General features: G+C 36.4%; 12 protein-coding genes across 24 annotated transcripts; 8 read left to right on the top strand and 4 right to left on the bottom strand.

Moving 5' to 3' along the window:
• The first annotated feature begins 12,172 nt into the window (after positions 1-12,172).
• LOC125206345 (G-type lectin S-receptor-like serine/threonine-protein kinase LECRK3) lies at positions 12,173-14,566 on the top strand. The gene has a single exon (XM_048105612.2). It carries the CDS (start codon positions 12,173-12,175, stop codon positions 14,564-14,566), a length of 2,394 nt encoding a protein of 797 aa, XP_047961569.2.
• Positions 14,567-20,179: 5,613 nt separating this feature from the next.
• On the top strand, positions 20,180-22,621 carry LOC125206344 (G-type lectin S-receptor-like serine/threonine-protein kinase LECRK3). Its single transcript, XM_048105610.2, has one exon. It carries the CDS (start codon positions 20,180-20,182, stop codon positions 22,619-22,621), a length of 2,442 nt encoding a protein of 813 aa, XP_047961567.2.
• Positions 22,622-24,291: 1,670 nt separating this feature from the next.
• On the top strand, positions 24,292-26,892 carry LOC125203459 (G-type lectin S-receptor-like serine/threonine-protein kinase LECRK3). The gene has a single exon (XM_048101805.2). It carries the CDS (start codon positions 24,385-24,387, stop codon positions 26,785-26,787), a length of 2,403 nt encoding a protein of 800 aa, XP_047957762.1. The 5' UTR covers positions 24,292-24,384; the 3' UTR covers positions 26,788-26,892.
• Positions 26,893-40,927: 14,035 nt separating this feature from the next.
• On the bottom strand, positions 40,928-46,709 carry LIP2 (lipoyltransferase 2). 11 transcript variants are annotated; one of them, XM_048107278.2, is made up of 5 exons: positions 46,519-46,649; positions 46,111-46,173; positions 43,922-43,977; positions 42,941-43,671; positions 40,928-41,352 (listed from the first exon to the last, which is right to left on the bottom strand). In XM_048107278.2, exon 4 carries the CDS (start codon positions 43,666-43,668, stop codon positions 42,961-42,963), a length of 708 nt encoding a protein of 235 aa, XP_047963235.2. In that variant the 5' UTR covers positions 43,669-43,671; positions 43,922-43,977; positions 46,111-46,173; positions 46,519-46,649; the 3' UTR covers positions 40,928-41,352; positions 42,941-42,960. The 11 variants fall into 11 exon arrangements, with proteins under 11 accessions (XP_047963235.2, XP_088917837.1, XP_088917840.1 ...); XM_089061711.1 differs by lacking the exon at positions 46,111-46,173 and adding an exon at positions 45,322-45,392 and having other exon boundaries at positions 43,922-45,209; XM_089061714.1 differs by lacking the exon at positions 46,111-46,173 and adding an exon at positions 45,322-45,392.
• Positions 46,710-53,297: 6,588 nt separating this feature from the next.
• Positions 53,298-55,179, top strand: LOC125198883 (non-structural maintenance of chromosomes element 4 homolog A-like). Its single transcript, XM_048097130.2, has 7 exons — positions 53,298-53,424; positions 53,497-53,577; positions 53,815-54,064; positions 54,146-54,236; positions 54,413-54,626; positions 54,705-54,796; positions 54,869-55,179. The coding sequence occupies exons 1-7, from the start codon at positions 53,346-53,348 to the stop codon at positions 55,022-55,024; spliced, it is 963 nt and encodes a 320-aa protein (XP_047953087.2). The 5' UTR covers positions 53,298-53,345; the 3' UTR covers positions 55,025-55,179.
• A 4,714-nt stretch (positions 55,180-59,893) lies between these two features.
• On the top strand, positions 59,894-60,972 carry LOC148923322 (uncharacterized). Its single transcript, XM_089060055.1, has 3 exons — positions 59,894-60,043; positions 60,363-60,593; positions 60,708-60,972. The coding sequence occupies exons 1-3, from the start codon at positions 59,894-59,896 to the stop codon at positions 60,771-60,773; spliced, it is 447 nt and encodes a 148-aa protein (XP_088916181.1). The 3' UTR covers positions 60,774-60,972.
• A 1,140-nt stretch (positions 60,973-62,112) lies between these two features.
• On the top strand, positions 62,113-79,472 carry LOC125207297 (callose synthase 3-like). The gene is made up of 43 exons (XM_048106576.2): positions 62,113-62,280; positions 62,411-62,792; positions 63,474-63,574; positions 64,025-64,149; positions 64,271-64,364; positions 64,534-64,644; positions 64,719-64,835; positions 65,153-65,245; positions 65,647-65,738; positions 66,045-66,171; positions 66,322-66,459; positions 66,547-66,623; positions 67,213-67,306; positions 67,802-67,921; positions 68,011-68,128; positions 68,574-68,908; positions 68,998-69,050; positions 69,131-69,191; positions 69,637-69,718; positions 69,862-69,911; positions 70,036-70,122; positions 70,647-70,784; positions 70,875-70,969; positions 71,091-71,175; positions 71,550-71,710; positions 71,789-71,912; positions 72,040-72,140; positions 72,232-72,361; positions 72,459-72,610; positions 73,173-73,282; positions 73,357-73,482; positions 74,812-74,880; positions 74,996-75,182; positions 75,253-75,406; positions 75,737-75,856; positions 75,927-76,042; positions 76,136-76,219; positions 76,676-76,788; positions 76,862-77,091; positions 77,175-77,972; positions 78,092-78,142; positions 78,606-78,791; positions 78,889-79,472. Exons 2-43 carry the CDS (start codon positions 62,621-62,623, stop codon positions 79,135-79,137), a joined length of 5,826 nt encoding a protein of 1,941 aa, XP_047962533.2. The 5' UTR covers positions 62,113-62,280; positions 62,411-62,620; the 3' UTR covers positions 79,138-79,472.
• Positions 79,473-79,764: 292 nt separating this feature from the next.
• Positions 79,765-80,564, bottom strand: LOC125207298 (heat shock 22 kDa protein, mitochondrial-like). The gene has a single exon (XM_048106577.2). The coding sequence runs from the start codon at positions 80,462-80,464 to the stop codon at positions 79,910-79,912; it is 555 nt and encodes a 184-aa protein (XP_047962534.2). The 5' UTR covers positions 80,465-80,564; the 3' UTR covers positions 79,765-79,909.
• A 1,689-nt stretch (positions 80,565-82,253) lies between these two features.
• Positions 82,254-85,846, top strand: LOC125207454 (cell number regulator 6-like). Its single transcript, XM_048106807.2, has 4 exons — positions 82,254-82,514; positions 83,696-83,810; positions 84,209-84,477; positions 85,385-85,846. The coding sequence occupies exons 1-4, from the start codon at positions 82,410-82,412 to the stop codon at positions 85,610-85,612; spliced, it is 717 nt and encodes a 238-aa protein (XP_047962764.2). The 5' UTR covers positions 82,254-82,409; the 3' UTR covers positions 85,613-85,846.
• Positions 85,847-86,420: 574 nt separating this feature from the next.
• On the bottom strand, positions 86,421-92,860 carry LOC125208345 (sterol 3-beta-glucosyltransferase UGT80A2-like). The gene is made up of 14 exons (XM_048107935.2): positions 92,477-92,860; positions 92,104-92,285; positions 90,654-90,893; positions 90,036-90,147; positions 89,467-89,637; positions 89,002-89,065; positions 88,803-88,860; positions 88,511-88,688; positions 88,176-88,306; positions 87,658-87,760; positions 87,483-87,559; positions 87,192-87,239; positions 86,962-87,111; positions 86,421-86,758 (listed from the first exon to the last, which is right to left on the bottom strand). The coding sequence occupies exons 1-14, from the start codon at positions 92,637-92,639 to the stop codon at positions 86,591-86,593; spliced, it is 1,845 nt and encodes a 614-aa protein (XP_047963892.2). The 5' UTR covers positions 92,640-92,860; the 3' UTR covers positions 86,421-86,590.
• A 1,826-nt stretch (positions 92,861-94,686) lies between these two features.
• On the top strand, positions 94,687-98,486 carry LOC125207799 (uncharacterized). Of its 3 annotated transcripts, none has more exons than XM_048107298.2 (3): positions 94,687-94,875; positions 95,665-95,928; positions 97,094-98,486. In XM_048107298.2, exon 3 carries the CDS (start codon positions 97,103-97,105, stop codon positions 98,240-98,242), a length of 1,140 nt encoding a protein of 379 aa, XP_047963255.2. In that variant the 5' UTR covers positions 94,687-94,875; positions 95,665-95,928; positions 97,094-97,102; the 3' UTR covers positions 98,243-98,486. The 3 variants fall into 3 exon arrangements, with proteins under 3 accessions (XP_047963255.2, XP_047963252.2, XP_047963254.2); XM_048107295.2 differs by having other exon boundaries at positions 97,081-98,486; XM_048107297.2 differs by having other exon boundaries at positions 95,665-96,223; positions 97,081-98,486.
• A 482-nt stretch (positions 98,487-98,968) lies between these two features.
• LOC125207798 (3-ketoacyl CoA thiolase 1, peroxisomal-like) lies at positions 98,969-102,879 on the bottom strand. Its single transcript, XM_048107294.2, has 14 exons — positions 102,704-102,879; positions 102,044-102,120; positions 101,863-101,947; positions 101,453-101,579; positions 101,166-101,264; positions 101,025-101,092; positions 100,820-100,927; positions 100,659-100,736; positions 100,446-100,578; positions 100,261-100,357; positions 99,663-99,786; positions 99,478-99,586; positions 99,314-99,397; positions 98,969-99,227 (listed from the first exon to the last, which is right to left on the bottom strand). The coding sequence occupies exons 1-14, from the start codon at positions 102,791-102,793 to the stop codon at positions 99,145-99,147; spliced, it is 1,362 nt and encodes a 453-aa protein (XP_047963251.1). The 5' UTR covers positions 102,794-102,879; the 3' UTR covers positions 98,969-99,144.
• Positions 102,880-104,402: the final 1,523 nt, after the last annotated feature.

The following is a 104,402-nucleotide window of genomic DNA, read 5'->3' as shown; positions in this document are numbered from 1 at the left end:
CCTTTGCCTTGTCTACCTGGATACCCCTCTCAGAAACCACGTGACCCAGGACAATGCCTTCAGTCACCATGAAGTGGCACTTCTCGAAGTTCAACACTAAATGCTTTTCCTGACACCTCTGCAACACTAGATCAAGGCTGGCTAAACAAGTATCAAATGAGTTCCCATAAACGGTGAAATCGTCCATGAATATCTCAATGCATACTTCCAACAGATCCGAAAAAATGCTCATCATACATCGTTGAAAAGTCCCCGGTGCATTACACAATCCAAATGGCATTCTTCAGTATGCATATGTACCAAAAGGGCACGTGAATGTGGTCTTTTCTTGATCCTCTGGATTAACGTAGATTTGGAAATAGCCGCTGTATCCGTCAAGAAAACAAAAATATTGTTTGCCTGCCAATCTCTCCAGCATCTGATCAATGAAAGGCAAAGGAAAATGATCCTTCTTTGTGGCTTCGTTCAACTTCCTGTAGTCGATGCACATCCTCCATCCTGTCACTAATCTGGTGGGTACCAATTCATTCTTCTCATTTTTGACAACTTGTATCCCAGACTTCTTTGGTACCATATGAACAGGGCTGACCCACTCACTGTCAGGAATGGAGTAAATGATTCCTAGAGCAAGCAACTTCAATACCTCCTTCAAGACTTCCTCTCGCATGTTTGGGTTCAGCTTCCGTTGTGCATCTCGATGAGCCTTTGCACTTTCTTCTAAACGGATGTGGTGCATGCAAAGATCCGGACTTATTCCCACCAAATCTGAGAGAGTCCATCCTATTGCCTTCTTGTTCCTTTTGATGACCTCCAACAACTCCTTCTCTTGTCCCTTGGTCAAGTTGCTGTTGACTATTACTGGAAATGTCTCGTCCTCCTCCAAGTAAGCGTACTTAAGGCCTGGTGGAAGTGTTTTCAGCTCTCTTTTCGTTCCATTCGTCTCCTGGGGCAAGGGATTTTTTTCTGACATTTCCGGTGAAGTCTCTTTCCCTGACCCAGGAGATTTTTCCAAGCTGGCCACATAAGCTGATCCCTTGGACCTAGTTGATTCCGGGCTTCTGCAGAATTCCATAATGGCCTCTGTGAGCTCTTCATCTGTCAATTCCTCTGTGTTCACTGCTGCACACCATCCCACAACCTCTTTGTCAATCGAATGGCTCAACTCTGAGTTGTCGATTTGTTCCTGTATCAATTCTGTCTCAAGATATTCTTGGACTAAAGGGTTAATAACATCAATAGCGTAGAGATTCTCAACATCTAAAGGTCTTTTCATCCCCTCATCTATGCTAAAGGTATATTTTTCCCCATTATAGTCCAAGCAAATTGTTCCATCAAACACATCGATAATGGTCTTAGCCGTACGCAAAAATGGCCTCCCCAAAAGTACCCCACTAGACTCAGCAGACTCATCATCATTCATCTTGATCACGTAAAAATCAGCAGGATATAGAAATTCATGCACTTTGACTATAATATTTTCCAACACTCCTTCAGGGCAAATGCAAGTTCTATCTGCTAGCTGGATTACTACCTTGGTAGCAACCATTCTTACCCCAGTTAGCTTCGTATAGATCGAAAGTGGTAAAACATTTATTGACGCCTCTAGATCACACATGGCATGCTCAACCTTGATATCCCCTAAAGAGATGGGTAATGTAAACATACCTGGGTCTGTGCATTTCGAGGGCATCCTTCTTTTCTGTATCACAGCAGACACAGTTTCTCCAATCACAATCTTCCCATCTAGCTTAGTTTTCCCTGCAATAAACTCCTTGATGAACTTACTGAAGGTGGGCATTTTCAAGGCTTGCAAGAACGGCAAGTTGATTTCCAACTTGCTGAAAATCTCCATGAGATCCTCTGTGTCATCCTTTTTCTTCTTCGCCTCCCCTCGATATGGAAATGGTTTTGCTCGCTTTACTGCATTTGTGGAAGTCCCAGCCTGGGTTTCATCAACTGCTTTGTTTCCTTCCCTACTTACTTCCTCAGGTTCGGGGTCTAGGAAAAACGGGTCCCGTGGTCGAGGTAGAGATCCCCCTAAATCTTCCTTCTGGAGGTCTCTCTGAACAATGATCTCCCTCGGTTCAGCGCCTCCCTCTTGCTGTTTCTGACTATGTTTCCCTTCTTTAACTTGCATAGGCACTTCCTCATCAGTTCCCAACGTCGGCCCTTCGTAACCCCGCCCAGATCTCAAAGTGATTTGACTAATGTTTGCTCGGTCTGGCGGTTTGACGGTAGCAGGAAGTTTGCCTTCATTCCCTCGCATCTCGTTCAAGGAAACTGCGATCTTGGAAAGTTGTTTTGCCATCATGTCCATGGCGGCTTTTTGCTCTGACTGAGCATCTTGTAACTTGTGCACCATGTCATTGTTGGAATGTAGGTTACCTTGCATGAACTGCTGTGAATTTACCAGATCATGGACCATGTCATCCAAACTCCGTTGTGGTCTGAAGTTGGATTGACCAAAATTTTTTCCTTGACCTTGGTTCAGTCGAAAATTTCCTTGATGATTATTGTATTGGTTATTCAACCCTTGATTATTGTACTGGCCACCAGACCCTTGATTTCCTTGGTGGTTCTGTTGGGAATTCTGAAAGTTGCCTTGGTTATTCCTTTGGTGAGGTGGCACATAGGAGTTTCCTGGGTTGTTTTGATTTTTGTTCCCCCAATTAGCTTGGTCTTGATTCCTGTACCCCAGCTGCAATTGTCCTTCATGACCTCTCCCTGACCAGTTGACTGCCTCTCCGGAGGGTGTGCAAAATTCGTGAGCTGCAAGGGAGGTGGCTGGCTTTGATCATGGTTTGTCCATCTAAAGTTTGGGTGAGTCCTCCACGGAGCGTCCCTCTGTCTTCCTTGATTCCAACTTCCATCGGGATTCCAACTTCCCATCGAATTTGCTTGAGCTTGGCACTCCCCTTCGTAGGGCTGACTGTAATATGGTTGCAGTTGCCTCTCCTCTTGACCATGGGATTTCTCATTTTCCACTGGAGCATGCGGATTGTATTTCTCGATCGCATTTAGCAAGGCCTTTTCCAGTTTATCGATCCTATCTTCCACCTTCTTGTCTTCTTGATCCATCACTGCATTAGCTGATCCTCTCCTCAATATGCTTCGCGGGTTATTATAGGCCTTCTTTGCCTCGATTAGTCTCCCTAAGGTTTCCCGAGCTTCACTTGCCTTATTCTTGGTAAAATTTCCCCCGCTCGAGGAGTTCATCAAGTCCTTTGATTCAGGGTTTGCACCCTCATAGAACAGATAATAAGTTTCTGCCTCGATCATTCGATGATTAGGACAAGCATCCAACAACCCCTTGAAGCGGGACCAATAAGAACTCAGAGACTCATCGTATTCTTGCTTGCAGTCCTGAATCTCCTTCTTCAAGGCATTCGTCTTGTTAGATGGAAAAAAGTAATCCAGAAATTCCAGTTTAAAATCTTTCCACGTGTTGATCGAGTCCGGTGAAAGCCTCAGCAGCCAAGTGTTCGCCTCCCCTTTGAGAGCAAACGGAATTGCTCGAAGACGGTAGTCCTCTTCTGTTGCCTCGTTGGGTCGCTTCTGAATGCTGCATAGTTTACTGAACTCGTTCAAAAATTCGTAGGGGCATTCGTTCCTACGCCCAGAGAAAGTAGGTAGAACTCCAAGTACATTTGTCTTGATGTCGATCGACCTCCGTCGTGGGTTCGAGACTATAGCATGAGCGGGTTCACCATCAAGATGTGCGGTGAGCGACCCTATTTCCGGATCGGGGTCAAGTAGATGAGCCATATCTGGGTCCTTCTCCTCCTCGGTCTCGGAATGCTCTAGTTCGGTTGATGTCCCTGGGTTCTCCTCTGTCGATGAATTCCACTCCTTTTCACTCTCTGACTCGAATGGGAATGGATCTTCCGTTCTCAATCCTGATCTAGTGGTGATGGTAGATGTAGATTCCTTGATTCGCCACTCGTACTGGCCACTCCCTGATCCAGATGAGCTTGTCCAACTTCCAGATTGGAAGCCTGTTCTCATAAACTGTCAAGGGAAAAGGAAATAACAGAAATTAAAATATTTACACCAAATCCTTAAATGAAATAACAACAAACGCCATCCATCCCCGGCAACGGCACCACTTGAAAAGCCTTTAAATGCATGTTGTGTGTTCAAATAGGAAAATAACAGGTTCCCTAGATCCAGCAAGTCCACTAGATCACTCAGTCTAGGAACTCGTGGGTCGCGAGGAATCCCGGTCGTCGGACACACAAAGCACTTTTCCTTTCAAAAACCCTCAACCACTTTACTAAACCTAGTATAGGGAAGTAGGGATCGATCCCACAGAGAAGGATGTGTAATACTCATGTTCAAGGATTTGGGAGTGTTTTTGGTGTTGGCTGCTGCCACGCATTTTCTTGGGTTGAGGAAAATAAAAATTAACTTGACTTGGGAACCTTTAAAAAAATCTTAACTAACAGCTAGACCTAGGAAATAAATCTACGGTGGGGACCATGTCTAAAAAAAAGCAAGGTACGACTGAAAAGATGGCAGAATAACTAACTCTCGTACTAACTGACAATGACATCGTCTTCTACAACCAAATTGCGTAAGATTTTTTAAGTAAAACAGCATGAACAAGCAAAAGAAACAGAGCTACCGATTTGAAATCAAATTTATGCATAATAACCGAAGAACTTAACAGATCTGCATACCCTAGACGAAGTAAAATATGAACCAAGAAGATATAGAACAAATCTATCGAACTACTGTCTTTCAACACGCCAAATCCAACCTCAGACGCTAAATCCACTCCGGATCCAAGCGTCCGACTTGAACTCCAAACAAAAGAAACTCTCTATCACGTCAGATTTAAAAAGTAAGGACTCCGAATACTCAAACAACCACAGATCTGTCACCAAATTCCACATCAAACACCTTAACAACAAAATAAACAGAGATCGACATAGCAATTGAAAAATTAAGCTAACAGCAGAGAGATCTATGCAAAATGACTTGAAATTAAACAGCTAAACGCAGATCCATGAACGGTAAACAGTTAAACATCATCAACATCAAGGTCGACTCCCAAAAGTGAAGTTCGACGGTGGAAATTAGCAAAAACAACTGAAATTAAAAGTAATTGTATCTTCGCCCTCACTAGGACGGTGTTGCCAAACACGAAATCTTTCAGAAAGTACCCTCCCGATCACAATTACCCCAGAACCATTCTCAAGTGTGTGTAAAATGTATGAGCTAAGAAGAGTGAAAAACTGTGTGTCTCTTGCGTTGCATGCTCTTCTCTATTTATAGGCGTTTTAGTGGGCCCAGCGAGGTATAGATAATGACTTTGTTGCCCTCAGCTGTAGACTCCTTTATCACGCCAATTTCCTCGTAAATCCTGCTCATTTCGTTCCATTCTCTCGCTAGACCATCTCCTTTATTACTTCCTTGATGTAGCGATTTTCTTCACACACCTGGCTTAGGAAACGTGTTAGACCCAGCAAATTATAACATTTTTTCGCACATTACCGATGCATGAAATTAGCCTTATCAGATCGCTGCAGTACCTGACAATTACACGTCCTGATTTATCTTTTGCAGTAAATCTTGTTAGTCAACATCTTCAACATCCTACCGTTGCTCATTTTCAAGCGGTAAAACGAATTCTTCGCTATGTAAAACACACTCCAGCCTTTGGCTTAAGTTTTACACGTAGCTCTTCGTTTTCTCTTGTTGCATATTCTGATGACGACTGGGCTCGTTGTGTTGAAACTAGACGATCTACTTATGGCTATTCTATTTTCCTTGGCGGTAATCTAGTATCATGGAGTGCCAAGAAACAACCCACGGTCTCTCGCTCCAGCTGTGAATCCGAGTATCGAGCTCTTGCAAATACGGCTTCTGAAATGGTGTGTGTGCTCCAACTTCTTCGTGAGCTTCAAGTCCAGCTGTCTTCTTGCCCGACTCTTTATTCAGATAATAATAGTGCTATCTTTCTCAGTCAGAATCCGAGTTCTCATAAACGTGCTAAGCACATTGATATTGACTTCCACTTTGTTAGGGAGCTTGTTTCCAATGGTCAGCTAGAGACTCAATTCGTATCATCAGACTTACAGGTTGCAGACATTTTCACGAAAGCTCTCCATCGTCCTTTGTTTGCATTTTTCAGAGACAAGCTACGCGTTGGACCTCATCCGACGTCTTGCTTGAGGGGGGTGATAGCATAAAATAATGCAATGATTTAAGTCTCTGATTGTATTATTAATAGCCTTCTATCAAGGGATTGTATCAATCCTTGATTTATCTCCTTCCTAGTTTAGTTTAGAAATTCTTGTATATATTGTGAAGTGTGTGATGAATATTCTCAATGCAAAATACAATATTTACATTCACAGAACCCAATGACTATGTATCCGTGCACTCTATTATTGAGTCAAGGGATGCTGATTTTGGCAATGAGGATAGATTCACGTCTATATCTAAACCAGGAGACATGATTGCAAGGTCTAGTAACTCTAGTGTAACTGAAAAAGTGATTGATACACCTCCTAATGCTAGGAGAAGTGGTAGAGCAAGAAAAGCTAAGTCTTTTGGAAACGATTTTCAATTGTACTTACTAGAAGGATCAAGAAATGAAATTAATTTTCAATATCAATATTGCTTTACTATTGGTGATGATCCAAGGACCTACAAAGAAGCTATGGCTTCAAGGGATTCTGCATTTTGGAAAGAGGTAATCCAAAAGGAGATGGATTCTATAATCCAAAATGGCACTTGGAAACTGACTGATTTACCACCTGACTGTATAGCTTTGAATAGTAAATAGATCTTCAAAACGAAGATGAAGGTGGATGGAAGCATAGACAAATATAAAGCCAGATTGGTTATCCAAGGCTTTAGACAAAAGGAATGAATTGACTACTTTGACACCTATGCTCCTGTTGCTAGGATTTCTACAATTAGATTATTGTTAGCACTTGCTGCTATACATAATCTTGTAATTCACCAAATGGATGTTAAGACTGCCTTCTTGAATGGTGAATTAAATGAAGAGATTTATATCAAACAACCAGAAGGCTTTGTCAGGCCTGGTAATGAACATAAGATTTGTAAGTTGGTAAAATCTCTTTATGGACTAAAGCAAGCCCCCAAGCAATTGCATCAGAAGTTTGATGACATGGTATTGTCGAATGGTTTTGTATTAAACCAAGCAGACAAGTGTGTATATAGCAAATTTGATACTACCGGTAAAGGGGTTATCATTTGCCTATATGTGGATGACATGTTGATTTTTGGTATTGACCAAGATCAAGTTGATAAAACAAAGAAATTTTTGTCATCTAAGTTCGAGATGAAAGACATTGGGAAGGCTGATGTGATTCTTGGAATTAAGATCACACATGGAGAACAAGGAATTTCCATTTCTCAATCACATTATATTGAGAAGGTGTTGGAAAAGTTTAACTTCAAAGATTGTTCTTCAGTTAAGACTCCTTTTGATCCTAGTGCAAAACTCGTGCCTAATAAAGGAGTTGCAGTGAATCAGCTTGAATATTCAAAGGCTATTGGATCACTAATGTATGCTATGATTAGTACTAGACACGATATAGCCTTTGCAGTTGGAAAATTGAGTCGATATACTCATAATCCAAGTTTAATCCATTGGCAAGCAATGAATCGAGTATTTAAATACTTAAAAGGAACCATGGATTATAGGTTGACTTATTCTGGATTTCTTTCTGTTCTTGAAGGTTATTCGGATGCAAGTTAGATTACCAATGTGGAAGATCATTCTTCCACAAGTGGTTGGGTATTCCGTCTTGGAGGTGGTGCTATATGTTGGGCATCAAAGAAACAAACTTGTATCACGAATTCAACAATGGAATCGGAGTTTGTGGCATTAGCAGCAGCTGGTAAAGAGGCTGAATGGCTAAGAAATCTAATATATGAAATTCCATTGTGGCCTAAACCGATATCACCTATATCTATCAGATGTGATAGTGCAGCTACCTTGGCTAAGGCATATAGTCAAGTATATAATGGAAAGTCAAGACACTTAGGTATTAGACATAGCATGATTCGTGAACTTATTATGGATGGTGTGATATCTGTGGAGTTTGTGAGGACTCATGATAACTTAGTCGATCATTTAACCAAAGAGTTAAGTAGAGATCTTGTGCACAAATCGGCTATAGGGATGGGATTAAAGTCCACTACAAATCTTTGATATTAAGATACCCAATTCTCATTTAGTATGACACTAGATGCAGAATTCAATGTGGAAGACTTAATATTTGGAGATTGGAACACATTTGAAAATCATCCCAAGGTATGTGTTCGGACCTACAAGTTAAGGAGGTTGAATGTATATATTCTTAATAGTTCTTTTGAAAAATTGCAAATATAGGTGCAAGAATAAATGAGCTACCTATATAAGCATGAAGTTTAGTCGCTTCAAGAAGCTGGGACTTGGTTTCGACATGTTTATGAAGGATAAGGACATAGGCTAGTAAATATAGTGTCAAGATAGAACATATTCGTATGTAAACTTTTGTGTACATTATCTTCGTGTATTCAATGTGAGTTCTCAGGGTTCAATCCTTAGAGACACCCGGGGTATTCGAATATTTGGAATGTGTAATGTACTAAGGTGGAATTCAATCGTTACGATATTTCATTTATGCAAAAGTTTGAATGTTTGAGATGACTTGCTTTAGTTAATCAAGGATTGCACTAAAATAGGGGAGGAATGTTGGATATTTTAGTGTAATTGGGTTAACTTGATTGATCAGTATTATCATAATGATACATCATATAAGTATGGAAGTGCGGAATGCACGCTTATTGAATTCATTATGATGGACGGGGGTCCGGGGGCAGCGCCCCGGGTAGCGGGGTCCAAGGGGCAGAGCCCCTGGCTGGGGTCGTCAGCTTGGAAATTTTATTTCCAACGAAGTTGCTGTGTAAGAAATTCATCCGAAAATGTAATTTCTGAAAGTCAAAGGACTAATTTGCAATTTCAGAAATCTTTTGAAAATTAGTTATTTTCGGTTTTTTCCCTCCAACAAATGCACTGGTTCATCTTCTTCAAAATCTGATCGATTTTTTTGGTTCTAGACACTTCTCGAATATCAACATATAGAAGTTATGATTTCTCTGAATTGTATCCGATCAAATATTTTGATAGAACCACCGAAATTGATTTATCTGAAAGTGATTTATCACGACTTTCAGATTATCCGTTTTTGTTCAATATTCTAAATCTCCCTAACAATAATTGATTAAGGATCTAAAGTTCATCCTTTAGAGCATTCACAACCCGCACCTCCTTCCACGCCACAACTCAACCGCAGACTGTGGTCACTTTTTGTTTTTCTATTGACTGTGGACTGTGATACATTCTAACCACAAGAAAGATGTAACACCAAGATCCAGTAAAAGTCATCACTTCTCCCTCCCAATATTCTAGAATGTTAATTAAAATGACATAAAAATTATATGGTTTTATTATCCTATCATATTTGATTTTGTTATATTAATTTTATTTTTGACCAAAAAATTGAAAAGTTACTACTCCAATTTTATAGTATATCAATTTAAATAATTGTAAAATTGACATTAATGACAATTATTCTGAAATAAATTGAAAAATACACTCATCCTGAATTAGTTCTTACTGATCACATTTTTTTGCCAATGAGCATAATTTTTGCAAGTTAAATTTAAAAACAACAATGGATGAACAAAACTAATGGGTTTTTATATAGTTTCAAGTTTAAAGTGTCATCGTATATATTTGCTTATAAAACAATGAAATTAGAATGAGAGACTGAAATTTATTCTTACTACTACTATTATCAAGGTAGATAAGACCAAGACCAAGTAAAAGTCTTGACGTGTGTCCCCGAAAGGCCAACATTAATTTTCTTCTTTCGGAATAGTAAGAGAGATATAATATATTATCATCGTCCCACAATAAAAGTCCATATTTGACTCAGCAATATTAGGAAATACGCATTTTTACAATTTGTGATGCGTAACTAAAATGCGGAAACATCACTTGCATAATGAAAAGTCGAGATAGAGTCCGTCTCAAACATTTCCACCTAAATGGTTCCAAAATAAACTTGTTTAGTCTGCAACATTTCAACCTAAATGGTTCCAAAATAAACTTATTTAGCCTCCAAATCTTGTATGCATCATATCTTATGTATGTCAGTATGAATATTATAATTATAAGTAATACTTACGTTTGTTAATTTATTCGTGAATGCCTATACAAACATAACCAATTATCACCCAGAAGATATTTAGCTTTTGATAGTAATTTATAGTCAACCTAGACATGATATTATTACTCAATATACTCCATTTTTCTATTAAAATAAAATTTGTACTCCATAATACAAACTGAATTCAAAAGATTTCTACTAATTTAAGTATCATTCATTTTTGTAATCTCTATAATTTCTCTAGATCTTAATCTATAAATTAAATAACTACTAGAGTATGTTATAATATGCAAATAAAACTATATAAGTGGATTTTACCCAATTCCTATATTTCATAAGATTATCAAATTTGATAATTGATCAGAAATGCACATGTAGATTTGATACATTCTACCATGTGACATTCTTGGTAAAAAAAAGATGACCATGAAGCGCAATTCAGTTGGTAAGACGTTTCCTCTCCAGTCAATAAATCGGGGTTCGAGTCATCACGTGAGTAAGATGAAAACCATTGTTGATCCTCTTTTAGAAAGAAAAAAAAATCTTGGTAAAAAATGGTTAACATGGTAAAATATTATAGTGCCTCCGTCTTAAGATTGTTGAGACATTTATTAGGCACAAAATTTAAAATTTGATATATTAAAAAGTTAAAGTGAAGAGAATAAAATATAAAAAGATAACTTGAATATGAATATAACTCAACTATCTTAGAACGGAGGAAATACTATATTTTATTATAGACTATACTCACACACATCAGCAACATAATATGAATACGTGCACGAAATATATACATACAATGAATTAAAAATACATTGGAAAATAGAACGAATAGTATAAAAGTTAATAGTCACTCTTGAACCTACTTACCCAAGGTTTTCCGACAATAACTTACTAACAGCATGTATAATTAAGGATATACAAATACTAGAGAGCAAAGGAACTAATCTTATATAGTGTAGTTATAACGTGTTTTTATGTTCATGTTGCTACGTATCACATATATAATGCAAAATAATAACGGTATAAGACCATCTCCAACGGTACACTAAAATCTAAAATGGGATAGGTATTTAGCTCCAATAGTACTCAAAAACCAATCCTATTTTTGGTTTTTGAGAAAAAAATACCTATCTCTAGGTTTACACTAAACCAACACCTAAAAGTTTTTCAAATTTTGTGAGTAAAAAAAGCATAATATAGAGAATATTCTTTTAAGTTTGAGTTTAGTGTAAATGATTGGAGTAAAATCAATATTTAGTGTGAGATTTACACTAAAATGAGTTTGAGTTTAGTGGAATGGTTGGAGATGCTCTAATGTACAATAAAAACGCTATAATGCAAAATAGATAGTCTATAATGCAATTCGCTATCTACATTGTCCACTCATGTTGTTTGCATTATACTCCATCCGTCTATGATTGATCGAGATGAGTTGACTCAACTCGAATTTTAAGAAATACTATATGAAAGTGAATTTAAAAAGTTGGAATACAATACTACTTTTTTATATTAGTTTAATAATAAAATACATAGTAATGCATTACCAAATATAGTAAAGTCAATTTGTCAATTAATCGTGGACAACGTAAAAGAAAAATTATACTATCAAATAATCTCGAACGGAGAGAGTAATATTGTTGTTTCGTATATTAACGTGTCATTTGGCACGAGGTTGATGCTTCTCTATATAAATAATCAACATGTGTAGGTAAATATCATCAGGTAACTTTCATTTGATGTGCTTTGTATGCTTCAATAAAGTAGCAGAGTAATAGGGAAAGTAAAATTAGTTGAGGGGTGCGTAAGGTACATTCAATGCTATCTCCTGTATTGTGAGCAATTCTTATGTAATTGGAGAGCTTTCTTTCAGAATTCAGTACGTGCGTTCTTAAAATCTACTCCTACTCTATATTCTAATCCCTCTAATAATAGGTATTGTTTAAAGAGAAGGAAAAACAAAGTCTGTGGAAATGGGTTCATGGCCAAGCAGAAGGGACATCATGCTGTTCATTACAACTATCATGTTAGTGCTACCAACCCTAGCCACTGCGCAACCACGCACCAACGTAACACTTGGGTCATCCCTCGTTGCAAACTCTGCCAACTCCACTTGGCTCTCGCCTTCTTCTGAATTCGCTTTCGGATTCCAGCGCGCCGCTCCCAAAGGCGGCTACTTGCTCGCCATCTGGTTCCATCAAATACCAGAAAAAGCTATCATCTGGTCCGCCAATCGCGACGATCTAGCCCCTGAGGGTTCACGACTCCAGCTTGCAGCAAACGGGAGGCTCCAGCTCACCGATCCCAGCGGCCGACAGATCTGGGCCGCAGGGTCTGGCAACACTTCCTATGCGGCCATGCTCGACACCGGCAACTTCGTGCTCTTCACCGCTGCTTCGGCAAGCCTGTGGCAGACCTTCGACCAGCCCACCGACACGTTAGTCCCAACCCAGATACTCAATCAAGGCGGGGAGCTGGTCTCCAGCTTCTCCGACAAGAACTTCTCTCGTGGAAGATTCATTTTAACAATGCAGAACGATGGGAATCTTACGTTGAACACTAGAAACGTCCTTATGAGTTCCAACGTCCGCATCGGAGAATATTGGAGCACAAAAACGCAGGGCGTAGGATTCCGCCTTATCTTCAACGAAACAGGATACTTTAACCTCGTTGCGCAAAACAGGACTCTGCTCAACAATCTCTTCTTGAACATCGGAGCTTCAACAAGACATTATTACCAGAGACTGACGCTGGAATATGACGGCGTTCTGAGGCATTATCTCTATCCCAAATCTCATAATTGGACGGATGGGCGGTCCATGGCGTGGTCCGTTCAGGACTACTTACCTTCCAACATATGCACTGACATAACTCAGCGTACAGGCGGGGGTGCTTGTGGTTTCAACAGTCTGTGCACCATGGGAAATGATCGACGGCCGCAATGCAGCTGCCCCTCCGACTACTCATTCATCGATCCTAATGACTTGTGGAGTGGATGCAAGAAGGATTTCCTTCCGCATAGCTGCGATCCAGAATTGCAGGAGCAGAATCTCTTCATGCTCAAGGACATTCCAAATGCGGATTGGTCTGGCGCAGACTATGCAGGTTTCAGCCCAGTCTCGGAGGACTGGTGCCGACACCAATGTCTCACTGATTGTTTCTGTGATGTTGTTGTATACAGAAGGGCCAACTGTTGGATGAAGAGATTCCCTTTCTCTAACGGGAGGATTGATTCCAGAATTACGGGTAAGGCTTTGATAAAGGTGAGGGCTAGAAACGCCACTCTTCTCGGGAATAAGCCAGGGAAGAGGAACAGATCTGGCCTGATCATAGCTGGCGCAGTTTTGTTGGCCACTTCTGTGTTTCTCTACGTACTTCTCTTTGCATCAAAGGCCTTCTTGGTCGGAAGGAAATCGGAAAAGATAGAAGATGAAGGTAGAAGAGGTTATCCCGGACTCAACATAAGGTGCTTCAGTTTCAAGGAGCTGGAAGAAGCTACCAATGGTTTCAGCCAAGAGTTGGGGAAAGGCGCTTACTCAACAGTATACAAAGGGTCTCTCATCGACGAGAATGGAAAGATGATCGCCGTGAAGAAGCTGACCAAAATGGCAGACGATGCAGATCAGGAATTCAAAGCTGAAGTGAGCTCGATCAGCAGGACCAACCACAAGAACCTAGTCCAGTTGTTGGGGTACTGCGACGAGGGCCAAAATAGGCTTCTGGTGTACGAGTACATGAGCAATGGCTCTCTAGCCAACGTGCTATTCGCTGACTCATTGAAGCCGAACTGGCACACGAGATTGCAGATTGCATTCTCGGTTGCAAGAGGCATCTGCTATCTGCACGAAGACTGCAGCACGCAGATCATACACTGCGACATCAAGCCTCAAAACGTGCTCTTAGACGATGCTCACACTGCAAAGATATCCGATTTCGGATTAGCTAAGCTTCTGAAGGCCGATCAAACAAGGACTATGACCGGGATAAGGGGGACTAGAGGGTATGTTGCGCCAGAGTGGTTCAGAAACATGCCTATAACAGTCAAAGTGGATGTTTACAGCTATGGGGTGCTGCTGCTGGAGCTGCTGTGCTGCAGGAAGAATTTTGATCCGGATATTGAGGGCGAGAGGAGGATTCTTAGCGACTGGGCTTATGACTGCTGCTGTGACGGAACAGTGGAGGAGATGGTGGTGGAGGATGAAGAGATGAGAGATGACATGATGAGGTTTGAGAAAATGGTGAAGATAGCAATGTGGTGCATTCAAGAAGATCCAGAGTTGAGGCCACAGATGAAAAGAGTTGTTCATATGCTTGAAGGTTCGGCTCAAGTGCCGCCGCCTCCGGATCCTTCTACTCCACTTCTCTAATGCTTATCAATTCATATCTACAGCTTCTACTTGTTTTTTAATCTTTCATGTACCAATCAAAACATGTGTTTTTGCTATAAAAATGCACTACCTTCGTTCTTCAAAATTTTCCCCACTTTGACACGGTGACAAGGTTCTTTGTTGCTGCGAAATGTATATGGTTGCTGCATTTGATGGCACTTTCGTTCAAGCAGCCTTTGAGGATTCTGAGAGTGGAGGCGAATATGGGGTTTGATGGAGCATATATGGAGGATATGTTTGGAGAAAGGCATAGATCATCACAAGGTGGGAGTGGGAGTAGTAATAGTAATAGTAGAGTCAAAATCATGGTGATGCCTGGATTTTATGTGCTTGATCAAGTGCTTAGGTGCAAGGTTCTCTGCAGATATAAATCTGTGTCCTAATCATTTTTATAGTATGAATCTGTGTCTTAGCTAATACTAGTATTACTCATTTTTACCCTTTTGTTGTATTGATTGGATATATGTTAGCACCAAATTCATTGTGTATGTGTGTTTTTTCTTAAACACTAAGTTAAAATGGAAATGGTTCTACCAGAACTTAACTCGGAAACTATATTTGGACTAATTACATGACGCCTAAATTATTCACCTTGTATAAAACAACACAATATATTAAACGCCACCGTCGAGTTCCCTGTAATGTTGGGATGAAGTTATCCCAACGAACTAGAATTGAGAGAACATGTTCAAAATATAGAAGAGAGAAGATAAATCCTAGCCTGGAGTTCTGGGGTTGGCATTAACACAATGAACATGAATGAGAAAAAACGTTTAATTAGTTTATGATTTATGATCTGAAAAATCTCACATAAATAAAAAATCTAAACCTAGAAGAATTTAGAAAATATTCAAGAAGATTACGAAAAATATGCTAAATCAAATAGTATTAAAATTTAAAAGATACTCCCTTCATCCGCGAATAGCAGTCCCATTCCTATCCGGCATGAGTTTTAAGAAATGTTAAGAAAATAGATGAAAGAAAGATAGTGGAATATGAGTCTCACTTGTATATTTTAGTTTTAAATAATACGTGAGTGGAGTGAGTTAGTGGAATGTGGAGTCTGTTTACTATTTATAGTAATTATGAACCGGGACTCTTATTTACGGACAGACCAAAATAGAAAAACGAGACTTCTATTTGCGGACAAATATTAAAGATTACGTAATCTTACGATCTTGATATATAGAGACATGAGGTTACTATCAACTACGTTCTTGGTTCTCCATTTTTGTTTTCTTTTACATTTTTAGTGTGAGATGAAAATATGGGATAACATAAAGTGACTATACATTATGATATCCATAATAGTAAAAGAACCTTTTTGTTTTACAACTCTTCCCATTTCTATTGTTTTAGAGCATTCATAATGGTGCTTGGATCATCAGCTTGATTCGTGTTACTCGTTCTCGACCGCGATCGTTCGTCCATTGCAGAAGGGCGGACGAGTCGGGCGACCGACTATCGGTCGCGGTTGATGCCTCACCCGATCCTTGTCCGCTCGATTGTCCGTCCATTGCAGGACCACGGACGAGGACGGTCGAGGATGATCTCAAAACGTTTTTGTGAAAACTTTTTTGAATTTCCAAACTTCTCTATATAGTCCCCCCTCATTTACTTTTTTACACACGCAAATCACACTTTTACTCTCCTCTTTTCTTTTTTCTATCAAGTATGGAACCCAGCAATTTCCCAAATCTGAATAGTGCCGACGACGATATGCCGATGTTCGGCGGTGGCGGCGCCCAGCCCAGCCACTAAGACTATCGAGTCGACACTTTCTTTTCCGAGTCTGAGTTCGATCCGTTCTTCAACACCGACACCTACCAGGTCGAGGAGATGGAGCTGAGCTGTGGGCAACCTTCTGCTCCTGAGGCGACGAGGAAGAAGAAGAGGATGGCGTGGAAGGAAAAGGCGCCAACCGTCCCACTCTCATCCAACGATTCCAACTACGAGTATGTCGTGGGGCATACAGACTACACCATGGACGAGTACATGAATGTGGTTAAGTGTTGGGTCGATATATCGGAGGATTTGATATACGCCAACCACCAGACTTCGGGCAGGATTTGGGATCGCATTGAGTCCAGATATAACGAGGTAAAGCAGAGTTAGGCGTACAAGCGGAACAAAGACCAGCTCCGCAAGTGTTGGGATCGGATCAAGCTCCACGTCAACAACTTCAAGGATATCTACACAAAGTTGGGGACGGAAGGGTAAGCGGTGAGAGCATGAAGGATGTCAACTAGAAGGAAATGGTCGAGTACGTGTCGAAGTATGGGCAGTTCAAGTTCTACTACATTTGGCTGATCTTGAAGAACAGGCCGAAGTTCGACGGAGGGATACCGGCTGCGTCCTGAGCGCCGAAGCGAACGAAGAAAACCTCCAATGGCGATTACACGAGCAGCGGCAGCCCATCGTCTATGGATCTCAACACTGAGCCGGAAGGGAGTTTCGCCATACTTACGTCTACTTTTAGGCGTCCCGTTGGCAACAAGACTGCCAGAGCCCATGCCAAAGATAAGGTGGCCGCGTTTGGATCAGCTCCCTTGCCTGCTCCGTTTACTCAGCTCGTGGCCACAACGATCCAGGAGTTTGGTGGTTTTTGCGAGGTGTGCGAGTATAGGTATATACTTGACGCACAAAACAGCCTTTCGAATACCACCGATTCGGCCGCCTGACAGAGGCTTGAGAAGATGATCAAGAATTTGAGCAAGAAGTTAGATTTAGATGAGTAGTTTGTGTTTTTTTATATTTAGTAATGTACTCCTTCCGTCCCATAATAATTGTCACTCTTGGTGGTGGCACGAATTTTAAGAAATGTAAAGAAAAGTTGGTTGGAAAAGTTAGTAGAATGTGGGACTCATGTTTTTATATTGGTTTTATAATAAAATGTGAGTGAAATGAGTTAGTGGAATGTGAGACCTACTTACCATTTATGGTAAAAATGTGGACAATTATTGTGGGACGGACCGAAATGGAAAAAGTGACAAGTATTGTGGAACGGAGGGAGTAGTTTTTTTTTTAATTAAGTATGATGTACTCCATCCGTCCTAACTAAGTTGAGATGTATTCCTTTTTTGGATGTCCCAAGAGTCATTTCTCTTTTTGACTAAAAACAAAACATCCTATCACTCTTATTTTATTCTATCATCTACTTTACTCTCTATTTATCTTTCATACTTTATTCATCTCTCATACTTTTCAATACAATTTCTTAATCTATGTGCCCAAAAGTTATGTCTCAACTTAGTTGGGACGGAGGGAGTAGTTTTTTTTAATTAAGTAACGTATGTTATTTTAAAAAATTTTGTGGTGTTTAATATAATATATTTTGATATTTTAGTAATTGAAAATGAAAATAAAAAATAATAATATTAAAATTTAGATGCAAAATGAATTTTAATTAATAGGGTGGAAATTAAGGCGGAACCACTACATATGGAAAGGCCGGACTAAGAAACACTAATGTGGCAATCATTAGGATTTAGGATGAGCACTAGGGCGAACTATCATCTTGTCATTGTGGATGCTCTCAGTGATTTTATTTTGTCCTATACTTTGGGCTTGGGCCTAATCTTATTTATTAAGACAACGTGATGAGTTTAAGGCCCGTTGTTTACTGAAGCTTTTGTTTGTAAAAGAATTTCCTATTTATGAGATATTTTAAAAGCAAAAAGCCTTGTCGGATTTTCGTGGGCAGACTTGACGATTTAGGATTTTACGTGGATTTAGCAATAAATTCAGAATCTAAAAGTGCAATTGTTTATTAGGTCCACAGCTAATAAAACATTGTTGTGGACTGTGGTCTGTGGTCTGTCGTCAATTTTATTTATTTATTGACTGTGGACTGTGTTGTCCATTCTAATCCACTAGATTGATGTCATTAAGACCAAGACACTGTAAATGTCATCACTTTTCCCTACCAATATCCCACTTCCTTCGTCCCCATTAAAAAAGTGGGTTAAAAAAGTGAATCAGTCCTATTTTTATATTCTCGTGGTTCTATGTTAAAACGAGATATTTCTTTTTGGTATTTAGTTTAAAAATTATATGGTAAATGGATAGTGAATAAAATAAAAGAGAATTAATTTGGAACTTTCCGAAATAAAAAAAAATGACTCTATTAATATGAAACGGAGGGAGTATACTTTATCTGTCTCGTGACACTCACACTTTTTTTTTCAGCTCATCCCAAATTACGTACACTATTTATATTTTAAATAAGAACTAGAATATTTAATTAACATATTAGTATTAATTAAAAAATTTCTTAAGTGATCTCCCATTACACTTAATAAAATAAAAATAATTACACTAAAAAAAACAATCGCAAATTTAAAATCTAAAATGAAAAGTACGACTAACATTATATAAAAGGAGTATTAGTATTATATTTAAATACGAGGAGAATTTTTACGTGTAATATCGGGTCTATTACCAAATATAAAGAGTAAAAATAAGTGTGACATGACTTTCCTAACGGAACGAAAAGAAACTAGGGACAAGTAAGCTGATACAGAAGGGAGTATTTGAATGATAATTGAAATGACACTAATTTATATAAGAGCATCCGCAATGGTCGGCTAGTGACCGGCTAGCCGATTCGTCGCGCTGGCCGATCGGCTAGCCGAACCATTGCAGTCGGCGAGAGCGAAATCGGCTAGTGCTTCGGTGTGGGCTGGCCGATCGCTCGGCGCTGGCCGAAGCGCTAGCCGATCGGCTAGCCGCCATTGTGGCGGCCCGATCGGCCAGCGCCCATTTTTGTTTTTGTTTTTTTTTTTAAAAAAAAAACCTATATAAACGCGATTTTCGTTTCATTTTCATTTGCACCACTTATTTTAACGAGTTTTCTCTCTCTCTAACTTTCTGTACAAGAGCATCATCGAGCGATGGATCACAACAACGAGTCCAGTCCAGCGACGAGTGGATCTCAGACTCCCACGGTATCTGTGGGATCTGGATGGAGGCAGATGGGCCCGGGGTTTAACATCCCTTGGAATCAGATGATGGCCGGTGCGCGGGGGGGGGGGGGGGGGGCGCAGGGGGTATGCCGGGGGGTATGCCGTGGGGGATGACGGGCGGCGGGCAGGGGAGTGGCGGGCAGTCAGCGCCCGGGTGGGGGGGTATGCCCCAGATGCAGCAGCAGATGATGCTGCAGCAGATGATGGGGATGATGTGGCAGGGAGGGATGCCGGGGGGGATGCAGCACGGTATGCATCCCGGGATGCAGGGGGGGTTCAGGGGTCACCGGGAGGGGACACGGTATATCGGCCCTCGCTTGATTTTTTGACAGCTTCGTCTCACACGTCGATCCCAGTGAAGACGCAGTTCACTGGCGATGACCTTCTGTCATTGCATGATATGGGGATCGATCTCGAGGATCCGGATACTCCCGTTCTGGCGAGGCGGGCCGCGCCGAAGAAGAAGACGAGGGGGAAGGCCAAGGCGGTCGGCGAGTCATCGCAGCCCGCTGTTGACCACACCCCTGGCTGGAGGAAGTGGACGGAGGATGAGTACGCTGGGGTGGCCAGGGGGTGGTTGGAGGTGTGCGACGATCCGCTGGTTGCGAACAACCAGCGGGTCGTCAACATGTGGTCGAAGATCAGAGCTGCCTATAGGAGGCACTGCCCGCACGGGAAGGACATGCTGTTCGTCACTATCACGTTACTGCTACCAATCCTGGCATCTGCGCAACCACGCACCAACGTAACTCTTGGGTCGTCCCTCGTTGCAAACTCTGCCAATTCAACGTGGCTCTCTCCTTCTTCTGAATTTGCTTTCGGATTCCAGCAGACCGCTCCCAAAGGCGGCTACTTGCTCGCCATCTGGTTCCATCAAATACCAGAAAAAGCTATCATCTGGTCCGCCAATCGCGACGATCTAGCCCCTGAGGGTTCACGACTCCAGCTTGCAGCAAACGGGAGGCTCCAGCTCACCGATCCCAGCGGCCGACAGATCTGGGCCGCAGGGTCCGGCAACACTTCCTACGCCGCCATGCTCGACACCGGTAACTTGGCGCTCTTCAACGCTGCTTCGGCGACGGCAAGCCTCTGGCAGACCTTCGACCAACCCACGGACACGTTAGTCCCAACCCAGATACTCAATCAAGGCGGAGTGCTGGTCTCGAGCTTCTCCGACAAAAATTTCTCTGGTGGAATATTCATGTTGGCAATGCAGAACGATGGGAATCTTACGTTGAACACTAGAAACATCCTAATGAGTTCCAGTTCCAACGGCAACGTGGGTATTGGAGGTTACTGGACCGCAGGAAAGAAGGGCATTGGTTCCCGCCTTATCTTCAACGAAACCGGATACTTTAACCTCGTTACACAAAACGGGACTCTGCTCAGCAATCTCTTCTCGATCCTCGGAGCTCCAACGACACAGTATTACCAGAGGCTGACGCTGGAATACGACGGCGTTCTGAGGCATTATATCTATCCCAAGTCTGATAATTGGACTGATGGGCGGCCCATGGCGTGGTCCGTTAAGGACAGTTTACCTTCGGATATATGCATTCAAATAAGACAGGGTATAGGCGGAGGTGCTTGTGGTCTCAATAGTCTCTGCACCATGGGAACCGATCAACGCCCGCAATGCAGCTGCCCCTTCGGTTACTCTCTCATCGATCCTAATGACTTGTTGGGTGGATGCAAGAAGGATTTCCTTCCGCAGAGCTGTGATCCAGAATTGCAGGAGCAGGAGCAGAATCTCTTCATTTTCAAGGACATTCCAAATGCGGATTTTCCTGGCGGTGACTATGCAGGTTACTTCCCCGTCTCGGAGGACTGGTGCCGACAGCAATGTCTCGCTGATTGTTTCTGTGATGTTGTTGTATTCAGAAAGGTAAACTGTTGGATGAAGAGATTCCCTTTTTCTAACGGGAGGACCGGAGTTATGGGTAAGGCTTTGGTAAAGGTGAGGGCCAGAAACGCCACCCTTTTGGATTCTCGCGGGAGTAGGCCGGGGAAGAGGAACAGACCCGGCCTGATCATAGCCGGTGCAGTTTTGTTGGCCACTTCTGTGTTTCTCTACGTAGTTTTGTTTGCATCAAAGCTGTTCTTGGTAGGAAAGAAATCGAAAAAGATGGTAGATGAAGGTAGAAAAGGTTATCCCGGACTCAACATTAGGTGCTTCAGTTTCAAGGAGCTGGAAGTAGCCACCAATGGTTTCAGCCAAGAGTTGGGCAAAGGCGCTTACTCAACAGTTTACAAAGGGTCTCTCATCGACGAAAATGGAAAGATGGTCGCCGTGAAGAAGTTGACTAGAATGGCAGAGGATGTAGATCAGGAATTCAAAGCCGAAGTGAGCTCGATCAGCAGAACCAACCACAAGAACCTAGTCCAGCTGTTGGGGTACTGCGATGAGGGCCAAAATAGGCTTCTGGTGTACGAGTATATGAGCAACGGCTCTCTCGCCAACGTGCTATTTGCTGACTCATTGAAGCCGAACTGGCACACTAGATTGCAGATTGCATTCTCGGTTGCAAAAGGCATCTGCTATCTGCATGAGGACTGCAGCATGCAGATCATACACTGCGACATCAAGCCTCAAAACGTGCTCTTAGATGATGCTCACACTGCAAAGATATCCGATTTCGGATTAGCCAAGCTTCTTAAGGCCGATCAGACAAGGACCACGACTGGGATAAGGGGGACGAGAGGGTATGTTGCACCAGAGTGGTTCAGAAACATGCCTATAACAGTCAAAGTGGATGTTTACAGCTATGGGGTGCTGCTGCTGGAGCTGCTGTGCTGCAGGAAGAATTTTGATCCGGATATTGAGGGCGAGAGGAGGATTCTTAGCGACTGGGCTTATGACTGCTGCTGTGACGGAACAGTGGAGGAGATGGTGGTGGAGGATGAAGAGATGAGAGATGACATGATGAGGTTTGAGAAAATGGTGAAGATAGCAATGTGGTGCATTCAAGAAGATCCAGAGTTGAGGCCACAGATGAAAAGAGTTGTTCATATGCTTGAAGGTTCGGCTCAAGTGCCGCCGCCTCCGGATCCTTCTACTCCACTTCTCTAATGCTTATCAATTCATATCTACAGCTTCTACTTGTTTTTTAATCTTTCATGTACCAATCAAAACATGTGTTTTTGCTATAAAAATGCACTACCTTCGTTCTTCAAAATTTTCCCCACTTTGACAAGAGATTAGGATATAGACTTATATCTGTAGAGAACCTTGCACCTAAGCACTTGATCAAGCACATAAAATTCAGTTATCACCATGATTTTGACTCTACTACTACTATTACTACTCCTAGTCCCACCTTGGTGATGATCTCTGCCTGTCTCCAAATATATTCTTCACATAAGCTCATCAAACCCCATATTCTTCTACACTCTCAGAATCCTCAATGACTGCTCGAATAAATGCCAACAAATGCAGCAGCCATATCAGATGAATGGTTTATTTAGCATATGCAACATCTTATGAAGCAAAGAACTTCATCAGTTCAGCAAGGTTATTGTCATCGACCTTATCAACATCAATACCAAACTCAAATTCACCAGTGTCTATGAACTTGTGCCATCGAATTGGAGACTAAAAGGACTATACATTGGTAAATTAGGTGTCGAACTAACGAGAGGAGATTGAAACTGTGCACCCACATTCATTTATGGCTCATGTGGGAATGCATCTTTGATCTTTCACAACTCTGGGAAACCTCCTCCAGCAATATCATTTTCATTTCTAGATAAACCACTCATTTCAATATCCGCAACTGTTGCAGAAAGCATCACTAGCAACAAATTACTGTTTAATTCCCACATGTTTTTCAAGTTAAGAAAATGAAAATTTCATGTAACCCTGCCTATAAGGCTATAATTATCTAGTCAAATTCTCATGATCACCAAAAGCAGAGATCATGTATATTTCTATCATGTTCAACAGGTTACATCATTAAACGCTTACTAGTATTTCTTAATCATAAAACAAAAAAATTAAAAATCCAGGAAACAGTTAACAGATCAATCTTCTCTCTATCACAGACAAATGATTTATAACATCACACCACCTAAGAAACAAGCGATGCCAGATTAATAAATTACGTAAGTTGATGAAAAAACAATTACACTCAATTATACGGAAAAGACAATAGTTCCTTCTCACAAGCATAGAACATCAAGGCTCCTCACTCTCAGCCCAGAAAATAGTATATCAAGAAATAATAAATTTATACCGGACCTCATATCAGCTGCATTATCCTCCTCCTGATGTCAATCAACTAGCAATTCTATTACTATTACCTTACATTCACAAAGACACAAAAACTATCAATATTATCGTAGGTGAGGAAAATAAGCTAGTGATTGTTTCAATTAGATAGTAGTAATTGCTAGTGCAAGTGAGTTGGGTATTAATGATGTACTACTACTACTATATAACTATTCCAATTAGCGGGCTTGGGCCCAAAATTATATACCACTAAGAATATATTGAGGCCCCGTTGCGTAGGTATCACTATATAAACTTATTATAAAATCTTTTATGTTTGGTTTATGGTGATCGGCAACAATGGAAGTTTAAGTTAGCCAATAATTGATTAGGCTGGGATCTAATTTGCAGTTGTTTATTCCCTAATAAAACAATGACTACACAATTTATATATAAAAATATGTAGTAGAATGATACTATAGTCAATTTGTTTTGGTTGTGGTCCATTATCTGCAAGACCAAGACCCAGTAAAAGTCTTCGTCGCCTCTCCAACATAAATCATCTTCATCTTCCTCTTCCTCTGATTCTAAGATTTAAAAAAAAAAAAAAAAAAAACTCTCTAAAAATGGCTTCATTGCCAAGCGGAACGGACATGCTGTTCGTCACTATCACGTTACTGCTACCAATCCTGGCATCTGCGCAACCACGCACCAACGTAACTCTTGGGTCGTCCCTCGTTGCAAACTCTGCCAATTCAACGTGGCTCTCTCCTTCTTCTGAATTTGCTTTCGGATTCCAGCAGACCGCTCCCAAAGGCGGCTACTTGCTCGCCATCTGGTTCCATCAAATACCAGAAAAAACTATCATCTGGTCCGCCAATCGCGACGATCTAGCCCCTGAGGGTTCACGACTCCAGCTTGCAGCCAATGGAAGGCTCCAGCTCAACGATCCCAGCGGCCGACAGATCTGGGCCGCAGAGTCCAGCGCCGCTGCTTCCTACGCCGCTATGCTCGACACCGGCAACTTCGCGCTCTTCTCCTCTGCTTCAGCAAACCTGTGGCAGACCTTCGACCAGCCCACCGACACATTACTCCCAACTCAGATACTCAATCAAGGCGGAGAGCTCATCTCCAGCTTCTCCGATAAAAATTCCTCCCGTGGAAGATTCTTGTTCACGCTGCAGACCGATGGGAATCTTGTGTGGTACACTAGAAACTTCCCCATGAACGGCATCATCAAAGCGTATTTGGCCACAATGACCGTGGGAGATGGATTCCGCCTCATCTTCAACCAATCCGGATACTTTAACCTCGTTGCGCGAAACGGGACTCTGCTCAGCAACCTGTTCTCCAACCTCGGAGCTTCATCAACACAGTATTACCAGAGACTGACGATGGAATACGACGGCGTTCTCAGGCATTATGTATATCCCAAGTCTGATAACCGGACTGATGGGCGGCCAAGGGCGTGGTCCGTTCAGGACTTCTTACCTTCGAATATATGCACTCAAGTAAATCAGGATACAGGCGGGGGCGCTTGTGGTCTCAACAGTCTCTGCTCCATGGGAAACGATCAGCGGCCGCGATGCAGCTGCCCCTCCGACTACTCTCTCATCGATCCTATTGACTTGTTGAGTGGATGCAAGAAGGATTTCCTTCCGCATAGCTGCGATGCAGAATTGCACGACAGTGATTCCTTCGTGTTCAAGGACATGCTCGATGCGGATTGGCCCAACTCCGATTATGCACACTTCAGCCCTGTCTCGGAGGACTGGTGCCGGCAGCAGTGCCTCACTGATTGTTTCTGTGATGTTGCTATATACAGAAATGCCGACTGTTGGAAGAAGAGATTCCCTCTTTCTAACGGGAAGATCGATTCCGGAGTTAATGGAAAGGCTTTGATAAAGGTGAGGGCCAGAAACGCCACCGTTCCGGATCCTCTCGGGAGTAAGTCAGGGAAGAAAAAAAGATTAGGTCTGATCATAGCCGGTGCTGTTTTGTTGGCTAGTTCAGTGTTTCTCAACGTACTTCTGTTTGCATCAAAGCTGTTTTTGGTCGGGAAGAAATCGAAAAAGGTGGAAGATGAAGGCAGGGGAGTGTATCCCGGACTGAACATAAGGTGCTTCAGTTTCAAGGAGCTGGAAGAAGCCACCGATGGATTCCGCCTAGAGCTGGGCAACGGCGCGTACTCAACCGTATACAAAGGGGTTCTGTTGGAAGAGAATGGAAAGGTGATCGCGGTGAAAAAGCTGACCAGAATGGCAGATGATGCAGATCAAGAATTCAAAGCTGAAGTGAGTTCAATCAGCAGGACCAACCACAAGAACTTAGTCCAATTGTTGGGATACTGCGCTGAAGGACAAAACAGGCTTCTGGTGTACGAGTACATGAGCAACGGCTCTCTCGCCAACGTCTTATTCGTTAACAAGTTGAAGCCGAACTGGCACACGAGAATGCAAATCGCATTCTCGGTTGCCAGAGGAATCTGCTATCTGCACGAAGACTGCAGCACGCAGATCATACACTGCGACATCAAGCCTCAGAATGTGCTCTTAGATGATGCTCACATTGCAAAGATATCCGATTTCGGATTAGCCAAGCTTCTGAAGACTGATCAGACAAGGACGACGACGGGGATCAGGGGGACGAGAGGGTATGTTGCGCCAGAGTGGTTCAGAAACATGCCTATAACAGTGAAAGTGGATGTTTACAGCTACGGGGTGCTGCTGCTGGAGCTGCTGTGCTGCAGGAAGAATTTCGAGCCGGATATTGAGGATGAGAGAAAGAGGATTCTTAGCGACTGGGCTTATGACTGCTGCAGCGACGGGACAGTGGCGGAGATGGCGGAGGAACTGGAGGATGAAGAGATGAGAGATGAGACGATGAGATTTGAGAAAATGGTGAAGATAGCAATGTGGTGCATTCAAGAAGATCCCGAGTTGAGGCCACAGATGAAGAGAGTAGTTCATATGCTTGAGGGCTCAGCTCAAGTCCCGCCGCCTCCGGATCCTTCTTCTCAACTTCTCTGATCTTTATCAATGCATATTACATGTAGCATCTCTTGTTGTCTGAATATTACATGTACCAACAAAATGTGGTTTGCTATAAAAATTGTAGTAACCTTCATGCTCCAAGTTTACCCCACTATGACATGGCCTTTGTCCCTAAAATTGACCGTCTTTGATATGACAATGATTTCAAATTTTTAAGTAATGTGAATAAAAGTGATTACAAAAAATTAGTACTCGTATAAGTAGTAGTACTTTTTATATAATCCTACAATTTTAGTCGTTAATGAATAGACTGAATTGATGTAATATCCGATTCATTATTCAAAATAGTAAATAAAATGAAAGGAGTATAAAATTTGAGAGATACTCTAAAATAGAAAAATGTGACAAATTTTAAGAGATATAATAGTGCTTTTTTCATGTATTTTCATCAAATTTGCTTCACTATCTTTTTTTATTGAAATAACAACTCTTTAAATCAATAAATTTGACCAAATATTGGTCAATCTCATAATATTTAAAAATAAAATATTAAGTTACTATATTTCAAATGTTATCATTTTCTTTCATCCATGTATAAAATAAGTCTTTGGGGATGCTCAAAGTCAAAATGATGTGTGTAGCGGTTGAAAGTTCAACGAAAAAAACTACCTACTTTATTCATAATATTATTAATATCTCAAAAATTTCAACTGTCAAGTTATAGGCGGAGGTAAGACATATATATGTCTCTCCTCAAAAATTTATATCCATACAATTTTTCTATAAATTTAAAAATTTATTAAATTCTCCTTTAAAATGCCTCTTCAGCTCTTCTGAATACTTTAAAATTTATTTATAATACTACTAGTAATTATAATTTGGGGACACAACATACATATTAAGTGAGTCATTTTAATTATATAGTATAGTTATATTTTAAGATAAATTTTCTCTAGTAATAGAAATACAAAGTGAAAAGTTAGTAGTCACGGATATGAATTACATATTTTATTACTTAAAATACAAATTGAAAAGTTAGAAATGACGGATATGAATTTTATACTTATGATCCATATTGTTGAAATTACATAACTATTTTATAGTTATGATCCATATTTTTGAAATCATGAAATGACAATGTCTTTGGGACCAGGTAACTTCAACCTACAATTTTATGCGTTTGAAAGGATTCTTCAGCCGCAATTGGAAGATGCTTCTGAATCATATCCTTCTTCTCCACAATCCACTCATCTTATGCTTAGCAACTGTTTCTTATATGTTGCTTTTACTTGACTTTTTAACTGCTACATTTTACCAATAAAAACCTGTGTTTTTGCTAAAAAAATATTGAGAAATGTTCATCAAATATGGTACTATAAAACACAGCAAGACATCTTAAGCCACTTATGCCCCATATAAGGAGATATTGTTGATGCCTTTATGATGGGCACAAATATCAATTCTTGTGCTAAATTTGTTTACAGATATTTATATGTTATTTTTATATTTTAATTTTTCTTTAAATTAACTATTTATAAATAAAGTAATGATTAAAATGTTTTATATCTTGTCTATGGTCAAGGGTCAAATCCAACTACACACAATATTTTTTAAACATTGATTAGAACTTTGAAGTAAACTGGCTATTCTTTAAATCACGTAACTTGTCAAATTATTTGATTTTCTGCATTTGAATATTGAACTTTGGCTTTTATCTTCCAACAAAGACCTCCATAAGTCAAGTATAATTGGAACCATATAATTGAAGTTTATAAGGTTGAAAGGTTCAATACGTTGATTAATAGAGTATAAAAAAAACAATATTGGTGTCATTTTGTATGTATAAATTTAGTAACGGGTCTACTGTCTACATATTAGTACTACGGATATGAATTGTTTTATGCTCATGAATCATGATCTATATTGTTGAAAAGATTGAATTTTGAAATACACTCAACATGTTTTTCTATTACAATTATTTTGCTAAAAATAATATTAAGATATTGGAGTTTTCTTTTGTTGATTAGACAGTTATTTCAAAAAATTTAGGGCGTGATTGGTAGAAATCTTGGGCTTATGCTCAAATCTCAGTTAACTTAAATTCCCACAACTGCAGATAGTTTTTGTGGGCTTTGATGGTGTTTGGTAGCAACATTCTTGGGCCTAATCCACCGTTTGGTAGACCGCTGCATGTTTACTGGATCCTCATAGTACAAATTGTGAAGCCCGATTTGCCGTTCCTTTTAGAAGACAAATGACCTCCTTGCCCTCCGTCGTCCTTCCCTGTCTGCATATTTGGCGCGCAGGTTTTCCCACTTGGAGCCATCTTCTCCGCATGATCTCCTTATAAGGACGTGCATCCTCCCTTTCTCTTTCAAATTCCGTTTCCTTCAATCCCATTCCCAATCACAACCATTCCCACTCACGATTTCACAGAACAGCCTCTTTTCACCTCCAAGATTCAATCTTTTTTAATGATTTTGTGTTCATAATTTGGAGAGAAAGAGAGAAATTGACAAAAATGGGCAGCTGTTTTAGCAAGAAGAAGCACCACAGCCGAGATTTGAAGAGCTACACACTAGAAAAAGCGATCAATTACCAAAAGAGTAATGTTATGCGGCCATAATGTGGCTGGCCACACGGTGGCAATTTTGTAAATAATGGAAAATATAATAATTATTAAATAATGGTTTTTGATAGTGCGTACGTCCTTTTACATAATCACCCTTTTCCACCACTCTACTAAATACTACCCCTACGGCTACAACTCTTTCCCTAAAATAATATCGGATCCTTAAAGCCATGAAAAAGTAATTATTAAACACAAATGGTTTCAAAATTAAATCTTAATATCGTGACATTTATAATGTAACTTCAAAACTTAATTCACCTAATGAATAAATAAAAGTACGTACAAATAAAACAATAAATACATAAGTATATAAATTGAAACTCCCAGTTATTTAATTGAATTGAATATCAATTGAATGAAATTTACTATGAACTAAAATACAAACTAAATTACAAACTTATAAGATTAAAAAGTGGACAATCAATTTTCCTATCAAAATAAAAATAATAAATTTAAAAGTTACTAAAGAGTAAGTAAATATTCATTTTTAGTTAACTATATTATTGATCTTAATTTTAATTGGAAATACCTTACTATGTTTATTTCATTTTCAATTAAATATGTTAGTGATATTATTCCGTATCAACCCCCTTATGTATATTAAATCACCTTCAAGAGCAAATACCACCTTGACTAAAAAGTATCTTATATTAAGTATTCCGATTAAACCAAATATAAAGTTAATTAATATTCTAATCATACAAATAAATCAAAGATCAACTGACTTCAAGATTATTAGAATTTATTTAAAATATTTCAACTGATCAATTGAAAAATATAAATGAGATGTAATCGTTTAATGAGTGATAATATAACACAACGATGGTATGTGTTGATTAGTAGTACTATATTACATGTATAAATTAATACTCCATATAAGCACAAAACCAACAACATTAAATATACGTTGAACAAAAGTGGTGCTTAAATATGAATCTCACATAAGGTATGTAGCATATCATGTCTTATTATATGTAGTGTATATTATAACTTATATCATTAAAATTAATTGATAACATCAAAATATGATATTGTACTAATCATATGAACTTTATAAATTAAAAAAATTAAATGTGATAGAATAATAATTATTATTATTGTTTATTAATGTTTTTGCTATTGTCGTATTATAGACTTTATTACAGTGTCATATATAACATTATTTTTAAGTTTTATCATTACCTTCAAATTTTAACACTATATTTTACTTTATATCACTATATTTATATTAATTTATTATATTTTATTAGTATTATTATTTAATCAACAATGTAAAACACGACACTACACTATGACATATACAGTAAAAATAATATATATATATATATATATATATATATATATATATATAGGGTCTTGTTAGGTTGAGATTTATCAACCTAATTGAGAATTGAGATGCAATATCAGCCACTTATCCAGAATATTTGTGAAATGTCAACAGCATGTAGTTTATGTCAACAGATGGGCATAATTTTGGTTTTTTAAACCAAAACCTTTCCCCGAATTCCGGTTTTTCCCATGAACTATGAGATTTGTTTTTAAAACCACGAACTTTCATTTCGTTAGGATTTTCCCAACCCGACCCAAATAGCACATTTCCGACCCGAATAGCATAATTCAAAATGTTAAAGTTGTGTTTTGTTTATTCAGAAGTTGTCATTTGTTATGTAATAATTGTGATTGTATGTATTATTGTGCCAAATATGATCCATGTAATCAATTTAGTGACAAATAGGATTAAAATTGATACGTAGACAACCCGGGTTTCGTCCTTGACCCGCCGGGGGAAAATCCTAACGAAATGAAAGTTCGTGGTTTTAAAAACAAATCTCATAGTTCATGGAAAAAACCGGAATTCGGGGAAAGGTTTTGGTTTAAAAAGCCAAAAACCCTAATTGTATTTTTATTAATTTTTTTTATTTTTTATTTTAAATTTTTTTTAAAAAAAATTTAAATTTTTTTTAACTTTTTTTTTCGTTTTTTTATTATTTTTTATTTTTCAATTTTTTTTTTCAACTACATATACAATTCATGTCAACTACACATCAAATGTCAACAACTTTATTCAATAAATACTATTTGACATGAATTGTACATGTAGTTGACATTATATTGTGTAGTTAACATGAATTGTATATGTAGTTGACATGGATTGTACACATAGTTGACATTATACGTGTGTAGTTGACATGAATTTTGTGTGTGGTTTGACATGGATTGTACACAGAGTTGACATTATATGTGTGTAGTTGACAGGAATTGTGTGTGTGGTTTGACATCACACATAGTTAACATTATATGTGTGTAGTTGACATGAATTGTATATGTAGTTGAAAAATAAAAATAAATAAATTTAAAAAAAAATTTTAAAAAAAATAAAAAATAAATAAATAAAATTTAAAAAAAATTAAAAAAAATAAAATATAATTTTAAAAATAAAAAATTTTAAAAATTTTAAAAAAAATAATAAAAAATTAAAATTAAAAATTAAAAAAAATATTAACTGAATAAAATTTACCACGATATTACCATTCTGCCCTTTCATAATTAATTAATCTAAAGATACTTTCCATGTGGAAAAATCTGGACCACTCATTTAATAAAAATGAATGGCTCATATTGCATCTCATTTCTCAATTAGGGTTTTGGATGAAAATGTCAATATAGTGTTTCGAAAATATCAACACAATGCTTTGAGAATGTCAACACAAATTTAGGATTGACATTATATATGTTTTATATTGACATATTATCTTAGTTGTATTGACATTAGCCTGTGTACGAAAAATACGAAAATTCTAGATTTTTTTTTCAAATTTTGACGTCGGAACATATGCATGTAGTATATCGTTGGAATCCTTATAAAATTATCTTTAATTTGATATATGTTATATGAATTTAAAGTTTTGGGATTTCTTTTAAAAGTTAGTTATAACTAACTTGACATTAATACCCCTATTAATTTTTATTGGAATTAATCCTATAGCCTTATTGACGTTTTTTGTTGATCGTATTGACATTTTGTGGTTAATGATCTAGGCCTTTAATTTGAATATCTAATGGCTATTATTGAGTTGTAGTTAGCAATTAAGCATTGAGTTAGCAATATAACACTCCCCTATATATATATATATATATATATATATATATATATAGGGATGTATTAAGATGACAGCACTCTTTATTGTAACACCATACCACCATTTTAGGCCATTGGATCTGAAAATCGTGTGCTTGTCATGTTGCCACGTGTAAAAACACGGAGGGGTAAAATTGGAAATTTCTAATTTTACGCTACCAGATTGCAGTGTTGTTAATTGAATATTGCAGTCTTACCACAACAATATTGCAGTTTACCACGACTGCAATATCTAATATAGTAGACTGCAATATCTAATACAGTAGACTGCAAACCCGTGTTTTTTCACGAAACTTAATCCTAGGCGTCCATAGATGAGATCTAACGGACTATATTGGTGGTATGGTGTTATCCTATCTATGGTGGCACCATAGTGCACCCCTATATATATATATATATATATATATATATATATATAGGGATGTATTCAAATCCTTTTCTAATATTATGTTCTATTGTTCTTTTTAATCTTGGTCTTCCATTTTAGAGATCTAATGGCCCAAAATAAAGGCTGATTTATTTACTTTTAATCCTTAAAATTCACGACAAGGGCTGATTAATAATACATAATGGAGTTGGTTATGGTAACTCCTTGATTTTCTCCATATCATGATCCCAACGGTATTTTTTTACAGAAATAAACGATACACTCTTTTTCTCTCTCGAATCTTTCTCCCTTTTTCTCTGTTGAAGACATTCCAACGTTGAAGACAAGCGTTGTTGAAACATTCTCCGTAAACTATTATTTTTGGTTTGTCGTCGAAAAACCGTTTTTGGGAGCAATCGTTGATTGATTTCGTTTTCTACAAAATGGAAGAAGGTAATTAAATTTCTCCATTGTACGATTATAAAACCGATTGGCTCACTTGAATACCGATTAGTTGGAGTAATGGTTCATTGCAAATAATTTTTTGTGATCGATACAATAAGTTTTTATGATCGTTTTCGTAGTCTGTACGTGTTTGTATATTTGGCGCAAGTTTCATTTATTCCCCAAGGGTTTAGCAATGCTTGGAGGCTAGGGTGTAGTACGTAGTAATTACCACGTCTTCTCTTCAAAGTGAACGAGTTCCTCTAGGGTTTACAACTCCGCTGGGTTAGGTAGTTCTTTTTACCTATACACGTAATGGACATGTAGCATTATATAATGCCTATAATAGACTCTGTAATGAATGATTTATGATATGTAATGCATATGTTTGCTGAGGCGTTTTTTCTCTCGTTTTATATAGTGTTGTATGTTTGGCGCAAGTTTCATTTATTCCCCAAGGGTTTAGCAATCCTTGGGGGCTAGGGTGTAGTATGTAGTAAGTACCCCGTCTTATCTTCAAAGTGAATGAGTTTCAGTGGATCCTCTAGGGTTTTCAATTCGGTTGGGTTACGGAGTTCTTTTAACATATACACATACTGGACATGTAGCATTATATAATGCGTATATTAGACTCTGTAATGAACGATTTATGGTACGAAATGCATATGTTTGTTGAGTCGTTTTTTCTCTCGTTTTATACAGTGTTGGTTGTACCTAAATGTTTTCCAGATTTGAAGCATGTGGTTGGTCAGAAGTTCCAATCGCTTGATTTTGGTTTCGCGTTCTACGATGTATATGCCCGCGCTGTTGGTTTTGATACGCGCAAACAAGGCATGAGGAAGACAGACGGTGTTACTACTTGGTACTCTGTCGTATGCAATAGGGAAGGCAGCAAGAAGTCGAGCGAGGGTCATGCTAGCAGCTCTGCGAGCCGCCTGATTTCAAAGAGAGAAAAGGCTATAAAGAAGGCGAAAAGACCTCTTAGACAGTGTAAGGCGTGCTATGAGATGGGCCATCACGACTCTAGAAACTGTCCAATGCTTAAAGAGATGGCGAAGGAGAAAGAGCTTTGCAAGGGAAAGAGGAAATCTTGATGTTTTTTGTACCTACAAACATTGTTAGTTTTCATTTTCGGTCTAGTCTTATTAAAACCAACAGTTTATGCATAATAAATGTGCATTTTTTGGACGTTAATGTGCATTATAAGTGAAGAAATTGTTCATTATTTTTTTCTAGCTGTTAACTTATCACTTTAAACGTTAAATGCATAGTAAATTTGCATTTTAAGACTGTTAATGTGCATTACAATTACAGATGTTTTCATTATTTAGTTGTAGCGTTTAACTTTATATTACAAAAAAATGTATTAAGCTTGCATTATTAACCTTTTACCGTACATTATCATTCACGAATATGTACATTATTGCAAGCAACGAATAAACTTGTTGTAGATTCCATTTCTGGAGCAGGTCATCAATAAGCACATTATGTTCATTATTCGATTTATTTCTCCAATTAATCCTTAACAAGCCTAGCAAGTGTTCATCAAAATCCAGTTAACTTGTTAGCCTTTTTCACATTATTAATCAGTACATTGGCATTACTTGAATCATTACATACATTATATATGCTTTAGTTATCAAGAGCAATGTATTGTTCAAAACTGGCCAACAAATAAGTCGTCTTTTCTACCTTCTAAAATGCATTATCCAAAAAAAACTACATTGTTCAAAATAATGTAAATAGCGTTTCAATGACTGCTACTCAAATCAATTCAGCCCATACTCTTCGATCCACTTCTCGAAGACGAACTTAGGCGGCCTCTCCTTCCAAAACTCGGTGCCATATCTATGGTTGTTTGCACCTTTGGAGTTATGTGCGGAAGTCAACAGCGCAGTAGCAACCTTAATTCTGAACATTTCCAAGTCGCCTTAGCACCTTCTGGGCTAAGGCGATTGGAATCAAATCGTCAATCGCTTGGTCAAAAGCAGTTCGTCATTGCTTAGATGTTGTAGTACATAATAGCAAACAGAGATGTATAAGTTTGTGTTTTGTGTAATGCATAAACCAATGGTCAGTGAAAACATAATGCCAAAAACCTAATAGAGTAATGCTCACATTCCAGCACATAATGCACGAAATTAAATGACATTCACTACACCAAACACCAGTTATGCAAACCAACTACACACTTCAATAATGGGTTGAACCCTAAAATCAAATGCTCACAATCTCATATTTTCCAAAAGAAAACAACCACAACTTTTGTGCATTATTCGAAATCGAAGTTCAATGGACGCTAAAAACTGTGAATCGCCTACTACATTGTCTCCTAAAAGTAGACAATCGACGATTAGGAGTGTTTCTAACTCAAGAAAGGGATTTTTGAAGCATACCGTTTTCGTTAGTTCCTCTTTAATCGACGACCGGCGGCACGCTCAAAACAAATCCGAAACTTTGTAGTTGTGAATCGTCGATCCACGGTGCTCTTCACAACGAAAATCGACGGTGAGTGCATTTTCGACAGTGAAACGGCGTCGGAGGGTTGAATAAATGGTGAAAATCGTCTTCTGGATTGATTTTGGTGGGAGGAAGTGGCGGCTAGGGTTTGGAAATGGGTGGGAATTGGGGGAGACGAGATTGAGTCGTGGGTTTGAGGAGTGAGACGGTTGGAATGAGAGAGAGAGAGAGAGTGGAGATGGAAGGTCTATGAAAATCCCACTGAAATCTCACTCCTTCCGTTTTAATTCATGGTTGTTTACAATTTTACCCATATAATGCACAGAAACAATCTAATAATGCAACACGGGATGATTTTGTGAGGCTTCATCTAATCCGTCCGTCATACTAATCTAATGGTTGATATTAAGAAGGAAATAGACTCTAAGGGGGCAATAGGACCCTAATGTACGAAAAATACGAAAATTCTAGATTTTTTTTTCAAATTTTGACGTTGGAACATATGCATGTAGTATATCGTTGGAATCCTTATAAAATTATCTTTAATTTGATATATGTTATATGAATTTAAAGTTTTGGGATTTCTTTTAAAAGTTAGTTATAACTAACTTGACATTAATACCCCTATTAATTTTTATTGGAATTAATCCTATAGCCTTATTGACGTTTTTTGTTGATCGTATTGACATTTTGTGGTTAATGATCTAGGCCTTTAATTTGAATATCTAATGGCTATTATTGAGTTGTAGTTAGCAATTAAGCATTGAGTTAGCAATATAACACTCCCCCCCCCCTATATATATATATATAGGTGTGTTAGGGTCCTTACAGCATCTTAGTGTAAAACACAGCACTAATCACAGCCCTTGGATCATTAGATTGGATGGTTGTGATTAGTTACATTATCATACTAAAAATCTACATTATTAGCCGAGGTACATTATTAGACTAGAAATGTACATTGTAAGACTAAAACTGTACATTATTAAACTAAAATGCTACATTATTATCCGAGCTACATTATTAGTCTAAAATTCTACATCATTAGATGACACGTGGCATTAATCTAACCGTTAGATCATAAGATCCAATGGACTGCAAGTGTTTTGAGTTTTACTTATACTTAGCGTTCTGACCTGAATACATCCCTATATATATATGGATGTATTAAGATGACAACACTCTTTATTGTAACACCATACCACCATTTTAGGCCATTGGATCTGAAAATCGTGTGCTTGTCATGTTGCCACGTGTAAAAACACGAAGGGGTAAAATTGGAAATTTCTAATTTTACGCTACCAGATTGCAGTGTTGTTCATTGAATATTGCAGTCTTACCACAACAATATTGCAGTTTACCACGACTGCAATATCTAATATAGTAGACTGCAATATCTAATACAGTAGACTGCAAACCCGTGTTTTTTCATGAAACTTAATCCTAGGCGTCCATAGATGAGATCTAACGGACTATATTGGTGGTATGGTGTTATCCTATCTATGGTGGCACCATAGTGCACCCTATATATATATATATATATATATATATATATATATATGGATGTATTCAAATGCAAACTCTAAATATTGTACAAACTCCAAACTATGATCTGGACCGTTAGAAAATGTCAACAGATGATAAAATTATATCAACAGAAAATGTCAACACAATGTCAACAGTTGATGTTGTGTTGAAAATGTGTTGAAACTGTGTTGACATTTTCTGTTGATGTATTTTAATCATCTGTTGACATTTTCTAACGGTCCAGATTATAGTTTAGAGTTTGTACAATATATAGGTTTGCATTTTATCACTACCCTATATATATATATATATATAGGTTTGTGTTAAAATGACAACCACCCTTAAAATGACAACGTGACAACGCTTATACAGCAATATTATAAACGCTACACAGCAATATCCAACACGTTAGACAGCAATCTATAGATTGCTGTCTAACGTGTTGGATATTGTTGTTCAAGAAAAATTGTTGTTTAAAGACCACAAAATTGCTGCCCGTCTTTTTTGGTTTTTTTTTTTTTTTTGCCACGTGGCAGCTTATTATTCGTCCACGTGTACAAATGATTGGCTAGAAATGGTGGTATGGTGTTATTTTAAGGGGTGGTGGCACCCTAACATGCCCCTATATATATATATATATATATATATATATATATATATAGGGACGTGTTCAGATCAATAAGTGAAATTCTGTCAAAAATTAAAACAAATCTCAGTCATTGGATCTTGTAATGTAACCGTTAGATTATTGCCACGTGTCATCTAGTAATGTAGATTACTAGTCAAATAATGTAACTTAGCTAATAATGTACTATTTTAGTACAATAATGTAGCATTTTAGTCTAATAATGATAATGTAGCATTTTGGGCTAATAATGTAACTTATCACATTCATCCAATCTCAGGATCCAAGGGCTGAGATTTGTTTTGATTTTTAACAGAATTTCACTTATTGACCATAATGCGCCCCTATATATATATATATATTGATCAAGTTCTAACTCATCACTTAATTGCTAACTACAACTAATTTAAGGCCATAGAATTTTAGAAAACGTGTGGTCTACAATTTGCCACGTGTAATTTTCGTTTTTATTAATAAAATCAAAAAAGATAAAAAAAAAACGCCAAATTAGGATTTTAGATGAAAATGTCAATATAGTGTTTCGGAAATATCAACACAATGCTTTGAGAATGTCAACACAATGCTTTAAGAATTTTAACCCATTGCTTATATTGACATTCTACATGTATTATATTGACATATTTTATATAGTATGTTGACATTTCTGCTTTACGAAAAAATTGAAAAAAATTTGAATTTTTTTTCAAATTTTGACGTCGGAACATATGCATGTATGATATCGTTGGAATCCTTATAAAATTATCTTTAATTTGATATATGTTATATGAATTTAACATTTTGGGATTTCTTTTAAAAGTTAGTTATAACTAAACATGTAGTTAATTGACATTAATACCCCTATTGATATTTTATGGAATTAATCTTATGGCTTTATTGACGTTTTTTTGTTGATCGTATTGACATTTCGTGGTTGATGATCTAGGCCCTTAATTTAAATATCTAATGGCTATTATTTAGTTGTAGTTAGCAATTAGGTATTGAGTTAGCAATATAACATTCCCATATATATATATATATATATATATATATGGGTGCGTTAAAATGACAACACTCTTAAAATGACAATGTGACACCACGCTAGACTGCAATATTATATATGCTAGACTGCAATAGTATAAACGCTAGACTGCAATCTCTAGCGTATTGGATATTGCAGTCGGGAAAAGTTGCAGTCTAGTGTATTGGATATTGCAGTCCGTGAAAATTTACCCTTGAGCAATTTTTATGATTGCCACATGGCAGCTTATTATTCGTCCACATGTACAAATGATTGGCTAGGAATGGTGGTATGATGTTACTTTAAGAGGTGTTGTCATTTTAACACAATCATATATATATATATATATATATATATATATATATATATATATATATATATATATATATATATATTTAATTATAATATTAAATTATACTCCACTACATTTACTTAATATTATTAATTCTTTTTATAAACAAAAATCTGAGCAAATAAGAAAATAAATGTTACGTATAAAGAGTGTGTCTTATAGAGAGCTAAGGAAAATATTTCTGGATATTTATAAGGAAAGGGTAGAATAGTCTTGGAAATTTTGATACTCTCTAAGTGCATTAAATTTGATTGAAATGGGTCCAATTTTCTATTAAAAATCTGATTATGGCCAGCCATATGTGGCCATTTAGCATCACTCTTACCAAAAACCACCAACCGCCCCATCCCTGAGAGGCAGCGCCACCACCCGCCGCCGCCACCAATTCCAGCTCCCCACACTCCGAATCAGAGATTGGAGCCGAATAACATACTTGGGAAGCGGTTTGAGGACGTGAAGTCGAAGTACACGATCGGGAAGGAATTGGAGAGGGGCCAATTCGGGGTGACCTACGTACCTGATGGTTGTCGGATTGGTCGATAATTCGCCGTCTAACACTAATTGGAAGGTCCGCCTCTGTTGGTCAAATCTCCAACTGTAAAAGAGGGTAATTTGGGGATAAATTGCATAAACCACAAATCGATGAAGCGAGGAAAACGTAATACCTCAGAATTTCTGGGATAGTGAATTGCAAGGAATGCTGATTTTAGTTTGGATATCCCTGAGATCCGACTGTGTTGTGCCGGGTCGCCTGATTTCGACCGCCTCTACCAAGCAGTCGACAAAGTGATACAACTCCGCATAGTTTGGGCTTTTATGTGTGTGTATGGGCTTTTACTAGCTACCAATCATGCCCTTATAGTATAACTATCAGGAATATCACTGAACTTTTTTATACATATATTGAGGCCAGCCCATGACTAGTAGGCAAAATCTAAGGCCCGATACCAAGACATTTGAAAAAACCACACTACATGTTTGGCTAATTCATTTTTCAATGCTTGAAATTCGATATAGAGCAAATAGAACACATATCAAATTAGTCAGCTCTAAATCAAATTTTCAACAAAACAAATATCTCAATGCTTTAATCAATCATATGATCTTGGAAATCAGTTCTCTTGGAAAATTTTGTTTTCATGTTGATTTCAATATATAAAACATTTTACTGGTAGACCATTCCATTTTCTTCCTCTGCTCCATAGACCATAGGTCAGGTCTAATTTGATAAAAGTATAAAACAAAGGGAAAGAAGAAATGATATCTATTCTTTAGATAAACAATACATGTAAAGACAAAAGATTCAAAAAAGGTCTTTGCCACCCATGTATGCTTTAGGAAATATTCCTCCTCTCTGTAAAGCTCTGAAGCCAACCAAGATTTGTGTTGTGGGTATCCGCATGGATCAGTGCAAAATTGCAAATGCTTTTAAACTTTCGTCATTTATTTTTACTTTTAAAAAATTATGATTACATATTTAGATTTGATTAAATCTAAATGCACATAAATACCTATAAACAAAAGATAAAACTAGAACAAGAAGATATATAGATTTACGACATACCTAGTGCAAGATAGTACTACAATTTTTAAGTAAAACAAACATTAATCCTTGATGATAGTAAAAGTTTCATTAGATACTTCATCTCATTCTTGCCCTAGACCCCTACAATTACAAATAATGCAAGAAAAAAAAAGAGAAACGAATTCTTATATGGAAAGAAAAATGAAAAGAGATAATCCTATTGAGCTAAGGCTAAGTTCAAAATTCTTGCTAAGAACTAAGCTAAGAAATCTGACAAGTAATATGAAAGGGAAGTGCAAAAATGACAGAATTAGATCATTATCTGATCTGTGCTTCTCCTACTGCAACACCTCATTTATTCTGAGTCGGATTTGAAGCGCTTGGAGGCTGTTTCCTCAGGCCGTTTTCCATTGCTTTCTCCGGCTCCAGCGTGGATCCACTTGATTTGGCTTTGGTCACGAATAGTGAATTTGAAGAGAGTAACAGCTTTCTCCACTGCGGTTTTGCATTGGCTACATGCACAGCAGAGGTAGAGAGGAGTAAAGGCAAGAGCATCAAGAATAGAAATACAAGTTTTGTTGTGTGATTGTTACTCATCTTTTATCAAGAAAACTGAAATAGGGATAGGTAGAAATGACAAAAGGCTGAGAATGGTAGTAGTTATAGTGTGAGCATTTGCCCATTTCTTGTAGCTAGCTGAGCTCGTGCTTTAGCCAGACAGAAACATGTTTTGTTTATAAAATATTCGAATATATATTGAGGCTGATTTCCAGGCTACCAGATTTGAGTCAAATAATGCAATTTGACTAGTCACACTGATGTCTAATGTTTATTTACATGTGTGTAGTGTATGTATGGATGTGTGTAGTGTATGTATGGATGCGCATGACCTGTCCCATTTTACCCTATCCCACTTGCATATGCTAAAACTATTGTTTAGTAAGATTAACAACAAGATTCTTGATTTAGGTCACTTAGTGTATGATAGTTGCAAATTCTCAACCAATCATAATCAATTCTTAGTTAATACTAAAGTACTAATATAAATTACTACTACTATTAGTTAATTTGCTGTTAATCGTATTATTTTATCTGATCATTTTTACTCCATGATACAAAGTAGGACAAATGCACTATCCTTCTGAAGGCAATTCTAAGGCCGTGTTTGGGATATGGAATTGGAGGTGTGGAATTGGAATTGGAGCCTTCAATTCCAAATCTACTGTTTGGTATCATAAAAATTAAAAATTTTGGATTTGGAATTGAATTACAATTCCAAATCCTCCAATTCCACAATTTGAATTCCATATCAAAAATAGTGGAATTCCAAATATTTATCAAATTACACACACAATGCATACCTTCTTACACACATTGCACACACACACAACACATTCTTGCACACACACAACATGCATCCTCACACACATTCTTACACACACACATTCACACACACACACGCAGAAAATACACACACACACACACTCACAGCACACATTCTCTCACTCACACACTAAACACATCCTCAAAGACACACACACACACTGCACACGCACACAACACACACATTCACACACGCACACAACACACACATTCACAAACACAGCACACTCACTCACACACATAGTACACACACAACTCACAAACATTCAAATTTTTAAATTCAATTCCATATGATCAATTATTTCATTTTGCCAAACAAAGGATTTGAATTGACCTGAATTAGAATTCAATTCCTTCCAATTCAATTCCATAGAATTCCAATTCCAATTCAATTCCAATTCCGTGTTCCAAACGGACCCTAAGAATAAAGAACATGAGTCATGTGCTGCTAACAACACATTCCTATTAGATTTTCTTCTCTTTTTTATACTAGTGCAAGTGAACACGCATTATTTGGGTTCAACTACATGTAACTTCTTAGTGATAAACAAAACAGGGTTCCACATATTCCAACCAACCATGGATGCACAATCAACTAAAACTCAATTATGCCAAACAAAAATATAACAGTTGATCCAACCAGAGGAAACGCATATATTTCAGCAGGCCGTTTATTAGGACCATATTATTATCAAAGATGGGAAAAAAAATACTAACCCTTTTCAGTATGTTGCGGTTCATTCATGACCATCCGAGGATACCGATGTTTTGTCTCTCCATGTAATATCAGTATAGCCAAATATTTTTGTGAAACATGAAACCAATTGCTCATGAATGACTTGTTCAGAAGGAAGCTTCTGCCCCAGCCCCACCTCCTTTTGCAAAGATGTGACCTCTTTATCTGGTATTCCGCATGGCACAATGTGTTTGAAGTAGTTCAAGTCAGGATCGATGTTGAAAGCCAAACCATGGGATGTAACTCCAGAAGATATGCGAACCCCAATCGCCCCAATCTTTCTCCGGCCAACCCAAACCCCCGTCTCACCCGTTTCTCCAGCACGAGCTTTAACGCCATATAGAGAAGCCAACTCTATCATTGTTGACTCAAGATTCTCCACGTATTTTCTGGCCCCTATCCCAATATCTCTCAAGGAGATAATAGGGTACAAAATGGCCTGATGAGGACCATGATATGTAGCGTCGCCTCCTCTTTCGGTGTAGTGAAGCTCTGCTCCCATTGCTTTGAGCTCAGCCTCGGAAACCAATACATTGTGAACAGTCCGCCGTTTGCCAAGAGTGAATGTGGGTGGATGCTGTAGAGACAGAAGGGTGTCTTTGATCTTGTGTGTTTTTCTATCAGATGTCAATTTCTCTTGCAGCTTAAGTGCCTCCAAATAATTGACAGCACCCATCTTCCATATCTCAATGCTTCTAGGACCTCTCATTTCCTAAAATAATCAAAATGCTCAATAGATATCATATTCATCCAAGGTATCTATACTTGAAATATCATAATCAAATATTATGTTGGTTTATAGCAATTTCGGGAAGATTGTGGATTTGGGCTTAAAAAGACAAAAGGCATCAAAGTCATAAGAAACTGAATAGAGTAACAACACAATTTTTTACTCAATTTAGTTGAAGTAACAAAACAAAAGCCTATGAATCTGTAAAAAATAAAAGAAACTTGGTATTTACATTATTTTGCTCCCATGTTCAGCATAAGCAGCCTTCCGTGTATAATAACCTTCCAACTGTATCTTACACGAGACGAGTAGTTAAAAACATATGTTGGTGTTTAAACTAGAAATTATAGCAAACACCTTATCTGCATGTTCACCATTTCATCCAGAATTAGAGATATATGTATGTGGCTTAAAAATAAAATGCATATATAACTTGCATATACCCACTCCACACATTCAACCTTGGATGCCTACCTCAATATCTGGATCATTAACCCATCCACACAATATAATCTAAACAAATAGATTCAAATTTAAATTGATAAAACAGAAAATTAATTATAAAAAAGATATGCTAAAAATCAACTGACTGTTATATATATTCCATAAAAGATTCGATAATCTGTAAACAATGGAAGTTTGAAAATGTATGAATCTGTTAAGCTCAGCTTCTGAAGCGGAAGAAATTTATCAAATTTGTAAAAAGTAAAAGTATATTTTGAAAATTTTTGGAAAGGAAGACCAAATAATATGAATACAAATGAGAAATGTAACTCAAGTTAAATAAGATGATGTTTCTTCAGCGATTTTTTTGGTTAAATAGTGCAAACAACAATTAGGCTTCAATTGAATGTTGTATAGTATACTGCATTTTATATATCAGAAATGTAAAATTACTGCCTACGAAGTTCAGTAAGTAATTCAGTTGTATTTTGCTATCAATTTTTTTATTTCAGTTTATCAAACAACGTGATCATAGAGAATATTCACTGAAGACCAAATTATACATGTACTACTATATACACAAACAAATAGTATGATACGATCTCATATCATATCTTTAGAAATCCCAATTATTTAGTTATATTTTGATTTACTCGTATCTTTTCTATATTTGTTTAGATATTTGTTTCTTCGTATTCTAGTCTTATAAATAGGAGATATTGTATTCATTCATTCAACCAATTAATGAATTATTATTTCTCCCAAAGATAACGTATGTTTTCCAATCCTAATTTGGATTCTCTTCGCCGATCCAGATTGGATGCCGGAGTATTCTATCAGCCGCCTAGTTATGGTGTTGCCCGACGGGAGAAACCCGCGCAAAACTAGAAACTATTATTTCCGCCGACCCGACGAAGGGCGCCGGAACACTTTTCGATCGCCGCAAACACGCTGCAGATCGCAGTTAAGGAGAAGGTCCTTAACATAGTACTAGTGGGATGCTTACAAATAGTCCAAGTTGGCTGCTATACTTTCACAGTCCTGACTTTGACTTTCTGAAGCTATACTTCCTTCACCTATTACCATCATAGTTAGAGAATTATATACCATGACATGAATCACAATTTTTCAAGTTCACATACAGAGAAGGAAAAGAAACCCCTTTATTTTCAAGGCTACTTGATCTACCTATGCAATGAATATGCACCACAACACCACGTGTCGCTTATGACTTATGTAATGCAGAACAGAAGGTATACCTGCCATTGATATGCAGAAAATAGAGAATATACTTAAGAACTTCATCTTGCCTTGATAAGCAGCACAGTGGTGTGGAGAGATGTTACTCAAATTAAATTGATCTAAGATTATCAAGATTAAACTAGCTCGAGATAGCCTAAGATCAATTTTGTTATAAGAGGATGACTATGATTCATAAGTGGAGACTGATCCAATGTAGCACTATCGTCCCAAGACTTGGTATTGGACCTGATCCACTCAATCAAAAAACATTCATAAAACTCAATCTTGTCTTATACACTCCATATCACAATTCACACCATATAAAGAAAGAAACCCCATAAAAATAATAAACAAATAATGGTTTCCAGGACAATCATTGGAGCAAAAGCTTCGACAATATGAAAAGTGGTTGCTGCGAGAAATCCCATAAAATGTATCCCCTCCAACGTCACGAAGAGGCCTGTTTTGGTGTTTGGGGTAGGGAGTAGAGAGGAGAGGAATCCCAGAAATGTATCACCTAATTCATAAGTTATTATATTGTCATTTTTTTATCAGTTTGCATTGACCGTATAATGCTGTACTAAATCAATTAGAAGCTCTTTTTCTTGCCAAAGCCCAATTATTATAATAGTACTTATGTAAATTTTATATACACTTGCAAACAATACATCAAGCATTTCATGATATAGTTATGGACATGTGCTCAAGTAAATGTGATTATATCACCTCGGTTACCTCTGTTTTTCCATCTTCATAACTCACTCTCCTGATTCAGCCTTCCAAATCCCCTTTTACACACTTGCATTATAGGAGGACATAACTCATTGAATGAACCAAATCTACTGAAAGCATCCTAATCTACCAAACATTGTTCATACGTATCATTTTCCCAATCTACTGAAAGCATCCATTTTCAAAATATGTTTCTGGAGTATTATTCTCAATCAATACAACCAAATCGATTTCAGTAAAACAATCAGCTTTTACTAGAGAAATTTATACTTTATAGTACTAATTACTAAACATCGACATAAATCATATAGTACAAACAGTATTCATGAATTACAGCAATTAACAAGTTATTTTGAGAACTTCAATCATAGCATAAAATTGGAGCTAATTTAGATGAAGAGTGAGCAATACCTCGGATACAGGAGCACAAGTGATGGCGTAACAACTAGGCGGAGCAGATGATTCGCACGACGACGGGTTGCTTTCCGATGTTCTAGCTGGCGGCAGGAAACACGGCGAATCAGAAGATTGGGAAAATGCAGTCGCAAAGGGAGAGTTGAAGTGCATCCTCTGCTGTGGACGATAATAGCAGCATGGTGCTGTGCAAAAACGACGTCGCATTGAATTGGGTTTAGTTTACTGATTACTAACTTGTTAAGGTGATTCTTCATATAGTAAAATTTTATTAGTTTAACCACACTTTTTGAAACATGGAAATGGAAGTGTAATAATATATATACAAAATAATATTAATATATGCAAAATAGTATTTTTAAATATACTAAAATAATAGTCTGAAATTTGAAATGAAATTTATAATTACTAAGTAGTATAATACATGTGTTATGTGTTGTGGTCAATTGTTAATTTTCTTAAGTTGCTAACTCATCAACGCAATGTATTAAAAATATCAACACGATTACATTAAAATGTAAACACATAATTTTATTGACATTTCAATATACTATGTAGATATTATATGTTGACATTTTAATGTCATCGTGTTGACATTTTCAAAGCATTGCATTGATAAGTTAGCAGAATTAGCAACTTAAAAAGTTAGCAATATAACGCAACTCATATATAGTGTATATAGACTATAGTACTACTCCCTCCATTCCAACTAAGTTGAGTCAAAACTTTTGGGCACGGAGATTAAAAAATTGTGTAGAAAAATATGAGAGATAAATAAAGTAAGAAAATAAAGAGAGAGTAAAGTAGGTAATGGAATAAAATAAGAGTGATTAGATGTTTTATTTTTTGTCAAAAAAGGAAATGACTCAACTTAGTTGTGACATCCCAAAATAGAATTCGACTCAACTTAGTTTGGACGAAGGGAGTATTATTTAGGTGTGTGATCAATTGCTAACTCAACTTTTAATTGCTAACTACAACTAATTCAAAATCTTAAGATCTGTAGAGATCTAATGGTTTATAAATTCTCAATTGCTAACTACAACTAATTCAAAATCTTAAGATCTGTAGAGATCTAATGGTTTATAAATTCTCAATTGCTAACTACAACTAATTCAAAATCTTAAGATTTGTAGAGATCTAATGATTTATAAATTCTCATGTGTAATTTCCTTTTATTATTAATTAAATTTAAAAAGATAAGAAAACTACCAAAATTGGAGTTTTAAATCAAATTGTCAATATAGTGTATACTAAACATATCAATATGATTAATTGAATATGTCAACATAATGTATATGTATTATATTGACATATTATGATAGTTACATTGACATTAAACTGGTAGTAAGTACTTGGTTATTATGAAAACTAGTATTACCCACGTGCGATGCACGACGAAATATTTTTCCATCATACAATTCAAATTATTCTCACCCGTGCGATGCACGACACATTGTATATTCTTTTAATTTGTATAATAGTATAAATAATTATACATATTCAAAAATAGAACATAAAATAAATTATTTGTTAAAATTAACCTACAAAAACGTATCAATAGATCAAAATCATTTTTTGAAAAATGCTACGGAGTATCATTTTGACATAAACAATTTATTAATATTAATCTATAAAAATACATGTTAATATAATTGCATGACCAACTTAACAAAAAAATTTAAAATATTAGCTCATCCTCTCCACTTGACTTCAAGCAATTAATATTCAAGAAACATAGCTTCCTTCATATGAGTTTAACAAACGAAGGAGTGGGAAAAGGCGTAAACAAAGAAAAACAATAGTCTATAACTAATCCCTCTCTTGCTTGATAAAGAGTGTCTCCGTAGACACCAGAAAATGAATTTGTAGAACAAATAATTTCTCAACAGCCTCAACTTTTCCCCCTAAGATTCAACATTAAAACATTTCTTGAATGATCCTTCATCAATCAACTCGGTGTAAGTCTCGGTATACAACAGAAAATGAATTTGTGGAATAATATCTCTAAAATCTACAATAAAATGTGTAAATCTTTACACACAAAGTACTCCATTAGCAATGGTAATGGAAGGATGTTGATCAAAGGATCAATTAGCAATGTGTATAGTGGTTCCATGATGACAATCTTTTTTCTTTTGGTAAGAACTAAAAACATCAAAATTTTAAATTTTATTTCTATTAAAAATTATGTGATAGGAACCTAGATTTATGCTATAGAAATAATATATAAATATATATCAAAGACACCAGAATAAGACCAAAATCCTCACATGCAATAATATAATACAAAAAAAATATAAGCATATAAAGTGATGAAGTGTTGAATTTAGGGTAGCAAATACATATAATAGATCAAAACAATTAAGAAAAGCATCAATCACAAAACATTTGATAAAGCGAATTGAGGGTACAAAACAAATCAATAGACAAATGTAGAAATAACTTCATGCATAAACTAATTTCATGTTAAATAATATTGATGAAGAATAGAAAGAATACCTAAAACCCGAGTCACGTGAAGAATGGAATGGAAAAAAGATAATGAATGTGTTATAGGCTATCAAATGTCATTTATTTATAGTAAAAAAATGGAGCATCTTCCAGAACCTTGTATTCATTTATAATTAAAATCAGCCAATTTAAAGATATAACCGTCAATTTGAATTGCATGCATTAATTCCAAAACTAAAATGGCAGTTACATACGTTTATTATTATTATTATTATTATTATTATTATTATTATTATTATTATTATTATTATTATTATGTGATTTAATAACCGTTTGAAAATTAACATTTGTAACCGTTATATTAAACTAAATCTAATCTAATCTAATCTAAATATCTAAATAAACGCATGAATTAGTAAGAGTTAGACATAAGTAACGCCTCAGTTTTTCTCAATTGCATTTACATCCCTAGTATAAAATTATTATTCAAAACGTCCCAAAACTCGCCTTTTATATATGTATAGATTTAAGCATTTTTTTCAAATTTTGACATCGGAACATATACAAGTGAGATCTTAGAATCCTTATAAAATTATATTTTATTTGATATATTTTGTGTAAAAAAATAATATGAATTGAGATAGTTATAATTATTTAAAGTTTTGAGATATTTTTTAAAAGTTAGTTATAATGATCTAATTGGCATTTTTTTTGCATTGTATCGATATATTATAACTTGATTTAATGATTCAATGCCTATCATTTAATTGTAGTTAACAATTTAAGAGTGAGTTAGCAATATAACACATCTCATATTAATATAGCACAATTTTATGGAAAAAATTAAATTATGTATGTTTAACAAAAAAAATACTATAAAAATTTTAACTTAGAAAGATATTAATTAATTAGCTAACTAAATTCAAAGTGAAATATTTATAATAATAGGGTCCGGATATACTAATAACATGCTAACTAATTTTAAAGTTCTAACGTACATTCAATCTCGTGCTATCACTTGGCACGAAACATGCAATATTGTAAACACTAAAATGTGATACATTTGTAGAAGTGATAGATGGATTTCAACATATTGCGTTTTAGTTTTAGGCATATTGGATTTTTTATTGTTGAGTTTTCCATTTTAACATAAATTGTCTAAATGCAATATAGGGGAGTATTGAGGCGTATCCTTAATTAGAATGTTAGTGTACATCCAATCGCGTGTTGCCATGTGGCACGAAAAATGCAATATTGTAAACACTAAAATGCAATATACTTGTGAAGCTCTATATATGCGGAAATTAGGTCTGTCAAATCGGGTACCCGCGGATACCCGATCTCGAATTTCTTAAAATCTAATACCCAATCCGAAAATTATTTCGGTACCCGGATACCCGACTCGGGTATCCACTCCCAATTTTGGATTTTTATTTTATTTTATTTTAATTGTTTTTTTTTAAGAAAATTAGCTACAACCTTTTAGAAATACAACTTGTAGTTCGAATTTTTATACAAACTTGTAGTAGTTCGAAGTTAAGAGAGAAAAAACTACTAAAATTTAATTATTTAATTTTTAAAATAATAGAATAAATAAATAATTTATTAAAATTTAAAATAAAATTAGAAAATCGGGTAATTCGGGTAATTTGGGTATACCGATACCCAATAATTCAAAAATCATATACCCAAACCCGATCCCGAAACCTAAAAAATCGGGTATCGGATATCCAATTACCATATATTTCGGGTTTGGATATCGGGTATCCAATACCCAATATTCATTTTGACACCCCTAGCGGAAATGCATATTGCATTTTATATTGTTGAGTTTTGCATTTTAACATAAATTGTCTACTATGCAAAATAAATTACATATAAATACAATTCGTCTATATATAAAATGCAAATTAAACCGTCTATATGTAAAATGTAAAACTCAACAATAAAAAATCCAATCTATCTATAACTAAAATGCAATTTGCCGAAATCCATCTATTACTTCTATAAATATATTGCATTTCAGTGTTTACAATATTGCATGTTTCGTACCACATGATAGCATGAGATTGGACGTACGTTAGCACTTCAAAATTAAGAATTCAGTTTCATATTTTGTTATATTTTTCTTTATACAATTATACCACACCTATGCATTTATTATTAAACTGGTTTCTATTTTTCTGTTACACAAGTGTTATAAATAATAATAAAAAGTGAATAGCATTATAAAATTGTACTTCCTCCGTCCCTGATTGAGAGTCACATTTTTCCATTTCGATCTGTCCCCGATTAAGAGACACTTCATTTTTACCATAAATGGTAAGTAGGTCTCACATTCCACTAACTCATCTCACTCACATTTTATTATAAAACCAATATAAAAAAGTGGGTCCCACATTCCACTAACTTTTTCAACAAACTTTTCTTTACATTTCTTAAAATCTGTACTCGGTCATAGTGTGACTTTTAATCGGGGACGGAGAGAGTAAGTAATTATGATACTCATAATTTTAACTATGGAGAGAATCAACTTAATGGCCGACCAATTAAATGAGAGTATTAAAAATAGAAATACAAAAAGGAGTAGGAAAAATTAAGACCTCCAAGGAAACAAACCAAATGCGACGTTGTTTTATTAGACACAACACCATGCTAAAAGGGCGAAAAGACGAGAGGGGTCTAATTTTTTCAATTTATATGACCCGTTTACATATCTGATCCGATTATGGAATTTAAATTATCAAATTGGAAAGTGTGGAATTGGATTTAATTCCAAATTTACATATTTTTGTGATACCGAACAATGGACAATTCCAAGGTCCGAATTTCTTGGAACCAAACACAACCTAAATAATTCAGTTGTACTAGTATTTTGCAATGAGATAAAAAAAAAAACAGTCATTTATTCAATAAGATAAATAAATCAGATGTATTTTCATTTTTTTGTTCGGATACATAACGGGCCTTGAAAATACAAATATTATGGGCTAATTTATGTAGTTTCTTACTTTCATCTGTTCATGTAATGCGTACTAATCGTATGCGTACAATATAATGTTCGAAAAAGGATTTTATAAATATATGTACGATGCTTACGACTATAACTTTGTAAAATACATATTTGGTACTGTTGTTATCTAACATTTTCATGGACAATATTAATTAATATTGGGTAAACTGAATGTGCAACATAAAAGGGACTCTTTTTAAATGAACACCAGTTCATCGACGTCGAATAAACAAAAATAATTTTGGGATCTGAATGGTTTGGGTCCAACTAATTCCAAGTAAATACAGTAGTAGTATAATGGATCTTGCAAAATTATTTGCAAATCGCAAAGCCAAGCAATCGAAGTAAAAGTGAACTGCATATTTGAGTAGAGTATATAGTGAAGGTAGGATGCATATTTATGATATTTTATGAAAATAAATTGCGCTAGAGTCTAGAGGTCTCATTTACTTTTAATTTAGTTAAGATATTTTTTTACTTTTTTTATATTATTTCTTTCTCATTTAATCTTTCTCAAATGAAAATTTGTCCATTTCTATTTATTCTTATTTTCCTCTTTTATGCTCTTTGTTCTCTTATCCTCTTGTTTCTCTCACTTAGCATATATCCTCTCGTTTCTCTCTCTTAGCATGTGTTTTAAAATAAAAATAATTTTAGATATATGAATAATTTGTTTTATATTCTAAAAAATATATCTTTATATGGATTTTATATATTTCAAATTTTATATAATAATTTTAGATGAAAGAAATATGTCTATACAGTTCAAATTTGATAAAATAAAAATAAAATTTCGTATGCAATGCTACATTTTTATTTATTTCAAACTAAAATATATATATGTATAAATCAATTAAACGATTAAATTTAAATACTCCCCAAAAATTAATAAAGTAAGAATAAATTTATCATTCGAAGCATCAATCTAATTATTGTCAAGTTGACTTTTTAGCATAAAATAAGATTATTAATGAAGAGAGAGAAGTTATACAATAAGAAAGCGTAATAAAGAAGATAAGAGAGATGAAAATAAATAAAAATGGTCAAAATTGTTCTAGAAGCTGAAAAGAGGAAAATGAGAGAGAAATAATTTAAATCTTAAATGAGTTAAAATTTTAATTCAGATAATTCTAATGCAATTTATTTCAAATTTTGAAGTTTAGAGTAATGATTTTATTTGGAGTAATTGTGTGTTTGTTTTGGAGGGAAAATGAGAAGCCAAAAAGGCGTACTATACCCACGTCGCACGTGGCACTTTTCTCGATACATTTAGCAGACTCTTCATATTCTGGCCGAGGAGTCTACCAACCATACATAAGCCACACCCAAACACGAACACACCAAGAGAGCGAGAGCAATGGGGAAGGAGGAGGAGGAGGAGGAGAAAAGTAGGACCATTCGTTCATGCTACCGTGAAATCGAAAACCGCATCAAGGGTACATATATTTTCAACTTTAAACCTTTATTACTTTATCATTAATCATCGTTTCATTCGTTCTACCTTGCAGAGAACAAAGATGAAATAGCAAATGCGACATCGAATAAGTTCATCTCCATAATGAACCAAGTAGAAACCATCCATACACAAGGTACTTTTACTCACTTTCACAACTGTGTGTTTGCTTACTTGTTTATTTTCATGGGATTAAAGTCTAATGTTTTTGTAAAGTAGTGAAACAATGTTGTACTTTTACAATTTTACCTTCTCCGAGCTCTCAGAGTGTGAGAATTTTTGCTTGAAATACCCAGGTTTTTACACACTGAGACCTTGTTCGTCCTGCTTAAATGGAAATCCGATCCACTAATGTATAAATTATAATGTGCAGTAACAAAGCCGCGAGAGCAGGTAGCTGATGCAGAGGCCTTGATAGGCCTGACCAACATATTAATGGACTCTGTTAGATCACATACTGCAGTATGTGTTACCCCACCGGAGTTTGTTTCTTGCTTGATCAAACAATTCGGGCTGCTGAAAAGGCAAAATGTGCTCTCAGATAACTCTTATAATGTCTCGTGGCTAGATATTGGCTCTTGCATTTCTCCTATTTTCATGAGTGGTTCCGGCTGCAGGACAATGTAAGTCAAATATATTTCATCTTCATAATGACATGAAAACATCATTTATAAATATCAAAGTGTATGCACATGTTGCCTTAGGAACGGACCTATGCTAACTGTGCTCAAGCAACGGAAGCCAGTTGTTCGTGCAAAACGAGCCAGATCATTGAAGAGAACGCATCCAGAAGAGGTCGGATTGATGAGTTTTCATTGTTCAGCCATTCTGCATTGATGTTTACTAGTATATCTTAGTATTTGAAAAATATAGCATTTGACAAGCTCATGTTTCAACATTATTGCTTGTATGAAGCTTTCATTTCATTTTTATGCATAATTATCTGACTAGTTCTTGTATTTCTGCAACAGTTCAAGATTGCTGTAGATTTGATGTCAGACACTGATCGAAACATTCATGCGATGTTTGATGTTTTGAAGAGAAGGAAAAAAGTTGGAGTTGAAAGCCTCATCTTAAACAGGGATTCATTTTCACAGACTATTGAGAACTTGTTTGCAATGTCGTTCTTAGTAAAAGACGGTAGAGTTCATATATATGTAGACGAGACTGGTGCTAGAGTCGTCGGTAAGTAACCATCTCTTGCTCATGCAAAACTTTTTAGCTATATTTTGTCATTTATATCTCTTATTTAATTCGTTGCAGCTCCAAGAAATGGTCCAAGCGCAGAAGAAATCAGGACTGGAGTAGCTGCAAACCACCAGTTCATATTCAGACTTGACTTCAATGACTGGGAGGTAAACATTTTCACTGAACTTGATCAAATATTTGTTTTCGTTGTTAAACATTCACCATCTCTGAAACTGCAGGCGATGAAGGAACACGTGCCATACGAAGAAGTGATGCCACAAAGGTATACATTGGGCATCAGTTCATGTTCTGCTAAATTGAATGATGAAGATGGTATTGGCATACCACAAGGGATTCCAATTGATACCCAGACCCAGTTTGTTTGCACGGTTTAGAAGCATTCAAGCAACCATATATGGCCATACCATGCTGTGATCATCACTTGCAAATTGAAGATTTTGCTGCCAGCAACTTTTGTTATGTATTTAGTTTTTTTGTCTCAACTCTCAAGTGGTGAATTATGTACATAGCCTCTGGCCTGATGTTGAAACTGCTTGCTAATATTGGGTTGATTGGTTCCAAGTGAAGGAAATACATTTTTGGAAATCTTGGTTGTGCCAAGTGTTGAAGGAAAATGACCTTGGTATATATTGTTAAGTTGTTGATAGTTTGTGAATTTGGTAACTTTTATTAGGATTGATAGCAAAGAAATTACATACAGCATACAGGTCAGTTCAGGTATTCATAACGGAATTCTAATATAGAGAAAACATACATCAATTTTAAGTGTTTATAAAAATTTTCTCACTGTGAAAAATTTCAAACCAATTAAAATTTGCGTGACATCTAGTAGCAAACTTATCTGGGATGAAGATGATATGACTAAATAAACTAGCGATTCTAGTAATTTGAAATGACATTGACTTGTATTGATGATACAATATTTGTAAAAAGATGGCTATTGAAGACTTGGACCATACATCTTTGCTACACTGGCTGCTTATCGAGCAACTTCACTGACATTGTCCACCACTCCACCACTGCCCATTGGATAATTTCCCCTAAACCCTAATAACTCGCTACTTCTTAAATTATATAGTGAGAATCTGTCTTAAAAGACATGAAAATTAATAAGAAGTCAAATATTTAAACATGTAACTAATGTTAATAAATTTCAGTTTTTCTAAGTCTCTAATTAACTCGGGAAATTTAGGCAGCATTGTTTTCGTGTATATGGGGTATTTCTTCATCATAAAACTTTGATTCCCCGTAGGGTCCGCCGATCGCCGACACCATCTAGTCGGATAACCCATCATCGTTGCAAAGAGAAAATGAGAGGGCGGAGGCCGAAGAGAGATAGATCAATTCAATTTGCCTCTTCTTCTTCTTCCGTCTCCAAAAGGCTTCTTATCAAATTTAACTTTTTCCACAAATTTTGTGACAAAACGAATTGATACGAGAGGATATAGTCATAGAGAGCGAGAAGTTGGAATTTAATTGTTTCCATAAATTTTGTAACAAAACGATGTTGATTTGAGCAACACCTAGAAACTGAATTAAATACATAGTTAATGTATTCGTTCGGACACTTTGTTATCGCCTCACGTTTCGCCAATAGCTGATACCAGACAAAGTCTCGCAACCCATCACCGTTGCAAAGAGAAAATTAGAGGGCAAAGGCCGAAGAGAGATACACCCATTCAATTTGTCTCTTCTTCTTTCATCTCCAAGAAGCTTCTTCTCAAATTTAATTTTTTCAATAAATTTTGTGACAAAATGATGTTGATTTGACCGGTACTAGAAACTAAATTGATATGCAGTTAATGTATTTATTTGGATATGAGAGAATATAGAGAGAAATTGAACTTTAATTGTTTCCATAAATTTTGTGACAAAACGTTGGCGATTTGAGCAACACTAGAAATTGAATTGATACATAGTTAATGTATTTGTTCGGATACTTTGTTACCGCCGCATAGTTCGCCGATTGTTGACAGCATCCCAAGTCTTGCAACCTAACCGTTGCAAAGAGAAAATGAGAGGGCGGAGGCCGAAGAGAGATAGACCAATTCAACTTGTCTCTTCTTCTTCCGTCTCCAAGAAGCCTCTTCTCAAAATTTGAAAGCCCAAACTCCGCCTCTTATGACGCCTTTGCCAGAGAAGAAGGTTGCAAAAAAAAAGAAAAAAAAAAAGAAGGTTGCAAAGAGACAATCAGATAGATACATGAGAATATAGAGAGACACGAGAGGATAGAGGGAAACTAAAATTTAATTTTTTCCATAAATTTTGTGACAAAACGACATTGGTTTGAGCAATACTAGAAACTAAATATACAATTAATGTATTTGTTTGCACACGAGAGGATTTAGCGAGAGAATTTAAAATTTAATTGTTTCCATAAATTGTGACAAAACGACGTTGATTTGAGCAATACTAGAAGTTGAATAGATACACAGTTAATGTCTTTGTTCGGATACGATCGTACGAGTGAATAAAGAGAGAGAAACAAAACATCATTGATTTGAGCAATACTAGAAGTTGAATAGATACACAGTTAATGTCTTTGTTCGGATACGATCATACGAGTGAATAAAGAGAGAGAAACAAAACATCATTGATTTGTACAATACAAGGAGCTAGAATTTTTTTTGTTATTGACACTTTATATCGTTTGAGATATTTTTCATAAAATGGAATTAGTTTGGGATTTATTTTTATTTTTTTTTGTTTTTATCACTTTATAATAGGAGTATGATGTTTGAGATATTTATTATAAAATGGAATTAGTTTGGGATTAAAAAAGTTCATATTTACTCATTTAGAATAATGCATCCGTTAGTGTGACTTTTTCAAATTTATGATGCACTCGAACCCCCTTGGCACTTGCAATTTACTTATAAGTGTATTCTAATTGACATTTTATGTCCCACTCATTGACATTTTATTTTGCTCTGGTAATGTTAATTGGTTAGCATATATATACTCAGTATATAACTCAACAAACTTATAGAGGTCAACTGGCTAAATAAATTTGTTCATATCGTTGCCCGACTTTAATTTATTGTTTTGCTTTTTGACAGTTGATTTCGACGATTTGAAGTGACGAAATTAAGATTCACTATAGAGATTTTGCGAAATTAGTATGCCTAGTTTAATTGATCCAATTTTTTACTAAGTTTTAACATTGCTTAATCAATAAAATTAAAGTATTATGCCATCAAAAGTATCATAGTTTAGAAATAAATGTTTTATAAAGTTTTAGAAATAAGAAAATGAATCTTGATCCCCATAATAAAAATTTAAAAAAAGATAATATTGGTTATAACCAAATTACATGGATCAATCATACGTAAATATAGCAATGTAGAGTGGTGATATAAAATCGCTATAGAAAAACTTCATAATTTTTTTTAATATATAATAATGTTACAGTATATTTTTATTAAGTAAACATGCCATATTATGCTGGATCTAAAATATTAAGCATATAATTAAGTAGAGATTGCATGATTTGATCATACAACTTCTACATATAAATTGAAACTAACAATTATAAACTTTTAATTAAATTGATATTATCTTAATTTGATCATTTACAGAACCTAAAATGTGAAAGAAATTAAGTGGATATAATTTCAAGTTTCTAGTTGTGTTTTGAAATCAAGAAATCGAGTGCAATGCTGTTGGATTTTGGAACTATCTTAAAATCCATAAATAGATTAATATGATAATTAAATAATCATCGCTTTTGTGAGTATGAGCAAACTCACACATTTATTGCAGAAGAAAGCATACACATTAATGAACAGCCATGAATTTACTTTACACATTTATTTAGAAATGACAGATCAGACTCATTCTCTTCTCTCTAAATAGTGAGGCCTCGATCCTCAATTCTATTGTATCTTCTGCAAATATTTTGTGACCACAGTTGCAGCTGTCTCCATTGGAAGGAAGAGCTTATTATCTCCACATCATTTAGTTTTAATATATGTGAGTCTCTGTGTGTGTGTGTTATGTTCATATATATGTTCCTAGAGTTCTTTCATGTGTGTGCGTGTGTGTGGAGAGAGGTGCTTATATTCTTCTGTTTTAAAGTTCTTTTTGTAGTTTATTTGGAAAGATAAATTAATTAATGGATGTGAATATCAACATTAGTGTTGGTGCAATCTTAGATTGTCATCATGGATCTTGTTTCATGATCAATCTGAAATAAATCGATACATAGTTAAAAGGATTAAAATTAGTAATGATGTTCATAAGTATCTATCAAGAATCTAATTTATGTTTATTTTGATTCACTTATATGCTTATTGATTGATCTAAAAGAGTAATCACATCTCATGTTTAATTTTTTATCTCCAGGTTTTTTTTTGTCGATTATATGTTATTTTGTCTCTACCGATGAATACACATATATATTCGTTGTCGTATATGGAGATGTTTATATTTGTCGCTATGTATACATCACAAAGCATCTTTCAAGAGTGAGATTTATGTTTATTTTGATTCACTTATATGCTTATTGATCTAAAAAAGTAATTACAGATCATATATACATGTACTTTTCATAACATAATTTGGCACAAGCGAATCATTGAATATGTATCATGTTTGATTTCTTATCATTTTGTCGATTAGTAGTATATGTTATTTTGTCTTTACCGTTGAATACACATATATATTCATTGCCGTATATATAGATGTTTATATTTGTCGCTATATATACGTCACATAGCATCTTTCAAGAGTGAGATTTATGTTTATTTTGATTCACTTACCTGCTTATAGATCTAAAAAAGCGAGTAATTACTATTGAAGCAATCATATATTTCTTGTTTAATTTCTCATTCATAATTTTTTTTCCATTATATGTTATTTGTCTTTACTATTGAACACACTTTTACTGTTTACATGTATTCGCAGTATATGGAGAGGTTTATCACATGTACACTTTTTTGTAGGCGTTCTGCCACTTCTTAATCAAATTTTCGCAAGTCATTCATAGATTTGTTAAATTATCTCTTGTATACAAATTTTTTCTCCTTAAATTAAATTTTTGGAATTAGGTAATTAGTTTATTTTATAACAAATAGAAACTTTGAAATTTCATATTTATCCTTCATACACTTAAGTAATTACTTATCATTTTAGTAATTTCATATGCTGTGCACAGTAGTACACCATTTATAGATAAAATGTGCACTCTACTTACTTTTTGTTTCATGGTTTAGTAATTGTATACATTATCTTAACTGCAGATAATGGATAAACGCAATGGAAACTCGCACTCGAAAAATGATGAATTTAAGGAGATCGACCTTACCTTAAAATTGGGACCATCGGATTACTATATTGAGAATCACGATGAACCAAATGACGAAGAAGCTGCGTGCGAAAAAGTGAACGATATGGTACTAATTTTTACTCCCTTTCCGCACTAACTGAATATTTGTTCTTGTAGCAATATCTGCTCCCCCGGAACCAACTGCGCTAAGCTCCTGCGGGCGCTGAATATTTGTTCTATATATACATATTGGTACCTCAACAAAATAAATTTTAGGCCGACGATCTCTATAATCAAATTTGTTAATTTATTTTAAAATATTGTCAAATGTGCAAAGTCTCAATTGTATGAAAACTTTATTTCTGGCATGTTTGTCTGAGCTTCCAATACCTTCTAAGCTTTCCAAAAATAAATTCTTTAACCTCATACATATTTCGTGTGGACAGGGAAACTGGAATATTGTACCATATAATAGTTCTTCTTCTTCTTCATCGTCATCGGTAGTTGTAGGAGTTGCACCTTCAACCTACAACTACTTTGCTCGTAAGGGTTCTGTCCCTCACAATACTACTACAACCACGTCTACCCGTAAAAGACATATGGTAGACGATAAAGCTTGCAAAGTCTGTGGCTCTCAGAGCACTCCTCTTTGGAGGAGAGGTCCTGATGGTCCACAGGTCAGTTTTTTACTAATTTAAGTTTTCTTGTTTAAATTTATATAAGTAGCACGTTTTTGCACCAACTTAAGATTTCAGTTTTGATTTATTGTATTTCTGAAATAATTATTGCAGACACTGTGCAATGCTTGTGGGCTGCGACACCTACGAACGGCGAAAAAGAGTGCAGGAGATCACTGAAAGAAGTGAAGATGATTTGTGAGCTCTGAGTTTTAATTTGGGAGACTATTGCTCCCCAAATAGTTTTTTTTATTTGAGCTCTCGATTTGTTCACAACATTTACAATTACATTTAATTTCTGAAATGTAATGAAGTTTTAATTTTCGAACTGACTACCAATTGAAATTGAGCTAAATCTACATTGTCTGTCATAAGCTTTTTTTTACAACAGGCACCCGTCCGGCCGCCGAGCGGAACGACGGTTGCAACGGCGCCTATTGTGAATAGCCGTCAGGCATGGCCGAGTGCAGCTCGGCGCACGCACGGTGCCTATTGTGCGCCGTGCGTGCACCGAGCAACCACCGAGCAGTTTTTATTTATTTTTTATTTCAACCTACTCTTGCACTTTATTTTATTCACACTATGCATAATGTTTTCAACAAAAATAAATAAAATCTTATAGGTTTGGTTTCTCTCATTTGAATCCACATATGCACTATTTAAAATCCACCATTCAAAATCCCCTGCGGATTAGTCACAATTTAAATCATAAAAAATGATCTAAAATAGGTGACACAAACTAGCCTATGATCGATTCACACACTATGAGTTCCATCTTCCCACCAATTGATTCTCAGTCGAAGCACAACTACTATCCGAGCTTTGGTTCATCTCCAACTCCCAAAGCATTGAATCAATCCAACTCTCAAATGCAATATCCATGTAGCGTACCTGGTAGGATATCAAAAAGATTTTTTGCTATGCATGATTTCCCCTTTTAACTATTAGCAAATATAGTACTCCCTCATCCCCACAAGCAAAGTTTGTCATATTTTGACCCATCATAAGTTTTGAGAAATATAATAGAAATTGAGTTAGAAAAAATTAATGAAATACGAATCTTACTTTTATATAATAAATATCAGTTTTATTTTATAGGTAAATATGAGTAAAAATGAGTTCGTGGAATGCAAAATTACTTCAAAAAATGATAAAAGTGAACTGGGATAAATTGGTAGATGGAAATGCAAATACATGACCAATTTTATGAGATAGAAGGTTTCTAGAGGTTGAATTGGTGTACAGATTTAATAATGGCAGCATCGGTAATTATTGCAAAACCATGGGTATTTCACACAAACACACTAACAGCCCAAAAATTTCATTTGAACTTTCTGTTGCCCTTGCCTGCATTGTATATTCCCTCTCTCTTTTATGCTTAGCTTAAAATCACAGCACCACCGCACTCCACACTTCCCTTTCTCTCTCAAAGGCCTCTGCATTCGAATCTTTATCTCTTATCTTGCTTTTCTCAACCCCTCTGCAACTCAACAAGTAAGACACGGAACCGAAAAAGAAGAAAAAAAGCACAAAAAGAGAGAGACAAAAACATTCTCCATATATATTTCTGTTTTTATGAACATGCAATTAATTTCGTTACTTAAGATGCATTGTTTATTTGTTGCGTTAGGGACTGGCGTTGGTGTTTTGTTGGCTCAATAAAAATACACTATATTTTACAGTAACGGTAAACCTCTGACATTCATTCCTGCACTTTTTTTTTGCTGGTTCATTTTCTACTGATTTTTTTTTTTTTTTTTTTTTTTTTGTGTTTTGTGATGGTTGAATGATTTCATTCCTCTGCGGCGGATGTTCAGGGATGTCATGCTAATTTAATTTATGTTCAAATTAATCATTGAGTTGGACATGCATCATATCGCGGAACAGTTGAACCCCTTTTTGATTGAAAATAGTTGGCAGTATTCTTGAGTTTGGTTGAGTTAAAAGTCTACAATAACAAGTGTTGTTTATACTAAAAGTGTGTGATTCGTCGGATACTTGCTTGAGGAGGAGGATACAGAGTGAAAATGTCATCCAGGGGAGGATCGTCGCGGCGGATTACGCGCACTCAGACGGTGGGGAATCTCGGGGAGTCTGTCTTTGACAGTGAAGTAGTGCCGTCATCGCTGGTGGAAATTGCCCCCATTCTTCGAGTTGCCAATGAAGTTGAGCCTAGCAACCCGCGAGTGGCCTACCTCTGTAAGCTTTTAATTATTCTACTCGTTTATTTTGCAACGTAGTTATATTTCATCTGTAATTGTGTAATATTTTCCTTATGTTGTAAGTGAATATAAGTTTCATGGAGTATTATTTAAGATGTTTGGGGTTAGGACCAGGGACTAGAGTGACTAGGTTTTGATATTTTATAATTGATAGACTGTGGCTACTTGACATTCTCTTGAGGATGTTCATCTTCATGCTCAGGAAAGAAGTAGGATGCCCGATCTTCTTTCTCACGCTGGTGATATCGGAGAAGTTGTGAACAAATTCTAGCTGTGTTGTTTTTCTCTAGCCACTGAGTAGAAAAGTGGGCGATTCCTTTAATAATGTGTTGTAGAGCTTCACTTTTGTCAAAAACTTGGTTTATATAGTAAACCTTTTTGGGGGTGAAATTTTGAATTTTTTTTCTTTCCCATTTCCATCTAACAGATGTTTTGATAATTATAATTTGAGCACCAGAATATCAATGCATATACCTATATGCATAACACTGATACTATTAATTATTTGTACTCTGGTACCTAGGTTTAATGACTTCGACTTAATAGATTTAGTTTAAGTATTGCTGGATAGATTTCTGAAACTCATTCTCATGTTTATTGCTTATGTACTTGCTTTTCATTTGTTGCTTTCCCCATAACCAGTGGTTGAACAATGCAGGTAGGTTTTATGCTTTTGAGAAGGCTCATAGGTTGGATCCCACTTCAAGTGGACGTGGTGTTCGGCAGTTCAAAACAGCTCTTTTGCAACGTCTGGAAAGGGTAAGTAATCTCCTATTGCTGTATGTTAATCAAGATGTTCTTACTTTCCTTCATAGAAGTTTTCATAAGTTTCAGTGCACAATTTCATGATGGTTCGCAACTTGCAACTAATTAATGATTAACGGACAGTTTTGTCGAAGCATCTTCTGATTTTGGTTAGAGCTTGCTGTATTCTATTCACTATATTGTTTATGCTGATAATTGATGTATATTGTTTTTAACTAAGTTATCTAGTATTTGTAAAGTATAAACTGAGTGGAGGTTGATAAGTTTCAGAGACCAACCTTCAAAATTCCCTATTAAATTGATGTGGTTCATGCTAGTAATCTGGTGGATTTTGAATATATCCACCCAAGACTGTTTTTTTGGGACGTTTGACCTGTTTTTCAAATATGGACCACATTAGACGCGTCTGTATACTACTTGAACTGCTGCTGCTTGTGCATGCAGGAAAACGATCCAACCTTAATGGGAAGAGTAAAAAAAAGTGATGCACGTGAAATGCAGAGTTTTTATCAACATTACTACAAAAAGTATATCCAAGCTTTACAAAATGCTGCTGATAAAGCTGATCGGTATGTTTTATTGATCACCAATCCAGTTTCCTTCTTGGACAATACATTGCAAAAAAATGAATTATTAGTAAAATTTGTTAAACAATCACTAATCTGTGTTCTTAACTCTGACAATGTACAGTGCACAGCTTACTAAAGCATACCAAACAGCTAATGTTCTCTTTGAGGTTTTGAAAGCAGTTAACCAGACACAATCTGTGGAAGTTGATCGTGAGGTATATACAGTAACTCTTTTTATTTGATTCTCGTTTGTTTCTGGCTTTCACAGATTTGTTATTTTTCTTAACAACCAATAATGGTTTTCAAAAAATGGACAGAAATATATACATCATGCTCTGCTTTCTATGTTGCATATAACTAATTGTTCGATTTTTAATTGCACAGGTATTGGAGACTCATGATAAAGTTGCAGAGAAGACAGAAATATATGTCCCTTACAATATTCTACCTCTTGATCCTGACAGTGCGAATCAGGCAATCATGAAGTATCCAGAGGTCAAATTCGAAATAGGCTAGTTCCTTCTAGTTTCCAGTCTAGTTGTTATGGTTTTAACAATTGCAGTATTCAGATTCAAGCTGCCGTACATGCACTTCGAAATACCAGAGGCCTTCTTTGGCCTAAGGATTACAAGAAGAAAAAGGATGAAGATGTCCTTGACTGGCTTCAAGCAATGTTTGGTTTTCAGGTGATCTCTCATTACTGTAGTATTATACTGTTTTATTTTATGATTTTTAAATATAGTAAATAGAATGGATAGAACAGAAAATCATTCCCTGAAAGAATCCTTATGTCCTCAAGACTCTTAAGATAATACTCCATAATCATAAAACATCAAATGCAAATCCACATAAATAAATCATAGTACTATAATTATGTTGTCTGTTCCATTATAAATGAAAAAATTGACTTTGCTGTAGATAGTTATACTAAATCATGAAGGTTGAGATTCTAATAGCTTGGATGCCCAATATATTTGCATTACTATTGACTGTTGATTTGCAGAAAGATAATGTCGCAAATCAAAGGGAGCATTTGATTTTACTACTTGCAAACGTACACATACGCCAGTTTCCAAAGCCTGATCAACAACCTAAGGTTTGGCCTCTCTATCCTAACTTAAACATATGATTTAGAGTTATTTTCCTGATTCTTTTTTATCCTTGATCCCTTGGATGCCTATATCTTTGACCAACGATTATCAAATGAAAAGGCTATGGTTTGAAAAGGCTAAAGCCCATAGTAACAAGAGGTTATCAAATGAAACTTTGTGAAAAACCATGTTACTGGATTTGGCATTACTGGCCTACTCACTAAAGTACTTTAGCTAATGCATTTTCTTTTGCAAAAGTGACAATGTGGCGTATCACTGAATTTTTCCTTGAATATTGCTGTGAGTTAAGGTGATTCACACAGAACTGTGCCATAAATAATGGAATGGAGGGAATATCATTTTCTTCTGCTCTAGTATCCCTTGCACTAATTTAAGATTTTTTTAGTTAGACGAGCGTGCTCTAGATGAAGTGATGAAGAAGCTTTTCAAGAACTACAAGAAATGGTGCAAGTTTTTAGATCGCAAAAGTAGCCTGTGGTAAGTTTTTCAGTGGGAACTGTCATTCAGTCATTCTGATAATGATTTATCCTTGTCTCCAAATCTTGGGATGAACCGGATCAATTACTCTAATATTCATTCATGGATGTCAGATGTTATGTGTTCTCGTTTATGCCAATGGAACTGATGTGGAGTTTCTTTACTTTTATCAATGGATGTCTAAAATTAGCATTACTCCGCAACACTGTCCTGCTATTTGTTCACCTTGGAGGAAATTTTTCAATCTACCACAGATGTTAAATTGTTTTTTTTAAATCTAATTAGTCTTGGTTTATTTAATCGCAGGCTACCAACCATACAACAAGAAGTGCAACAGCGCAAGTTGTTGTATATGGGGCTTTATCTTCTTATATGGGGAGAAGCTGCCAATCTGAGATTCATGCCAGAGTGCCTATGCTACATCAATCATCACGTATGTTCTGATATTTAACCCTTTAATTAATCAATGAATAATTCGTTAGCTTTAAGTTTGCCATAGTTAGCCTTGTGTTCTGTGTGTTTGAGAGAATAGATTATTCTCTCACATAATACTAGTAATCATTTTGGAATTTTAACTTTGTAGATGGCTTTTGAACTTTATGGTATGCTTGCTGGTAATGTAAGTCCGATGACCGGTGAGAATGTGAAGCCTGCTTATGGAGGAGAAGAAGAGGCCTTTCTGAAAAAAGTTGTCACCCCAATTTATGAAGTGATTGCTCAGGTATACTCTGCTAGATGGATATCTTCCATTTATTTTTCCATGTTATTTGCTCAGGATTTTCTTTATTTAATCTTTTTCTATTTTCAGGAAGCTTCAAGGAGCAAGAAAGGGAAATCCAAGCACTCCCAGTGGAGAAATTATGATGATTTAAATGAATACTTTTGGTAATATGACATCTCCTAGTTCGATAAAAAAAATGTTACACGGCAAGTTTTGGGTAAATATCACTTCATATCCCAAATTATTTTTGCATTATCAACCATATCCTGAACCATAAACATGTTCTCTTTAACCATGAACTATCGATTTTGCATCAATTGTGCCCCCGTTTATTTTTTGGCTCCGGAAAGTTCACGTGGTTTGCCATATTTCCGTGGTGTATTTATTTTAAAAAAAACTTGTAAGGCAAAAATGACATCAGAATAGATCTATTTAGAAGTCATAGCTGTTAGAACTGGCGACTGTACAAAAGTTGGAACTTTTTATAACAGCTCACTTCTGGCGATTACACCTTGTACATAAGTCAAACTGGCAGATCAGATTTGATCTTTTTTTTGTTAAATACACTGGTAATCAATCCAGTGAGCCACATCAACTTTTTGGATTTGAAAGTGGACATGGGCACATACAAAATCATGTTCATTTCCGGATAGTTTAGGCTATACTACTGCGAAAAATGTTTGGGGTTTAAAGTGATATTTACCCTTAAGCTTACCACTTCAAATAGTAGTAATTTTTTTCCAAAATATATAGGTCTGTAGATTGCTTTCGGTTGGGTTGGCCCATGCGTGCAGATTCGGATTTTTTCTGCAAGCCAGTGGATCGATTCCAAAGCGAAAAAAATGGAGTAAGCATAGAATAAGTACTTTTATCCTTAACATGTTCCTTAGTTCTCGGCATGAGCAATATGGAATAACTTGGTCTTAAGAGGTCAAAGTAATGGCTTCATTTCTTTGAAAATACCCTGTCTTTCCAGGTACTCACATCATTCTAAAATTTATAACTTGACTTATCGGACTCTATCTATTATTCTAAATTGCGCTAGCTCGTGTACCTGTTATTTGAAAATCCGTCCCCCTTTCAGTTATGCACAACATTCTAAATTCATAACTGTTGCTCAATGAACTTTTATCTATCACACTCTGTAGCAAGATACAGAAAAAATGTTCGAAGCTTCACATCAACTCTGTTTCCCATTTCTTTAAATGAGAGCTATATCTGGAGTCAAAGTGTGTTATCATATGACTAATTGAGTAACTTACATATTTGATTATTTTCAAAGAACATCTTCATATTGATTGTCCTTTCTAGCATTTTTTAATGTGATTTTCTATAAATTCAGGAATCGAAACCTACTAGAGAGAGGTGGGTCGGGAAAGTTAATTTTGTTGAGGCTCGTTCGTACTGTCATATCTTTAGAAGCTTTGACAGAATGTGGAGCTTCTTCATATTGAGCTTACAGGTGTGTTCTTTGTGGTCTTTTTTTAGACTTTTGTTGCGATTGTCCGTACTATTCTTTAGATCTGACATTCAAATCTGCTATTGATCAAGGCTATGATCATTATTGCTTGGAATGGCTCAGGACAACCTAGTGCAATTTTTGAAGATGATGTTTTCAAGAAAGTACTGAGCATCTTTATAACAGCTGCAATATTGAAACTTGGACAAGGTATATTGACTTCTTTGTAATTGAAGTCATTTTCACAGTATTTGTGTGTAACTTTTAAAATATTCATGACACTTGGGCGAATGACTGATTATATGCTAGTATTACAGGATACTGCTCCTCTGTTATATATATCATATCAGTGGACAAATATATATTTCTTTGTATTTTTCTGGTCCTTTTACTTGGCTTTCGGATGTCAATAAAAGGATTAACCTGTTTGTTCTTAGTATTTGCACTGTTGCACATATGCATGGTGACATTCCCTTGGTAGTATTTCAGTGATGAAATACACTATTGGGAATACATACTATTGTGACCAAGATATGCTCTTCATCTATTATTTTGTTATTGGTTTCTAATAATTCCATGCTTCCAGCTGATCCCACTGAAATAAAACTTCCATTTTGCCTCTTCCTCATGATATCTAACTGCATAACTGTTGCAGCCATTCTTGATGTAATTCTGAGCTGGAAAGCTAGGCAGAGCATGTCCTTCCATGTCAAGTTAAGATACATTCTAAAGGTTGTGTCTGCTGCTGCATGGGTGGTTATCTTGCCTGTTACCTACGCTTATACATGGAAGAATGCTCCTGGGTTCGCTCAAACTATCAAAAGTTGGATTGGGAATAGCTCAAGGGCCCCTTCATTGTTTGCCTTGGCTGTTGCAATCTACCTATCACCAAATTTGCTTGCTGCCTTTCTTTTCCTTTTTCCCTTCGTTCGTCGGTTCCTTGAGAGGTCAAATTATAGGATAGTAATGCTAATGATGTGGTGGTCTCAGGTGTGCTTTGTGTTACATTATATTCTCATGGTATTGTTCATTGAAAAAAATTGGGTAGTAACTTGTGTTTCTATGTTTGTGTGCTTCAGCCACGGCTCTATGTTGGCAGGGGAATGCATGAAAGTACCTTTTCTCTTTTCAAGTAAGCATTAAGGATGAGATCTTTTTTGTAATCTATAGCATGATCTTATGTAATAAATTATATCGATTTTCCATTCTCAGGTATACATTATTCTGGGTGCTCCTCACCATTACAAAGTTAGCTTTCAGTTTCTATATCGAGGTGCCTATGTTTGCCATATTTTATTTGTGCAGTCCTTGTCTAATTTTGAAATACATGTGACTATTGATTTTGCTTTCACTTTTTATAAGCTGTAGTATGTTTGTGTTATGGCTTAGCCTTTTAAGCATGTGTCATTTTCATCAAAACCTTACATTGCTGCTCCTTGTGGGGTCAGCTTTATTGTGATTTGTTCTCCAGATTATTTGGAATTCTTATGTTCATTTAGAGAAGTAAGCGTTTGTGGTTAGGTTTTAATCACATGTTACTGAGAAAATGGGATGTTCACCTTTAGGACATTGAAAACGTATTATCTCACCCATTTTAGCATAGTTAACTTAAGGGGCTAAGTTTTCCAGAGTTTCCTTTATACATATATTATCAATTTTATCAGTTAGCTCTCCTTATAATGCATTCTGATTAAACTGCCTGAATCTTACTGATGCAGATAAAGCCTCTAGTTGGTCCTACAAGAACAATCATGAGTGCTCATGTTTCAGCTTACCAGTGGCATGAGTTCTTTCCTCAAGGTAGTCAATGCCTATAATCTGGTGAACTCTTAAGAGAATAAAAGACAACTGCCACTTCTTATTCTTTTTTTATGTGTGGAAAAAAAAATATTTTGAGTCATCTGACGTTATTTGTTGTTCTCTTAACCTTGTTGTTCCTGCAGCTAAGAAGAATATTGGGGTCGTGATTGCAATCTGGGCTCCAGTTATCCTTGTAAGGATGATGCATAATACTTAATGCTTCCACTTTTGATGCTTGCCTTTATTGGTTTGGGAGAGGGGGTTGAAACTGAAAATCGTTTACTCTTCTGTTGTAATTTGTGGATTTTTCGTTTTAGGTATATTTCATGGATGCACAGATCTGGTATGCTATATTCTCCACACTGTTTGGGGGTATATATGGTGCATTCCGTCGTCTTGGGGAGGTCAGTTGAATTCCTTTTGTTAATCTTCTGATAGAAATGCCGATAACTAAGTATCTTTTTTACTGATAATTTTGAGCAGTATTCAGCACAACTTAAAAGATTATTTTATTATGTAAAACACATTCAAGAATTCTGAATCAGGGCATCTTTTTTGGAAAACATGCATAGATGATTCCACCCCCCCTGTTAGGAAGATTCATTTCCTGCTCTGAAGAAAATTGAGATTTTGCCATGAGCAAACACTTTTCTAGACCTTTTTGCCTATATATAGATATATGCGCTCAATAAGCTGACAGATAAGCACACATCATTATATTAACACTTTAGTGATGCAAACATTCAGCTATATTTAGCTATTGGGTTTACTTATAATGAGCATTTTTACTAGATTTGCATTTGACTTGTGTACATGATGCTGAGAAACTGATGCCATTCTCAGAAAAAGTTTTTAGCATGAATTTTATGTTTGAAAAGATAATGATAGTTCTCTTTTGGGTTTAATTTGTCCCCTTCTGTTTTATCAGATTCGGACACTGGGAATGCTTAGATCACGATTCCAATCGTTGCCAGGTGCTTTTAATGCATGCTTAATCCCAGAGGAGAAAAGTGAGATTGTGAAAAAGAAAGGACTGAAGGCTACATTCTCACGCAAGTTTGAAGTGGTATTGTATTTCTTTAGTGGCTAAATGTGGATGTGTTACTCCACTTTACTGATATTGATTTGGACTACCATGTGAATGTCATTATACCAGATCCCATCCAGTAAAGAAAAAGAAGCTGCAAGATTTGCTCAGTTGTGGAACAAAATAATAACAAGTTTCAGAGAGGAAGATCTTATAAATAATAGGTGTCATCTTCTGTCTGATTGTTGATAAATAATACATTGGTTTATATACTTTTTTTTATCATGTTATTCTGTTCCGAGGTATAGCTCCTTTGTTTGATCACACAACTTGCTTCCATTGTAGGGAAATGGATCTGCTGCTTGTACCATATTGGGCAGATCGTGATTTGGAGTTGATACAGTGGCCCCCATTTTTGCTTGCCAGCAAGGTTGTCTCGCACCACTTCTACTGTTTGAACTTGACTTTTACCATCTGATGGAGAGACCTTAGTTAACTCCTTTCTACTCATCTGTAGTAAATCATCATTTTCTGTCCCCTCATGTGGAAAATGAGTAATTTATAGAATAGTAAAGATAACATGAAATGATAATTTCTGTTGTTCAGCATTTAACTGATCAAGTGATGAGGAATATCAGTCTTTACTAGACACATTTGTCAACATACTAAAATACTAACGGTTACAATTCAATTTCTTACATCACTTTATTGAGGATAAGCATTTGGTCTGGGTATCAAAGCAATATCAGTGATTGGTTGAAAATTATTACAGTTTTTATCTTACTGATAACGTTTGTCATACAGATTCCTATAGCAGTGGATATGGCTAAAGATAGTAATGGGAAGGATAGTGAACTGAAAAAACGGATACAGTCCGATGATTATATGTATTCTGCTGTCTGTGAGTGCTATGCGTCTTTCCGAAACATCATTAAAACCTTAGTTCGTGGGAAGCGAGAAAAAGAGTAAGTTTTCAATAACTTACAACCTGACACTGCCCATAGTTTATTTAGTTTCTTTTATATTTTTAATGTTTTTTCTAGGGTCATTGAGTACATCTTTTCTGAAGTTGACAAGCATATAGCCGAGGATGATCTATTGGCAGATTACAGGCTGAGTGCTCTTTCCAGTCTATATGACCTCTTTGTTAGGCTAGTAAAATACTTGGTTGGTACTTTTTATATTGCATTTTTCTTTTCTTCATATTATTAATATTTATCTTTAAAATTATAGACTGTTGTTGCTGTTGGTTCTACCAGTTTGTAACCTAGACTGGATTTGGTTGATTTCCCAGCTAGACAATAAGCAGGAGGATAGGGATCAAGTTGTCATTCTTTTCCAGGATATGCTCGAAGTAGTTACCCGAGATATAATGATGGAAGATCACATATCCAAGTAACTATTTCTTTTGGTGCCAATTGGTCTATATTTGTAATCTTTTAAGCTCTCCATACAGTCTTTTATTTTGGGTGTTTTCTGTCAATAGCCTGTTAGATTCAATTCACGGTGGATCGGTAAATGAAGGAATGGTCCCTCTTGATCAACAGTATCAGTTATTTGCCTCTTCTGGAGCCATCAAGTTTCCAACTCCTGACTCAGAAGCTTGGAAAGAGAAGGTACTTATAAAAGAAATCAATATGATACTGCCACTACTGCTAAAATCTTTCTGTACAGCGATACTTGTTCGACACTTCAGATATTTCCTTTGCACAGATCAAAAGGTTGTACTTGTTGCTGACGGTAAAGGAATCTGCTATGGATGTACCTTCGAACCTAGAAGCTAGAAGGCGCATTTCCTTCTTTTCCAATTCTTTGTTTATGGACATGCCTTCAGCCCCTAAGATCCGCAATATGCTATCTTTCTCGTGAGTCCTTTACCCAGTCAGGTTTTGTACATTTATAAGTGTTGCACAAATCAATCTGTTGAGTGTTCAACACACCCCTAACTTAAATTTAAGGTTTTGTGTCAATGACTCAATGGTCTTAGATCATTATTACTTTCTAATCATCATCATAACCATTCGGACACTTGTATTGTGACTTGAGTTACTTCTGTTTTATACTGTCAAGTTTTGTAACGGTGTGTGTCACTAGGTAATACCAATTTTTGTTAAAGTTTAGTTTGAGTAAAATTCACAAGTCCTATGAATTGATCTCGAACTTGTAAATTATTTAGAGTATCAGATCTCCCTTTTTTATGTGATTGGACTCTGAATTGTGCATCTATGAAATCTATCACATGGCTGTCCCTTGTGTTTCTCAGTGAAACTGAATCATATCATTTTTGGCTGTTATCCTGACTAAATAAGCCTCTAATCATTGTTAGCTTCACATTAGGTATACTTTTGATCATCCTATGTCCTAATCCCTAAGTTATCATGTTTTTGCCTTCTTGTCTGTGATTTAATATAGATATTTTCTATTTAGTGTTTTGACTCCTTATTACACGGAGGAAGTTCTCTTCTCATTGCCTGAGCTAGAAGTGCCAAATGAAGATGGTGTTTCCATTCTCTTTTACTTGCAGAAAATTTACCCAGGTTTGTGCTTTAGGTTTGCTTCCTTGCACGACAGATTTCTCATTCTCTACTAACCTTGTTGCTAAATTATGCAGATGAATGGGACAATTTCCTCGAACGTGTAAAGTGTCTCAATGAGGAAGAACTTAGAGGATCTGATGAATTAGAAGAACAACTACGCCTTTGGGCATCTTATAGGGGTCAAACGTTAACAAGAACTGGTATGATCAAGTAGAATTCCACGAAGGATGTGGTTTGTAGTCTCTCATATTTTTGCTTTCATATAATTTCCTTCTCCTTTTTAGGGGTTTTAGGAAGTGGTTTTGGGTGACTGAATTGCAGCATACTGATATGACTCTTCTTTGACCTCATCTTAAGTCAATTCCACCTCAAATACAAAGAATCCATCCTGAGTAGAATCTGTTAATGATGTTTAGTTTTCTGGTTTTAAATGGACCTGCTAATAAGTAGAACCCTATACCAGCCCAAGTAACTCATGGATCTCTCATATGTCAAGTTGAATAGCTTGAGTAATGAACATTTCAGTTACATAGTTAAGATTTGATGTATTAAAAATGGGCCACTCACCCCTTAAAAGGCCTCATAAGGGGGAGGGTTATTCACACTTATATAGATTAGATTGGATCATCACCAAGTCGATGTGGGACAGAATTTAGAGAATTTAACACGCCCCCTCACGTGTGGGCCGGAATGACACATCGGACTTCCATCACGTGGGCTAGCTCTGATACCATGTAGAACAGTAAAATATAGAGACATAGTGGAGAAAGTAGTTGTTTTTTTCATTAGTAAACATAGGCCACATATATATAGTACAAGAGACTAAGCTAGACTATGTTACATCTCCGATGTGGGACATAATACATATAATATATTAACACTCCCTCTCAAGCTGGATCATATATATTGATCATGTCCAGCTTGGTACAAAGTTCTGAGAAACGCTTCCCAGGCAACGGTTTTGTGAAGATATCAGCAATCTGGTTGGACGATGAAGTGAAAGGAGTAGTAATTGTCTGATTCAAAACACACTCTCGAATGAAATGACACTCAACTTCAATATGTTTAGTCCTTTCATGAAAAACCGGATTGTTCGCAATATAGATTGCAGCTTGGTTATCACAATGCATCGGTAAAGGTTCATTGAAAGTGAACCCCAATTCTCCAAGTAGATTTTTGACTCCAATCATCTCAGTAGCAGTATGAGCCATAGCTCTATACTCGGCCTCGGCAGACGATCTCGCAACAGTATGTTGTATGTTGTTTCTTACTTCGCCAAGTTACCAGGTTTCCTCCCAAATAGGTGCAATATCCAGAATTTAGAGAATTTAACATGATGGTTGTAGGGAATTAGTAAATAGTTGATCACTGCTATATTTTATATGCACAACTGGTTTACTCATGGTTTCTTGAGTTAGTAGTTTGCTTGAAATGCCTACGCTATCTTTGATCAAGAATTCTTCCCATCTTTTTTTTTTCATGATGAAGTTGACTTTTCGTGGCTGATGCCTTGCCCTAATGTGTGACAGTAAGAGGAATGATGTATTACCGCAAAGCACTTGAACTTCAAGCCTTCCTAGACATGGCCAAGGATGATGGTACTTTATCCTGTGCACATGATGAGCACAATACATAACATTTTTTACATTTCAAGCCATTTGATATTTGATCACTAATTGTAGCGGAGACAGTAATTATGTGCAATCTGAACAGATTTAATGGAAGGATACAAGGCTGTTGAGTTGAACGAGGATCAACTGAAAGGAGAGAGGTCACTTTGGACACAGTGTCAAGCAGTTTCAGATATGAAGTTCACTTATGTTGTATCTTGTCAGCTGTATGGCATTCAAAAAAGATCTGGCGATCCTCGAGCTCAGGATATATTGAGACTTATGACGACGTAAGATTATAGACCTGTAGCTGTCTGTTTCCTTGCAGCAGTTATCATCTAATTAGATTGCTTTGAACAGATACCCATCTCTTCGAGTAGCATATATAGATGAAGTTGAAGAACCAAGTAAAGATAGGTCCAAGAAGGTGAATGATAAGGTGTATTACTCCACCCTTGTGAAGGCTGCTCTGCCCAAGTCAAATTCTTTAGAACCAGGGCAGAATCTGGACCAGGTAAATTAAATGTATTTGAAGTCCAGCATGTAAGTAGAAATATAGGTTGTTTGGTGTTTATGCAATATTTGTTGTTGAATTATATTGTTGAAGCTATTTAGGAAGGAGGGGGGGGGGTCCTCTTCTCCTCAGCGGGCTATCTGCCCTTGCTATGATGATACTACATTTTCACTCAGTGATCTGTGTGCCAAAGCTGGCAAGTTAGTTGGTCAATCACTTGCCATTTTATCAAAAACACTCGTCAATTTAACCTGTTCTTGGCAGTTTCTGATTCACTTTTGCCTGTGCAAAGATTGTACTATATTATATATAGGAGTTCCTCCTATGCAGGTAATCTATCGTATAAAACTTCCAGGACCTGCCATCATGGGGGAAGGAAAACCTGAAAATCAGAATCATGCCATTATTTTTACACGTGGAGAAGGCTTACAGGCAATTGATATGAATCAGGTAAAGCATTGTTATGCTTAATTGGATTTGGATTTCATTCTTTATGTCCTATAATAAATATTCCAAATAGGATAATTATATGGAAGAAGCTCTGAAAATGAGAAACCTGCTTCAAGAATTTCTTAAGCGCCACGATGTGAGGTGTCCATCAATTCTTGGTTTGAGGGAACATATCTTTACCGGAAGGTCAGCATTTGGTCATAATTAGTATTTTCTTCGGGTAAAAGTATACAGACTCTTGTTTTGACGACTGAATTCTCTCTTTGCCATGTGATGCAGTGTTTCCTCCCTTGCTTGGTTTATGTCAAATCAAGAGACAAGTTTTGTTACTATTGGTCAGAGATTGTTGGCCAATCCTTTAAAGTAAGTTCTGCTGTTTCCTCATCCTCCCCACTCGCTGAGTATTCATACATATAACATTGTTTTTGGAGTGAATATAGCACTTAGTACTGATCATGACATTATTCTAGTTTTTCCTTGGATAGCACAACCATGGTATAAATTTCCAAATAAAACTTCTTGAAGTATATATTTTCCTTTTGTTTGGTATTCAACAATTCACTTAAAAGGATTTCAAGCTATGACTCATTGCAAACCTAGCACTGGTTACTTGTAATAATCTGATGCTAGGTTATATTGCAAGTAATCATACCAATAAAATTGTTCCAAATAGTGGCCATTGGCCACCCTTTACCTATATTATTGTATATTTGTCTGTGCAGTCCTTTTCAAATTGTCATGCCACCTTCTGAATTTGATTCATTTTCCTATCTGTCATCAATTGGCGTTAACATATGTATAAATCTTGTGTTTTTGTAGGGTTCGTTTTCATTATGGTCATCCAGATGTTTTTGATCGACTATTTCACCTCACAAGAGGTGGAGTGAGCAAAGCCTCCAAGGTCATAAACCTGAGTGAGGACATATTTGCTGGTATGGCCAAAACACTAGAGCTATTCTTGGAACTTTCTTTGGTAGAACTGTAATTGATTTACTTCTCGTGCAGGTTTCAATTCTACCCTTCGTGAAGGAAATGTGACCCATCATGAATACATACAAGTTGGTAAAGGGAGGGATGTAGGACTTAACCAAATTTCTCTGTTTGAGGCAAAGATTGCCAATGGAAATGGAGAACAAACATTGAGTCGTGATTTATATAGGCTTGGGCATAGATTTGACTTCTTCCGAATGCTATCATGCTATTTTACCACAATTGGTTTCTACTTCAGTACCTTGGTATGTAAAATACGCTATAAGATCTAACAGTTGATTTTGACTTTTTTATAGAATCTGTTGACGATCCTGTGTTCTTCTGGCAGATTACGGTTCTCACTGTGTATGTTTTCCTGTATGGTCGCCTTTATCTGGTTCTTAGTGGACTTGAGAAAGGGCTAAGTAGTCTACCAGGAATTCGACAAAATAAGCCTCTTGAAGTCGCTCTTGCCTCTCAGTCATTTGTTCAAATTGGATTTCTGATGGCTCTCCCGATGATGATGGAAATTGGACTGGAGAAAGGGTTTCGAACAGCATTAAGCGAATTTATACTGATGCAACTGCAGCTTGCACCTGTATTTTTTACCTTTTCCCTGGGAACAAAGACACATTATTATGGGAGGACATTACTTCATGGAGGTGCAAAATATAGGCCAACTGGTCGTGGATTTGTGGTTTTCCATGCCAAATTTGCTGATAACTATCGGCTATACTCTCGGAGCCACTTTGTTAAGGGACTTGAGTTAATGATATTACTTCTTGTTTATCAAATCTTTGGGCAATCCTATAGGGGCACTGTTGCATATATATTGATTACTGTATCAATGTGGTTTATGGTTGGCACCTGGCTTTTTGCTCCCTTTCTTTTCAACCCTTCTGGTTTTGAGTGGCAAAAGATAGTTGATGATTGGATTGATTGGAACAAGTGGATTAGTAACCGAGGAGGTATCGGTGTTCCGTCAGAAAAAAGTTGGGAATCATGGTGGGAGGAAGAACAGGACCATCTTCGTCATTCAGGGAAATTGGGCATCATTGCTGAGATTATATTGGCCTTGAGATTTTTTATATATCAATATGGGCTTGTTTATCACTTGCACATCACCAGACATACTAAAAGTGTTCTGGTATGTTTTTACTTGAAAGTCTTTTATTCTCTGCTAGTTTTTGCTTTTTGTTTATTTGATTAAAGAAAATTCTTTTGGAGTTGCTAGTTTTGTGATTCACACTGGTGTGTGTATTGCAGGTATATGGCATATCATGGCTAGTGATATTCCTGATCCTTTTTGTCATGAAGGTGAGGTTACTTTATTCCTGTTTCTGAATCTTCTACTGTGATTCTTATGATTCTTGGATATGGACAAGACAAACATACCAGTTTTCCTTCTCATAACTCTTAATTTTAATGAAGAGATGGTTTGCATATTTAAACCTGCACAATATGAAAATTGCTTATAATTAGTAACCTAGAAAGTGCAGTTTGCTGTTTGATGGCATTTTACAGGCGAATTTTAACGTCTGCCAGGTGTCCAAATTGACAAATGCCCATTTAGATTTGTCAGTTGCATTCAAGTGATATACTAATTCTAGTTTGTTTATGTTAGAACCATATTGCGTGCTTGAGAATGTCAACAACTTGGCCAAATTGGACAATATTTCTTGTTTCAAATGATATATTAATTCAAATGGAAGCAGCAAATTACAAATGCTGATGTCTTTCAACTAGGATTTTCATTGTTTCTCTTGTTTTTACTCTCCAGACAGTCTCAGTTGGACGGAGGAAGTTCAGTGCAAACTTCCAGCTTGTTTTTCGGCTTATCAAGGGTTTAATCTTTGTTACTTTTGTCTCTATCCTTGCTATTTTGATCGCTCTCCCTCACATGACGCCAAGAGATATTGTAGTCTGCATACTCGCCTTCCTGCCTACTGGTTGGGGTTTACTCCTGGTTAGTTAACTCCTTTCTTAGTTTCATTGCAAGGAACTCCATTTTTCTTTCAAATGTGCTGCTTCATAATCCAAATATGTCCACTTTCACTTGACAGATTGCACAAGCATGTAAGCCAATTGTTCAAAGAGCTGGATTTTGGGGTTCTGTTCGAACTTTGGCACGTGGTTATGAGATCTTGATGGGGCTGCTACTATTTACACCTGTAGCGTTTCTTGCATGGTTCCCGTTTGTGTCTGAGTTTCAAACTCGAATGTTGTTCAACCAAGCGTTCAGTAGAGGTCTTCAGATTTCTCGTATTCTTGGTGGACACCGCAAAGACAGATCCTCAAGGAACAAGGAGTAGCAGCAGTAGTATCATAGCAGCAAGGAGGGATGTCTGCAAATTTTGTACAATGCTAATAAGAGCATTGATGTTGTTACTGTTGCTAAACTTATAGTAGGATTCTTAACCGGGGCTTTGCTAAGTAACTAAATTAGTAGTATATTACTTATCCCCTGAAGTATGTAGTAACGCATGAAGAGAAAGGCTTGAGAATCTTTTCTTGCTTAGTTTTGATTTAGTGCTAATTATTAGAAATAGGTACAGCTCTAATAACTGATTCTGGTGTTTTTATTTTTATCAATTTATATGTAAACTAAATAATCTATTCGTAGCTATTTGTTTATAACTTTTTCGCTTTTGGATTGCTAAATAGAATCGTGGCAAATTTGACGTGGCATTTAGTCTAAAAATGCTGAGTTGGCTGTCCAAACCAAACTTGAACATCTTTAGAGAAAGGTGAAATCTGTTGTACTTTTTTTTTAACATGATGACTTGCAATCCTACTTATTTGTACACTTTTATAAGAAAACAATTTATAATAGTAATAATTAACTTAATGAATAAGAAAACAAAAATGTGTAAAAGACAAGTAAATCCCTACTAATAAGTAACTTGATGAAAAGAAAAACATATTAGAAAAGAAATATGTGAATTCTAAAATATGAAATATGATCGTACCATAGTCATAGCAGCAAGTTAAAACGGAGAGGTGGTATTGTAGAGGAAATCAGAAGAAGAAAGGCAGTAACATTTCCGAATCACGAAAAAAAACATGGAACTTGTTATTTAAACACTAGTCGATATTAACATGGAAAACATCATTCCTCTGGTCCTCCTTGATCCTGGGCACAAACACCTTGAGCACTCCGTTCTTCATCTCCGCCTTGATCTCATCTGTCTTGTACAGCTTCTCCGGCAGATCGATCCTGCTCGTATACCTCCTCCCACTCTCATCCTCTTTCTTCCCTTCGCCTCTAATAACCAGCGTGTTCTGCTCCACCGACACCTTCACGTCCTCCTTCCCTAATCCAGGCATGTCCACACGCAGCTGCAGCCCCTCCTCCGTCTCCCTCGCGTCCCAGCTCCTCCTTCCGCCTCCTCCACTCATGACCGGCGACTCCATCATCTGGTCCATCACGTTCAGGATATGGCTCAGGCTGCTCCTCGTTGGGAACGCGAACGGAGAGAAGACGCGGCGGCTGATCACATCGGGGTCGCGGTCGTCGCTGTCGTATTCGCGTACGGCGTTGGTGTTGAAGAAGCGGCGAGAGGATGCGGCGGGGCGGACCGATCTGGAGAGAAGCCTGGAAGAGGAGAGGAGCCTTTTCAGAGCCAAAGAGGAAGCCATTGTTTCACAAGGCTAAAGATGACTCAGATTTTCTAATTGCTTGGGAAATGTTTTCAAGTGGAGCCGGAGTTGCCTCTGCCTTTATAGTGAGGAGGAAGATGCATTGGTGGCATCTGGAAGCTTGTAGAATTTGCTCTTGAAGGTTCCAGAATCCACACATGATCATCATCAATATCTACATATTGGGCCGGTATTTTGGCCTATAATTAGTTTGCTAATTTAGTCAAATTTTTTTTTAAAAAAACATAAAAATAGATAATATCAACCAACACTATTTAATAATGAGATGTTTCATTTGCGTGAAAATCTCCTTGCAAATAAATAACTACTTGTGTGTCCATAATTTTCCAGACAATATTGTTTAATTTTTTGTTGTTATTTCAATACTTGGATGTTACTATGATTTCTTTTTTATTAGTTTCATTTTATCTTTATTTTGTTGTACTGTTGAATTTGTAGTAAGATTGTGTATTGAATTGAATCCAGCCAGCACCGTTTCTTAATACTAGTACAGATTTTATAGATATTTATTGAAAGAGTTCTTTTTTTTTTTTTTTTTTTTATATCAGGCACTTACAGACTTAAGGTGATGACTAAACTAGAGGCTTTCGAGAACAAAAATGAACCTTATATTTCTTGCGAATAGATGTTTTGGTTGCATTTTTAGCTCAAACATGCTGCCAAGTGCTAAAGGGTCTTCCAGAAGATTCGTGAATAAAAATCCAACAGAAAATAAAGAAAAAACACCCCAAAATCAGCACAATTATAGTTGCTTTCAAATAAAATGAGCAAAACATAACAAAGTATCAGAACTACAAATATATTCAAATCCTTTCTGACGTAAACTACACTTGATACTTATGTGTCATTACATCCAAAAGAAAGTGTTAATAGTTTAAAGTATAGGAGCGATCACAATTAGCTTCACATACTCTACGGTAAAGGTACATCAACTCAGACCAACTCTTATAAAATACCTTTGTAAGAGATTTCGACTTGATTTTATTCCATGTACTTGGATATACTAAGGGATAACAAATTAACAACCAAATATAACCAAATTAATTTGTTGTTACTTTACATATTCCATATTTAAGGGGATGAATTTTATTTTAGTTCAATTTACAAGTTACTGTACAAAATATGTGTAAAAAGTTAATGAAATTCGATAAATATTTCCATCTGAACAAGATTATAATTGATGTATATCTATACTTTCATAATACTTGATTTTATATTGGAAATAGTAGATAAATTCAAAATTCATAATATAATGAAATAGATGAGGGATAATTTAGTCCTAGTAATAATCATAATAGTATTAAATGCGTTTAGTATAGCGCAAAATGAGAACTTGTTCATTTTACTTTTCTCTCCAAAGCAAACATTTTGACAAAAACAATCTTAGCTGCAAACTAACCTATAACCTCTTAATAGTACCAAAAAAAAATAATTTTGAACTGTACTAAATTGTTTCATCTCAAAATATAGTCAATTTATCCCAGTAAATTGGTTATGGAAATTCCACCTGGTGGGCCTTTTTAAAATTGGCTCTGAAATTTTGTATTATAAATTAATTTATTTTAAGCTAAAATTACTGTTGGGTCCTTATTATTGGATTAAAACAGTTTACTATCCCATACATATACCGAGGCCTGAACAGTCTTATTCCATCTAAACTAAATATAGGCATATATATAGTTCTTGCCCAATTGCAATTCAGACATAAAATTGTCAAAAAAATAAAAGGACATTCTAAATATTTAAACGCATTTTCATTGTAAAGTCAATTTGTTATTCACTGCTAATTTGGTTTACCCATCTTTTACTCCTTCCTCCATATCTGTTGACTAATACTGTCAAACCGACTGTGCTTGTGCGTGCGGATCCGTTTTCGGTTATTCCTTCATCGTGCTCGAATCGATTGAGCTGATCCTGCTCTGAAATGGCGGAGGATCACCCCTCTCGGTATGTCAAATTGACCAAAGATCAAGCGCCGATGGAGGACATTAAACCCGGCGAGCTCAATCAGCCGATTGATGTGCCTCAGGTACAATTTGTGCGTTTGTTGTCACTTAATTACGTTCTCTATGGCTATATCTCTATAATTTTGTTTGTAAATGTGATATGCTCTGTTCAATGGTCGACCGGTATTGATCAATCTTCGATGCACGGTTATTCGGTTACGATCTTCTCTTGTCTGTGTCAGATTTTTGTTGTTGATTTGGGTTTATGCACTGAAATCCGGGGTTAATCTGGCCTCTTGCACACTTGAACTCTTTGTATGTTCTTATTTGTGTCATGGTAGTTTAGATCAGGTGATTGGATCCTGCTTGTTCCGTGTACTTTTGTAATGTACAGAAAACACTTAAGCCTGTGGTGCTTTTACCCGAATGTTCAACTTTAGGTGACATTGTTTCATTGTCTTTAATCTGTCCAATTCAAAGGGTGTAAACATATGTGGGTTTTCTTTTATATTCCTTCTCCTGTCCAGTAATTTTGTCTTCAATTCTTGCTTATTTGATGCCAATATCCGGGAGACATTTCCTGTAATGATTTCCCTAGAACTAGAAGTTAAAAAGGAAGTCTTGTTTCTTTAGATTAATTGGATTGCTGCTGCTCTATAGAGCTCTTGTCTTAGTAAACCACAGAAACAATGGTTCACTTATCTATTAATATGAGTTCTTGTTCGCTCCTCGAGTTATTTCACGATTGAAAATGGATGGCCTATTTCAGCTGACATTAATTGTGGTTCTTAGAAGATTAAATCACTTGAGACCTTTCCAACATTAGGTGTGAAGCCAGCTGGTAATGTGTAAATTGGTGGTGGTTGAGCTTGATGCTTTTAAATATCAGTTAGTACGGAGGTTAATTTTGAACATTGGTGAACCACTGGAAAAGAGAAGTTTGGTGATTGAATTTGGTGCTTTAAATATAAGCTTTTCTTCTTGTCAGATAATATGGATACATTCTAACATTTCCATTTTCTGAACCATGTTTGTTAAAAACAGTCCAACTGGTTAGATAAATTATCTGGTTATTGATCCAGACCAACATTTGGTTTTAGCATAACATGAGTAGTTTGCCCAAACTTTTCCTATTAGTAGTTCTTAATTTTGATAGTCTAGGCAAAATTAAACTCCGTTTTCCAGATATTCCGTATTTGCTCGTTTACCCCTTTTATTTCACATGTTTATAGTTAAGAAGCTATCTTTGTGGTTCATTTTGCAGTTGCATGTTCAAAAGTGTAATGAATGTGGGCAGCCTCTACCTGAAAGCTACCAAGCTCCTGCTGATGAACCCTGGACTACTGGAATATTTGGTTGTGCAGAAGATGTGGAAAGTTGTAAGTTATCATGCATTCAGTGAAAGAGAAGTTCAATTTCTAAAGCTTAATAACACTTGTAGACAGTTAACAATTGCTTTGTCATTTAATTATCTGTCTTCTTGGAGTTTAAATGTCTACCATACAATCTTAACAATAAGGTTTCCACATATTTTGAGTTGATTTAATGTATATAATAAAGTTCAATACATTTATCATTGAAAGATTTATAATATATTGACCAGTTAACCTCTCTTAACTAACTAATAGACTCTATGTAAGTCCAAAGGTATTTGTCAGATTTTACTTTATATTGAAGTCCTTCATTAAACAGAATTAAAATTCATCTTTATATTTGGGTCTCAATTCTGCTTTTGTTTGGTTGATGGTTCTAAATTTTATGCTTTGATCTGCAATAGTTAGGACAGGACTATTTTGCCCTTGTGTTCTGTTTGGCCGCAACGTTGAGCAACTGAGAGAAGATACTCCGTGGACTGGCCCTTGCATTTGTCATGCTATCTTTGTAGAGGGTGGCATAGCATTTGCAGTAGCAACTGCTGCTCTACACGGTTTTATTGACCCAAGGACAACATTTCTCATTGGTGAGGGTTTGTTTTTCAGTTGGTGGATGTGTGGGATTTACACTGGCCTAGTTAGGCAATCGCTGCAGAAGAAATATCATCTCAAGGTGATCTAAATTTATTTTTATAAGTCGGCCTTTATAATGAAATGGTTCTGATACCAATTTTCACCACCTTCAAATTTGCATTTTCAGATAACCTTTTCATTGAGCTGCTATTTCTGGAAAATGTATTAATTTTGTTGCACAACTGCTGAATGCTAACTTGTTTCTGTTGTCGGAGAATTCTCAAGCATTTTCTTTCAAATTCATTCGAAATTTGTCATAAGTGAAAAATGTATTACTGGTTGGTGGTTGCACAAAATTTGTTTTACTTGTTCCTAGGAATTTGCAGTCAGCCTCATTCTTACTTGCATTTGCTCTCAAATTCAGCTCTTGCCAATTACTAACAAATGGCAGACGCATATAATATGACTATATGAGTTTGGGACTTAGTCTTAAAAACGTCTGCACGGTGCAAATTTGCGACACACTTGGTACATTAAACTCGCGGTCTGTGCTTTTTGGCACTAAAACTTTCACCAGTTGTACTGATACCCAACTCCACTTGGGGTTTCAGTGCACTGCTATGCAGTGATGCTGGGTACAAGGTAGCATCTCTTTTAAATAGTAGTACTAGCATTTTAATTAAATGTGAAGCTAATTACAGGGAAGTAGCACTTAATTAACAGTAGATGTATATTAAACTCATCTAGAGAAAAATTAGTCTTGGAAGAAAGGGGGTCCCTGGGAAAGATGGGAAAGAAGTTATTCTTGTCTGTACTTAAATTATTGTACTAACCAATGAGTCTTCTCTGAGCTGGTTTGATACTCTTGTCATATTGTTCTTTCGGGGCAGAAAGCTATAATGATTTTAGCCACAATAGTTAGCTTAGTCATGCTTTCGAGGATCAGCTTTGTTTTCCAGTCATTGGGAAGCTTTCTAACTTTTCAGTTATTTTAATTTTTCATACAGAATTCGCCATGCGACCCTTGCTTGGTGCACTGCTGCATGCATTGGTGTGCCTTGTGCCAGGAGCACCGGGAGATGAGGTCACGCCTATCAGAGGTCTCTGTCGAACCAATGACCGTAGTCAATCCACCTCCAGTCCAGGAGATGAGTGCCGCTGACAATGGTCGGGATCCAGCATCAACCTCAGCAAATGGAACTGAGCAAGTTAAAATTGAGATGCAGGCTCTATAGGACTTGACGATAGAGGATGTAACGACGACAAATATATATATATATATATATATATATATCAGTATCATGCCTGTTAGAGTTGAATTCTCTGGTTTTGGCATTTCCTTTGGACAGGACATTGTACATTTTCAATGTCGTGCATTTGTGTGTAGCTGGGGTAGTTTGAGCTCTATAACAAGTTTCGACTTGCATAAAGATTTTATATATTTACCCAATTAAGACAATTTTGAGCAAGAGATTCGCATGGAAAAGGCATCTATGCATTGCATTAGAACGAAGGAGCATCGGCCTTTTTCTGATGCTATGAAATTTCCTAAATACTACTCCATGTTCTCATCGATGGGTATAAAAATGTGGAGCCGATGAGCTTGTATTTTACAGTTTTATATTTTTGAACTCCACTGATACCTCATAATCAGCAAGGCAAAATGTAAAAGAGAGATTTATTGCTTCCCAATTTCATCCAAGCTGGGAGGTTTTAATTTGGCTGACACATGATCTTGTGCTACCCCTAAGTGGCTTTGCATTTCACATGAAAGTTGATACGTATGAGTATGACCATCCTTAAATCAATGATTGGTGTCCTTCCTACTTGGGCCTTTCTCATCAAACACTAATCCATCTTTTCTTATAACCAACGCCTATCATAATAAATTTGTCACTTTTATGCATTCCCTAGCTTCGAAAGAACATCTGGTATCAGAGTTGAAACTTCCCAAGGAACCCAAATCTACTGAACACAGCAGATAAATTTGCATTACAAGCAGCAGATTCATGCGCAAACTTGAACTTGAGAAGTAATAAGATGTCGAGGAAAGAGTTGATCATTCTTGGAATTTTGTGTCGAAGCAAAATTTTGTCAATATGATAGTAAATAACAACAAAGACTACTACTCGAGTCATAACTACTACTACTATAACATACAGTAATAAAAATAAAGAATAGAAATCATGGGCAAGCAAAGATTACATACACCTCTAAGAACAACCAAAGCACCTCCTTATGGAGAAGATATTTGATGGTGTGGGCTCAGGGTTGGGGTCAAGTTTTTCACGTGGAAGGTGTTTGAAGAATGCCTTCACGGCTCCTATAACACCATCTTCATTTTCCATGGCTTTTGCAAGTTCAACTGCACGCTCCTTTACCTGCAAAAAAGGTCCATGCCCATGACATTCAAATCAAATAATGATAAGTATTTGATAAATACGAATAAGAAATTCCTCCCTTTATGTGTGGCTAACAGTTACAAGAGATCGATCACATGATCTCCAAATCAATCCAACACTTGAAAATAAATTTTGCACACCCTTCAACTAGAAACCATGGTAGAGTATCTAAGGTGTGGTACCTGGGGGTCTAGCATAAAATTAATTGCATCAACCAACTTTTCGAGTGAAAACTCGTCCACGGGAATTGGTGGAGGGCCTACGCCTCTGGCATGGACTCTTTCTCCCCAAAATGGTTGGTCACCAAAGAATGGAATAATGGTTGTTGGGCACTGCATCACCAACAAATATTATACATTAAAGAGTCAACATAAAATGTCGAACCAACAAAAACTTCAAGCCAAGCCACTACCGCCGCTTTAAGACCAGCAGCTGTTGTTCCAGCACCTCCATGGTGCACCTGCAAACATATAGGTACACAAAAAAGATTACCTTATTGCTCAAAAAACCTAAGCAAAATTAGATGATCTGGTTTTACTACACTTAACGGAAACTTCACTCCCAAAACCACATTTATCACCCCCAGAACACACAGATATAAAATCAAGATGTTGCTTTTGTACAAATATCAGTAAATAGGATGGTGCACTTAGTAAGATAAAGGACCACTGTGCAAAACTATTACTACTAATGAACAACTTACCACAGCAGCACACTGCAAGAACAGCCAGTCATGAGGACAATTGTCCAGAAGATATGCAAAGTCTTTTTCTTTAGCCACTGAAGCAAGAAGCATTAGTCAAATGAGCCAATTTTCAGGATATATATATACAATTGGAAAATCATTGACAGGAAAAGTCAGGAAAAAGAGAACTTACAGTTACCAAGGCCACCCCATCCTTTGTTGATGATTCCTCTTTGTTTAGTTATTTCTAAAGCCTCAATGATTATCTTTGTCATTTTCTCCGGCTCTATGACAGGCTGAGATAGAAGAAAAAATCAGCACATTGAATGTTATGACAAAAGGACCAAGCCAAACAAGCTGAAATGAAAAAATGTTCTCTTTGACACAACTTAGATATCTCTACTGCATGTGCAGCATATTTTGTTGCAGGAAGGAGGGGGGGGGGGGATTTTGCAACTGCGAACAGTTATGGCGAACAGTTTTTCCAATTAATTACTCAGTGCCAACCATTGAATCACAAAACTTGGTAAAGTTTCCACAGTGAAAGTTCAAACTCCAATATTGGAGAAGAAAACTTCAAGAAATATGTTAACAAAATCTCAGTCACAAGATACCTCCACCCCTAAAGAAAAAAACAATAATCACATTTCTTCATGTTTCTTCTTTATCTGGGGTTTACTTTTGGGATGTGAAGGAACTTGGGGTACTAACCAAACTGCCAAACCCAATATAGATAGGCTTTGTGCCAGCTTTGAGCCAGTTTACAAGTGACTCAGGTGGTTCATAATTTGTCGCAAGATCAAGGAAGCAAAATCCAACGACATCAACCTTGGGTCCCCAATCTGCAAGACAACATGGCTACGATACTCAGGTAGCACTATCTAAATTTACATGGAGCTAAATAGTAGTACCAAGTATGAAATGAAACGGATCTCAAAATTTAAGATAAGAAAGAGAACTGATTGGTATCATGTCCAGATGATAAAGGTTGATCCATTGGCACAAACTACTTTCTTAAAGCAAAACGGCAGTAAGAAAGTGAAAACCTTTTGGTTTAGGAACAAGATGAGGGCTCCAGATATATCCATGTGGAATATTTGACTCAGACCCTTGTGAACCACTCAAATATGTGACAGGCCGAAGCTTCAATTTTTTTTTCCTAAGATCATTAATCATGTCTCGAATTCCTAGCCAAATCAAGGAGTCTACAATCTGATACGACAACTGTAAAGCAATTCAAACAAAGGATATCAGAGAGGAAGAAATAGATTGATCATAATTTTTGTAGAAAATCACAAACCGCAAGATATACAAGTTAAACAAACTCTTAAAACGCACTCTGTATCCAGCTGATTGCTTAACACGAGACAAAGGATGTGGGAATTCACTTGTGGGCCTGCAAAATACCATTGTTTAGTAAGTGAACATGATAGCATGAGGGACAAACTTGTTAAGAGATCCACTATATTTATTTTTTTGCTAAATTAGAACGATAATAATTTTCTCCATGACTTAAAACGATATAGAAAATACTTACGTCCAAGGCATTGTGAAAAATATATGAATTGGTACTTTCAATGCTTCAGCAACATGGGTATGACCTGCAATAAATTGATACAAATCTAGATGGTCATTTCATCAGCAATATCAGTTTATCCATGCACTAATAGAACACAACAAACAGGTGGAGATACACTCATGAACATAGAAACCAACTCAACTCTCAAAATGGGGATACTTAATTCAGGATATATCTAGTGCATATTAATATACATTCAGAATGGAGAAATAAAATTTCCATTAATTAAAGTAAAGGCAGAACCCTCCCCACAGCCACAACTTTGAGATAAAACATTCTCCGTGAACCAAACAAGCAATTAAGTGCAAAAACATGAAAAATTGCAAGGAAGACTATGCAAATATGCAAGTTTGCAACCATGTAATGAAAACTTGAAAAACCAGTTTTCAGAGAGCCAAGACATGCTAAGTTGCATTATCTAACCGTATGCAGGAGGATTGGCAATAATTGCATCTGCTTTAAAAGGAATCCCAGTGTCCTTATCAGGATCTTTGCATGCTGGAAGCAGTGAATATATTATCTCTTTCATTTGATTTCTTTGAATTGGTATTTCTGAAGGCCCTGAAGGCAAGAACCCTTTGTTTTTTACCATGTCTGTAAAGAAAGAAGTTATATCCGTTATTTATGCATCCCATTAAGAGGATCAAATGTCACTATAACATGGGGAGACCACATATATCAAGATTCACATTGCAAGAAGTACTTAACACAGAATGATTCTGACATCAACTACTAAATGAAGTAGAAAAATATATTGATTAGTGGCGATGTTATATCAAGCCTTGTATTCAGAAAGGTCACTTCACACTTGACCATAACTCAAAGAGAAACACTTCTATGCTTTTTTTAATCTATGAAGACTTGAAGTCAAGAAATGATCAAGCATCATATTTTGTAGGGGAGAACAAAGTCTCACAAACATATGATAAACCACAACCGAGTCCCTAAGTAATAAGAAGACCTGCTTTAAGAATGAAGGTATAGAAACATACATTCGGCAAGAACTTTTGGATCCCCACCAAGAGGATGGAATTCTAATCCAGATGTCAAGACAAACTCTTTGAAATTTGAATGAGTGGCCAATCTCACACGATGGCCATAATCCTGCACTAAGTATCTTCAGTAAGGACTTTATAAGATGGATTTCAAATGTACTAAAGAAAAAAATCCTTGGCGCATACTACAATCTTAAACCCAGAACACACATCGTCGAACATCTTTATCCAGGGTTTTGAAGGGCTACTAACATATACACATTTTGCCTTGAATAGATGCTCAGTTCCCTACTGGAATCACACATGTGGAGAGACGATTATAGAGATAAAAAAAGTTTTTTCCGGACACAAAAAAGAAAGATCAAGTAGAAGAATAAGGATGAATACAACAACAGGGGATGGAAATAGGTGCATGTACTAAAGGACTCTGATTTTTACCACTCATAGATTTGGGCTAAGTGAAAGCAGAAATATATGTTTACCAAAATGCATTGAAACTTTAAACAACAAATTAAAATAGTTTGAGACACCCAAATGTTGCTTTTTGATTGCTAAATGAGATTCTAATTAATTGATAAGCAAATACTGTAGTTTCCATTGCAATATTGACTCAACCTGTAGTCGCTTTCCAATTGCAACAAATGGCTGCACATCTCCACGAGTTCCAACAATTAGCATTACAATCTGCAATGGTGGAATATACTGAATGTCTGTTGCATCAAGAACCTCCTCATCAACTTCTGTATGTACGCTATTGGAGCCAGCTGCAAGGCTACGATGTTCAACATCAACTGGAACTTCAAATTCTACAGTTCCATCATCTTTAACTGTAGCAATTCTGTTCAACAATTTGAGCTGCAATGTTTTAAATATTTAACGAAAGAACCCAGGTATGTTTACAGTATGATGTATTATTCTACCAATCCCATTACTTTAACCATAATTGAATAATCACCCAAAAAGTATTCTGCCACGTTGCCAGTTGCATTCTATAGAAATGGCATATATTCACCAAACTGTACGACACATCGATGCAATTGGACTGAAGACATATTTATACCCAGATGAGACGAACAACATAATGCGTTTTTGCACTAATATATCCTTTGTGTCTAGGTCCTAGGGGTTTTCCATATTACTTTCAACTTGTACAAGTACGAGTCATGCTCCAGAATAGGAAGAGCAGAATTACAAAACAATCCAAAAGTTGCTTATAAGTCACTCATGAACAGTTGCCAGCTTCTACACATGTAGCAAGACAGAGTAGAATAGCCAATCGGCGGAAGATGTACCAGAATAATGCAACTATATGAAAATCTAATTTGCAACTGGTATCAGACGGATATACAAATTGCAATTATTAAATAATGAAATTGACTGTTCAATCTTCAGTACATGCTGATAAAGAGTCTCTTAGCTATAGACAAAATTTATAAAGAACATCATTGCTTCGTTACATTGAAGTAATCTGTCAGATTAACTTGAGAACTTTCATTTAATACTACAAAATTGATTGTTTCAGTATTAAAAATGTTTGCACTGAGACAGCGAAATGTAACTAATCTGTCAGAAGTATATACAAATTGCAATTATTAGATAATGAAAGTGATTGATCAATCTTCAGTACATGCTGATAAAGATTCTCTTAGCTATAGACAAAATTTATAAAGAAAATCATTGCTTCTTCACATTGAAGTAATCTGTCAGGTATTAACTTGAGAACTTTCATTTGACACTACAAATTGTGATTGTTTTACTAGTATCATAAATGTTTGCAATGAGAGTGAAACGAAACTAACGAAGACATTTGTCCTCCATCCAATAGGTCTGGGGTTCAAGTCATAGGGTGTGTGTAAATCTAAAAAAAAGTTCGATATGAAAAACACTCCTTTACTTGAAGTACTATAATTTTAGATACCAAATTTAGAATGGACGAGGACATCATTCTATATTTAGAATTAGAATTAGAATTTGAATAAACTATAACGGATCCAGAAATGACATTAATAATCGAAAATGATGCATAACATCAACTAAAACCATGAATCTAGTAAAAAGGCTGTACCTTCTCCTGCACAGGAATACATTCATCAAAAATCTGAGCAGCCTCTTCAGCATGAACATTAGTACTCCATCTCTCCCTCTCTGTCCTCGACCTTTCTAACCCCTGCGGCACTTCTATTTTCTCGGATTTCAAGATTTCAGGCGGCATAGTATTTCCCCTAGGAAAATTAGCTCTCGCATTCCCTTCCACCATCAATCACGATTAACCACAAATCAACAAACTCATATAATCCAACCGAACTAATAAAAACTGGAACGCAACGACAATTCAAGCTATCAATTGCAAATTGAAACCTCCACAACTTCACCATTAACTACAACTCACAATCCTACATTTCACCAACTCAATTCACGAAGCAAAAACAGCGACTCACCAGAAGAACCGCTGGCGGCTCCATTGGAGACGGAAGCATCGGCGCTTCTATCAAATGCGGCACCAGAAACCTCCGGAGTATCTTCTTCAAACTTGACGGAAACTTCTCCGGAGCTCGTAGAAGAACTTGCCTCATCCGGCTTCGGCATCGTCGGCGCTACCATATCCTACTGACTCGGCTTCTAATCTAGATCCAGGCTACTTCCGGAAGCAATCCGGCGGGTATCGGTGCGCGAATGCGGAGAATAACAGAGTGAGAGTGAGTGGGATACGTGTTGAGTTAGGAACACAGCCACGTTACAAAATTAAAACAAAATGAAGACTGCATAAAAAGTAACAATCAATCTTCAACACAGATGGTGGGGTGTGATTTTTTTTTTTTTTTGTCTTGAACGATCATGTCCATTAAAATAGTTAACAGGATCATTGTTTAAAGCTTCAGTGGGAGTCCTGTAATTTTTTTGTCCCAAGTCATTTTAATGCCTTAGAAAACGGGGATTATATAACCATTTAACAAATCTAATTTTTTTTAAACTTTTTTTTAATTATACAATTTATACTGTAACTATGTCTGGTAGCTATTGCACAAAAAATTATACTATGAGATATTTTCACATGTACTGTAATATGTGAAAATTTTAATTAATATCAATGATGCATACATATAATATGTGAATTTTTTTAATAAAAATATTAAAATAATAGTTCAAATCATGCTTCGAGTAATAGCATTATTAATGGATGGCGATCTCTCGAGGCCATTACAGGCCCACAAATCGGCCATCACTGCGGAAAAGGGACTGATGATCGGCCCTTTCTCGTCCTCCAAAGGGCCGTTCCAACGGCCATGACTGATCTCCATGGGACCTCGATCGGCCTTGCGGCGATAGGGCCGAAGAAATGGCTGTGAGATAGGCTCTGAGGCCCTTCCATTGCAGGGAAATAATAGGTCATGGGTAAAATACTGATATGGCAAGAAAAAATGAGATAAACCCTGAGATGCGCCTATCAAATTTGAATACACTCTTAACAACCATATCTAAGTCGTGAGTGTAATCTTAGTTCTCCAATTGAAGTTAGATAATTATTGAATTGATTATCATAAATTAGCGACATATTTACCTTAGGATCTAATATGAACCTGTAATATTTTTAATTCTAAAGAAGATAAATAGTTTCTCGTGAGAGTGCTTCAAAAATAAGTATATTAATAATAAGATCCTTCCATTTTCGCCCATCAGAATAAACGGCTCGGTGGACTAGATCCAAAGTTAAGAAATTTGCAGACTTCAAACTATAATCTGGACCATTAAAAAATATCAACAGATGACAAAATAGTAGCAACAGAAAATATCAATATAGTATCAACACAATATCAACATAGCATCAATCGTTGACATTGTGTTGACATTTTCTATTACTAATATTTTGTCATATGTTGTTATTCTTTAACAGTTCAGATATTAATTTGAAGTTCGTACAATATTTAAAGTTTACATTCTATGCATTTCCAAAAAAGGAATATATGGAACATAAAAAACTTTATAGTAAAATTAATAAATTATTACTAGATTTTGCTTTTATGCGATTCGAACTAGATGGTGCGCTCACGTAGCAAGAAAAATACATGGCTGCAAATGATTTCAAGTTTTCAACTCTGATAATAGAACCTCTGATAAAACATATCGCTATATATACAATTATCATTTTTTTTAAAATTATAGACAACCATAAAAATATAAAAAATGTAAAAGATGGAGGTCGGCGTCGATAGTGAATCAACAGTTCGACACCCAAGCAAATGTAGATCCCACCCAAACTGGCGGTGGTTATTTCCCTGACCATATTTTATTCTCTCCCGCCTTTTGTTTTCTTTTTCCTATCCATTAAGAAACTGATTATGAAATATATTTTGCGTGTTACTTCCTCCGTCCCAATTTAATTACTGTCACTCTTGAAGTGGGCACAATTTATAAAAAAATTAAAAAGTATTAATTAAAAAAATTAATGAAACAATTGTAAGATCACTTTTTAATATTAATTTTATTATATAAATAAAATAAGTTAGTGGAATATTAGACTTATTAAGTATAATAATTAAGTTGAGACGGACCAAAATAGGAATGAGTAACAAACCTAAGTTGGAATGGGGGGAGTATTATTAGATTATCACATTTTAAATAATGTTGCATTTCATTTGCTCCCACCCTCAATCCTTATATGGGACGCAACCTCTCTGTGTTTGGCCATATACATTCAACCCCTCTTATTTTCTGATTGAACTTTATCTCGTAAAATCCACCCCATTTATTTTCCTGTTTCTTTCAAGCCTATACTCTTTCAACACAATTTTTAAATCAATCAAGGATAATCGCACCTCCATCTCTAATTTCGCCGACTGTAATTCCGCACCTTTAATTCATCGTTTTATTTTCCCTTCACGTCGACCCTTATTTTCTATCGGTTAATTTTGTATTAATTTGATGTTTCCCGTTCAATTGTTGCGGATCGTTGTAACCTACTTGCTGACTTGTTGACATGTCGTGTGATTTCAGTTTTCTTATTATTTATGGGTAATTTGAGGATCTTACTGATGAAACTTTAAAGAATATTAGCCTTACAGACGTAGATTGGGAAATCGATTTTTCGGTTTTTGAGTTTCTGGAATTTTGTTGGGGATTGGTAAATTTTTACCGAATCGGTGCACAACTCGTACAATGGTAGTATTTTATAACCATCCACCGCCTTACTTAAGTTTAATTTGAAGCAAGTTAGTAATCTGAAGAGTTTAATCAAAACGCCAAGCTGAATTCAGGCGGTGAAGTTGTAGTTCATGATTTTGAAGAGGATTTATGGGCTTTCTACCCCCTGTAGCATGTTTGCTTGAACAAGTTAACGGTAGCATTGAACGAGGACTTGCGATTGCTTTCTTCTTTGCTACTGAGTTTGTAGATCTGTAGATGAGATGGGATGCAATTTTGCTGAATGGTAATATATGGGTTAGATTTAGTTCAGCAAGTGAACCAAGCTTTTGTTGGCGTGTTTGAATGTTGCTGCATTCTGGCTTCAATATGCATTTCTTTGTTCCTTTTTCTATATAAATTCTGAGTGATATTTCCTTGTCATTGTTTTAATTGCAAAGTTGGATCTTATGCAAATGACCTTTTTTGTTCCATAATACAACTGCAGGTTGTGGGACTCATTGGTGATTGTGGATCCACAAATATGCAATAATTCTTAACTTGAAGCCTTATTACTCCGAGAATTTTAGGACACTGCTTGTCTGAATAGTTGTTTGAAAAGTTCATCAAGGCTTGCCATCCGATTTGCTATAAAGTCAACTAAAGATATTGTTTTGTGTCATTTGCTAAATCAGAACGTTATAAGATTCAGACCCTGTGTTTTAAGGTTCTGAAGCTGCCAGTAAAAGAGAAATCTCAGTGCCTTTTAGCGGTGAGTAAACCTAATATGGATGATATCAATGTGTACAGGAATGCGCTATTACCTTCATAACATTTCAAGTTGTGTTACATGATGGGATTACGTGACATTCCGTGCAATATGAATATTTGCAAACTTATGTATCAGCTGACACTGTGTAGTGGTTTAAAATGAACACAGTGCTCCTTTTTTTTACCTATGAATGGTCTGGGATTCCGGGGTGGGGTTTGGATTGAGTGTATGAAGCAGATCCCAGTCCTTCACTGTTTCAGATCAGTAAGGGATGATGAGTGGTAATTATTTTTTGGTAAGTAGTTGCCTCTTTTGGTTTGTTACCCCTATGGCCCTATGAGGACTCGTTTAGTGATTTTGGTGCATGCAATATAGAGATGCGTTGCTAGTGGCAGATCACTAAGAATCATTCTTGCAAACTTGTGATATGTTCACATATATCTTACCTGCTGTTAGGGGTCATAGCGAAATGTAAAATTATGATCTCTCTTTTAAAGATGGTCTGATTTTACTGCTGCTATGTGTTTTGGATGATGACCAATAATGTTTGAATTTGTAATTTTGTTTAAATCACAATGTTTCAGCATGGAATAAAATGTGTCTAACTAACTTAATAAACTTGTTCTTGTCCTGTTCTTTTTCCTTTATTCTCTGTGTAATTGAGGCACTCTGCTAAAATGAAAATTTAAGTTTTTGTATATCTACATACCTCAATTTAAAGAGGTTCCTCTTGGGCTTTCTTTTAGATCTATTGAGGATCTTTATTCTTTTTGTGGATTTGGTAATGACATGTAGAGTAGATGAATTGTGGTCTTACAGCTATGAAGTTGAATTTTTTGGATGTTGGGATAACAATACATAGAGTTTGATGCTTATTTGTGTATGACCTGATGAAATGATAATTCAGTAAGAGATAGTATAAAATTAATAGCTATCTAGAATTGAGCTGGATGCCTGCAATTGTTCATACTTCATTCCTCTCCCTCCCTCAGTGTGTGTCTGTATGCTCATTTTCACTTCAGTTGAAACTCCCATTTGTTTTATGAAATCATAATTATTTGCATCAAAGCTCCCACTTCATCATGTTGTCTTCAGTTTGTGTTTTTTTGTTTTTGTACATTAAAAATTGTGTGCTAATGCAATCAATATTAGTAATATATCGCAGTGCACATAAATGGCTAGTAGGAAAAGAAGCATATCACATGATTCAGATGTGTCTCATCTGTACAAGGAATTGGATGAAGCCTTATGTCCCATATGCATGGACCACCCCCACAATGCTGTTCTTCTCATTTGCAGTTCCCATGTTAAGAGTTGCCGCTCGTACATATGTGATACTAGCTATAGGCATTCAAATTGTTTGGATCGTTTTAAAAAACTGAAAGAGGAAAATGTAGACAACTTGTCTGCAACTAGTTTGGCATCTGAAGGTAGTCATAACTCTGTTTTGAGTGGGAATTTGGACCTAACAGTGGCGACAGATCATGCAAATCACACACACACACGAACTAGCATGGTACAGATTGGCATGCGTCAAGGAGATTCGGGTGGGCAGAGCACCCACAATGTTAATCTGAGTTCTGGTGAAGGAGAAGGAAGAGTTTGGGAAAACCTTGATATTGGGGAACCCAACATGGAGAAATCGGAAGAGGTATCAAAATTGAGATGCCCTCTATGCCGTGGGAAGGTTTTGGGGTGGAAAGTTGTTGAGGAGGCTAGAAAGCACCTGAACCTAAAGACTAGAAGCTGCTCTCATGAATTGTGTCTGTTCTCTGGTAGTTACAGGGAGCTGCGTAGGCATGCAAGAAGGGTTCATCCAACAGTGCGCCCGGCCGATGTCGATCCATCTAGACAGAGAGCCTGGCATCGCCTTGAAGGTCAGAGGGAGTACAATGATATTGTTAGTGCAATTCGTTCAGCCATGCCAGGGGCTGTTGTCTTTGGTGACTATGTGGTTGATGGTGGGGATAGGCTGTCGGGTGAAAGAGATAGAAGTGGAGGTGCTGGTGAGGGTAGCCGGTTGTTGAGCACCTTATTCCTGTTTCAGATGTTTGGTTCACTGGAACCTGGCGCTGAACCAAGAGGTGGCCGGTCAAGACAGTTAGCAAGACATCGCCGAGCTGGAACCTCTTCCAGACGTCGCTATCTCTGGGGGGAAAATCTATTGGGCCATCACAATGATGACGATGATGATGATGACCAGGATCATGATACAGACCTTAATATAATGAGTGATCTTGGTGATAATGCTTCTCCAATTCCAAGACGGCGTCGTAGGTTAACACGTGCTGAGTCGGATGAAGGTCAACAATAGGGAACCATAAATTGCAAGTAACCTCGAAGAAGCTCATGGTGGGTCTTGTCTGACCTGATGAGATGCAGGTGACCTCGTGATGAAGATTCGGCATATATGACCGAGACAAGGGTCATAATGTACCAGATCTACCCCAGAATAATGAACGTGTCAACGTGCTTTATATCTGGGCCTGTTCATGTATTAGATGTGATTTTTCCCCACATGATAGGGAAAGAATAATCAAAACCCTCTTTTATTTTCATTCTTTTCAGCTGCTGAAAATGTGTGACCTTTCTCTGTTCTTTATCTTACACTGGATTGGTATTATAACCTTTCAGCTTCCACTTGTATCATCTAAAATGTCATTTCTCTTTAGCTTATTCATGTTCTATACCTCTCTTTCTCTCTTCTTTTCTTGAGCTTGGAAATGTGGGAGTATCTTGTATAGTTTAGTAAACTGTCGAAGGTCTCACTTTGGTAGTTTTTAGTATCATTGTCTAAATGAACTATTTCGAGATTAAAACTTTGGTTAGTTTTTAGTGTCATTGTCTACGTGAACTATTTTTGAGATTTAAATCCCGTTGACGTTCAAATCGTTGTATTTTAGGGAGTCTTTTTTTAATCCAGAGAGTCTTGTTCATCTTGTGTCAATGGCCCTTTTTAGGGAGTGCTTACTTTAGATGATTGATTATATCAAAATACTCGATCCATCAGAAGTAATTTAATGTGATCTCTGAACAGGAATCGTCCCAAATAAGAAACTTTGTATAACTAAAACTTCGATTGTTGATATAATGCATTGCAATACTGAGTCCAAGACCATATATCGGTTATTAATACAAGATGCAATGATTGCTTATACAAATCACACAATTCCTAAATCACACTTCCATTAAGGATTTGCAATCGATACATATACATTATCCACTGGCTGCGCGTGCATTGGTGAGGTCGTCAACGCAATCCCCTCTTTCAAGCACAGCAGCAGCACCCATGCCTGAACCTGCAAATCCAGTAACAGATGTCATATATACTCTCATGTCCAAAATCTGATACACTTTGTACTACAGCAAAGAGAGGATCGATTACCTATGCACATGGATATGACACCAAATCGACAGTCCTTGCCACGACGTTTCATCTCATTAAGTATTGTAGCAACGCAACGAGCACCTGAGTGAGAAAACAGATTGTTCATCAATCAATCCAACCAATCATCACTCTCTTGGTCTGATGTTGCAATCATGCATTACCTGTAGCTCCCAGGGGATGTCCAAGGGCCATTGCTCCTCCGTTTACATTTACTTTTTCAGTATCAAGGTCTAGCTTTTTGCAGCAATATACGAACTGGGAAGCAAACGCCTGTACATCAATGGCAATCAGATGATTTTGAAGTTGCCGAAGTACTGCTACTGTTATAATTCAGTCAGCCAAATACCTCATTTATCTCAAACAAGTCAATGTCCTTAAGTTCGAGACCAGCTGACTTGACTGCGGCTGGGATAGCAACAGCTGGGCCGATACCCATGACACCAGGCTCCACACCCACAGCAGCAAAACTCCTACAGGCAAAATTTAGTATAAGGAAAGAAAAGTCAACAAGCTTGCGAATCAGATCAAGCCAGTTATTGTACATGTGTTATATGCTTAATAAAGAGAACATGATAAAAGTGTTGGTATAAAGACTTCCCCAGCTAGCAAACTATTATTATCACGTTTCTGTTTTATCAAGACAGTATGTTTTTACACAATGAAGATGATACCAAATGAAGAATTCACGTGGAGAATGTCAAGGATATGAGTAGTTTGCAAAAAGAACACACGCCAAACTAATTTGTAAATTTATGAACAGAATATGTTTATTTTACTTCTTTAATGTAAGTTGTTAATGTCAATTCATGAGACATGATAAGTGTTAACCTTTCTATCCATGATCTAGCCATGTAGGTGCAAAAATAAAGAACCATGCAATAAGCTAGATAAAAATTTCCAAGTACTTGAGTATCAAGTATACAGATCCAGAAGGAGATGTTCACCTAAATACGCCAAGAATCGGAAGCCCCTTTTGCATAGCTAAACTTCGTTTCATCAACAGAACAGCTCCTGCACCATCACTCACCTGACTTGCATTTCCTGCGAAATCAGAAGGTTATCTTAGTCACCCAACACAAGAAAGTACTATGTAGTTCGCATTGCAAAATAAGTTAAATAATTCTTTTACCAGCTGTTGTAGTTCCACTGCTCTTGAATGCAGGCTTCAACTTTGCCAGGTCTCTCAAGTTTGTGGTTGGTCGAACCCCATCATCTACCGAGATTACAACAGGTTTTGCCTCACCAGTTTTAGGGTCGACAATCTTCAAAGAAATATTTTATGAGCCAAAACAACCGAAGGTAATATCCATCACATATGAGTACATTGCAAGTTCAGTTTTACCTTAGTAGAAACTGGAACTATTTCATCTTTAAATTTCCCAGCTGCAATTGCAGCTGCAGCTCGGTGATGGGAGATAACCTGTTTCCATTTCAAGTAGGGAAGGTCATCACCAGTTTGAGTTAAAAATATATCAACTTTTAACAACAATGAAGAAAACTCACAGCAGCTTGATCCTGTTCTTCCCGAGTTACTCCAAAGCGTTGTGCAACATTTTCAGAAGTAATACCCATTGGAAGGAGACAGTCACGAGCTTGAGTGAAAATGTCTTTCTGCGAACAGCAAATGGTAGTGGAAATAGTAAGTTCTCCGAGGCCTAACATGCTTTTTGCAGAGAGAATAATAATACAGATTATAATTTGCACATACTTTTGGGTTATCCGACTTGAACCTGTCGACATTGTCTACCGACATAGACTCCAATCCAGCAGCAATGCCTGTACATTGTTAATAATGACCAATGGTCAGTATAAGGCATTTTAACCATTGTTGAGAGCGATTCATCCTTACCTATATCATAATATCCCGCTTTTATGAAGGCAGCAACATCAGCAACAGCCTGGAGACCAGAAGAACATTGTCTATTGACTGTTCTGAGAGGTACGGAATCTGTTTAGAAATGAAGTTTCAGAATTGGTGAGGAACAACCTAAGGAATAGAACTTTCAAATACCAAAGGTGAATATACATGTTGTACAGGTTGTAACAAGATTCAAAGAAACTTGAAATGATACATCATTCGGAAACATGAAATATAAGAAATGAAGTAAGATTTTTTTGCATTCGGATAAAATATACCAGGAAAACCAGCATAGAAAGCTGCCATCCGACACTCAATAGCTCTGAGTGAACCTGGAGCCAAGACAGTTCCTACAACTATATCTCCCACCTCAGAGGGATTGAGATTTGTTCTATCAATCACCGCCTGCAATCAGGAGAAGATACAAAATGAAAAGGCGAAGAACACCATGGTTGAAAAAAAAAGGTACTCCCATAACTAATCAAGAATCAAACCAGAGCAACATCTTACAACAAATACTATATTAGGAAAGCTTCAGCTAAGGTGCTCTCTTGTCAACTTTGACTATCATATACCTAATTCTATAATCAAACTAGAGTATCATTTGAAAACAAATAACAAGAAACAAGTTAGAAAATCAAATCTTGTCCTGCATGATGGTTGTCTTTGAATGAAAACTAAAGCTTACTTTTAGTACAGTGGCAAGCAAATCATCTGGAAGGGTATCCTTGAATCCCCCTCGCTTAGCTTTGCATATGGCAGTTCGATAAGCGCTGCAAGACACAATAGATGCATGAAGCACTTAGTATTTGCAACTTTTCACAAGTCCATATTGCAGTAAACAAACGATTGTACAATAGACTACTCACGCAACGATAACAATGTCATCTCCAAAAGCAGTTGTTCTTTGATAGGCCCCACCATCCCCCGCCGAACATATGGATTGCTGTTAAGAGAAATCATCATGATGAATGGGGTTAATATTTCATATGATTACAATACTACAACAACGTGATGCCTCGAGATCATTAGGATGCTCTTCTATAGCGTCGGCTGATAGCTGTACAACACTAAGGCCTAATCACATTGAGTCAATGAGAATCCGAAATAAGCATACTTTTATTTTTTAATCACGTCAATTCAAGGCTCGTAACAAATCTTCTATATCAAGTTGTTTAACTAAAGAAACTATTGTTGTCTGTTGAGGTTTAAAGTTTTCAGAAAGTTTAAATCTGGTACGAAGGTTACTGCTCTGGATGAGACAAAATGACTGATGTCTAAAATTTCCCAAGATAGGATCACAGTCTCTACAATTGCAAAACCTAAACATCGATCAGGATTCGGAAAAGCTGGCGATACCACCGAGGATCATAACATTCGAATAAAATCTAGCAATTCAATCTGAAGAAATACACCTCAAATGGAGTTCATATCCAAAAAAAAGCATAAAATAGTCCACATCAAATAATTGCAATCACATACGAATTGATTGAATCAAGAGATATAGAGAGAGAAGAAGAGAAACTCACGGATAGAGAAGATTGAGGGTTGTGGCGAGAATAGGAAGTGGGTTGCAAATGCTCCAGCAGAACTCTCTGTCTGTTAAGTGCTTTCTCCATTCTCTCTCTCTTCTCTATTCGATTTGTTCGAGTTTGTTGACTTCATATGAGAAGAAGGTGCTTAAGTAGTAGTAATAGAGAGATGACTGTTAGTTGCGGAAGTTTACGGAGTATATGTGTGGACGGTGGACCTTAATTGCAATCAAACTTCCCGGTAATTGTCTTCACGTTTTTCACAAGTCATTTTTAAATGGTGAGAGAAATGTTGGTTTTATCACTTTATGTTGTTTTGTCATTTTGTCACATAGATTATATATTTAATATTGGCATCTGAATATATATGATGGACGTATAAGAAGCATTTCATCACTTTTTATGCGTCTGAAATTTAAGTAAAGCTAAAATTCTAATGAAGTACATTAGGAATGCAACAACTAGGGAAAATAAACTTAAATTTCCTCACAGTTATATTTATTTTGTTGTTTCACTATATAAAAGTTTTATTTTAATAAATCTTAGTACGAAAACACGTTTGATTTCCCCTTAGGGATGCCATGAAGTTTGATTAGCATATGTTCTTCATATTCATTTATCCGAATATGGATGTGATCAGGTTCATAAATGAAATTCTGTCAAAAATCAAAGCAAATCTCAGCTATTGGATCATGTGATGTAATCGTTAGATTAATGTCACGTGTCATCTAATAATGTAGATTGTGTAGTCTAATAATGTAGCTCGGCTAATAATGTAACGCGCTTTATTCTAATAATGTAGATTGTGTAGTCTAATAATGTAGCTCAGTTAATAATGTAACGTTTTTAGTATAATAATGTAGCTCGGATATTATGACCACAACCATCCAATCCAAGGATCCAAGGGCAGATATTTGCTTTAATTTTTGACAGAATTTGCCTTATGGACCATTAGAGGTCACCAAACCGAACCGGCCCAGAACCGTAACCGGCGGTTCAGAACCGTGAACCGGAACCGCGGTGACGGTTCGAAACCGGATAAGGTTCGGCGGTTCCGACGGGCCGGTTCAGGTTCTCAAGAAATGAAGAACCGTAACCGGCGGGTCGAAACCGGCGGTTCGTCGGAAACCGGCGGTTTGCCGGTTCCGGCAAGCTTTTTCAGGTGGCAGGCGGTGGCAGGCGTAGGGGTGCAGAAACCGGCGACCAAACCGGCGGTTTGGTCGGAAACCGTCTAGAAACTGCCGGTTCCGGCAACTTTTTCAGGCGCTCAGGCGTAGGGTTGCAGAACGGGCAGAACCCGGCAGTTTCGTGTCAGAAACCGGCGACCAAACCGCCGGTTTTGTCGGAAATCGGTCAGGAACCGGCCCGAAACCGGCAGTTCCGGCGGTAAACCGGCCGATTTTAAAATTTTGAAATTCAATTTTTTTTTAATTTTATTAAATCTGATTTTTTTTCTCCTATAAATACCCCCTCTCCCCTTCATTTCTACTCACCTCATTCTTGTGTTAACAAGGATTTCTTGTCTCAATCTAACAATTTCTATCATCTCTATCTCCATTCTCTCTAATTGCTCAAGTTGTTTACTAATATTTGTGCAAATTGTTCTTATAATTTACTTCAATTGTCTATCATAATAATATCATCCCTCACTACTCTAGTTATACTCTCTCTTTATTTTTCAATTTGCAAAAAATGT

Source organism: Salvia hispanica, chromosome 6 (assembly GCF_029641045.1).
Source record: "Salvia hispanica isolate PSC_SH4W2 chromosome 6, Shi_PSC_v1, whole genome shotgun sequence".
Lineage (NCBI taxonomy): Eukaryota > Viridiplantae > Streptophyta > Magnoliopsida > Lamiales > Lamiaceae > Salvia > Salvia hispanica.
This window is presented reverse-complemented; position numbering and strand designations above follow the sequence as displayed.

What these genes read in the sequence shown, in the direction of transcription:
- LOC125207297 (XM_048106576.2), top strand. Translation starts at nt 62,621, where the DNA reads ATGTCATCCAGGGGAGGATCGTCGCGGCGGATTACGCGCACTCAGACG. An exon ending in AGGCAATTGATATGAATCAG is followed by an intron (nt 75,857 to 75,926) that starts GTAAAGCATTGT and finishes TATTCCAAATAG; the next exon opens with GATAATTATATGGAAGAAGC. An exon ending in GAGTGAGGACATATTTGCTG is followed by an intron (nt 76,789 to 76,861) that starts GTATGGCCAAAA and finishes CTTCTCGTGCAG; the next exon opens with GTTTCAATTCTACCCTTCGT.
- LOC125207454 (XM_048106807.2), top strand. Translation starts at nt 82,410, where the DNA reads ATGGCGGAGGATCACCCCTCTCGGTATGTCAAATTGACCAAAGATCAA. An exon ending in TGCAGAAGATGTGGAAAGTT is followed by an intron (nt 83,811 to 84,208) that starts GTAAGTTATCAT and finishes GATCTGCAATAG; the next exon opens with TTAGGACAGGACTATTTTGC. An exon ending in AGAAGAAATATCATCTCAAG is followed by an intron (nt 84,478 to 85,384) that starts GTGATCTAAATT and finishes TTTTTCATACAG; the next exon opens with AATTCGCCATGCGACCCTTG.
- LIP2 (XM_048107276.2), bottom strand. Translation starts at nt 46,674, where the DNA reads ATGCACTTCAACTCTCCCTTTGCGACTGCATTTTCCCAATCTTCTGAT. An exon ending in CTTGTGCTCCTGTATCCGAG is followed by an intron (nt 43,672 to 46,518) that starts GTATTGCTCACT and finishes TGATTATTTTAG; the next exon opens with GAAATGAGAGGTCCTAGAAG.
- LOC125203459 (XM_048101805.2), top strand. Translation starts at nt 24,385, where the DNA reads ATGGCTTCATTGCCAAGCGGAACGGACATGCTGTTCGTCACTATCACG.
- LOC125206345 (XM_048105612.2), top strand. Translation starts at nt 12,173, where the DNA reads ATGGGTTCATGGCCAAGCAGAAGGGACATCATGCTGTTCATTACAACT.
- LOC125208345 (XM_048107935.2), bottom strand. Translation starts at nt 92,639, where the DNA reads ATGGTAGCGCCGACGATGCCGAAGCCGGATGAGGCAAGTTCTTCTACG. An exon ending in CAATTGGAAAGCGACTACAG is followed by an intron (nt 90,148 to 90,653) that starts GTTGAGTCAATA and finishes TACTTAGTGCAG; the next exon opens with GATTATGGCCATCGTGTGAG. An exon ending in TGCCAATCCTCCTGCATACG is followed by an intron (nt 89,066 to 89,466) that starts GTTAGATAATGC and finishes AATTTATTGCAG; the next exon opens with GTCATACCCATGTTGCTGAA.
- LOC125207298 (XM_048106577.2), bottom strand. Translation starts at nt 80,464, where the DNA reads ATGGCTTCCTCTTTGGCTCTGAAAAGGCTCCTCTCCTCTTCCAGGCTT.
- LOC125207798 (XM_048107294.2), bottom strand. Translation starts at nt 102,793, where the DNA reads ATGGAGAAAGCACTTAACAGACAGAGAGTTCTGCTGGAGCATTTGCAA. An exon ending in AGCGGGATATTATGATATAG is followed by an intron (nt 101,093 to 101,165) that starts GTAAGGATGAAT and finishes AACAATGTACAG; the next exon opens with GCATTGCTGCTGGATTGGAG. An exon ending in TGTCATATCCATGTGCATAG is followed by an intron (nt 99,228 to 99,313) that starts GTAATCGATCCT and finishes CTGGATTTGCAG; the next exon opens with GTTCAGGCATGGGTGCTGCT.
- LOC125206344 (XM_048105610.2), top strand. Translation starts at nt 20,180, where the DNA reads ATGTGGTCGAAGATCAGAGCTGCCTATAGGAGGCACTGCCCGCACGGG.
- LOC125198883 (XM_048097130.2), top strand. Translation starts at nt 53,346, where the DNA reads ATGGGGAAGGAGGAGGAGGAGGAGGAGAAAAGTAGGACCATTCGTTCA. An exon ending in AATCGAAAACCGCATCAAGG is followed by an intron (nt 53,425 to 53,496) that starts GTACATATATTT and finishes TCTACCTTGCAG; the next exon opens with AGAACAAAGATGAAATAGCA. An exon ending in GACTGGTGCTAGAGTCGTCG is followed by an intron (nt 54,627 to 54,704) that starts GTAAGTAACCAT and finishes AATTCGTTGCAG; the next exon opens with CTCCAAGAAATGGTCCAAGC.
- LOC148923322 (XM_089060055.1), top strand. Translation starts at nt 59,894, where the DNA reads ATGGATAAACGCAATGGAAACTCGCACTCGAAAAATGATGAATTTAAG. An exon ending in GCGAAAAAGTGAACGATATG is followed by an intron (nt 60,044 to 60,362) that starts GTACTAATTTTT and finishes TCGTGTGGACAG; the next exon opens with GGAAACTGGAATATTGTACC. An exon ending in GAGGTCCTGATGGTCCACAG is followed by an intron (nt 60,594 to 60,707) that starts GTCAGTTTTTTA and finishes TAATTATTGCAG; the next exon opens with ACACTGTGCAATGCTTGTGG.
- LOC125207799 (XM_048107298.2), top strand. Translation starts at nt 97,103, where the DNA reads ATGGCTAGTAGGAAAAGAAGCATATCACATGATTCAGATGTGTCTCAT.